The sequence below is a fragment of the Eulemur rufifrons genome, chromosome 9 (genome assembly GCF_041146395.1).
Source record: "Eulemur rufifrons isolate Redbay chromosome 9, OSU_ERuf_1, whole genome shotgun sequence".
Lineage (NCBI taxonomy): Eukaryota > Metazoa > Chordata > Mammalia > Primates > Lemuridae > Eulemur > Eulemur rufifrons.
In genome coordinates this window covers 43,350,397-43,472,238 of record NC_090991.1, presented here as the reverse complement: position 1 = coordinate 43,472,238, position 121,842 = coordinate 43,350,397, and the positions used below count along the sequence as shown (strand labels likewise).

The window sequence follows — 121,842 nt, the reverse complement described above, 5'->3', positions numbered from 1 at the left end:
CACTCCCTCCAATGAGTTGTGACACATGTCATCTCAAGCTTCAGGAGTTCACGTGTACAGATGTCACATAAACACATATGACACGAGCGGCAGCAATTTTTGGTGAGCGGCTTGGCTGCGGTTCATTCCAAAGGGAACTGACGGTTGTTGGACATGATTTGGGGGGAATTCCTGAGGGCGAAGAAAGGGAAGAAGGGGCCTTGGAACCAGATGAGTCACAGCTGGAGGACCCTAGGGCCGTGAACTCTGCAGAGGGCCGTGTGTGCTGGAATACCCCGCCAGCTGCTGAAGCCATCGGCGGGAAGGCGAAAGGGGGTTTCTGGGCACCCAGGACCGTCCGTGTCCTGGCCTTCCCCATGATCAAATCTGACGCAGCAGATCCCTCGGAGGGGTTAGTGGGGCCGCCTGGAAGAGTTGCCTATCTCCCTCCTTGACGCCAGACGCCGAGGTCCGGTTCTTCTCTTCAGCCACCGCCGCCGCCGCGGCAGCACCGCAGCCTGCGGAGACCAGCTCCGCCCCGGCCCCGCCCCCGACACAGCCCCGCCCCGGGACCGCCTTCGGCCCGCCCTCAGCTCCGCCCTCGAGCCCGCCCCCAGGTCGGCTCCGCCCCTGCCCCGCCCCCTACCCCGCCCTGACCGGAAGAAGCGGCGGCACCGGCGCTTATAGGGCAGGGAATGGGGGTGCCGCCGCCGCTTAGTCAGCTCTGCGTCTGTTGAATCTCGGCCGCCGCCGCGCTGTCGTCGCGGCGCCCCCGCTCCGTCCTTTGCCCGTACCGCCCCCGGAGCCAGCGGGCCGGGCCTGGAGCCAGGGTAGAGTCCCCGCCATGCCGGCCCGGCTGCTGCTCCTGCTGCTGCTGGCGCTGTTGCTGCCCGGCTCTGGGGTGAGTGACCGGGGAGTGTGGGGTGGAGGACAGCTCGCGGCGGGCCGGGCAGTGGCCAGGGTGGGTCACGCCGGCCGCCGGGCTGGAGTCTGAGCCAGACACGCGGCGGCGGTCCGAGGCCCGTGCGCCCCACAGAGGCTCAGACCGGACGGAGGAGGCGGCGCCGGGTCAGGAGCGCTTTCCCGGCGGGAGTCGCGGCCACGGCCGGCCCCGCCGTGGCGTCCGCCACCCGAGGGGCCTCCCAGCCCAGCGCGGCTGTCACGGGCAGCGGTTCCCAGGACCCCGTGGGCTGGAGCACAACTTTGTGGCGCCCCGAGTGGCACTTCGCGGTCTCCAGGAGGTCGGGGCCCTCGGGAGGCCGCCCACCTGCTGGACCCTCCCCGCAGGTGGGCACCGCCTCTGCCTGGCGCTGGCTGCCGAGGAACGGAAAGGGCCCTTTAATCAAGGGAAAGGGGGCTATCTTGCGTTTCGGATCCTTGTTGAACTTTTTAAAATGCGAGAACTTTGGGAAACAAATGCAACAAGGAGCGAGTGGGTAAGCATTCTGCTTACCTGCCCTGCAGGTTTCTTGGTATTCAGAGCAGGAGGCTTCCTTCTGTGCTCCAAGACTTCCTTAAGCAAGTTAAGCTGTGGGAATTGGACTCTTTTAAAAGCCCATATGGATTAGAGATGAAGCCACTTCAAAACTTTAAATGAAAGACTGTCTTCCTCGAGTGAGAGCACTGAGGAGCGGCCAGAAACGTCTTTTCCACTTTTCCTGGAGGAGGAGAATGATAGGGTCTGGTTTTTACATTTGTTTAACTATTTACGACCTTCACTCAGGCTGTGGATTTGGGCACCAAGGCTGGAGGCTGAGGAGGACATTTTGTTGGGAGACTTGGCTTTTTTTCTTCTGGCTGGAAGAACATAAATTAGTGCTTTTTTAGAAAACGTTTTGTTCAGGATGTGGGTATGGCAAATTTGTACAGGTCCTGTTTAATGACCTCTTTAAAGGTACTGTGTACTCTTTAATAGGGATGTCATGTACCAGGTGTCCAGGTGGAGAATTGACATGTGTGAACCTGTGTGCCAGCCACAGCGTAAACTCTTTGGAGGTTTTGCATTTTAGGTAAATAACTGTCTGTGCCCTTGGAGTGACAAGAATTTGGAAACAGCTGAAGTAATAAATAAGGGGTTTTTTTTAAAGGAAAGTTTGTACACACTTTCTTTATGTTAGAATTTGTATAAGTTAAGTTTTTCTTATTTAAAAAAAAATCCACTTTCACAACTAGGGTCAGGTTTTGAACCTGAAACACTTCACCTTGTATTGGTTAACTATTGCCTGGCATCTGTTCACAAATGAGAGTAAACAGAGTGACCACACATTTGTCGGAAATTGATCATTTCATACCATCAGGCCTAGGTGTATATGGTTTCCTTTGCCATATCTTTCCTTTTGCTACTTTTTCACTGGATTCTAGAGTTTTAGTTACTGAATAACTTAAGCTAAAGAGCCAAAAATAACTATTTAGATTTAGCTGGGGCTGTAGTTTCAGTTCATGTAAATATTTCCAAATTGTATTTAGAAATCCAAACTTCTCAGAGTTCATGGTAGAATATTACAAACCCTTATGAAAATGTTATGTTTTAGTGTAACTGCTTTTTAAGTGAAAAGTCAGAATTTCGCTCCCAGAATTTTCTTCCAGGAAAAGTTTTTACCCCTAAACATAGAAATAATTATTATTTTAAAATTCTCAATGAAACTCATAGCGCAGTTTGCAGTGATGTCTTGCAGAACGCAGTGGCTGTAAAATCAGACAAACTCAAGTTCTAACTGGTCACTTGCGAGCTGTACCCTAGACATGTTATCTTACTTCTTAGAGACTCTTTTCTGATGTGTGAAATGGGGACATCTAACACATATGAAAGAAGGCACCGTGAGCGTAGTAGATAATAAATGTAAATTCTCTTTGTCCTCCAGAGGTGTTTTTTACTCTGTCATCATTTCTTGAATGTTATACTGTGCCTGCAAGAAATATTTTTTGATGACATTTCTTTTTGATTGACAGAGTAACTAGTGCATTGGAGGCAATACTGTGATTTTCTTTCAATGTGTGTCTGATTGAGCCAGACATCGACTCATTATGGGTTGGGACTTTAGGCTACCGGATCCAAAATGCAATAACGTTGATATTATTAAGCACTTGAGGCTGTCCTTTGTTAATCCAGAATGTGTTTATTTAGTCAGTGAGTTTCTCCTTTCTTCCTCAACCGGTATCTTGGACCTAGTGTTGGTTAGTGTTACATCATAACTGTCAGCAGTCCTCATTTTATGGGGTTTAGGTGCCACTTCTCTCAATTATCAAAGAGATCAGTAGCATATGAGGCAAAGTGCTTTTTTTCCCGCTATTATATATCAAATTTCTTGTATTTAGCCAGTATTTTGGTTTTAGTGGGAGGTAAAAAACAGTCACTGAGAACTGAAGACCTTGTGTGTGCTGAAACACACCATACATCTGAGAGATGAGTCTTAAGTAGAAATGCCCTTATTTATTCTGATAGTTATCACCTGCATGAATTATCCTAATAGGCCGTATCAAGCTATTTATACAAAGGCCAGGAGTAGAATGTTTCATTAAATTTATGTTATCAGAGCTGCTGATCTTGGAATTAAACTGTAGTTGTGACATATATATTGTTTCATTCACTAGCCTGCCCACTTAGCTTTCAGAAATAATGTAGCTTCTCAGCACAACAGAAAATGTCTGAGAGTTACTCTTGAGAGCGTTCAATAACAGACCATATTTCTGAATATAAATCCAGTGAGCTACATAAAGATTTCTTCATGTCTGGATGGAATAGTGCCACTTGCATGGGCCTGGGGGTTTAGTTATTTGCCTGCCTCAGGTTTTGACTCCATTTTTCAGGTTGAATAATCACTGAATAACTATTTCCTTTTCATCAGAAACCTCTTTGGTTTCAGGATCCAAAGTAATCTATAGTTCAGTATCTTGTGTGTTTTATAAGCAAATATTCTCCCTAAAGAGATGATATAGGGGAGAAAAGCCTAGTGTACCATTTTAATGGATTCAGTTTTTATTATGCACAAATAACTCAGGGCCTGTAACCTAGCAATATGATTAGAGCGTGATGCTGGCTTAAAAAATAGGGACAGTGAATCATAGTCTGCGAATAATAAACATACTGGTTGGAAATATTTCCTAGAAGCTGGGGATTTTTATCCTGCCTTTATGTTTACCTATATCCGATGTTTGGTTTCAAAATTCCCTGCCTTGGAGCAACACATTGTCAGAGATGTTCACACAAATGCAACAGGCCAGATAAGGATTGGGAGACGTAGAACTTAAAAAAATAATAACCATAAAGTCCTTGCTTGCATTCCTTTTATAAAATTTCAGTTAGTTTTAGACAGTCTCTGTATCTCTTCTGGTTATCTTAGGATCTTTGTTCACGTACAAACGCACAGCAAATACAACAGTGTGATAATAAGTGTCCTCTACTTTTCTTCAGTTTTTTTTCGCAGAATGTCTGCTGTAACCTATTAGGAAATGTTCTGAGTTCACCATCTCATTTGTCACTTCAATAGCACCTTAGTAAACCATCATCCTACAAAAAGCATTTGGGCTTCTGTGCGCAGCCATGGGTTGGGGCCTGGGGTCCTGGCTGGTCAGGGTTGACGTGGTACTAAGCCATGCCTTTCCTAGCAGTCACCCTGCTAGGGCTATAGGGGTCACTTCTAGTTTCCCCACTATTATGAGGAGAGGTATAGTTCTGTGTTTTCACATCTTTTGTGTGTTTGGTGCTTTCTGTATAACATGGGAAGATTTTTTTTTTAAATCCCTCAAAATAATCATATTCATTGTAGAATAGATAAGTCTAAATTAAAACAAGATAAACCTCCTATAATTTTGCTATCCAAACATTACCTCTATTAACATTAACAGCTTTATTGAGATATAATTCACCTGTCATCACAAATGTACAATTCAGTAGTTTTTAGTATATTCACAGAATTGTGCAGTCATCACCACAATCAGTTTTAGAACGTTTTCATCATCCCCCAAGGAAACATCACACGCATTAGCTGTTACTTCCCATTTTCTCTCAAATCTCCTAGCCCTTGGCCACCACTAATCTACTTTCTGTCTCTATAGATTTACCTTTTCTAGACATTTCATATAAATGGAATCATACACTATTTGGTCTTTTGTAGCTGGCTGCTTCGCATCCTGTTCTCAAGGTTTATCCATGTTTTAACATGTTGGTACTTTGTTCCTTTTTATTACTGAATAATATTTCATTATATAGATATGCTACATTTTGTTTATCCATAGGTTGATGGACATTTGGGTTATTTCTACATTGGGGCTATTATTAATAATTCTGCTATAAACATTTGTGTACAAGTGTTTGAATGGACATACATTTTCATTTTTCTTGGGCATATACCTAGAAATGGAATTGTTGGGTCATATGCTAACTCTGTGTTTAACCTTTTGAGGAACTGCCTGACCATTTTCCAAAGCAGCTGCACTGTTTTACATTCCCACCTGCCATGTAGGAGGGTTCCACTTTCTCCACATTCTCACCAACACTTGTTACTGTCTTTTTAAAAAATTTTAGCCCTCCTGGTAGATGTGAAGTGGTAACACATTATGGCTAATCTACAAACATCTTGATATATATCCTTCCTGACATTTTTTCTTTGCACATATTTACATAGGTAATATTTTTCTTCCCCAAACTGGAACATATCATAGATCTGTGTCAATAAACTTAATTCTGCTACATTATTCTTACTGGCTGCATAGTACTTCTCTGAATGCACCGGATATGCCATAATTTGACCACTCAACCATTTAGATATTGAGGCTGTTTTGAATTTCATTACTATAAACAATGTGATAAACCCTCTTATTGGTAAACTCTTGACTATGTCTTAATTGCTTAGTTATTTCCTTGGGGTAAATTCCTAGAACTGAAATTTGCTGATTGTATATACTCTATACAGCCCCCTCCCACACCTCCAGGCAATGTTAGATGTTTTAAAAGCACAAAAACGAACTTTAATAACCTTGGTTTTATGATAGCCATTTTAAAGTAAGCTCATTTTCAGTGTGGATTTTAAGTTGGGTGAAGATGGAGTGTTTAGGTTTTGTTTATATTTTGATGATGTAAATAACCACAGCGGTCTCTCAATGACACCTTATGTATCTGAAAGCCACTGAGAAAATGTTTTATTCTGACATGTTAAATAACTTGTTTGCAGGGCCTTTTGGTCTACAGCGGTTTCAGATCAGCTTTCTAGCAGATGTAGCTCCTGTGAGCACCTCTAAATACCTTGGATAATTCTGTGACTTTGGTTTTGTGGGTAGCCCAGATAAGATTCTTCATGTGGTTGACTGTGAGGCTATTTAAAATTTTGCTTCAAGACTGTTCATAAATCAAGAGTTATGCATTGATAATTCTTTTTGGAGGCCACAGTTCTTAAAACATGTGGCTGTTTTTCCCAGAATATTGAAGTACCATTTGATGATAAAGTAATAACCTTTGATGTGTTTTGTTTTGTTTTGCTTTTCTCCCAAATATACCTGAACATTTTCATTAAAAAGAATATGTTCTTCCCAAAATAATCACCCCTTCAGGGACAATTTACATGTTATGGAAATCAGTCTTTTTGTTTTGTTTTTAACTTTTCAGTTATTTCATTTATTCTTTTTTTTTTTCATTTCTTTTTCAGGTCAACAGGCTGTACAGTTATTTCATTTAATAATTTATCTAACCCATTTAATAATTCAACTTTAGAACAAAAAGGAACCTTTTTAGAAAGCAAATATTTGCTCTTAAGCTGATTATCCTTATATAACTTAAAACCTTTCCTAGTTCCTTCCAATCTTCATGGTACAGTTTTGATCAAAATTATTATTACTCAGTTTGATCACACAATTTACTGAGGACACTTGGATTTGATTTTCAGTTGTTTGTTAAGGTGAAATCCTCAAATGGGCAGGACTTTCTACCACTTAGGGCATTCAAAAGTAGGGAATTTCCCCTCAAATTCCAGAAATAGTTTGAGCCATGGGAGCATATAGGGATAAATGTATAGACTCCCGAGGTAGCTGGAATCAGAGTGTTTAGACTGCTTGATGGGGTCTTGGCTGTATTGTACAAAGCATCTCTGTTTTCCCTACCCAGCTGCACCTAAGGAATGATGCATGTCCCTCAGTAACAGTGGGAGCACATTACAACCTTGGAGAGTGGTAATACAACCTTGGGGCATATACCACCCTCTCTCAGGCATTACCTTCCTCTCCCAAGTTGAAAAAATGACTGCCCTGCTCTGTCCTCCAGAGCAGACCTATGAGGAAGCCAAGGTCAGAAATGGCTGGTGGCCTGTCTAAGGTCGTGTGTGAGTGGCAGAACCGAATCTTGAACCTAATCCTCCTGCTTCTGTTTCAGGAGCAACCCCTGCCTCAGTGCTTAAGTTCTGATGCATTTGTTAGGACAAACCAGTCCAGCTCTCCCAGTCACACCCTGAGGAGCTGACCAAGGCATGTTGCCACGAGGGGTGGATCTAGAGAAGGAGCAGGCCTGTAGGCTTCCTTGTTAGCTTCAGGAAAATGCTCAGTTAATGCTCTTTTTCCTCCCACAAGAGTCATGGCCTCCTGTCCTTTGTTGCAGTAGTGCAAAGATGCAGCTTTAAGGTAGAAATGCTGCCTTCACCCGAGAATCTCCATCAGCACTATCGACCATTTCCAACTCGGGAGCCAAATCCAGCCATCATGGAGAGAGTAGGGATTAAGAGGCCACTAAACCTAATTGATAGTTTAGGTTCATTTCTTTGCTTGAGGTCTAATAATATCCAAGCAGGTGCATGTTTTTCAGTATTATCTCACCCAGTAGTATGTTTGAAAGAGCAAAACTGAAAGTTCATGGCTTAGAAGCCTTAACCAAAGCTGCTGTACCCTAGTGCAGGCACGACCTTCACCAAGAAATCCTGAAAAGGTAGAACGCTCTAATTATCAGGCTGGTTCTGGGTGTTTGCCTTTATAGAGGCCTCCACTTCCCAAGCAGTTCTAGCACCAGGGAATGGGTCTGTGATGACAGAAGAGAGACAGTGGCCATGGCAGTGGCCCTTGAATGGCATAATGGAGGGACTTGTTAGCTTAGGCGGGTCTCAGAAGGAGCGTGTGAGGAGGGAGGCAGGAAAGTGTCTTGTGGGGTGTCTCACTTCCCTTGGTGGTTTGTCCTAGAGGTCAAGGCCCTGCCTTGTTTTTCTCTACATCCTCTTGGCATTTAGCATGGGGTGCCAGTCATACCCATTGTGGTGGGCACTCATCAAATGTGGATTGAATTCCTCTTTGAGGCTCATTAAGACCAATAAAACAAGGGGCTGTTTTATCATCAAGCAGGTGAGTTGTGCATGGGTGGGGGCAGATGTTGCTTGATCTGTATTTATTTTATATTCCTTTTTTTTTTTTTTTTTCCGAGACAAGGTCTCTATCTGTCACCTGGGCCTAGAGTGCAGTAGCACAATCATAGCTCACTACAACCTCAAACTCGTGGGCTCAAGAGATCCTCCTGCCTAAGCCTCCCAAGTAGCTAGGGACTATAGGCATGTGCCACCATGACCGGCTAATTTTTTTTTTTTTTTTAGTTTTTATAGGGCTGGAGTCTTGCTGTGTTGCCCAGGTTGGTCTCAAACTTCTAGCCTCAACTGATGCTCCCACCTCGGCCTCCCAAAGTGCTAGAATTACAGGCGTGAGCCACTGCCTGTATTTTCTATATTTTAATGGACTCTTACCAGTGGTGTTTCTACAGAATTAAAGGAGCTTCCAGGATACTTGCTTAAGTGGGCATGACCCATAGTGTGTGGTGTCCTTTGATGGGCTCCTCATATCAGTAATGAGATTAGTTTTTCCATTGCCAAATCCCATGAGATAAATGGTTTGTGATTATTCCACGTCAGTTTCATTTTTCACTCAGCATGATGTTTCACTATTAAAAAAATGAACTTTGATCCAGGGTTGTCCTCTTATGTATTAAGCATGACTTCCTTAGTTAGTAGACTAATTTATAATTCAAAACCATCCCATTCTCCACTGGATTATTTTCTCCCTTCTATAAATGATAAGGGGATATTTGTTTGTCTAGGAGGCAGGAGTATCTGTCATGGAAACCAAAGTTTTACCTACGTTTTCTGAACAAACAGTGCTGTCAAATTCCTAGAACCTGACATTATCATTGATCTCCAGTTGAGTCAGAGGAGTTTATTGCCCAAGTCAAATCACATCGCACTTCTCTTAAATAGCCCATGACTCCTGAGGGGCTTTAGGAGTGAGAGAAACACCTGTACAGAGGGCCACGGCTGTAGCTAGGACTGTGTTACCAGAGGCAGTGCCTCCCAGCCATAACTCGGGGAGTCACCCTGGGGGCTTTTTAAAAACCTCATGCCCAGGCCCCATCCCAGGTGAATGAAAGCAGAATCTGTAGGCGTGGAGGCCAGCATCCTTTGTTTAAAAAAAAAAAAAATATATATATATATATATATATATATATATTTTTTTTTTTTTAAGCCCCAGATAACTCTAATGTGTGGTTAGGATGAGATCTTTAAGTAATTCCTGTGCCTTAATCCTGGACAGAACAAACGCATCTACACATACCCAGTAACTCTCACAGAGCACGGATGGGACCGTACTGGAGACAGCTTTGGATGATTTTACAGAGAGGTTGGGATTGATGGATTCTGCTAGTTAGTGTAGGAACTAGAAAGAGAGAACCTAATACTATGTTTTTTCTAGTGTACTATTTTGTTCAGCTTTGAAGAACAGGTAATTCAAGACTGGATATCAGTCTTGTTCTTTGAGTATAAACTGTTGAAATTACTTTTACCAGCTTTAACAGATAACTAGCCTTATATTTAAATGTGCTTAGTTATTGAATTATTATTTTTTTAAGAAACAAGGTTTCACTCTGTTGCCCAGGCTGGAGTGCAGTAGTGCGATTGTAGCTCACTGCAGCCTCACCTGGGCTCAAGAGATCCTCCCACCTCAGCCTCCCAAGTAGCTGGGACTACAGACGAGTGCCACCATCTCCGGCTAATTTTTAAACATTTTGTTGTTGTTGAGATGAGGTCTTGCTATGTTGCCCAGGCTGATCTTGAACTCCTGGCCTCAAGTGATCCTCCTGCCTCAGCCTTCCAAAATGCCAGGATTACAGGCATGAGCCACCACGTCCAGCCAAGTTATTGAATCATAAGATGTTTAAACATAGGGTTTAAAGTTACCCAACTTATGCTTACTCGTTATTTTTGCCTTCTCCATATGTTAAGAGGGCTAAGAAATCAAAACAATACTGCTTTCTAGGTTCTTTCACAGTACCCCAGCCAGTAAAATCGTCCTTGTGGTTTTCGAAGAGGCTTCTATAGCAAGAGTGAAGTAGCTAAGGGGAGTGGGTAAAAGATTTGTAGAGGGAGTAAATTAGGCAGTTAAAGCACAAGAATGAAGCAGATGAGCAAAAAGGAACTTTCCTATCAGGATGGGAATGTGTGTTTTGGAAGCAAATGGTAGGAGGGTGCAGTTTGTGACACTCCCTTCCCCTTTTCCTGTGAGAGCTGGGCATTTCTCAGCTTCATCACCGAGTCGGCAGCTTTCCCCCGTGAGCGTTTGACAGCACGTGCAGTTGAAAGGCCCAACTGTAGGACGCAGGAGATGACCAGTCAGTTGTCTCGGCAACTGTATCCATCACGATTGTTACTCAGAGAATCCTATTAGCTGGTTTAGAAACAAGAGGAAACTCACTTGTAAGTATCACATCGCCTGGGCTGGACGAAATCTAAAGCTCTGCTGGAACCAGTTGACAAATGTCAGTAGAATTGGGAGGTCACTCTTTGAAAATGACCTGGGAACAGGCTCAGCATCTGACCTGAGAGAGCAGTGTAGACTCCAGCATCAGGGCTGTTTCCCAGCTGAACTTAATGCTGAAAGGAAATCCCAAGTGAGAGCTCCAGTTCTGCACTCCCTGAGTGGATAGATGTAGTTTACCATTTTAGCTGGTTTAAAATGTAATTATAGGCACAGTCTCTTGTTTCCATACGGGTTTTGACCCGTGATGAAAATGTGCATGTTCTTTCAGTGAGTGGGAGTCAGGAGATAGGGCTTCTGTGCTAGCTAGCTGTGAAACTTTGGGCAAATGAGTTATTTCCTCCCTCTGCTTCCTCATCTTAAAATAAGGCAGTGGACCTGGGAAACGTCTTGGGTGGAGCTATTTCCAAATGGCTTCCAAAATTAGGAACACCATTTTGGTTAAAGTGACCAGTCCCCCAGCCGTCTCCTTTTCTGGTACAGCCTCACACGCTCACTGGAGAAGAGGGAGAGGGCAGGGCTGCTTTGTTTAGAGTTCCCAGCTTCCTAGATCCTGAACGTAGTGAATTCCATCTGTTCGTCCATTCATTCATTCACCAGTTTTTTTGAGTACTTATTATAGGCTGAGCAATGTTTGAGATTCTTGGGACACATTATGAATAAAACAAAGACGCCTGCCCTCATGGAACTTCTATCTAGTTGGTGGAGACAGACAAACAATAGCGTGATAAATACATTATATAGGATGTGATAAAATCCCATGGGAGGTGCGAGGGAGAAAAGGTAGAGCAGAGCAAGGGACATGGGGCCTGGTAAGTTGCCACAGCAATGGATGTGGTTTAGTCAGGAACCACTGACCTGTCCTGTAGGGCCCAGCTGAAGCTTAGGGCCTTCCCTGACCACTGATTAGAGCCCCTCCTGCACTCTGAGTGGCAGCAGGTCACTTAGTATTGGGGTTAGTGTTGGGGTTTGTACTGCAGTTTGTTCCCTGTCTAATCTTCTGAAGGACGGGTGTGGGTAGCTCTCAGGGATGTCTGAAAATCCTGAGCAAGTATGAGGGATTGAGTGTGGACATTGTTGATTAATTATTTATTTATTTATTTATTTTAAGGATTATATGACAAGAGAAAGTTTAAAATTCTGTCAGGGGAACCTCAGAAAGCCCCCATGACTAAGGGAGTCAGAGCCAGCAATTTTTTAATTTTTGTGATGGTTCTGCTCCCAAATATACTTGTGGGGTGGGAGCATATGTGTATTTTTTTTACGCTAAACAAAATTAAATTATTTTTTCCATTGTGGAAAGTATTTGTAAAATCTGCAGATTTTCCCAAATTACTGTAAGAGGCCGGACGTGGTGGTTCATACCTTTGGGAGGCCGACATGGGAGGATCGCTTGAGGCCAGGAGTTTGAAACCAGCCTGGACAATAGCAAGTCCCCTCTATAAAACAGGAAAATTAGCTGGTCATGGTGGCATGGGCCTGTAGTTCCAGCTACTCGGGAGGCTGAGGCAGGAGGATTCCTTGAGTTGAGGAGTTTGAGGCTGAAGTGACATCACTGCACTCCGGCCTGGGCAACAGAGTGAGACCCTGTCTCAAAACAAACACACAAACAAATACTGTAAGAAAGTTGTATAACCAGATTTGGGGAATCTCTGACCTTAAAGGCTCTACCTTATTCTGAACAATCCAGTGACCTTATCTTATACTTCTGTTAGGGTTCATTTTCTACTTGCTGTGGTCTGGTTTTGCAAAGAAGAAAACGGTTTCCTTTACACATAGAGATTAAGAACAAGTTTATCTGTAATTTTGGTCCTCAACTGGGAATCAAGCCACAGTTTCTTGTAAAACTGACCCTAAGTCATCTTGATCTGATGGTTCAGTACTTGGAAATCTCTGGGGCTTTCAGTGCTGGTAAAGTTCAATCACTGATCTGATCTGTGGTTTGGAGAGGAACAGGCATCTCTCTTTCAGTTTTGGAGAGGGTTGGTTTAAGAGTATATATGGTATATATTTGTGTTTGGGAGTCAGCCCCGTGGTCCCAAATAACATTAGTTGATTTCTGTGGTATTTTTCTCCACCCCAAACCTTAAAGTGAATCAGATTGTTATTAATTTCTAATGATGCAATGTTTTGAGATAAGTGGGGACATTTGGATGTTGCAACACCAAGATTGAAAATGAATGACTGTGCTCAAAGGCATTAAGACTTCTAAACTCTCTCAAATTCCTATGTGGATTTTGGGCATGTTTTGATTGGTTGGGGCTAGAAGAATCTACAGTGAAGCCTGAGGAGAGGCTGGGATAGGTGGCTCACACCTGCAATCCTAGGACTCTGGGAGGCTGAGGCAGGAGGATCGCTTAAGGTCAGGGGTTTGAAGCTGCAGTGAGCTATGATGACACCATTGCACTCTACCCGGGGCTACGGAGCAACATTATGTCTAAAAAAAAAAAAGCCTGGGGAGAGATGAGGGCTTAGTAGGTCATGGGTCATCATGCTTCAGAGCTAAAAGGCATCATCCAACTCACTGTTCTTTCTTTTGTAGATTTGGAAACTGATACCCAGAAAAATTTAATGACTTACCCAGAGCCCAAACTAGAGCAAATATCTGTGGGCCCCATTTCATTATCTTTCAGCTTCTTCCACCACCCCCCAATCTATTAATATGTGTCAGACTCATGATGATACCCAATACTCAAGGAACTTTGGTTTAAAAAACAAACAAACAAACAAACAAAAACCTCTTGGGGTTTCCAGAGGATAATTAACAGTTTTTGGAGTAATATGGACACAGGCTAGGCCGAGGAGTGAGAAGACAGCTGGAGCAGGGTAGTGTGGGCCCAGAATCTTAGGGAATTGCCCTGGGCAGGACCTGGGGTGGCTGCCAATTCAGCTTTCAGGAAGCGCAGCCATGGGACTTGCCATCTTTCTCCTGTATCACACCGTTCCTCTGCCAGCTGGTAACTCCTTAAAGGCAGGAGTTTTATAGGCCTTCGGGTTCCAGTGCCTTCTATGTGACAGGACCCTTCTTTCTGTATAGATGTAGGATAAAAGAGTCCAGCTTGGGGACGGGGTTGAAATAAGTGAAGGAGCAAATAGGAGTTGGAAGAGTCAGCCAACAGGAAGAAGTGTGAAGCAGGGAGTGCCTGGGAGAGATTGGTAAATCCTTCAAGTCCTTGCCAGCCTGCTTGAGTAATGTGAGTGACTTACCTCTTCCTGTAAGTTTAGTACCTCCAAGATTTCTGCCCACTGTAGTGAAAATAGCCCCAGCACTGCCCGCGGGTATTGTGGAGACAGAACACCTGGGAGATTAAAAGGAGAGGAAGGTGCAGATTTAACTCCTCGGGCCTTCAGAGAGAGCTTTCTGATCCTGCACGTGATGGCTGGCCAGGGAAGGCCCTCAGACAAGGGGTCTCAGAAAGCAACAGACCCTGCTTTGGGGTTTGTCCCAAAAGCCACATTTCATCACAGAACACTCTTAATTATTAAACTCTGCCGTGAAGTTTTGGTGTGTCATGCTCATTTTCAGCTGTAAACCAGCTAAGCAACGTCAGTCTAAGATTAGTATAAATTAAAACACTAGAGAAGACTCACCTAGGGTGTGAACACAGATTGTCTGTGGTTGGTATGTCAAACACTTCACCTTAGAGGAGTGTTTTTATTCCTCCAGATTTGCTTTACAACGGTATGAACAGCACACCTTCCTGTTTTCTCCTTCAGCTGCATAGGTAACAAGTAAGACGTAAAAGATTCTGATCTTTGTGGCCCACTCCATGTGAGTGCATGCTTGGACTTCTGCCTGCTTCCCCAGCCCCACCTTGTCCCATTCCCCTCTCTGCTTTCTCTGTCTGGCTGCACTAGTCTTCTAGGTCCTCAAACACAGTAAATTATCTTCAGTCTCAGGGCCTTTGCACAGACTGTTCCCTCTGCCCAGAAAACTTTTCCTTTCCTTCCTCCCTTCCTATAGATCTTAACTCAAATGTCACTTCTTCACGAAAAGCTCCTTTGACACTGTGCTCCCCTCCCCTACACCTCAATCACAAGGCCAGATCCTCTTCTCCTGTTATGCTATAATGGTTTCTTGTATGTGTCTTTCATAACACTTACCACAATTTGACATTCTATGTTTGGGTGATTATTTGACTGCTGTGGTCCTATATTAGACTATAAGCTGCATGAGGGCAGGCATCAGATCTCCTTTGTGTGTTAGATCCTAGTGTGTTGTATAATTCTTGATTAATAATAACTGATGCTTATATGGTGCTCACTGTATACTAGGCACTGTTTAAGAACTTTACATATATTAACTCATTTAACTTGACTTTTTAAAGCATGTACCGTCTCACTAGTTTTAAAAAGCTCATGGAATTGTTCTAGGGACATCGAAGATTTTGTGGCACAGATTTAGGTAAAGGGCAAATGTTCAATAGAAAAATAAAGTATTAGCTAGATACTGGGGAGATTTGACCGTAGATGGCAAATTTTGAACTCTGAAGTACTTGGAGCCATTACTTATGTATGCTTGTTTTATTCCTAATGTGTAATGTTCTGGGATACCAAAAGTAATTCTAATGTGGTTGAATTTAAGAAAAAAATTTTAACTTCATCTTAAAACAGCCACTGTTCCAGGTTATTTTATGCCAATATTCAATGTTTAAAGGAACACAAAACCAAACATGCACACAACTGCACCATTTTTGTAAAGGTCTGTTTCATCGTTGGTGGGTAGCACACTTAACAGCTAAATGTATAGGTGACTGCACAGCTGCAGCTTTGGTGGCTGGATAGACAGCCAGTTCAGCTAGAAGCCAACTAACAAGTAGCTCTCCAAATACGTAAAATGCAGCTCTTGTTTAGGTCATTTTTTGTTTTGATCACCTTCCTGGGGGGGGAGGGGGAAGCCTCCTGGTCACAATGGAAATATAGTAAGGCCTTATCTTCTCATTTACGTTCCCAGAGGTTTCTTTCAGCTGGATTAAACCTCCATCTCCAGGGCAAGCCCACGTGTGTGGCCTCCAGCATTGATGGTCTCCCCATGTACCAGACCTCAGTCTGTGTGTGGCCTGCTACAGTTAAACTAGAGTTGTTGACTTTTGCATTTACTGGTTTATTATAAAGGATATTACGAAGGATACAAATGAAGAGATGTGTAGGGCAAGGTAGGGGGCAGGAGCATGGAGCTTCAGTGCCTTCTTGCAGTGCACCACCCTCCAGGAACCTCCATGCGATCAGCTATCTGGAAGCTCCTCCCAACAACTTTGTAAAGTAGGTATTATTATCCCCGTTTTATGGGGGAGAAACCCAAGGCACAGAGAGGTAATGACTGCCAAGGTGTTCTGGCTCCAGAATCTGCCCTTTTAACCACGTTATACTGCGAGGGAACTACATTGAACTTAATAAATATCTGTTGAATAGTTCAGCAGCATCAGAAAACAAAGTGTACCATACAGATGAGTTTCCAGATGATTGAAATACAATCCCAGAACCTAAAATGTGGTAACATTTAGTGAAAATCTCTCTAGCAGTTATAGTCTTCTTCTTAAACACCACAAACCAAACCTATTTTAACTTTTTCTTATTTATTTCAGATTGTCTCTGTCAGCACCAGCTATTATATTATTGCTCTCTGCCCACGAGAGTAAGAGATGGGGACAATTGAGGTTTGAGACAGAATGGATAATCAGGTTTTTGAATTTTGTTTACTTCCTGCTGATTTCTTTGGCTACCACCAATTTCTTTTATTAAATGATCTTCTTTAATATTTCTATAACTCTTATGCTTGAAATGCTTAGTATTTATTTTGCTTTGTGAGTGTTTAAAGACATGTTTCTGTTCCTCAGTTTTCAAAAGAAAAAACAAATTCACAAGTTTAGCCACCTTGCCTCACAATCCACATGCCCACGTAATCCACTTTTGGGACCTGGAGAAGCTGGCAGTAGGATTAGATGATCTCCAGACTAGGCAGGCGCCTGACCAGGACAGTGACTTTAGGAAGAGAGATTCCTGGGGAAATTGCGCCTGTTGGCAACAGAGTATATCCTATAAAAGCATGTCCCCTCTGCTGTTCCTGCCTTGCACAGCCATTTTTCCCTTTTCTGGAGGGGGTTCTGTTCTTTAATGTCTGGAAGGGCCTCTTCCTTGAGCCCACAGGTTTGATATCTCCTCATTGGTAATTCTTTCCTGCTTCTGTTTCCTGCCGACCACTTGATAAGCTGGAAAAAGCAGCGTTGTTAGATCTTGACCGGTTCCTCTTGCTTTGCTCCTGTTTCTCAGCCCTCGGTTTTCGAGCCACAGCTCTGTAGGTTGAGTTGTGCCCACAGTCTTCCAAGCAGTTTCTTAGGCTTTCCCATCTTTGTCCACATGTGTGAGAGTTGTGTAAAGACTGCCTCTCAGATGAGCCTAGAAAACAGGACCTGTGCTGAAGTTATGGAAATCTGATAGCATGAGATTTGTTTCCACATGAAAAAGTCAATATCTATATAGTGTGTGTGTGTGTGTGTGTGTGTGTGCGCGCGCACGCATGTTATTCCCACTAAGTGAAACAGTCCTAGCTTACTGCGTGAGGCCCATCAGTTTATGTTTGGTCATTAAAATGGTCCTTGCCATTCAAAGGAGTTGTCCTGTGCCAATCAGTAACGTGCATTTCCTTGACTCTGACATTAAAAGAATGACTGGCTTCATGAAAGGGACTGGCAGCAGTTATATCATCATCATCTTCATCAAAGGGCATGTTTATAAGCCATTAAACTGGGCTGCTCAGGAGATCTATTGTATGGCATGGTGACTATAATTAATAACAATGTATTACATATTTGAAAATTGCTAAGTGTAGATTTCAAATATTCTCACCACAAAAAAGGGTAAGAATCTGAGGTAATGGGTATGTTAATTAGCTTGACTTGGCCATTCCACAGTGTGTACATATATCAAAACATGTTGTATACCGTAAGTATATACAATGTTTATGTGTCAAAAAAGAAAATAAAAATTAACAAAATTTTAAAAACTGGACTGGATAAATTTATATTGTAGGAATTTTTTAATGATGGTTAAGGCTGTGACCTTTGACTTTTTCTGACGTTATTCCTCCCCACTTAGATCTGCAGTGGGATCTCAGGAATTTTCATGCAGAACATTTTTTAACGACCCAATCCCGTATAATTTGCAGTGCCATTTGGTATACTGGGCATCTATAGAGAATCTACAAACTACATTTTGGTCACATCTAAAGGATCCAACCCTCGTATCAGAGCAGAGTGCTGATTTGTATCTACCCCAGCAGGATTCAAAGGAGAGCTTCAGGCCTGAAGTAATTTAAGCTTATGGCTCTCAGAAAACCATGATTTAAAGTAGTGAAATTATAATGTGGTGTAGTGGGCAATGGACCAGAGGGAGAGGCGGAGACCTTGGTTTCAGTCCTGTGTCTGTGTTAACTGTCTGGGGTGCCTTGGGCAAGTCACTTCACCTCTCTGGGCCTTGACTGCCTTTTTCATCTCAAAAATTACATGTCCCAGAAGCAGTAAACAGTCCCTCCTGTTTGATCTGTGTTGTTTGGAGCCATATGGCCTTAAATGACTATCCAGCTAACAGTCAGATGGTGGACTGGGCCAGTAGGGAAGTGGGTAATCCTCAAACATACTTCAAACAAACGGGGTCTTGTCTGGCGGAAGTCAGTCTGACTGGGCATCTCAACCAGAGGCGTGTTCCGTAGTGTTTAACTTACATCCTAAAGCTTGGCAACATCTGGCAAGTGTAGTGGCAATTATGTCATAAATACAGTTGTTTGTAGGTAATTTTTTTTTTTTTTTTTTTGGAGACAGAGTCTCACTCTGTTGCCCAGGCTAGAGTGCCATGGCATCAGCCTAGCTCACAGCAACCTCAAACTCCTGGGCTTAAGCGATCCTCCTGCCTCAGCCTCCTGAGTAGCTGGGACTACAGGCATGTGCCACCATGCCCGGCTAATTTTTTTTTTTTTTTGTATATATATATATTTTTAGTTGGCCAGATAATTTCTTTCTATTTTTAGTAGAGACGGGGGGGTCTCACTTTTGCTCAGGCTGGTCTCGAACTCCTGACCTCGAGCGATCCACCCACCTCGGCCTCCCAGAGTGCTAGGATTACAGGCGTGAGCCACCGCGCCTGGCCTGTAGGTAATTTTTATTTAACTAGAGCATTTATCTACTTTCTGCTTGACTCCTTCCCTCCCTGCCCCCTTCAAGAAGTCTCTAACCAAGTGTGAAGAGCAAAATTGACAGTCTCAGATCAGTTGCTATTATTGGGACTGAAAAACTTGGTATCTAATTGAGTGGATTTTTTTTCCCTTGGGGTTTTCACATGAGAACGTCTTATTAATAGGTATTGCATGTGAGTGTACATACTGAAATGGATAAAATTTGGCTTTTGGGAAGGCTGAATTTATAGTTTAAGTCAGACATTTATTAGTTGAGTTTGTTTAGGATGTTTCTCCATTAAGGAATTGAGCCTAAAAGGTTTCTCAGTTGTTATGAGATCTAAATTGGTGCTATTTCTCTTTATTGAAGACAATAGAATATGGTGGTGATACCTGTATTCTGAAGCACAGCCACTAAATGATTGTGTAACCTTGGGTTTTAGTTTTCGTATCTAAAATGTGGGATTTGGCCTAGCTCCCCAAGGATCTTCAGCGACCTTAGGGATTTGATACCACGCTAAGAACAAGGGCTTGTTTTCCTGACCGTGGAGTGGAAAAGGATTTCATATCGCACCTTTAGTGCCCAGATGTATTTCCTCCTCTCATGGTGGCAATAAAAGTTGATGGCAGAAGGACCATGAAGACAAACAGAACTGCAACTGATTGAACTTAGACACCCATCCCAGGGCCCTGAAACCAGTTTGGGGGGAAATATATTCACCAGTTGTGAAATTTGCATACCTTGGCATTCAGGAGTACAGTGAACTTTTTTTTTTTTTTTAAATCAGATCTATTAAAGAAGAACAGTAGCCTAAACTGAAGAATTGTAACTGTCATGGATGGTGGTTAATTACACCACACACCAGACTTGCCACAAATACTAGTTTAACTCTCTCAGCTGCCGAGTTTGGAAATCACACAATGCCGTTTCAGTTAGACCTTGCCCTTTACTGCATCCCAGCTAGACACTTGACTCTCATCCAAAGCAAATGTCATGGTTACCTTTATTGACTTAATATGAGGAAACATAACAGCCGATAGACTGGTTAGAGGGAACTGTATGGTTGATGGATTATTGCTGACCTGCACACAGGTAAACGAAGTATAACAGAATTTGGAATGACTTAGAAGTAAACTGAAATCCTTAAAACACAGACACAATTAAACAACAAAAGTCTGTTATTATCACCAGCGTTTAATTCTGTTCTTAATCTGTATTCCAGTTAAATAGACAGGAGACTAAGAATAGTGAGATTTCTATGTCACTGCATACAGGTGATTGTATAGAAGTCTCTGTATTTGGAGATAAGTGCTTTGCTGTTGGACATGTAAATGAGATGGGAGTTGGGGAACGGGGTTTGGTTAAAATAAAAATCTTTTTGTATCTGTCTAATCAGACTTTTTGATACTTTCAAAGGTAGACCTTTGGGAGCTGAGAGTTCAGCCCACTCCCCTCATTAGTATGAGGCTTTTACCCTGGGGGCTTGCTTGTTAATCACTGAGAGCTTGATGGAATGGGTCTTTGCACTTACTGGGCACTGATTTCAGTGTTATGCTGCTTTGGCGAATTTTTGATGTCTTTTCGCCATTATCAGGCAGTCTTCTTCCATGTGATCAAATGGCATTAGAAAACAGTACTCAGCTGGGTACTTTTGTAAAGCAACCAGAATCACAAACAGCCAGGCTTTGAGTTTATAGTCTGAAGTACATAATATTGCCGCAAATAAAGGAATTGTAAACAGAGATGTCTTTTTTTTTAATATCATTTAGTGCCTGCCAAGGGTCTATGTTAACAGATTACTGTTTTGAGATATTTCTTCCTGCTTTACTGCACAGATTGATTTGATGTTTTTTCCTTTTTTTTTCATTTGTCAGAAGCCACGTAGGACTGGAATCCTGTTATGGCACGTCAGAAAGTGTCTTACTGATGTCTCTTAAAATCAGCGAATCCTCCCTGTTGCTTTCAGCCAGTTATAGACAGCAGGGTACTCCAGCCTATTTGCCATTACTTGTTACTAATCTTACCTTCTTATCTGTCAGACACCACTGCACTCAGCACACCCACACGTGAGACAGTCTTATCTTCCCTCCCCTTTTAGGTCTTTTGGAGCGTGCCCTTCCCACCTGCAAGCATCATTGCTAAGATTAATAATTATAAGCTCTGATTCCTTAGCATGCTCTAATCCACTTGAAATCTATTATTCTTCATTTAGCAACATACAGCTTTAATTGTTCTCAAGATTTCATATTTCCTAATGAGGCAGTAAAACAAAATACTTTGGAAATCTTTCTTATACAATCCTCTCACTTGCATAACTGTTTCAAATCTTACCTGTAATACTGTAATGTGTATTCATTAACCAACCAAAATGAACCCTTAAGTCAGTTTACCTTGCTTTACCTGTGTGGCCACCTGTCCAGTGGATTTGAACCCTGGCAAGGAGCCCCTGCACTGCAAAAGGCAGCCTGGTCGATGGCAGGATGTAGGTTCCAGGAACCAAGGTATACACGATGTTGTATAACGATATTCCATTGGAAACACATGCCAGTATCCTTGCTAGCATTATACAAGCATGGTATTTTTAGTTTGGAGGAGTGGTTTTCTTAATCTTAAATAAATAAAACTAAAGTTAGTATTATGTAGTATAACAGTATTCCAATGAAAATAGAGGACTATTAGTAAAACAAAAGCACACATAGGAAAAAAACCAGCCTCTTCTAGAAATTGATCTGATATTCCTAAAAGAAAAATAATTTGTTATTGGCCAGGTTATTGTATAAATATTGTCTGTTGGGGTAGAAGTGGGAAGGGGAGAAGATTCATAGAAAAGATTTTTGTTTTAACTCTTTTGACTGCCTTTACTTATCCTATTAAACTAACACTATGGAGTTGCCATACACATTTAACTTTTAGAGATGTACAGCTTGGTTGGACTTGATCAGTTGGCATGCCACCTGAGAATTGTGTGGCTTTCTTGTTCACAATGGTGGGTTTTCTATGTGTGTGTGTGTGTATATGCCCTTTATTTTTTGCAGAGATAGGATGCTCTAGTATTGTAAATGGAACAGATTATAATCCTTGTCAAGTGTAGATCGCTTTGGAAAACTGGATATGAGACACGTGTGTGCATGGCACTGCTTCTTCCCACTAACTTAGAGATAAAAGGCCTGTACTATTTTATTAACCTTATTTCTGACCCTTGTTATTAGGTAATCAGTTAGTTAACCTGGGAACCAGTTCTTGAAATGTGTGTCTGAAATTTACAAATTGTATTTGGAGAATGCAGCATTTCTGAAACCCCTGATGAGAAGAAGCACTCAGCTTTCGTATGTTCTGAATCTCAGGGGAGCTTGCTGGGTGCCTCCCTGCTGTAGCTATGGGGAGCGGGGGTTGAGGGTAAGTGGAGTGGAAACAAGCCACAACTTCAGACGTGCCGCAGAAACCAAGCCATGGGTCTTCGCTGGTTGTTCTCCAGGCACTGGTGAGCCACCTCCTTGCCTGACCAGTTCCAAATACTGGTTTAGAAATTGGTGGGGTTTTGTTAGAGGCCGTTTCATTTGTTTTTGTGCTGTGTAAGCGCTTACGTACCCCTTGTGTCCTTAATTCCCTTCATTGAAGATGTTTTCTAAAGTTGTTCCAGGAGGCAATTCAGAAGAGGATTTTTTTCCTTGCCTGAAATAGAAGGAGTTAATTAATGCAAGAGCACTAACAATTGACTGAGTTCAGGTATCAGAGAATTAAGTTGTTGGTTGCATGAGCAGTTGGTAGTTGCTTCCATGTCTTGGTGGTCAATGCAGAGTGAGTGGTGCATCTTATGAATGGGGAGTCTGCTGGACTCTGCGAAAGATGGCTGTGTAGTCAGGACGCTGAGCATCAGCATCCAGCCCTGGCCTTGTTCTGTGTTCGTGGGAGGGAGACTCTTGATCCATTCCTGGCTGAGCAGGGCTGCAGTGAGGACCCTCCTACCCCTGAAGTCCACTAGGCGACATTCGTTGGCTTTTGCAGCAGCCCTTTCCCCAGCATTATAGTCCGTAGGCTGGGCATTTCCAAAGTGACCTGGGGTCACCAAGATTACTCAGAGGGCTATGTAGACAGAGCCTAATGTCTGTGGGGACCAGTTAGTTAATGGATGTTTAGTTTTAGGCTAGACTAGATTACCTACCACTACCCTTCTCAGGCTCTACAGTGTTACTGTCGATTACTTCCTAGAAGTCACCATGAAAGCCAGGAATATATATTCCACTAGTTCTAAAAATGAGTCAGATTCCAAATAGTCAACTTGAAGCAGGATTACAGAATTGGCATTTTCTTTCCACTTTTCAGGCTCTCTGGAAAACAGTGTGTATAGCCGTAGGGCGTGTTGCTTGTAGAGAAAAGTGAGCACTGGAGACTGAAATGGCTGGGTGAAGGCAAGGCAAAAGTTCGTTATGAAGCAGCATTTTTTTTGATGTTCAGGTACAAATAGTTCTCAGCTGTGCTCAGTATCACAAAAGGCATCTAGAAGCATATTTAATTCATGTTAGTTATAGCAACTATATTTGAAGGTGGGCATTTTCATGCTTTAAAAAATGCCAGAGGGGGAAAAGCAGAAGATTTGTAATATTTATTTGCCATATGAGAGAATAACACTGTTCAGAGTGGCGACCCGGGCATTCTGATTTGATACAGTCCCGCGCCTTAAAAGAAGAGAAGAACCTGCCAGTTGTGATAGTGTGTAACATGACTGTAGACATTGTGATTAACTGCTAGAGTTCTCAGTTGCCAAATTCGAATTCTCTCTAAGTGTTGTATTTGGGGGGTTTTAAGAAGACTGCTACTTATGTGATTAGTGTATTACTTCGAGCCACCAACCAACCATAGATAATTGCTCTTCCTGTGGTTTCCAAGATACTCGGAAAAGGCAGGTGGCTTTTGTTGCCACTCTAGTAGTGAAGGAGCATTGATATGTTTTAGTAAATATTGAACCTTTTAAATATTAATACTGTGATAAGATATATTTGGGAGCATTTAGTTCCTTATAGTTATACCATAGGCTTTAATGACAACAAATTTTTCTATTCTTAGGGGTACACAACCTTTTTGGGAGACCTCTTGTGTTTTTAAAATTTTTGCCCCTTATTTGGTGGATGTTAATTATCAAAGGTGGTTGAGTTGCCTGGTATCCTGAGATGGAAAGTGCTTCACCTGGAACTTAGGTGCTCACTGAAGCGCCTTTCAATTCCAGCTTCTCTGCCACTTGCTAAACGTGTCCATCTCCTTTCTATTTTATGAAAAATTCATTGCAGATTACATGATCATATTATTGAAAATTTAGAAAATAGAGAAGAAAAAACTGTTGCTGTAATTTTGCAGTATTTTCTTCATCTTATTTTCTATCTATATTTCTTCAAATAGGGGTGTGTGTGTGTGTGTGTGTGGACTGTTTCCGTTGCAAGGGACAGATCCTAACTCTAACAGGCGTATACAAGGGGGAATTTATTGTAAGACCTGGGTGTCCCTGAGCCCAAAGGCCAGAACTTCGTAGGTCCAAGGAGCAGAGAAGCCAGGATGTCTCCCAGTCTTTCAGCCATGTTTCTCCTCAGGCTTCCTTGTGTCTTTGTCTCTCATCCAGCTTTTTCCACGTGACGGAAAATGTACAAAACTCTCCCAAGTTTTCTTTCTTTCCACTTTAGCCACCCAGAGAGTTCAACTCAATTCTTGCGTGGATCCCAAGACCTCTTGTACAAAATGGTTATTCCTGTGGCAACTGTTTGATGGGTGGAGGGGGCTCAGCAGGGATTTCCACTTCCTGGCCCCCAGATATGCGTGCATCAACCCTTTCCATTTATTCATTGGAGAATAATGTCCCCACCTGACATAATCCTGTCCCCACCTGACATAATCCCGGGATTCCAGCAAACCCATTCTTCCTCCGCAGTGAGAGACAGCCTGTCTGATGAGCTGCAGCCTCCAGTGGCCTTGTCATAGGACCACTGTTCTCCAGGCCCAGGTGCTCTGGGCCAAGCATGGTCTTCTGGTTCAGGTGGGAGTAGGCCCAGGTGTGGCTTGTCACCATCTGGACCCTGTTGGCTAAAATAATTTTAACCACTCCCGAACAGTGACCTTTAGGTCCTGGGCTGGTCAGGCACCACCCTGGAGGCTTCCATTTTCCTAGCCGGTTCATACTTTGGGACTAATTTCCTAGTTTCCAAGGTGGAATTAAAAGAAGACTCTTCTGAAATTGGAATGTTCCCAACACAAAGAAATGATAAATGCCCGAGGTGATGTATACCCCAATTACGCTGATTTGATTAATCCACATCATATGCCTGTATCAAAACATCACATGTACTCTATAAAGATATACAACTATTATGTACCTATAATAATTTTTTAAACCCTCCCCCCCAAAAAAATCTGCCATGATAAAAAAATAAAATGTTTCCTAGGGAAAAAAAAAAAAGACTTTTCTTCCTCAGACTTAGGCTGTGCACAGAGGATGGACGGAGCAGCAGTGGCAAAGCTTGCTGTAACTTCTCCTGCTGCAGTGAGCAGTCCCCCGCCCTGGGCAGAGCGAAGCCCTGAACCTCTCCCTGGCCAGGCCAGGCACACCCAAGGGATGGGATGAGCAAGGTTCTGGCAGCTGCTTTACCCTCTGCCCGTGGGTCTCCACTGAGAAGAAGGAATGCAGGGGCGGGAGTGTTTGTCCTGCCACCTCAGGCTGCCGGGAGAGAGCCAGTGGGGCCTTCCCTTTGAAGGGATTAACTAGGCATCCCAGCTCTTACTGAAAGTGACCCGGCATTGGGAGTCGGGAATACACAAGTAACACCGTCATCCTTTTGCATTTATTGCTAAAAGCGAGCCATACTCCTGTGTTTTAAAAATAGCATTTGTGCCAAAATTCAAACTGTTGTGGTATAAGCAAGTTGCATTTACCTGTTTTTAATTAAAGACCCATGGGAACCAGCTAATTTGCACAATAGTATAGTGACAAAAGAAGAGAAAATCTCATTACAAGTGTGACATTGCTGAATGGGTCCCTGCCTCAAAAGGGAAACCTTACCAGCTAGCACTGTCACTTGCACATGTATGTACACACATACACAACACACACATACACACAACTGCTGCCATGGAAACCGTGTGGATGGCGGTATAGTAGCAGAGCCAGAGGAGAGGCAGGCAAAAAGGTCTGTCCAGTATAATTATAACCACAGTGTACCCCAAATCTTGGGTTCTGTATTTTTCACTTGATAATGTATATAAGCATTTTTCTATATTGTAGATTTTTCCAAGTGTTATTTTAATGGTTGTGTAATATTTCATTGAGCATGTATGTCTTAACTGATTTATTGTATTCACTTATTTATTGTATTCACTGTATTATTGGAATTTGGTTCCTTCCAGTTCTTTTGTGTTTACAAATGGGATGTAATGAGTATCGTTGTGCACAGAGCTTTTTCCATGTCTGGCATTATTTCTTTAGGGTATAGACGTGGAATTATAGGATCAAAAAGTATAAGCATTCTTATGCTTTCCAGAAAGATTATACTAACTTATAATTTCCAATGCTACTAGCAATGGATGAGAATGTTAATTCTACAGCCTTTGGCTATTTTCTTTAAAATGTTTTTTTTTTTTAAATTCATTGAACATTTTAATTTAAATTGTATTTTTATTCTAGGTGAGGAACAGTTTGATTATAACTTTTATTCATTTCTTTTTATAACAGTCTTTATTGGAATCTAAGTCTTTTTCCTATTTTGCTTTAAACATTTCCCCCTAAGTGTTTTCTATTTTTTTGTTTGTTTGAGACAGGCTGGAGTACAGTGGCACAGTCATAGCTCACGGCAGCCTGGAACTTCTGGGCTCAAGTGATCCTCCTGCCTCAGCTTCCCCCAGTAGCTAGGACAACAGGTGTGCGCCACTGCACCTGGCTAATTTTTAAAAATTTTTCTATGTTGCCCAGGCTCGTCTTGAACTCCTGGCCTTAAGTGATCCTCCCACCTCGGCTTCCCAAAGTGCTGGAATTACAGACGTGAGCCATGGCACCCGGCCTTTTTGCTTTTTAAAATTTCATGAGAGAGAGAGTGTATGTGTTTGTGTTGGGGGGGTTGGCATTCTTCTTTACCATAAAGTCTTATGAGATGACCAGGTTTTAGAGAGCAAAATAGACCCAACAAAAGGAAGTCAGAAAGCTGAGCATACTTTCCCCCTCTGTTTCTGTGGAGGTTACCCGTGGATTATTTCAGAATTCCTGTCCTTGTCATAATAGGGCATGAGCCTGTCTGTCTGCAGGTGGGATCACTGGTTAGAATAAGGTGACCTGGGTTCTAGTCCTGACTCAGCTGTTGCCTACACACATGTTCTTGATGGGAAGTTAGGCTCTCCAACTCAGTTTCTTCATCTAGGAGATGGAGGGGGTGGGGTCCATGATTGTACATGCCCAGGGTAAAGAATCATATTGACGGGAAGATTCTTGTTGCAGATTTTTGGAAGTACCAGCACAGTGACGCTTCCTGAAACCTTATTGTTTGTGTCAACCCTGGATGGAAGTTTGCATGCTGTCAGCAAGAGGACAGGCTCAATCAAATGGACTTTAAAAGAAGGTAATTTGGATTTGGTCCTTGGGTGACGTGAACATTTGCTTAGCTACTTCCAAGTAAACGTATTCCAGAGAAAGGGAAAACAGTATATATTGCAGAAGGAGAATGGGATCAAAGAGAGGAAAAGGTATTGTGCTGAAAGGATACGTTTACAGCTTGAGTTGTTGTGATTATCCACTAAGTCACTAAGTGCATCAGCTGAAGAAGCATGTTTTCATGTTTTATTTATTTATTTTGCTTCCGTCCAGACTTTATGTTTAAATGGCCCTAGGCTTATCTATTAATAGCTGTGGTTGGTTGGTCTTCGTGAAGACATGCTGCATTGACCTTGTTCTCATGATTAGAATCTTGTGATTATAATTGCAAGAAGGTATCTTCTTAGTACTCGAATTACTCATTTATTTTTTATAGAGTCTGAAATAATTGGGGGCTGTAATATTTGACATTCATCCAAGTTAACCACTTTATTGGCCCATTATGGTGAGGGGAGTAAATGACTGAGCTTGTTTCTCATTTACCCCACCACGTGTCCCTCTTATGATCTGATCTTCCTGGTGGTAGTTAGCAGAGTCGAGCTACAGTCCCATCCTACAGATGGGAAATTGTATTTGATTTCCAAAGTAATCTTCCCAGATAAAGTCATGCAAATCCCAGGATTTGGGACTTTCAGAATCATCTCTATTCTGTCCAGCAATAATTCTCATTTGGCCCTAGGTTCGGGTCTGACTGGCATGTTCTCTTTCGTCACTACTCTGTGACTCATTATTTTCATAAGCACAGCAAATGTTTTTCCTTCCTTAATTAAAAGTTCCAAAACAGTATTCTGGATGGAAAAATATTGGCGTGTGTCGGGTCACATGCCATCTGTGAATTCAGCAGCAAACCTGGTTACCATCCATGGAGGAGGGCAGCCAGGCTACCACAGGCCATCCTGCCTCACCTGTGTGGACCCTACTTGAGTCATCAAGGACTTTAAGCAATCAGAAGGACCAGCTGTGTCAGGAGTGAGTGGCCACAAGAAAACTGCAGAGCTGGCTGTTGGCATTGTATTACAAGCTCCAAGAACATCATCTCTACTGTCTTTCCATCATGTTTATACCTTCTAATGTTTTGAAATTGAAAACAGAGTTCTTCCAGTTTCAGAATTTCCTATTTTCTCCAAAGATGAAAGTCGACAAGTCACAAGAGGAGTGAGAGAAACATTTTGGCAGTTGAATGTCGTTAGGGCACGTCCCTCAGTTTCAGTGTTCCCAGGCAGGGCATCTTTGCCCTTCAACACAGCTGAATCCTGTAAGCACCCACGGGAGGGACCAGCATGTGCTGGGAGCCCACACCTGTCTGGAGGGCAGGGGAGGCTCAGGAAGTGCTGGTGTTGGAGGTGAGCCTTGGTGGGTGAGTTGAGTTCACTCAGGAGTTAGGCAACAGCAAAGGAGCAAAGAGCAAAGGAGGCAGCAGGTCTGGGCTGCAGGGCCTGCTCCAGTTTGGCTGGCGCTTAGGGGTGCTTTGAGGTGGAGGGAGGGTGGGTCACAAGCGTATGTCGAGTCTTATTGTAGCACTGAGGCATTTGCACCTGATCAAATGGGAAATTGGGAGCCATTAATGAGATTGAACAGGTGAATGGCTCAACAGGTACTTGCTTTCAGATGACTCCAGCAGCAGTTGTGGGCGACCACAGACAGGAGGGCAGCCCTGAAAAGGGGGCCAGGAGCACAGAAGGGTGGGAAGGAGGAGAGGCAGGCCAGAAACAGAGCCAGCAGAATCCAGCGACTGATTAGGAGGAAGTTGAAAGACCCTTAAAAGAGGAATTAGAGAAATCCAATTAAGGTCTAATAATTTCCCATAGTACCCATTATGTTCTAAGGCTCGTTGGTTTTCTAAGAATAAATGGGCTTATTTTAGGTCAGCACTGGATACCAGTAGCCTCAATTTATATTTCTCTACAAAGATTAAAGAAGATAATGCATAGATACCCTGAGTTTTCAATTTAATTTTAATCTTGTGGTTTTAACTAAAGATTTCAAAATTTTTCCAAACTGTTAATATGTGGATAAATGATAAAGATATCCAGACACTGTTCTAGGCCCTGAGGATAAGTGAGTGAACAAAACAGGCAAAGCCTTGGCCCTAGTACAGTTTTCATTCTAGTAGAGAATAAGGAACTGCATTGCTTAGTGGCGGTAAGAGCTGTGGGGAGCAATGAAGCAGGGACGTGGAAGGGGCAGGGCCAGGTAGGGGAAGGGGCTGCAATTTTGAACAGGGAAGGCCTCACTGAGAAGGCGTCATTTGAGCAAGACCTCAAGGAAGCGAGGAAGGCTTTTAGGCGGATGGCATAGTGGGTCGAGAGTGGCAGTGTCTTTGGCACGGCTGAGGACAGCAGAGCAGTCGGTGTGGCTGGAGTGGAGTTACGTAGGGAGGACACGAGCTCAGAGAGGTGATGGGGCCAGTCCCATGGGGCAGGAGGCACCTGGTGCTCCTTTACCTAATATTTACTAGGAAGACGTCCCCCTTACTGTCCTGAAACAAAATTTATAGACAGTAACCTACATAGAGACACAGTTTCAAAAAGGATATATTAGCCAACTGGTAATCTAAAACTGAAATCATAGGAAAGTAATTTCTAATCACACAGACATAACTGAGTATGTAAATGCCTGGACACACACTGACGCCCCACCTATGAGCAGAGGCAGCGCCTGCTCGTGGGACGGATACAAATGCAGACTGGTGCACCTCCACAGCTGTGGTGACGGGAGTTCCAAGGTGGTGAACAATTCTGGGTAGTATTTCTAACAGAAGTACAGTCCTACCTGACTTACACGGTGGTTACATTCTGAGAAAATTCAATGTATTATGCAAAAAGTACTTTTATACTTATGTGAAAAACAGATTATAGGCACAAGATAATTAGTAAAGGTTTTTGGCTTGTGAGGGTGTCTGGCAGAATATGAGAGCAGCATGCAGATGCAGGGCAGTCTTGAGTTATGCAGGACTACCTAGCGTCCCTGGCCCTCCACTCTTAGTGTCTGTATTGTCCCCCAGTCCCTGTGACCACCATAAAATGCCCTCAGATTTCCTGAGCATTTCCTAGGGAACTGTGACCTGTCCGTGGAGACCACTGGTATAGGGCTTAGTGGCCAGCGTAAGGAAGGACATTGGCTTTTTCTCAGCCATTGGAGAAATCTAAGCAGAGGGGTGACATGCGCTGGTGTTGTAGACTGAATATTTGTGTCTCCACCACCACCCCAAAATTTATATGTTGAAGCTTTAACCCTCAGTGTGATATTTGGAGGTGGGGTCCTTTGGGTGGCTTAGTGTCCTTGTGAGAAGAGGAAGAGAGACCAGAGCTCACTCTGTCTCTCTGCCATGTGAGAACACAGTGAGAAGGCGGCCATCTGCAGGCCAGGAAGAGAGCCCTCATCAGAACCCAGCCATGGTGGTGCCCTAATCTCAGATTTCCAGTGTCCAGAAGTGTGAGAAATAAATTTCGGTGGTTTAAACTCCCTGGTCTATGGTATTTTGCTGTGGTAGGCTGAGCAGACTAAGACACCTGGCCTCCACTTTACAGGATCAACAGATGCTGTGTTGAGACTGAACTGAGAGGGCCAGGAAGCAGCTGGGAGACCAGGTGGGAGTCTACTGCACTAGTCCAGGCAAGAGAGGATGCTGGCTCGGGCCTGAGTCGCAGAGGTGGGGTCAGAGTCAATGGAAGATACTGATGCAAACAGATAGCTTTAACTCATCAAACTGGGGTCTTTAGAATTTACACCCATTTCTCCATTCCATGGTTTCCTCACTGTTTACTTCCAGGAGCCAATAAACTAGGAGTGCTTTTTTTTTTTTTTCTTTCCACAATGGTGTGGCAGGTGCTTTTGTTCCTCAGCCAAACATGTGTTGCTATTCCCAGAAATGGAGGTAAATTTCACCTAGTGGTAAATAACACCTAGTAGAGAAAGTGAGTTTTATTTGTTTTCTGGAACGAATTTGAGTTGTCTGATTTTACTCTAGGTGCGATCTTTCTGAGCCCTGATTTTTTAACTGTAGCAGCATCACAGTCTGTCTGTCTCTGAAATCTCACCAGTGAACGGGATTGACTATGTTTCATTTCTGTAATTTTAGACCAAATACAAACTGAAAATGTTGCCATTGTCTCATGTTTTTAGATTAGCTTGCTTTGGCCTGGTGGAGTTGAAAGGACTTTCTTTAGTATTTGCAGGGCTGGTTTTGGACCTCTTGGGCTCACCTTGATATACTAGTTAATGCTGATTTTTGATACGGAAAATTCCATTAAATTACAGGTTATTCTTTAGCAACCCTACTCCATCCTTTTCTGTCTCCTTTCCAATAGTAGCAAGCCTGAAGGACTGGTTTGAATTTAGAACCATTCTTTACCAGTCATAAAACTCTGCTAGACATGTAAGAAGACTACTCTCCCAGCCAGATGGGCCCAGACTCCTGAGATGTGCCTCAAATGGTTAATATTGAAAATTGCTTAGGACGGAAGGGTCAGAACAAAATTAGTTATTTGAAATTTGACAACAGTCTATTCCCACATGAGTGTCCATTTCCAAACGTGTGCCTCTTGCCACAGTTCCTCCCTGTGCCAGCAGGGTCACAGCCACCAGTCTAGAAAGCAGTGATGCTCTGCCACCTCCCTTGATGCATAGGGTCACTGAGTCCTGTCGTGTAGATATGGGAGGGACCTCCCGGATCTGACTGCTTCTCTCTGGCCCCCTTGCCCATGTCTTAGCCAGGCCCTTGGCATCCATTTCCTAGATTAATACAATAGCCTGCTGTCCACCACACCTACTGCCCTCCTTAGCCCTCCCATGCACCTGTCACGCTGCCCTCAGGCACACCCTCCGAAAGAACTGATTGGACCAAGCTGCACCCTGCCTGCTGAAATGCTCTTGGTATTGTCTCTAGTGATGCTGCTGCACGTGTGGCCTGCCCACCTGTGCTGGTGTATGCATACCTGTGCACGAGGAGAGAAGTACAGCAAGGGAGAATGGGCATCATCTGTGCTGGCTTGGAAGTTTCGACAATGGGCCCTTCCCCACAGCTAGTTTGAGAAGCACTGGTCCACAGGGGCGAGTCTGAGCTCCTCAGCATGTGTGGGAGGCCATTCACAGCCCACTGTCACTTCCTCTCCAGCTCCCTGGGCTCCCACCGTCCCCGGCAGGTGCCCTGGTTGCAGCCATGTGGCTCCTTGCTGGGCCTCAGAGACCTGGGGCCTTTGCTCATGCTCCCTCTCCACCAGCAGCCTGCAGTGTTGGCCAAGCTCCTGGTTATGTATTAAAACCCCTTCCCAGGTCACCTCCCTGACTCCTTAAGCAGGTGAGCCCCTTCCTCCTCTGGGGTCTGGAGGTGCTTTTTTGGGGCCTTGGTTTTGGCACTTCCAGCTTGCATTGTTCCTGTCCATTTGTCTTCCTTCTGGATTTCTGCCTCCTTGGTGTGGGTGTCTGGGCAGCCAGGATCCTCAGTAAATGTCTGAGGCACCTAATGCTGACCCAGGGCTCGGAAGCCCTCTGACTGGACGTCTTCTGGGAGTCCTGAGAAACAGACGAGACTTGCCTTTGCCTTCTCAGGACATGTCGTCAGCCACTCGTACCATGGTCGTGGCCCTTTCCAGTTCTGGTTTCTGATCTTGAGTTTTACGTGGCTTTATGCAGTTATTTTTTCTCTCCTGCCCTTTAAGCAACGTCGTGCACGTTGTCTGGAAGAGTCAGATCTGTCTTTAGAGGAGTGACAGAAACATGAGAAGGGGAAATTATGATAAGGGATGACGTTTCGCTAATAGTTCTAACCTGTTTTCTCTTAAGGGATTTTCTGCTATGCATCATCTATCTTTCCACCTCATTGCTTAAGCACAATAAAGGTGTTTATTTCTTCTCCATTGTTGTGGAGAACAGAAAGCAAGGCTTTATGATAGGAGATGCGAAAGAAGCCCATTTTTGCTTCTGAGCATCTTGAAAACGTGCTGGTTCTCTTTTTCTTTTGTATTTTACTTTTTAACATAGAAGATTACGAACCCCCATGTACCCGTCACTCAGCCGCAGCAAGCACCAGCTCATGGCCAGTCTCATTCACCTGCCGCTCCACTCACTTCCTCCCTCGTGTCTGAGATGAGCTTCAAAGTGATACATCCCTCCTTGGGGACAGGGTTCTCTGAGCAGCAGTCACCACCCGAGCAGTGTAGATTTCAGCTCTAATAGGTATTCTTTGCGGCATTGGTCGATATGTATTGAAATACAGTTGTGATTGTTGAAGTACACGGGTAAAGTGCCTGTTTTGGCTGTGACTTAGTTACCTGTCCCTGTGTTCACCTTTGGGTGTCTGTGTGGTTCGATGGCTCCACTCGAGGGTGAATGCTGTGGAGTTAGGACATCCTGGAGGCACCTGGGTGCAGGCCACAGTGTTGAATTGTCTTCGGTTCCTCCGTGATTGGTGATAACATTCAGGGTGTTCTCAGCGTGCGTTTTCAGCCAGGGTTACTTCTGCCAAGGTGAAGGCGAGTAGGACATGGGAGAGTTCAGCTGTCTTCAGTACGGGCAGTTTTCCCAATTACTGTGGTATTTCCACATGATTGTCTTTGTCAAACGTGACATTTTGTGACTTGTAGAGGTTACCTCTGAAGGAGACGTGTTGCATCATTTCCCGGTTCTGGTGAGATTTAGAATTGGAGGGGTTTTGACTAGATGCCTATTTTTAAATGCTCTCCTCGTGAAGGCTGAACTTTGAGGAATGTTTGAGACATTCCAGCTTAAAATTTGGACCTACCAACTTTAATGGGAGTTTAAGGCTTTAATGAAGTGCCTTCTCTCTGGAGGGAAGGAATGAACTGCCACCGGGGAGGAGTGTTCCCTAACTGGGTCACTTGAATGTGGGAAACATATTTGGGAGACTGAAATTTTCAGTTAAAGGAGGGTGAATGACTTTGTTCTGCCAGTCATTTTTAATAAGAAAACATTAGAACCTTCAGCACATGCTTGAGAAAATGGCAGTTGTTTACTTCATTCAGAATATGCCTTTCTGGTTTCACTGTTATCTGCCAGGATTAAAATCTCCATGTTATCTGTAACGCATTCGTTTCTGTCACTTCCTTTTCTGGTCAGGAGTCAGTTTTGGTGATGCCCTTTCCCCACCCCCCCCCACCCCCCCCCCCACCCCCCCCACCCCCCCCACCCCCCCCCCCACCCCCCCCCCCCCGTCTGTCTCCGACTTCCCTTCTCCATCCACGCCGGCTCCGCCTGCCTTACCTGGGGTGTCGCCTCACCTTTGTGATTCCTCCTCCTCCCTTTTTCCTTCACTTTGTGCCCTGATGCCCACATGTCTGATCTGCCTTCAGACGATGTGTGCAGGTTGAGCATCTTATCCGAAGTGCCTGGGACCAGAAGTGTTTCAGAGTTCAGATTTTTTCGGGTTTTGGAACATTTGCATTATACTTACCAGTTAAGCATCTCAGATCCGAAATCCAAAATGCTCCAGTGAGCATTTCCTTTGAGCATCATGTCAGTGTTCAAGTCTCAGATTTTGAGCATTTCGGATTTTCAGACTTGGGATGCTCGACCTATATCACGTTTCTCTTTTTCTCAAAAGCCTCCAGTTGGTGCATAGTGCCCATTATACAACATCACAAAGTTTTGTTTTATTTTCTTTCTTTCTTCTTTTTTTTAAGAGATAGGGACTTGCTGTCACCTAGGCTAAAATGTCGTGGTACAGTCATAGCTCACTGCAACCTCAAACTCCTGAGCTCAAGGGATCCTCCCACCTCAGCCTCCCAAGTAGCTGGGACTAGAGGTATCTGCCATCATGCCCAGCTGATTTTTTAAAAAATTATTATTATTTTTGTAGAGACAGATTCTTGCTATGTTTCCCAGGCTGGTCTCAAACTCCTGGCCTCAAGCCATGCTCCTGCCTCAGCTTCCCAAAGCTCTGGGATTACAGACATGAACCACTGTGCCTGGGCCCATGTCATAAAGGTGTCAAGACTTTTTTCCTCCCTGGTGTCACAGCCGATAGTCTAGCCTTGTTTGTATTGTTCACCAGGAGGAACACATCGCGCTTGCCAAGCATGTGTCCTCATTCCCACAGATAGGGCGACGGTTCTTCACTCATGTTGTCTTGTCATCTCCATGCTTGGGGCCAGCTACCTTCATGAAGGTTTTCTGCCCTGAGTACTCTAGGCTTCACCTGGAGACCACGTGTTTTATCAGTTCATCATATACTGTTCATGTATGTTAGTTTTGTAAGCCATGCTGGAAGCTTCTTTCTTTATCCGACACAGCACTTAACAGAGAACCAAGCTGGTAGTAGGTGCCTGACATTGTTTTTGAGACGTGTATGGCGCATCTCAACAGGTAATTACCAGTAGTTGGGTTGTCAACCTCCTCCCGACGGAGGGAGCCAGGGAAGAGGCCCTTGAATATTTGGTACATGGGGAGGTTTACAAAGGGTATAAGGCAGTCAGGATTTCATCTGTGGTCTTTTAGTCTTTAAATACCTTTCAAAAGGGGCAACCCAGAACATTTCAAATCACTGCTAGAGGTGGATTTAGAAGGGGCTGGTTTGGAGAATTTCCAACTGTGCCATGACGTCTTAGTTGTACAGGCGAGAAGAAGCTGCATTTAAGCGCTGGGTGTGCGGGGGTCAGAAAGGTGGTCAGATGGGGTCAGGAAGAATGAGGTGGAGCTGGGCAGTGAAGCCAGTGGTCATCTAGATTCTGCCAGAGAAGCAGCATGTTCCAGAAATATCAGTGCTCATCTGAGCAAGAGAAGAGAATGATCTTGCAAGGTTCCTTGAGCTCCGGTCAAGTGAGCAACCTGTTCTTGTGGCTTCCGTAATCAAAGGGATCTTATTTCTTCCTACGTGGAAGACAGTCTGCCCAGACCTACCTCCAGAGAGAGGCCATCAGTCCTGAAGTCTGGTTTGAAATAATTATTTAAATTTTGGTTGACTTCATCAAAGGCATTTTTATGTTTAGCTGACTTATCACCCCGTGTCTTCCCTGTGCCCTCATGTGTTCTGCCGAGCCTGTGTTTAGAGACCCTGGGATGGTCCTGAGGGGCCCTTCATGCTCTTATTGTGAAATTTAATAGAAATATTTACAAGACTCAGGATCTAATTGAATAGGAGAGAGTTAGAATTAAGAGAAGGGGAGAGCCGAGGACGAGTTTCCAGGTCGTGTGACTGGGGGAAGTGGGACCACCAGTCAATGCGGGGACCGTAAGAGGAGGAGCAGGTCCTGGGCTGTGGCCTCGGCTCAAGATGCCATAAGTGGTGAAGCGGGGCTGGGTCCCAGGGAGGGTTTCCAGGTGTTCATTACATTCGGTCGCTGGAACTTGACAGCGGTGGTGTTGATCTGGGAGCCAGAGGGCAGTGAGTGGAGAACGGCACAGAGGCGAGAGGGTGGCCCGGAGAGTTCAGAGCAGGACTTGCCCTGTGTGGCTCAGCAGAAGAGTCACCTGGCTCTACCTACAGAATCAGCTTGCTGGGGGAAGGACCTAGGAGTCAACATTTTAAAAATTCTGTAGATAACTCTTGTATGTTGCTGTTGGGAATGTAAAATGGTACAACCACTTTTGAGAACTGTTTGGCAGTTTCTTGTCAAGTCAGATGTAAACAGTGTGACTCAGCCACTCCGCTCCTTAAGTATTTTCCCAAGAAGGAGGAAAGTAGGTCCAAATAAAGACTCATACACAACAGTTCATGGCAGCTTTCGTCACACTGAACAATGGAAGCAGACTAAATGTGCATCAACAGGTAAGTAGATAAACAAATTGTGCTCAGTCCTTGCAGTGGGATACTACTTAGCAACAAAAGAGAATAAACTGTGGGTCACAGTGAGCTATGATGATGCCACTGCACTCTAGCTCAGGCAACAGAGTGAGACCCTGTCTCAAAAACAAACAACTAAGATATGGATAGGCAAACAACAACAAAAGAACAAACACAATATAGATGAATTTCAAAAACATTATATAGAAACAATGAAGCCAGACACAAAAGAGTACCTGCTGTATGATTTCCATTTGTGAATTTTTTTTTTTTTTTAAAGGAATGTAGTCTTGCTCTGTCACACAGGCTGGAGTACAATGGCTCGATCATAGCTCCCTGCAGCCTCGAACTCCTGGGCTCAAGTGATCCTCCCACCTCAGCCTCCAAGTAGCTGGGACTACAGGTGTGCAACACCACACAAAGTGAATTTTCTTCTTTTTTTTTTTTTTTTTTTTGAGACAGGGTCTCGCTATGTTGCCCAGGCTGACCTCCAGTTCCTGGGCTCAAGCAATCCTCCCACCTCAACCTACTGAGCAGCTGGATTACAGTCTCAAGCCACTGAGCCCTGCCCCTTTGTGAAATTTTATAACAAACCAAATGAATGTATCAGTGCTTGTCTGCGGTGAGAGTTGGGAGTATTGAATCCAAAGGGGTATAAGAAGATGTTTTGGGGTGATGAGGAAATGTTCTGTATCTTGATGGTGAGGGTAGTTACATGGGTATATGTGTTTTTCAAGATTCATTAAACTATACACTTAAAATAGATGCATTTAGGAGAGAAAGAGCTTATGCAGAAGTAGGGTAGGGAGCCCAGAGGTTTTGTATGTTTATAGGCAAAGGAGGAGCTGAAGATCCTTGGAGACAGGGTACTGTCTGAGGGCTCCACGTGTGAGTGTGAAAAAATCTATGAATGTGAAGATGAAAGCATTGTCCCTTTATAAAAATGCATAGGGAAGAGTGGAGTTGGGCAAACTTGGAAGATGAAGAGTAGGAGGTTTTAGAGAGCTCAGTACCTCTTTATATTCATTTTCCCTGTGACACAGAAGGCAGAGTCACCTGTGGAGAGAAAATGGCCTTGAGGCAAGGAGTAAAGGTTGGAAATACCAGCTGCAGGGATGAGGAGCAGAGGCCAACCAGGAAGTAGATAAATGAATCTCCTAGTGATAGGGGGCCCAGCTGGCTGTACAAATGACTAGTGTTTTCTTCAGTGGTGCTCAGAAGCCTGGAGGGAGGAAGAGGGGTTGCAGGTAGATCCTGGGGTGGGGGTTGATAGAGCTTATCTGCTGGATTATTACAAGTGATCAGTGTTGGCTGTCCAGGCTAGGCAGGAATGGAAGTAGGGACTAAACTGCAGTAGTTTGGATTTTTGACCCTTCAAACCTCATGTGGAAATTTGATCCCCAGTGTTGGAGGTGGGACCTGGTGGGAGATGTTTAGGTCACGGGGGCGGATCCCTCATGAATGGCTTGGTGCTGTCCTCAAGGTAATGAGTGGGTTCTAGCTCTATGACTCCCCCCGAGAGCCAGTTGTTAAAAAGAGCCTGGCACCTTTCCCCTCTCTCTTTTGCTTCTTCTCTCTCCATGTGATCTCTGCACACACCAGCTCCCCATCCCTTTTCTCCAAGAGCTAAAGCAGCGTGAAGCCCTCACCAGAAGCAGGTGCTGGTACCATGCTGCTTCCGTATAGCCCGCAGAACTGTGAGCCAGATAAACCTCTTTTCTTTGTAAATTACCCAGCCTCGGGTATTCCGTTATAGCAACACAAATGGACTAAGACAGAAACTAACACATTAATTGCCCCACTCAGTGAATATGTTGAGTACCTCCTGTGTGCCAGGTACTGTTTTAGATCCTAGAAATATAGCAGGCAACAAAAGATAAATCCCAGCCCTCATGGAGCTTGCAGTAGCTAGAATCCGACATTAAACAAATAATGAAACCTATAGTACTTCAGAGGTGGTAAGTCACCTGAAGGAAAATTCAGCAGGGAAGAGGGGTAAGTCCTGGGGAGCAGGAGGTGGTCATGGAAGACCTCTCCGAGATGGTGACATTTGATCAGAGACCTGGACAGAAGGAACAGCAAATGCAAAGGCCCAAGGCAGGAGCAGGCTTGGCAGAGTTTGGATACTAGGAGGCCAGTGTGGCTGGAATAGAGTGCAGAGGACATAGTGGGAGATTGTTAGAGGGTGACAGGACGAGAGAGAGGGATTGTGTGAGATTTGTGGGCCACTGTGTGAGATAGGGAGCCACCAAGGGATCTTGAGTGGCAGTAAGTATAATCTGATGTATGTCTTAAAAGGATCACTCTTTGTCAAGGCACTGACTTAAAGTCTCAACAAACATTTAATCCTTATTTAATCCACATAGAGATGCTCCATGACGTAGGTGTTATCGCTGTTTTTTTTCTTTACTGATGAGGAAATTGAGGCTCAGGGAGATTAAGTAACTTCTCCCAACCTGGGGTAAAAGACAGAGGACATGGCTTGGGCACGTGGAGGTCGAGGTGCTGGGGGGGAGTAGTGGAAAAGGACAGCTGAGGCAGCGAGGGGCCTTGAGGTGGGGCCTGGACTCGCCCCAATGTGGTTACGGTTGAAGTCGTGGCTGGATGTGCTTTCTGGGGGAGAGGCTGGAAATGTTCCTCCCTGTGTTGGAGTAGGGAGTGGGGACAAAAATTCACTGCTTTTGGAGATAGAAATGTTCAAACCCTTAGAAACTTGGACATTTGTTTTGTCACGTCTGTCTCAGCTTAGCAAGGGGATGAGGTTAGCAGAGTACAGCAGCAGTGAGCGTCTCCTGACCTCCTCCAGGAACTTGGTTTCTCCAGGCACGAAGCTTGTGCCATTCCAGGCTCTGCTGGGCACACGAGGGGGAGAGGAGGTGACCAGTAGCTGCTCCCAGGGGGCAGTGAGCTGGTTTGCTTCTTCCCATGTTAATCCTGGGAGACCAAACCTCGATTTCAGCTATTCTTTTCCCAGTCTTTACCTAATAACTTCACCTTTACCTTGAATAACACGCACTTTTACACTTGTGAGGTTACTCCCCCTCCTTTTTTCCTGAAAGTAAAGCAACTTGGGGAGATTGGCTTTTATCCTTATGAGGCCCCGTGTAGATGGAGTGGCCTATTTCACAGCAGGATTGGTTTACAGCCCTGCAGGCAGGCCGGGGTTCCTTTTCACATGGCTGAAGTCTTTCTTTTTACTCAAGAAATTTGCCTCGTGTCCTATTAGTTCTCATTATTAAATCAAAAACAACCACTTTTCATGTTGATCTTTCATTGCACATTTTCAGATGATGCTTTCTGTTTTTATTTTGCTTTTGCTGCTGGCTTTCCAAAGATATTTCTCTGTAGCCTTTGTTAACGTGGCAACTTTCAAGCATACACACTGAGAACATGGAAACTTCCAAGCATATGTCCCATTCCCATTTTCCATCTTTAACAGTTATCAACAGTTTGCCACTTTTTATTTTATTTGCTCCCCCAACCCCACCAATTCTGTGGTATTTCAAAGCAAATCTTGGATGCAAATTATTCTTTTCAGGAAAAACCCATCTACAGACTAGGTGATTGTTACACCTCAGGAGCCAAGCAGCAGTTCACTTGCCCCTGTCAGAGCTGGCATAAGAGCTGTGCTTTTCCCAGGCCTGCAGCTTTGCAGAACCTTTCTCCAGTTCCTCAGTTAGTAGGTGGAGAGTGCTAAGATAACCATAAGGTCCTCCTCCTGGAGTTATCACCTCCTAAGCTTAGAAAAAAATAACAGTTCTTAAACACTGATGTAGCTGTCCCAGGAATCCTTCCCTGTCTCCTGCTGATGTCCTGTATCTTAACTGGAACCTTTCTGGTTGAGGACACATCTTGGGACCTGAGGCCTCAGTGTCACGTGGCCAGTGGATAAGCTATAGAAAACCAGGACAATCCCCATCTGCAGATGAGTCCCTGAGACTGAGCAAATGCTGCACAGCAAAGATCAGGTTATGAACAGGCGTTTAAATCATGTTGGTCTCACGTCTTGTTTCTGGTGATGTCCTCTTAATCTGTGTTTATCTGCGATACCTTTAAGTGGCTGAGATGAACAAAAAGGGTGCCATTTTTACTGCTTTGTTTCTTTGGAGGATGACATTCTCACTCTTCCTGGTTTGCCTGGCTTCGGGGCTGCGTTGAAATAACTGGGTTGTAATTGCACCTTGAGGAGACTGTGTTTCAGTAGGATGCGTGTCGTGCACCTTTATTTCCTGTCTCTTGCATCAGTCTGTTTGTGAGAGTGTACCGAGAGGTGATTAATGGGAAAGATAAACATACGCTCACCACTGAAAGTTCTTCCTGTTTCCTAAAGTGTTTTTGGTTTAGTGAATTGTTTGTTTGCTGCCCACAGACCACATATGGTGTGTGTACTTCTGTTGTTGTGAACTCCGTATGCCTTTGTGTAGGAGCTGGGCTTTTAAAGTGAAGCTAACATATGATCAGACTTGAAAGATTCTCCTTCATCTGAGAATCCCAAGTGACTAGGAGGATTGGATGGCCGTCTGTCACTATGAGCAGAGCCTGCAGAGTCTGGAACTCTGTGTACAAAATCACATGAGAATATTTGCCGTCCTTGCCCCCCCAGCTCTGAAGCTGTGTACAGCGTGACTGTCTGGCCCATGGGGTTTTGATTGCTGGAAATACCTCATCGCTCTGAGAGTCATGCTTGTGGACTTTACATCTGTCACCTCACAGTGCTGCCGTGTTAGTGTTCGTGCCCTCTCACGGCCACCACCATCCGTCCCCGGAATCAGGTGATTCCTCTCACTTTGTGCCCAGGAGAGTCTAGAGAGGAGAAATCCTGCTGCTAACTGCTGCTTTGAGAAAAAACTTACAATTTACAAAATAATGCCTGCTTTTGTAGGAATTTTGAGAAATATAGAAAAGATGGGAGAGTCATTTATATTTCTAGCAAAGATAACTTAACAATTAGCATTTTTGGTCTTTCCATCTTGTTTTTTCCATGTACATTGAAGATTTTTCCCATAGTTGCATTAATACTCTGTGTATAATGTTGTCTTTTCTCCTGAACATAATAGCCTGAAGCCTTGCACATGTTTTAAAACTTTGTTAGCCCTTTTAGAAGCCTTAATTTTCTGTCAAGTGGCAGAAATAATTTAACTGTATTATTCAACAGTTAGATCATTTGTGATGCTATTGTACGCATCTTTATACAAAAAGCATTTTCTATACTTTATCTTTAAACTAGATTTTATAGAAATACAATGAATGGATCAAAGGTAATGAACACTTGAAGGCTGTAGGACTGCCATGTACTGCTCCAAAGGTGTGTCCATTTACCGTCCAATCAAAATCAGTTCTTAGCCTCAGTTTTGCTTTTCCTAATAGGAACATTAGTATAACTCCAGGTATCTGACAAGGTAAAGATTTAGGTTTCAGAAGTGTCAGACAGTAATGCCGTCACCCCTTGTCCACTGTGGGTAGCGACGGGTTCTTCCTTCTATGTCCGTTCCCCAAGTTACATGCACATTTCTTGACAGCAGTTCTCCTCTGCTCTCAGTTCCCTATCCAGTCCCAGTGACAATCACAAGAGCTTATGTTTGTGTCTCTGTGTGCGTGTTTTCTGAAGTACCTTCACATACATTATCCCATGGAGGTAAATGTACGTTATCAGTATAACTTGCGACTTGGTCCTGGGAAGCCTCTGGAAATCCTGACGTTTTAAGGTCTGTCTAACGATGCCTTTGTTGTTCTTTTGCACAGATCCAGTCTTGCAGGTCCCAACTCATGTGGAAGAGTAAGTTTTCTAATTTGCTCAGTACTTCCTTTAATTCATAGTCTTATTCAACCAATATTTATGAGGCTAGTTGCTGGGAGTACATATATGTGCATAAGTTTAAGGTATAACAAGAAAGAGTGAGACATAGGAAGCCTTACAGGTGCATGACAGGCAATGGTATTAAAAAGACTTGAGGTGAAACTTGAGTTTTGAACTTAAACTTCCAAAGTCCTCAGGAGGACTAGACGAGGACCTGTCCCTCTTTGATGTGTCATACCACAGAGAGAAAAGGTGAACGTGACCTGCTACTAGAAAGCGTGTATTGGAGTAGATGTTGGATAGCACCTGTAGGAGCCTCAAATGATGGTGCGTCCTAGGTAGAGGAAAGATTCGGCAAGGGGTTTCCAAGTGACCGTAGAGGTAGTTCAGTCTTTAGCAGATTCGTGTTACAGAAGACCCCCTCCCGTCTGCCTTGCAGGAACTGCTGCTGACAGAGGGACCTTGATTTGTCTCCTTGGTGGGGTCTCTCTGATGTCAAGCTGTCAGAGTCCATGTTTATTGCCTGCAGTTTAAAAAATAAATGTCTCTTGAAGACTAAAAGGAGATTTGTTCTCCCTGTTTATATACCTTGCCGTTGCTGCTAAATTTTATTTTTTTAGACAGGGTCTTGCGCTGTAGCCCAGGCTGGAGTGCAGTGGCATAATCATAGCTCTCTGTAGCCTCGAATTCCTGGGCTCAGCAATCCTCCTACCTCAGCCTCCCAAATAGCTGAGACTACGGGCGCGTGCCACCGTGCCCAGCTAATTTTTTTATTTTTTGTAGAGATAGGGTCTCAATATCTTGCTCAGGCCTATGCTATTAAATATTAATCATTGAAGTTCTAGTCATAATTAATGTAGAAATCAAAAAGTAGACTTGCTGGGTCCTTTTCACTTATTTTACCTTTATCCAGAGTGCTTTGATCAAATTATGATTTACTGTTCTGTGGTTTTATACAATTTCTCCACTAAAGTATAGTATACACCACCATAGGGGTATTTTATTTATCTGGGGCTGAAGTGAGAGAGTAGTGGGTGGAATTGTCTTATACATACATACACACAGACACAACAACCACCCCCCAATCCCTGCTCTCCATTTTCCCATTATGGCTTTGCATGGCTTTGATATTTTGTTCTGGGTCCTGGACTATAATTTGTCATTGACACTTATTGTTTAATCGCTAGGCCCGCCTTCCTCCCCGATCCCAATGATGGCAGCCTATACACACTTGGGGGCAAGAATAATGAAGGTCTGACAGTAAGTATATTTAGCTTCTTTGTATATTCTGGGGGTTCTTGACCAATGGTCCTTAACAGTATCTGCATGTTCAGATCAGCTGGGAGCTTTAAAAAACTTCTGGGGATTCTGATTCAGATAGTCTAGAGAAGGGCCTGGGCATCAATATCTTTTCAGAGCTTCCTAACTGAGCTTTTACATGTGCATCTAGAGTTCAGAAACAATGATATAAACCTGTTGGCAGGTTCTTGTGGCCCTGCCAACACAATGGAAGGATATGATATTCCCCTTAGTAACAGGATTTGTTCTAACTGGTCACCCTCAATTTGGGAGGGAGGGGTGTGTTGGGAACACTGTCTCTACCGCCACCCCCCATCCTTAGGGGAGGCATGTGATATTCTACTCTCATCCCCATTTGAGAACCCAGACCAGTGGTTTTTAACCCTGGCCCACATAGGGTCACCTGACTTATGACAAATGTGACATTGCAGTGCAGTAGGGAAGGATGGTCTTTTCCATAAGTGGTGTAGGTCAGTTGGGATATCCATATAAAAAAAAATCTTGACTCCTATTCCCCACCATACACACACAAATCATTTCCAGATAGATTTCATATCTCAATGTGAAATGCAAAATAGCAAAGCTTTAAGGAAAACAGAACATCTTCATGACCTTAGAGTATGTAAAGATTTCATATCTAGAGTAGGATATGAAAAAAATACACTAATCATAAATTTGGTAAAAAATTTGATATATTGATTATATTAAGGTTAAGAACTTTTCCTTCATTAAGAGAGGAGACCACAAAGTATTTGCAGTACACATATCCAACAGAGGATTCAGAATGTATAAAGAACTCCTATGGACATTAAAAAAAAAAAGACAAACCAATAGAAAAATAGCAGAAGAGGATAACCAAATAGTCAATAAACATGAAAAGGTGCTCAGCTTTCTTAGTTATTAGGGAAATGCAAATTAGAATTACAATGCTATACTAGTATCTAGTATGCCATAATGCTACTCAGCGGAATGGCCAAAATGAGCAAAATAGAAAAAGGGGAGTCCAAGTTGGTACAACTGGTTTGGAAAACTGTGACAGTCTGTGCCAAAGTCCTCCTGGCCCAGGAAGGCACTCCCAGCTTACAGACCCAACAGAAATGCATGTGTGTGTTCACCAAAAGGCATACACCCAAATGTACTGCAGCACCATTTGTAATAACCAAAAAAAAGTAGAAACTAGCCAAATAGCATCAACAGTAGAATGGATAAATAAATTACAGACGAGTCATGCAGTGGAATACTCTACAGCAATGAGAACTAACAGCCTGTGACTATGCACAGCAACGTGAATGACTCTGACAAACTTAATGTTGAGCAAAACATGACAGCAAAAAAGGCTGCACTCCAAATGATTCATTTATATAAAGCTCAAAAACAGGAAAAACTAGTCTATGCTGTTTTGAAGTTAGGATAATACTTACCCTGGAGAGTTATGGCTAGAAAAGTGGGTAAGAAGGGGCCTACCAGAGCACTAGAAATGTTCTGTTTCTTCATCCGGGTGGTAGTCACATGGGTACGTTCCCTTCATCAAAATTAACTGGGCACTGTGATTCTGAGTGTTTTTCTGTTTGTACATTGTGCTTTGGTAGAGTGTTTAAAAAGCCTCCAAGCATTCAAATGTGCAGCCAATGGTGAGAACCACTGGTCTAGACTGTAAGTAGATTGTGGGCTCTAATTTGGCTATTTTTAAATTATTTTATGAATATCTGTGACTGAACCAGCTGGGAGAAGGACAAGCCTGTGTAGAGCTGCGTGTACCCCACTTTCAGCATTTCTCGCCACTGCTTTCTCTCCATGTTACTGCAGCCCCCATTTCTGAAGCAGTTGTTTGCCAGAAACCGTGTTGAGTGATTTGTGCAAGTTATCTCATTTGATCCTTGTGACAGCTTCGTAGGGGGTATCCCCATTTTAGAGGTGTGGAAACTGAGCCTGGAGAAGTGAAGAACATGCCAACGGCCAAAGCTTCCAGTGTTGGAATTGGCACTTAAAGATCTCTGACTTCCAGAGGATGCTGCTCACACCACCTTGTGTTTCTTCCTCTGTTGTGGTTTAGCAGCTCCAGGAACAATGTGTTTCCAGCTCGGGCCTTCAATCTGGAGCCCTGGGGCAATGCCCAGCAGAGACCACAGGACTCCAGACTGGAAGACTTGCACTGACTTTCTGATTCTCAGAAATATCTGGCACAAACCCCATCATGACAGCCTCTCTGTGGCATTTTTCCTCCTCTAAGGCTTAGTTCGAATGTTGGGATGACAGGAAAATCCAAATTATTGATTAGTATTTAAAGTTCTATTTATTAAAGCTAGAGAGAAATATTTTCTTCCTTAAAGAAAAAGGTGACAGTGTAGCAGAACCTGGAGTTTCTGTAAAAGCAGGTATCTATAGAACAGTTTCAAGAACACAGGACGTTCCAAAAATAAAGTATACTGAAACGAACATTAACCAAAAGAGCTAGTCAGATGTCAGCTGTAGACTCAGAAGAATCAGTTTTATGATGAAATGCAGTTGAAACATTTGGATTTCTTTGAGTTTCTTTTCCTGGCACCTACCATAACTTCCTTTTTAAAACCAAGAGGCTCCATTATTCAGGTTTTCAATAGAGAATTATTTACTGAAGAAAACATCAGACTTATTTTTCCACCTCAAACTCTTGTGTTGCCTGTGTCATCGTGGTGAAGCATGACACCAAGGTTTCATGTCTTCAGCACTAATCTCATGGCTCCCTCCCACTCTGAAAAAACATGTCATTCTATCCAGTCTAGACAGCTCTGGGTCAGTTTTCCAAGACAGAATTTTTTTTCTCCCACCCTTAGAATTTCACAGAATGTGTAGCTCTCCATAGTTGTGTAAGTCTTTTGAGAAAAGGTTAATGTCACCCCTGGGAGGTGGTCTGGACAGAAGTCCTTGGGCAGCCTCCTGGTGTGGTGTCAAATAAAGGAGTTGGTGTTTACAGAACTCGGGGACCTGGGAGCCCCGGGCTTGTGGGAAGAGGGGCAGGGAGCATAGGCGCCCCTCTCCTTGCTTTCCAACCTGGAAATCTTCCGTCTGCCGAGTGCTTCTCTTTTTAGCAGAATTGGGTAACAGAAACAGACTGCCCAGTAAAATTGTAGTAATTGTACAAGACTTAGCTAACTTATTTTTTCTTTCTTTTTTTTTTTTTTGTTTTAAAGAAACTTCCATTTACCATCCCAGAGTTGGTGCAGGCATCGCCATGCCGAAGTACAGACGGAATCCTCTACATGGGTAAGTGGGTCCTGTTTTCCACACTGAAACTTGTATCTCTGTGACGGTGAGTCCTGCAATCTCAGAAAGTGGCATGTGGAGAGAGAGAGGGGCTCAGCCACCCCCTTGCCAGCCCTTCTGGGAGAGGCTTGCCTTGCCTCGATTGTGCTCCAGGTGCTGGTCTTGCCAGGCTCAGCTGAACAGTTAAGAAAGGGTTCCCCCCACTTGGGAGAAGGATTGACATCATTAATATGGTTACTCATTTAACGAGTTTCTAGCTACTGTGTTGACCTACTCCTGCGATTTCAAGATTGCAACATACCCAGTGGCAATTGGATGAAATTTAAAGTGAATACAATAGTCTGAGCCAAGAAAGGGAAGCCAGGCTCTGCCTATTAATTATAGGGCTTTCTTAGTATTTCCTGCTATCAGAATATAGAAACAGCACTTAACAGCTTACCTAGATAAACTGCCTTCATACCTATGAGGTCACAGCTTTCAAAGCATCAGATCACCTGCTTTTCTTTTACCATGTTGCTGCCAAAATGTCAATAAAAATTCATTTGTAACACAAAGGAGAGCTGTATTTAATCTTGAAATCATAGCAGTAATAACAGCCTATATTTATACAGCAGCTTTCTTTTTGAGGAACTGAAAGTGCTTGCTTATTGCTTATTCACGTTGTGGGAGCTTTGTGTATGTTTCTGAGTCTCAGGTGCAGGCCAGACTTTAAGTTGGGACAAACGTGCCCCCACACCTTCACAATGAGGAATCCCCGGCCTAAGGATGCAGAGGGAGTGATCAGCACAGGCTTTCTCTCTCCTCTGGGCCATGCCCCGGCCCGTCTGACCATCCTCGTGCTGTTTCCTCTCTGATCTTCCAGCTTTCGCCAGCAATTCATCATTTACGGTCTACTTGGGATATTGTGTTTCCCTCACCTTTGTGTGGTGCCCTCTTAAGTGAGGTCATTAAGCGTATTTAAGAGCGTGGTAGTTGGCCAGTCTCTCCATTAAAGTAGTAGCTGATTATACAGACTGGAATGGTCTAGAGGTAGCCAGATGTATGAGCTGTATGGAAAGGGTTCATGGTCAGAGTTGTTCATTGACCTTTTTGCTCTATCTCTGATCTTTTTCATAATAAGATGTTTTCGTTGAGATCAGAGACTTGTGATCCATGGATAAGTTGCACACACGTGGAGCAGGCGTGTATGCTGCATCTCATAGACTAAGTGTAGCTTTAGCACATTCTAGTACCCTATGACATTCCCCCGCATTTCAATATTCTGTTTCCAAGAGTTCCCAGAAATAGGAAACTTTTCCAATAAGTTAGGAAGATACACATGACCAGAGATCATGCCTTACAAAACAGAAATAAACACATCACAGTGACTGTATTGACCCTCAGCTTGGAGACCCATGCTACTGGCTCACCATGACCAGGACGCTCTGGTGTGTGTATGCAGATACATATGCTGTGGGTTTTCCCAGTAGTGGTGTTTGCTGTGCTGTCTGCCTGTTCGTATTGTTTAATCAGCAGACCGAGGTGAGGGTATGACCTGTAGCCAGTACTAGCTGTGGACAGAGGCTGCGATAACTTTGGCCTTGCTAGCGTCAGTTTACAACAAACTCCACTGACCAGTTATAGGTACTAGCTAATGACAGTTCTAAACAGTAGCTGCAGATCCTTCTCACGTATGGGCTCATTAGTATGTTGAGAACTATGAATGATGGTTACTAAGGAGATGAACCCTGAGTACATTGCTATAGTTATGTAGATCTTAGTCTGTGGCAACAGGATTGTCCTTTATGGGCAAGACTTTTCATATTTAATGCCACTAATCAAAGCAATAAAATCTAACTTGAAATTCTGGAGAACTTTTTCTTTTACCATAATTATGTTATTAAGTTTGGAGAAATTTTCATACCATGATTAGGTTATTAAATTATTATAAGACCCAGTGGCCTAAGAAGTTTTATTAAAATTATCTCTACATCACCATTTACATTGTCACCTTCAGATCATCATAGAAATGTCTTTGACATCCTAAGAATTTTGAGTCTCTCAGCCCAGAGAACATCTTAGGCTGCTAGTTTGTCAGTAATATTTTTTTCCACATAGGACTGGTGTAAACAACAGTGTGTCCTTGTGACCTTTCAGGTAAAAAGCAGGACATTTGGTATGTTATTGACCTTCTGACTGGGGAGAAGCAGCAGACTTTGTCATCGGCCTTTGCAGACAGTCTGTGCCCATCAACCTCTCTTCTGTATCTTGGGCGAACAGGTAAGAAGCGAACCTTTGTCTTGCACAACCTGTCTCCTGAAAGGATCTGAAGAAGCTCCTCCCCCGATCTCTGCCTCCCAGCCCTGTCATCTAGCAGGTAGCCAGAGCTGCCTTCTCTAAACACAGGTCTGATGGCATCATTGCCCTTTATAAGACTGTTCAGTGGCCCCCCAATAGCTCAAGGGGTACAGTCCAAACTGCACCACAACCCACCACACCCCTGTGATGCAGCTGCCACCCCTCTCACCTCACCTCTCCTGCATTTCCTCATCTAAATGTTTCCCAATCAGGATGAACTACCTGCAGTTCCCAGAATAGCAGTGCTATTTTTAAAGTCGTGTAGGGGTATGTCCCTCTCTACCAGGTATGTCTGTTTTTGCCTATCTGGCAAATGTCCTCTCTCCTTGCACAACTCTGCTCAAAAGTCACCTTCTTTGTGAAACCTCTTCTCTCGCCCTGCGGCTCCTGCCCTGCCCAGGGACACCCGGCTCTCCCGATCTGAGTGCGTTTATGGCACTTTACAGGCCTGTCGATGCCTCCATCTCTCCGCATGTCATTGTCCCTTTATAAGCATGACTAGCACCCTCTTCACCATGCCATTTTCTATTTCCTCTCTCATCAGCCTTTTTCTTCTTAACACTCGTCACTGCACATTTATAAATTTTTATTTCCTGCCTCCCGCACTAGAATATCAGTTCCCTGAGGGCAAGACTTTGTCTTGTTCACCTGCTGTATCTCCACACCGGCCATGTTGCCAGACACATAGCAGTGCCCAGACTCCTGCACGAGCTCGTGGGTGAGCCCCGTTACTGCAGGGGTCTGTCTGCCTCACTCATTTTTATACGTACAACACCTCGCATGTATCAGGGATGCCATAAAAATCGTTGAACGATAGTTACAGTTAAAGCTAAAAAAAGAAACAAGAAAACATTTAGAAGGAAAAAAATTGTATCAGAATCCCAGGATGAATTCATTACATTTGAGCACTAAATTTAGATCTAAACATTCACATAGCCAAGGCTTTGAAAAAAGAGACAGACGCTTCCTTTAAGAGCTGGGAAAACAGTGCCTTTCTAACAATTGGTAAGACTAATCTTGGGCCCTGTCGAAGCTGGCTGGGCTCCCCTGGAACTGAGAGGAAGGTCCTAGACCACAGGATTCTCTGTCCTCCCCGTTAAAACTCAAATATTCCAGCTTCCAACTCTAGAGCCGGCTTAGGATTTGTTTGTTTGCCTTTTCCATCAAGTAAAATGTTACAATGATTCCAGCTTCACCCAGGCATAAAAATTGTGTGGTTCTCAGGTAGGATTGTGGTATTTGAGGGTGTTGGGATATGCCCTGGCATTAGGTGGAATATGTGTACATAGGTGTGTAAATCCATTGTTTCCGTTACCTATTGCTGCCTAACAAACTGCCCTAACTTAGTGCCTTAACCCAGCCGCCATTTGTTCATGATTCTGTGGGTGAGGAGTTCAGGAAGGGCTCGGCGAGGACAGATCGTCTCAACTCCACGTGCTGTTGGCCGGGCTCACTAGTGTCTGGGACCTCAGTTCACCTCCAAGCAACCTTTCTCCACACAGATAGCCTGGGCTCCTTGACATGGCCGCTGGGCTCTCTCTTGGGTAAAAGTGGATGTTACAATGTCTTAAAAGGTCTGGGCTCAGAAGTTCCAGAACCTTACTTCCACTGCAGTCTGTTGGTCAAAGCAAGTCACAAGGTCAGTGCAGAATCAGGGTGGAGAAGTCTTGATGGGAAGGGGGACGTGCATACTACAGGGATGGGAAGAGTTGTTGGCCGTAATCTTTTCAGACATCCTCCCTCTGGCTGCAGCAGTTTACAGGCTTCCCACTTTCAGAATGTACTCAGTCCCTCCCAGGACTCCCAAAGTCCAATCACAGCATCAATCTCAAAGTCCAGCATCTTGGGACCTGTATCCAGTTTGGAGGCAGATGAGGCTCCTTGAGTGCAGCTCCTTTGATCCGGAAACTTGTGAATTAAACAGACAAATTCTCTCTGTCCCCACCTGCCCCTTCCCCCAACCCAGCATACAGTGGTGAGGCAGAGGCCGGGCAGCTGCAGTAACATCCCCACTGAAAAAGGGAAGGAAGGAGGGGCCTGCAGCAGGCACTGGTCTTCAGCAGTTCAGCCAGGCACATGCTTTCAGGTTCCCCCGCGCCGGGGGGCACAGAATGTTCCTTCATTAGGGCCCAGTTTTTGTTCTCTGCAGTTGGTTCCCTAATACATCATTCTCAGTGGCTCTGGGTTCTGCCCTCTGAGAGGTCCTTTCTTTTCCATAAGAAATGGCTAGTTTTGTAGCTTTCTCAGTCTGTTCCTTGTCCATTGAAAATTGGGGAACTAGAACCCATGTTTTTCATTTTGACTGTCTCTGATCCTTCTAGTCCATTCTGATACTACTACTTTAAAAACTTTGTGGACTTCCCATGTGTCAAATTGTAGTCTGCTGCATTAGATAAAAGCCATACCCACAAGTTTCTCTACTTTGGAATGCGAGAGCACTACAGGACATGCTTACGGTTCTTAGAACCACTCTGACCGTGCAGAGGGTCTATGAAGTGCCACCTTAAATCTTCCTGAGGTCTCAGGGAAGGGTCCTACAGCCTCACCCTTGATTTGATCTCGACCCCAGGCCATTTTTTTGCTGGCAGTGCCCTGGATTTGATCTTTGACTTAAGGCCATATGTTACATCGACAATCTTTTCCAGCTAGAGAATCAATCCTGGACCCTCTCTGTTTCCCTCCATATTCTGCTTGAAACTGAATGGTTTCTTCTTCAGCTCATTTGTCTTGCAGTGTATCATACATAGCTAAGAGAAACTGCTCAGCATTTTCTGCCTTCCGGCTGGAAATCTCCTTAGCAAGATCCCCAAGTTCGTTATATACTTTTTCTCTCTACCTACACGTGCTCACAAGCTGGCTTACCCCTTTCCACTTCCAAGTTTCCACTAACAGCTGTCTTGTTGACCTTCCAGCCTCTGCCAGCTGGTGCCAAAGTCAATGCCATATGTTTTAGGTTTTTGTTATGGCACCATCCCACTTATAGGTACCAATTTCTAATATTGGTGATCTGCTATGTAATAAACCACCCCAAAGCTTAGTGGCCAACAAGAACAACCACTGTACTGCTCACAGTTCTGTGAGCCATGAGTCAAGGGCACAGTGGGAGTGGCTGGTCTCTGCTCCACGTGCTGTCAGCCTCATTCATTCATGTGTCTGGGACTGCAGTTTTCCTCCACTTTGCCTTTTTTGTTCCAAATGGGTAGTCTGGACTTTTTGACACGCAATTTAGGGAGGATGTGTTTGTTATAATTAGATAAGGTCCACACCCAAGTTGGTGCTGTGGTCCCTCCATCATAACGGGCTGGTCTCTGTTCTCCAGAATATACCATCACCATGTATGACACCAAAACCCGGGAACTCCGGTGGAACGCCACCTACTTTGACTATGCAGCCTCACTGCCCGAGGACGACATGGACTATAGTAAGTGTTCCTGCCTGGACTTCACAAGGCTGGGCTGGTACCTTTGACCTGTGAGGAAACATTGGCTCCAGGAAGTAGGGTTTTCTTTTTAACACTCTCCATTACCGAGCTCTGGACTTCCCGTGGCTCGTGGTAGATACTTCCCACAGTCAACGGGGCAGGGCCCTGGGTGAGAACTCTGGACGGAAACCCGAGTGAAATGTGGGGACTTTAGGCAGAGAGGAGGGAGGGCATACCTTGTTGAGGCCCTCTGTGCCACAGAAGGAATTTACTACAGGCCCACGGAAAGTGGAACTAGGAATCAGCACGTCATATTAACAACCCCATCAGGAAGGCCACTTTCCAAATGTGGCTCATCCCCTGGTTATTTCTCCAGTTAAAATTCCCTGGGCTCAAATGAAAACTAAAAACCAATTTTGCCATCCTAGCATCGATATCTGCAAGTCTGACTCTGCCTTTCCTGTCGTGGGACCCAGAACGTTTCTGTTTGTCCCTGAGGACTCCTTTGTGAGTCCGACGCGCACAGTGTCAGTGACTCAGGTCTGACTTTCAGCTTGATGGATGGATTTTTAAATGATTGCTGTGAATGCCAGGTTAATAGGCATCATCTCCATTGGCTCTTTTCTCCTCGATATTTGTTCTTAGTGATTAACTAGAATTGGTAAAGAACATCACCAAATCAACTGCCTTTGGGAGAGTGATCCTGTCTTGTGTTTAGAAGCCCAGCAGCTTGCGGTGGGTGTCTTGATCCTGTAGAGCCTGAGCGAGTTCACTGGAAACAAGTGAGACTATTCAGAGGAGACCTGAGAGTACTCCAGAAGTCGCGTTTCCTCTAGCTGAGTGACCGCAGCTTGCCAGGAGAGTAGAGGATGTGGTTGCGAGATGGGGTGAGACTCAACACGCTCTGTTTACTTGATCTGTGCAGAGATGTCCCACTTTGTGTCCAATGGCGACGGGCTGGTGGTAACCGTGGACAGTGAATCTGGGGACGTCCTGTGGATCCAAAACTATGCCTCCCCTGTGGTGGCCTTCTATGTCTGGCAACGGGAGGGTCTGCGGAAGGTGATGCACATCAACGTCGCCGTGGAGACCCTGCGCTACCTGACCTTCATGTCGGGGGAGGTGGGGCGCATCACCAAGTGGAAGTACCCGTTCCCCAAGGAGACGGAGGCCAAGAGCAAACTGACGTGAGTCGGGGATCTCAGGGCAGGAGAGGGAAGCTGTGACCCTGGTGTTTTGGTGCTGCTGCAGCATGGCACGTCCTCCACTGGAGGCCGGGTTGGCACACACATCTCTGATGCCACGAGAAGTGTCAAAAGTTGAGACTGGCTCTTTTCGAGTCTCTGAACGTGATAACTGGGAACAATCCCTGGTGCTTCAGGGTTCTAGAATATTGAATAAAAACTATGGGTGGGGATAGGAAAGAGACTGCTGGTATAATTACAGCACAACTTGGTTATATCTCAGGTGGTAGTCATTTTTTTTTTGAAGACAGAGTCTTGCTCTGTCACCCCAGATAGAGTACAGTGGCACCATCATAGCTCACTACAACCTCAAACTCCTGGGCTCAAGCAATCCTCCTGCCTCAGCCTCCCAAGTAGCTGGAACTACAGGTGCACATCACCATGCCCGGCTAATTTTGTCTGGTTTTGGTAGAAACCAGTCTTGCTTTTGCTCAGGCTAGTTTTGAACTCCTGACCTCAAGTAATCCTCTCACCTCGGCCTCTCAGGGTGCTATGATTACAGGCGTGAGCCACCATGCCTGGCCAGTGGTAGCTTTTTTAGCCTTCTGTATTTTCCAAATTTTTATTATAAGTTATATTCATTTTAAAAATCAGAAAAGTGTTACAGTACACGTGTCCGAGACTCAGCAGGCTTGTGTTCTCCGTCCCTACTTGTTAATGGCCTGTCACTAAGACACTTAACCCTGCCGAGCCCTGGTTTCCTGCTTTATAGAGTTGTAGGGAAGATCAGATAAGATCAAATAAAATGATGTGCATGAAAGTATCGTCTAAAACACCATTCCAGTGGAAGACATTTGTTGAGGGAGGTTAAGATAATTTTGTGGATGACCCATCCCACGCAAGCAGTTGACAGTGACCAGAAGGGGCTGGAGGTGTGGCTCCCACTGTTTTCCGTCCCCTCCTCGATGCCTCACACAGGGACAGACCACTCAGCTGGGGGACAGGCACTCTCACCCAGTTTGGAATTTCTTATGCATCCCTTTGTTGTAGGCAGTGGACTGTTTCTCAGGCCGCTGTAGACTCTGTAGAATCCTTAGAAAGCACAAGGCAGATGGTGGTGGTTCTGCTGGTAGCTGGGTGTCAGAGCGTGCTGGTCAGGGCCTGAGAGGCCTTGGCGGTGGTTGCTAAGCATTCGGCCCCCTGGGTGGTCATCAAGCACGGTCCCTTCTGCAGGCCGTCACACATGGGCTAGCTCGGCCCTGCCATTTTGCAGATGAGGAAACCAAGGCTTGCTGTTAGGTGGCTTGTCCGTATTTTTGGAGGTGGTGAGTGGCAAGTGGGGCTTAAAGTCCTGTGGCCCTGTTCCGAGGGCAGTGCCCCTGCCTTCATACCCCTGCTGCTTTCCTCTGTGCCCAGAGGCTAATGTAGCTGTTGCTGTGGGTGGTATTTGGGGGTGTGATTCTTCTCTCTAAACCCCCTTCTGTGGGATCTGGGAACTAAATGACTTTGGAACACACGTGTGTGTTTTTCTCCTAGGCCCACCCTGTACGTCGGGAAATACTCTACCAGCCTCTATGCCTCCCCCTCCATGGTACACGAGGGAGTTGCTGTCGTGGTAAGTCCACTATGGGGGGCTCGAAGCTGCCTCACCACTTCTGTTCCATTTAAGCAAAGAATGATTTTGAGTTTTATGTGAGCGTCCTGTTGGCTAAGAATGCAAAACACAGATCTTAAATCCTCCAAACCAGCTTCTGCACGTGCCACATTCTACTTTGAAAAAGAGATACATGCCAAAGCAGCTTCCTAAACCCTAGGAAGACCTGGTGCCCGCTTTGATTTTGTGGTCACACCTAAACTCCCCAGGCTGGTGTTCCCAGCCCCACAGTGCCCTCCCGCCACACGGTCAGCATCTCAGTGTCTCTGCGGGAGTCGTACGGTCCAGCCAAGCGCAGCTTTTCCCTTACTCCCCAAAGCTCCCTGTTTGTCTCTCCTCTGAGCCTTTGTTCAGGCTGCTCCTCACCCTTCAAATGCCCCCTTCTTCCTTTTCCCAGCTCAAATCCTTTCTGTCCTCTTGCCGCCTAGCCAAGCCTCCTTGGACCTCACCAGCCCGCCTCAGCTGTTTGTCTCTGAGTGTCCAAGGCAGTGTGGCCCTGGCCGCTCGTCCTGATCGTTACAGTGTCTGGGCTGTTAGGTTAGGTTGGGTCTCCGTCTTCCCAGTGAGCCGGTCGGCTGCTCCTCTGAGCAGGCAGCGCCCGCCCGTGACAGCTCCGCAGCGCCTGAGCCAGCACCAGGCGCGTGGCTGGAGTTCGCTCCGCCTTGCTCATTGCATCCGGTGTGACTAGTGGATATCCATCGTTCTCCCTCACGACGTCTGCCTCTCCTAGTAGCTTCTTGGAGTTCTCTACATGTACTCTTCCTGTTCCCCAGTACCCAGATGTAAGGATCTAAAAAGATGTCCATGTTAAAGATGTCAGCACAGCATGTCACATTCTGAGCCAGGAGCTTCTCTTGCCTGCTCTTAGGGCCTTTGTGTCTGGCTCTGTGCGGGACCAGCCCCACACTGGACGTCACTCACCTTCCGGCACGGCAGTTCCCCCGGGGCTCAGGCCGATTGCTGGAAAGAGGGTTGTGGGACCCTCTCTCCCTCGAGGGCCCCGGGCCTCACTGCAGCCCTCTCCACAGCCCCGTGGCAGCACTCTCCCTTTGCTGGAAGGCCCCCAGACTGATGGCGTCACCATTGGGGACAAAGGGGAGTGTGTGATCACGCCCAGCACCGACCTCAAGTTCGACCCTGGACTCAAAAGCAAGAACAAGCTCAACTACTTGAGGAATTACTGGCTCCTGATAGGTAAGAGCTGGTCTGTGACCGCAGCCTGAGGTGACAGCATACTGCCTCCTGCTGGGCAGAGGCCGCCCTGCTGCTTTGCAGCGTGCTCAGCTCTGAGCACTTGTGTTCAGCTCATTTCCAGGTTCGTCCTGTAAACCTTGGAACACTTTTACCCCCAAGGAAAATAGGGTAGCCGTGTTACAAGTCAGTTTTCAAGAATTGTCTAACTCATATTCCAAAACTCAAGTTCAAAATGGTGTAAACTTCGTGTCATTATCTAACACGTTGAATGTGTGGTCATGCGCCAGGCGCCATGGGCTAAGCACTATAGAATATACTTTCTTATTTCTTACAGCACCTCTGCATGAGATGGGTACCCTTGCTATTTCCATTTTATAGCTGAGAGCATTGAGGCCGTGTCCGTGGAGGAATTCACCTGGGGTCTGTCGCTTGGGGGAAGAGAGGGGCTGAGAAGGAGTGAAGAGCTGGAGGCTGGGCTGGGTCTGCGGTGCTGCTGTTCCGGGCATGTGGTGCGGGGAGGTCCCTTTTCCCCCTCTCTCATTGTTGCCACCATCACTGACAGCCTGGGGTTGAACCGAAGGCCCTGTCAGCCGGAGAGATAAGAGGTTGAAATGACACCCAAGGGCAGTGAGTGTGGCAAAGGCAGAGGTGAGAGGAGCTGTGTCCCTGGCTAGTGTGCCAACTAATTAGAGCAGGACGGAGTTTTCTTGAATCCACTCTGCCCTTCCTGTCCCCGCCCCCATGCTGCTGCCTCCCAGCCCCGAGAGGAGAAGTGGGAATGAGCCCCGGGGGTGGGTGGGAGGTCAGTAGGGTGCCTGAGCTCCCCAGGGGTGGGTGGGAGGTCAGTAGGGTACCTGAGCTACCCGGGGCTGGTGTATTTTCTTCTCCCCGTTCTCTTCCCCTCGTGCTCGTGCTTGTGCTTGCTGCCGACTGGTGCTGGGACAGAAAGAGGTCGGGGCTGCAGCTCCAGGAAAGGGATGTGGGGTGGCTGGGAGAGTGTGGGGTCCAGGAAGCCGCAGGCTCTGCCAGGCAGTGGGGTCTGGATGCGGATGTGTGTAACCAGGTGTTAGAGAGGAAACTGGGTGTCCTCGAGCCAGGATCCTTCCCTTTGTAAATTGTTGAGGTCTTTTTTTCCATCTTGAGCCCTTGTAGCCATTTTTACATTGTTTATTGTCTTTACCAGATAATGGGCAAAGGGGATGACAAAATCATTTTTTTTAACAGAAGTGGCTTGGGAAGCACGCACGAATGGCTCCACGGTGAGGGAAGAGTAGCCGAAGAGCAGAGACTGTTGGCATTGCAAGGCTGCTCGGTGTTGTGTACCAGTCAAGACAATAAACCACCCACCAGTGATTAAGAAGTGAAATTAGGGAAATGTGTATGTCAGAAAACAAAAAATATGAGGGGAAAAAGTCTTCATGGCTAAGTTGTAAAATAAGAATCCTTTAAGGTGGAAAGATTGAGATCCAAGTGAGAAAACCAGGAAACCAATGAAGCATTAAGACATAATTAAGTAAGGACCCCACAATTCTGAAGTCCTTTTTGAAGAACCCCAAAGCTAGTCATTTTTAATAAGGCATGGAACTACTTGGCGATCTTCTATAGACTAAGGCCACAAGTAAAAGGATATGCCCTTTTATGTTCAAATATGTCTTCTGATTTCATTTTTGCGCAAGACATTAAAGATATCCCATGTCCACGTTAGTCTTGAAAATAAAAGGGTGCAATTAGCTTGAGAGGGGTGGTCCGTGGGTTGCCCCAGAGCAGTGGCCCTGACCCGGGGTGCTTTCAGCATGACCGGGCAGCTTTGTCACAGGCAGGCATAACCCCAGGAGAGCCTGATCCAGTAGGTCCAGGGCAGGGCATAGCCATCTGCTGTTTGCTTTGGAGTCTGGACCTAACTGATGATGGTAGATGAGTGAATCAAAAGGACTTTCAGGGTATTGAAGAAGGTATTGTTTGTACAAAAGTGTTTAGTGATCTCGTGATTAAGTTTGTTGGTTCAGAGTATGCAGCAAGATATTAGCAAGGGCCCAGCTTGAGCAGAAGCTGTCTGTAAGAAGGACTAATGAAGGGGGCTTCAGGCTAGTGACTTCCGTAGCAGTCTCTGGGTAGGTGCCCTGCCAGGTAGGTAGGACTCTGAGCGCCAAGAGCGGGTGTTGGGGGAAGGGGGCGGGACACTGCAGGACAGGATGGCATGTGGAAGGACGCCTCATTTCTCTTAGACCGTATGATATGTCTCTTGTTAGTGAGCCTCAGAGTTACCCAGGGACACCCACATTCTGATTCCTGGGCTCCACCAGCAAATCTGGTTCCGGGTCTGATGTGTGCAGACCACACTTGGGGAAACCCTGCTCCCAAGCAAAGCATGCCCGGAGCTCCTTGGTACGCAGCAGGAAGCTGGTGGTGGTTCAAAGCAAACGTGGGTTTGCCTTACAGAGTGTTACGTTGTAGATAAAGAACTGACCTTAAGATGAGGAATTAAAGTGGATTTTTCCAGAGCAAGAAATGTACATGGCTTAGACTAGTTCCTGTTTGTTGTCATCCCTGCACACATGTTGTGAAATCTCTGCTAGATCTGGAGAACAATGGAAAGATGACAGGGTGAGAGAGACCTGAGTCAGGGTGAGATCCGATCACAGTGAGAACAGACGGGAAAGCCAGCCAGGCCGCTGACAGCCTGACGTGAGAAAGTGACCTGGCTCTTTGGGCAGTGTGTGCGCTCATTTGATGTTAGAGCTGAATGGATTATCAAGCCGTATCAAATCCCAGTTCCTCGTTTAGTCAACTGTGTCTCTTATGCTAATTTGCACACAATAGGCGCCCAGTCAATGTGTAATGAATACTAGGTAGTCATGAAACAGTTGTGCGGGGGAACAATGAACGGTGAGAGGCCGTGGCACCCCATCCGTCTAGCAGGTGTGTCTTACTGCTTTCTTAGGAGTCACACGGCGCTTCCTGGATGAAGCTCACGTTTAGATAAGAGCAGGGTAGAACTCCACCTTGGCAGTTTACATACTGACATGGGAATTTGGTGGCCTTACTAGAGTGACGTTACAGGGCAAAGTGTTGAAAGGGCTCCTTGAACTTCTAATGAAGCTTCAGGATGCTTCACTTGTGGACTGGACACATGCAGCTCCATGAGTCTTGCTTCCGAGTATACCCCGCTGTCCCGATCCCTCTCATGACAAGGACACGTTTTTGTTCCCCATTGTCAGACTCAGAATACTGTATTTTGCTCTCAAGTTACTATTTTGATGAAATGTTTCCGGTAACTACCTCTTGTTTTCTCTAACTTGTAGTCCTGCCAAGCGTTTGCACTGTGGACCCCTCACTAGGTAGCGACTGTTGGATGAGTTCGGTGTTGAGTGCAACTGCTTGGGAAACTGTTCTCATTAAAGGTTTTGTTTCCTCTCCTAGGACACCATGAAACCCCACTGTCTGCGTCTACCAAGATGCTGGAGAGATTTCCCAACAATCTGCCCAAACATCGGGAAAATGTGATTCCTGCTGATTCAGAGAAAAAGAGCTTTGAGGAAGTGAGTGGGGAAGTGACCAGTCGGGTGGCTGTTCATGCCAGGTGTTGAGGGGACGAGGAATTGGGCTTTGCTCTTGTCTTCAGAGCTCACGGTCTAGTCGAGGAAGGAGTAGGAACACACCAGAACCCATAGCAAGCAACATAAATTGTTAAGGGCTGGTGGGGGAAGCAGCAGCAGTTAGTGAAGGCAAGTGCAGGGAAGGCAGCAGGACCAGGCTATGCCTGGGCCTGGACAAATGGGCAGCATTTGGCCTGGCGGGAGGGAGCCGGCAGTGAGGGGCACTGGAGGGAAGAGAAAGGGGTGGAGGCCCAGAGTGGGAAGAACACCAGCGTTGCCCAGCTCTCGGCCTGTAAGGAAACAGGCCTGGCTGGATCCGAGGCTACCAGGTAGGGAGCAGTAGAAAATCAGCTCACGTGAGTAAGAAGGAACCATGTTACCAGGCCTGGAACAAGCCTGATGGAGGAGTTAAGAATTGTTGAAAAAAAGAAGAGAGACCTGAAGTTTTCTGAAGCTGAAAGTGGCCTGGGACTGTTTACACAGATGTGGACAGTACCAGGGTTCCCGTAGCACACCTTGGGCTGGAGCCAGAGGGAACGGAGGGAAAGGGTTCCAGACCAGGAGCCCCCGGAACTCTGTTCTCCTCCCTGCGTCTCACCTGCTGGTGTTCCTTGTTGGCTTCACCCAGTCAGAAACCAGAGGGTCGGGGAGACCAATGCTCTGGCCACACAGTCAGCCTTCTGGGGCACAAAGCTGGTGGGGGCTGGAGGGTGGCGCTGCAGGAGGGGACCCAGCATGGCCAACAAGGGGAGGATGGAGGCCATCTGAAGGCCTTAGTGAGCCATTTGGGCTCAACAGCTCCTGCAGCCCTGCTGTGGGCCACTGTAGACAGCTATCAGGGGTGGGGCAGACTGGAAGCCTGTGGGGACCCAGCCAGCACAGCTGGGAGGCTGCAGTTAATTTCACTGGGCAAACAATAACGGCACACCTGGAGCACTAGATGTGTGAGAACCAATCAATGCATTTTTCTAAACTCTTCCGAGAAGTCCTAGAGATCCCAAGGAGCTTGCAGAGAAGCTCCATTTTTGTCTGATTTAATTTTGGGTGTCTAAGTAAAATTTTCTTTAACGAAGGGCTTCTGACACTTTTTAAAAGCTTTGGGAAAATAGTGGAATGCTTGAATAAACAATTTTGTTTTTGGAGCTGCACTGAAAGTTTACAGGCAACGTAAGAAAGCCGCTTTATTACTTCGTAGCCGCACGCCTCTGCTTTCCTTTTTAATGTGAAACGGCATCACCAAATCAAATACCAACTTTGCACCAGAATTTGTTACAGATGATTTCAGGATTTTCCCAAATATCAAACGTACATCAAAGGAGGATGTTTTTACCTTCATTGGGGATTTTCAAAAGAATATAGAATCTGAAGGCACTTCCAGAAAGATTGCTCTAAAATCTGTTTTTGAATAATGGTGATATCACAGCAGCGATGCCCTCACAAAGCAATGGCTTCGAAAGAGGCAACGGTTTATATTTATCTGCCTCTGTGATGTTTGGTGAGCTTAACAAAAACACAGCACGTTATGGTGCAGCCATACCTGTAAGTGGTGATTGCTTCTCTCGGTTTCACCTCGTCCGTATCTGGCTAGAAATTGAGCAGTGATGTTGCGGCTCTCTCCCACACAAGGTTATCAACCTGGTGGACCAGGCTTCGGAAAATGCACCCACCACCGTGTCTCAGGACGTGGAAGAGAAGCCTGCCCACGCCCCCGCCAAGCCCGAGGCCCCCGTGGACTCCATGCTCAAGGACATGGCCACCATCATCCTCAGCACCTTCCTGCTGGTCGGCTGGGTGGCCTTCATCATCACCTACCCCTTGGTAAGGCTCACCCTGGTCTTCTGTGCCTGTCACCTCATGTCAGTGAAGCCCAGACAAAAACAGCCAACACGTTTGTTTTCACATTTCAAAGTCAATATTTATCTATAAAAATGTAATTAAAGAGACACTAGCTTCCTAGAAAAGGGTAATTTGGTACCTAAATCTTAGTGTTTTTCAAGTAACAGGCTGTGAAAGATGATTATAAACCTTGCTTGAAGATCATTTTGAATAGTTAACTGTATTTTCTTTTTAAAAAACATAGATATGAGATGAACATCTTTCTTCCCTTAAAAACTGCCTATGAGATGAGCTCGAGTGAAAAAAGCAGCATGGTGATTCCTTTGACTTCCTAGTTGGAAACCAGTGAGCTCAGATGACATAGTTGAGCAAGTCGTGGGTGGGATAAAATATTCTAGGGGAACAGTTCTTCAACAGGTTGCTCAAAGCATTGACATGCTAACGCTTTAGAGCACTGGTGCTCAGGATGCCCTTGTCCCGTACAGGAATGAGAATGGCAGACCCTTATGGCACTTTCCATTGGCAGAATGTGTCCACCTGGTTGTTTACCTCACACAGGCCTGTGGGGTCACTGTTATTGATCCCCTGTCCACAAAGGAAGAACGCAGGCTCTGAGAAGCTAAGTAACTTCCCCCAAGGGTATTCAGTCAGTAGATGGCATTTCCAGGACTTCACCCCAAGGTTAAGAGAAAGAAAGCTGGAAGACTCCCATGTGTGGGTGGTAGTAATCACAGGTAATGGTGGAACGAACCTTTCAGAGCATCTGAGAGGCGTGTGGGTGCGGGCAAGGCAGCGTGCTAAAATGGGGGAGCAGGACCTCGGCCAGGCTTCCCGTGGTTCAGCCCTGCTCTGCCACTCCCGTGGCTATGGGCTGCAAGGTTCTGAGCCCCAGCTTCTTCCTCTGCCACCCTGGACTGCTAACCATCTGTGCACCAGCTTCTATCAAATGTGTAGCCAGAGTGGACAGCGAGCCTGGGGCTTGCCCACTACCCACCATGTTCTCAACCACCAGCTAACCATCCTTCCTGTTCGGTTTCACCTTTGCAACAACTCCCAGACTTGCATAAAAATCACGGAATTTTAGAATTGAATGGAACCCCCATCCGTGTGGCCCAGACCTCCACCTAGGGCAGAGGCCCTCCCCTGGTGGCCATTCAGCCCCTGCCAGGCCCCTCCAGGGTTGGGGAGTGGGCCATACTGGCAAGGGTCTGACGATGGCGGAAAGACCTCCAGCCAGCAAACTGATTCTGCCTCCATGTGCCTTCTCGTTGGTCTTGTGCCCTGTGGGGTCATATAAAGTACCCCTGCGCCCTCTGCCACAGGGACTGCTCCTTTCCTGACTGCTGTTTCCCTGCGGGAACAGGGACACTTGTCTGGATGTGGGTTTCTCTTCCCAGAGCATGCATCAGCAGCGGCAGCTCCAGCGCCAGCAGTTCCAGAAGGAACTGGAGAAAATCCAGCTCCTGCACCAGCAGCAGCTGCCCTTCCCCCCACCTGGGGACGCCACTCAGGATGGCGAGTTCCTGGACACGTCTGGCGCGTACTCGGAGAGCTCGGGCACCAGCAGCCCCAGCACGTCTCCCAGAGCCTCCAACCATTCGCTCTGCTCCGGCAGCTCTGCCTCCAGGGCTGGCACCAGCCCCTTCCTGGAGCAGGACGACGAGGGTAAAGGCACTTGCCATTTTGGTGCTATTTTGTCTTTTATCTGAGCATCACCTGACAACCAGAAAGCATGTGTCCTTCTTTGGAGTCTGTATGAGATTGGGAAGTGCCATTCCCAAGGGTTTACCATGCTCTCCCTGACTCCTTTTCTCTCCATGGATCGGGGGGATGGGCTTTTGCCCCATGGCATGGCCCCCAAGGGGGCCTTCTGGGGGCCACCGTGGTCCTCCCTCCATCTTTCTCTGTAAGGGCTGGGAATTGCTGCTGGCCAGAGATGAGCTGCTTATCGGACTTGAGTGAATTCCCGAGCCAGCCAGTGGCCAAGTATTATACAAAAGTGCAGCAGTTGATCCACTTTCCTTTCTGGGCATTGGTTTAGGTCAGTTGTCAGGGCCAATGCTCAGAGGGGATTGACCAGCTAGTGCCGGGACCTCAGAGCCCTCAGTCCCAAGTGGTCTCTTCGAACCTTACACGTCCACCACCTCTACCTGAACATTTCAGGTCCAGATCTAGCAGGTGGATGTTTTTTCTTTTTGTTAACCATTAAGTAGTTATAACTATATATATATATATATATATACACACACACACACACACACACACACATATAAAAACATGAAACTCTACAGAGAATCCCTTTCTTGGGGAAGGGTTTAAGACTTGTGTGCTCACAACAATGTAAAGGCAGAAACAGAACATGGGGTGGGGGTCGGAGGGAGGTGGCCCTGGGCATAAATGGGGAGTGGGCCCAGCGGCTCTTGCCTACCAGTCTGGGAGTGTAGAGCCTCTTAAATCCCATCTCTTAATTAATCTGCAGTCAGGACACTAGTAGCTGTTGTAGCCTCAAGGTTCTTTAGGTGATGCCTGTTTAAAATGAGCTCTTCTCTCTCCTGTCTTGGCCCAGATGAGGAAACCAGCGTGGTGATGGTTGGGAAGATTTCATTCTGTCCCAAGGATGTCCTGGGCCATGGAGCTGAGGGCACAATCGTGTACCGGTGAGTGTTGGGTTGTGGGTGGCTGCCAGGCCCCGGGGCACAGCAGGGGCAGAGCAGCGACCAAGGTAGATGAGTCCTGCCTCCCGGGAGCTCACGCACTGAGGGAAAGCCGTGACCCCAGGGCCACCTGATGGTCGGTCAGGGTCCTCTGGGCTGGGAGGCTGGTGAGGTGGCCGCCATGGCACAGGAGAAGGAGCACGCAGGGCCACGGGTGCCATCTCGTTCCCACAGCCCGGCCTGCGTTTCCAAACCACCCGCTCCTTGTCCTGCAGGGGCATGTTTGACAACCGAGACGTGGCCGTGAAGAGGATCCTCCCCGAGTGCTTCAGCTTCGCAGACCGCGAGGTGCAGCTGCTGCGAGAGTCGGACGAGCACCCGAACGTGATCCGCTACTTCTGCACGGAGCGCGACCGCCAGTTCCAGTACATCGCCATAGAGCTGTGCGCGGCCACCCTGCAAGAGGTGGGGTTTCGTTCTTCTTTTATTTTATTAACTTGAAAGTTACAATAGGATGAAATGTACCATTAAGAGTGTGCAGTTTGATGCATTTTGACAAGTGTCTGTACCCATTTAGCCACAAACAGTCAAAAGGCAGAGCATTCCTAGCACCCGAGTGAGTGTGGTGGTGGCACCTTGGCTGGTCTCTCCCCTCTCGGCCTCCGGGAAACCGGGTCTCGCTTGCTCTTCCCGCCTCTGGCCGTGGCTGGAGTGGGCTTGGAGGAGGCTGGTTGGTGACTCCAGGCTTTAAGATCATCCAGCAGCCTCCTTTTGCTCAGCTGCCAGGCTCACTATGAAACTATTTCAGTATCATTTGGATTCCCCTGTAGGTTTACCTCTTTGAGGCAATGAACTTGGGTGTTTTGCCTTCTTGTCTTTCTCATTGTAAATTAGTGAATTGGAGCTTTGCTTGTTTATTTAAGTCAGCCTGTGCCTTTAGAAGGTCTGTCGGAAAATATGGATTTGGATAGAGAATGTTGTCAATAAAACTTGCAATTTCTTTCTTAAAATGCTATCAAAGAAAACAAGCTGAGGGGCGATGTCCTGAGAGCTGTGTGCCGTGACCTTGCTGTCGTGTCTCTTGCAGTACGTGGAGCAGAAGGACTTTGCCCACCTTGGCCTGGAGCCCATCACCCTGCTGCAGCAGACCACCTCGGGCCTGGCCCACCTCCACTCCCTCAACATCGGTGAGAGGCCGCGCTTCACCGCCAGGGGCCCGGGTGGGGGTGAACAGGGACTCACGGGGGCCCACTTCTGTTTAAACCTTTTGCTACATCACTGATGTGGGGACAGGGGAGGGGTGTCAGGTGGGCTTTTCACAAGTCATATAAGAATCTGAGGAGGAATCTTATGTAGTTGAAAACCTGAACCTTTAGAGGTGGCAGCAGTATATTGGGAGCGTGTCCTCGTCACACTCCCCGTTGCAGGAGGCGGCCTGGGGTTGCTCTTGGCGAGCACTGGACTAATCTGGAGTTCTCTGTTAGTTCACAGAGACCTGAAGCCCCACAACATCCTCCTCTCTATGCCCAATGCACACGGCAGGATCAAGGCCATGATCTCCGACTTTGGCCTCTGCAAGAAGCTGGCGGTGGGCAGGCACAGCTTCAGCCGCCGTTCTGGGGTGCCTGGCACGGAAGGCTGGATTGCTCCCGAGATGCTGAGTGAAGACTGCAAGGACAACCCTGTGAGTAATGGGCACAGACCTTTGAAAACAGTGGAACCAGCCTGTTGTAGCTGGTGTAAGAACCTTCACATTCCAGGCATGGGGGCGGGTGCACGTGTGGCTGGAGAATGACATCCCTTGAACCAAGAGCTGCCTTGTGAACTTTCCATATTGTCTCATGTTCCGATGAACGAAAGGTGCAAATGTGGGCAATTATCTATTCTTTTTCCTACTCTTCCAGTTACTTTTTTTTTTTTTTATAAAAACACTCAGTTGGTGCCAATCCAATCACTTCTATATTTTATTTTTTAATTTTTTTTAGAGACAGGGTCTCTGTCGCCTATGCTGGAGTGCAGTGGTAGGATCATTGCTCACTGCAGCCTTGACCTCCTGGGCTCAAGCAATCCTCCTGCCTCAGACTCCCAAGTAGCTGGGGCTATAGGCCACGCCTGCATGTCCAACTAATTTTCTTTTATTTTGTAAAGATGGGATCTTGCTATGTTGCCCAGGCTGGTCTCAAACTCCTGGCTTCAGGTGATCCTCCCGCTTTGGCCTCCAAAAGTGTGGGATTACAGGCATGAGCCACCGCACCCAGCCCCAATCTCTTTTTAACCCCTTTTTTATTTTGGGAAACTAGAAAATCAGGACTTGGATAAGGTAAACAAACTTCCAGTTTTCATTATTTTTGAAATTTGTTTTTGTTTTCCCAACTTTTTAACTTGAGGATCTTTAGACCTACAGAAAATGGAAAGAATGTTGTCACGAATACCTGTATACCTCCACCTGGAGGCAACATTTGTGAATACTTTTGCCACATTTGCTTTATCTTTACTTCTCTCTTACTGAACCATTTTAATATAAATAGCAGGCATCCCGGCCCTTCACCCGTAAATACTTTCACTGTAAATACTTCAGCACATGTCTCCGAAGAATAAGTACATTCTGCTTCCTAACCACCATATCATTGTCACACCTAATCACAACTGGTGCTGTTTCCATCAGATTGTCTAATAGTCAATCCATGTTCGAATGTCTCCAGTTATTCCCTAGATGCCTTTTATAGAGCTGGCTTTTGTGTGCCAGGACCCGGGCAGGTGTCTTGCACCACATTCGATTATATTAATATCTCTTTGAATTGACGGCAGTCTTCCCACCTACGTTGTTTCATGGTATTGACATTTTGAAGAGTCCAGGCAGTTGTTTATAGAATGCCCCATTCTGATTTGTTTGTTTCCTTATGACAGTGTTTAACATTCCTCTCTAGTCCTTGTGTTTCCTGGAAAGTAGAAGTTAGGCGCAGAGTTAAATGTTTTGGGCAAGAATAGAGCCCAGGTCACTACATCAGAAGGCAGGTGATGGCTGACTGTACCTTTGTTACTGTAGCCCTGTTAGCGACGCTGCCTGGGTCACCTGCCTTAGCTGATCCCCCCGCTGTCAAGGTGCATGTCCCGCTGGGTTGCTGGTCAGTGATGTTCAGGGCGCTGCCTGGGCACCGCGCGAGCGTCCTGTTTACCAGCCAAGTCATCACCAGGGGTCGGCACCTGCTGACCGTCCTTAGCTGACATTTTTCTATAAAGGGCTTTCTTTTTACTCTGTTTCTTTTTTTTTTTTTCTTAATCAGTGTGGACTCAAGGATTTTAAAAATAGTATTGTAATCACTTGTACTCCTTTTTATTTTTGTCCTTACTTTTGATCCTCAAAGTTGGCCAGCAGGAACCCCCCCACGCTGGCTTCTGCCTCCGTTTGCTGGGAGCCCACGCATGTTGGAGCCCCTGGCTCTCTCGCACAAGGTGTCGGGGGCTCCCCTTGTACTTGCCCCGATCCAAGCCTGGGTGGGCTCAGCCATCCTGAGCAATCAGACCTGGGAGATGCCCTCTTACCCACCTCACTGGGGACCAGTGGCCCGTCAGTTAATCACGAAAGTCAGTTACAGTGAAGAATCATACGGAAACACACATACACCTTACACATTTTATTTTAACTTAAAGCAAGTAATGCAATCCTTTAAGTCACAGTAATCTTTTGCTGTAGGTCAAGGTCTTTTCCTGAGAGTTGGGTCTGACTTATTGGAGTTCATTTTCTCTCTTGTATTAGCATACTCACATGCCACTGCTGTGGCTTCTAGGTTGAGACTTAGACATATCAAACACTTCCTAAGTGGGCTGAGAGCAGAATCCTCATTTAAACTCTTCACCTCCCAGGCCTCACAGTCTGATCTCCCCCCCGGAATGCCACGGCAGCCCTCGCAGCCACTCTCTCTTCGTGAGTCTTTCCAGAGATTCAGTTTGCCTCAACCTTTGTGGCACTTGTGTTCGACAGTTCATGGAATATTTAAATTACAAGAGCAAGTGTGGGAAGGAACATCACTGGGACCAGGCAGGCGAGAAAGGCGCCTGCTCATCGTAGTGTCATCCATGGGGACAGCACCGGCTGCAGAAAGTGCGGGGCGTGGGGGGGTCCCGTGAGAGGGGGAAGTGGCAGTGGGGGGAGAGCTCCAGCTGTGGCGGCCGCATTCCTCCCGTCCTGAGTCCTGAATCCGTCACCTGCCTGAGGGGAATTCTGATGAGGTGGAATACAGAGGACTAGGTTTGGGAGTTGAAAGACCTGAGTCTAGTCTTGGTTTGTCACTATCCAGCAGTGACCCTGGGCTTGTCATGGAACCTTTCTGTCCGTGTCCTCATCTGGAGATGGTGACGTTTGCTCCACTCGCCTCCCAGGGCTGCTGTGAGGCTGAATGAGCGTGCGGGTTGCTCAGGGCGTGTTTTCTCCGCGTGGAAGGCAGTGCCCCCCTCCCCGCCTCCCGCCCCGGTCGCCCATCACTGGACGCTCAGGTTGTCTGTGGGGAGTCTGAGAGGTGGAGCCTCACAGTGGGGACCCACGCCGTGCTCGGGAGCCCCCCCAGGAGGCGTGAGCTGGAAATCACGTGTGCACATTTCCCTGAGAGGAAGCTCATCCGTAGACACTGGGTGGTTTCATGGCATGAGCTAGAGGCGTTACCAGATAACGTCAAAAATGACCTCCTCAGAGACTTGTCACATGGTTTCTTTCTGGGGCTGTTTTGAACCAGAAACTGTTTCGTTCACTTATTAGCAAAGTTTTGATACTACTGTGTGCAGGCGCCATTCTCGGCTCTGGGGCAACAGAAGCCAACACACCGAGGCCTCTCACGTTGGGAGGGGAAGGAGCATCTGACGGCGGGGAGGCAGCTTTCCGGGGGCCAAGGGCTGTTTTCAGTAACCACTTTCACGTAATGATGCTTCCAGTCTTGACAACGGCCCCGTGAGGACCAGACCGTCACTGTCCTCATCTCACATGTGAGGAAGCCGAGGGCTTCCGGCTGGCAAGTGCAGGGCTGGCATCCAGGCAGGTGGCACCCAAGTCCACGTCCTCCACTGTGACCACTAACACCACTGGCGCTGCCGGGTGTCCATGCCGCTCTGGGCAGCTCACACCCGTCAGCTGACCCTTCCGAGACACCTGCTGGGAGCAGGAGCAGCAGCGACGCTCCCCACACCCTGGCTGCGAGGGAGGTGAGCGCCCTGCCCCAGGCCTCTCACACCCTGTGTCGCTTTGCAGACCTACACGGTGGACATCTTCTCTGCAGGCTGCGTCTTTTACTATGTGATCTCTGAGGGCAGCCACCCTTTCGGCAAGTCCCTGCAGCGGCAGGCCAACATCCTCCTGGGCGCCTACAGCCTCGACTGCTTCCACCCCGAGAAGCATGGTGAGTGGCTCCTCGCCACCTGCGTGGCCCTGCGGGATGGGGCTGGTGCTGCCTCTGCACCCCCAGAGGGCTGGCTAGGCTCATCCCTGGGGTCCCCTTCTAAAGCCAAGAAGCTCCAGAGTTCCTCCAGGTCACCAACTACCCGTGTGACTTGGGCAAGACCCCCTTTGAAGACTCCTGTTTTTCAGCTTGCGATGTGAGGGTTAAATAATCTCAGGTGCCTTCCTGCACTGGCATTTGGGAAGACAAATCGTCTGTGCTCCATCACTGGACTCCGTCGCGTGGGGCCCGTGGTCGGCAGGCGCGGCCTGTGCTGGACTGGGGACAGACGGTCTTTGTCCTCGCACTCCCAGTGTGGGTGCAGCAGGTCTTTCTTCCTGACTTCGGGTTTTCCTAGGTTGTAATTGGCCCACGACACCCCAGTGCTGCCTTTTAAAAACTAAAAACTAAATTATTGTTCTGCTTATGGGTTAATTTTCCTTATTCGTTGTAAAAAAAAAAAAAAAAAAACAGATTGGTATAAAGGCTCATGATCCCATCGTATGGTGATGAATGACGGCTAGTAATACGTTGGGGTGTGTGTCATTCCGATCATTATCTGGACAGTTTGCATCTTTTTACTAAAATGGGGTTCCACCGCGCATACTGTTTTGCAGCATGCTTGCTTTTCGGTGTCACCTTGACGCTCCGTGTGCCGATTCATGTGTAGCCACAGACTGCCCATAGCTCGTAGCCCGGCACACGCAGGCACAGTGGCGTATCTGCCCGAGCCTGATGCTGAGTATTTCCAGTCGCCCCTTCACACAGACTGTGCAGTGAGGACTCCCCTTGTTAGCTGAAGTTGTGTGTGTTTACTTGTCTTATTGGACTAAATTCCTGGTAGTAGAATCCTGAGTCAAAGGGTATGCAGATTTCCAAGGCCTTTGGTATTTTAGTGTGGCTTTGGGTTGGTGATAATAAGTTGCTTGTTTATTTTCCTCTGCAGAAGATGTCGTTGCGCGTGAACTAATAGAGAAAATGATCGCGATGGATCCACAGAAACGCCCCTCGGCGAAGCACGTGCTGAAACATCCGTTTTTCTGGAGCCTGGAGAGGCAGCTTCAGTTCTTTCAGGTAAAGGTGTCTGTTTTCTTTATTAAAAATCTTCGTTTAATGTTTTCCAAATCTTGAAAATGTAGAGAAGAACAAAGAATAAAACCAATGACCCATAATCCTATAACCAGGAGATGACCTGGTCGATGCTTTAATATATTTTCTTATATATGTAAAAGTAGAACTGGGATCAAACTATATATACAGTTTTGTGTACTGGATTTTTTTTACTGTACATAATATTTTAAGTATTTTTCATGCTAAAGTTCTAAAATTTTAATGACCGCCATTTCCTATGACACGGCCATCATTTTTAACTTTGCATTATGAAATTTCCAACCATACACAGAAGTGGGGTGAACAGTGTACTGTGCTCCCCTCACCCATCTCCAGGTGCAGCGAGCGAAGCCTCCGCCCGCCCCCCGACCCGGGTTATTTGGAAGCAAATCCCAGGTGTCATATAATTTCATTCAAATGTCATAAATTCAAATATTTCCTAAGATTGGATTTTTTTCTGTCATCTTTTACTCAGTCTTTGCCCAGATCTCATTTTGCTTAAAATAGATTTTACAATGTTAAATTGTAAGGTCAATGACTATGAATGCCTTTGGTGGTTTGACAGTTGCACGCCCTTGTGACATTGCCAGGCGGCTTTGTGGAGAGGCGATGTGTTTCTCAGAGTCTGCCGTGGTGTGAGTTGAGCATAACTCAGCCAAACGCCCCCTGCCCAGCACGCAGATCTGATAAATGGGTACGTGGGGCAGCATGTCTCCCCCTGGGTCTGGGCAGAGTGTGGCTCCGTGAACACTGTGATTCAGAGGTGACTGTCACACTGTCCTGGAGTCTGACTGGGGCCTCGGCTGTAGTGAAGCCCTTAGAATGTAAGCGCCTTGAGGGCAGGGGCATTTGACTGCTACATTCACTGCTGTGTCCCCGCTGCCTGGCCCACGGCGGGTGCTTGTAACCACGCAGGTGGATCAGGAGTGGGAGGGTCCGATGCTGTCTTCCGTGGCAGCGGTGGGCGTGTAGCACCAGGACTGACCACTGTGTTCCACGGGCCGTAGCATGAAAATTCTCATGTCTAGGTGTCTTTAAGGGACCAAACTACCCAGGTCATTTTGATGATGACAAAATATAGAACAAGAATAAAACTCACACAATGTGAATTTTACCGCTTCACCCCACCATGTGTTGGGATTTAAATGATTAGTATCTCCAAGTTGTGTGTCTTGGGAACACACCCGGCTGCCATCTGTGTTGGCTCTAACGGCTTTGCAGGTCAGAAACGTGTGTTCCCAATGTACCCAAGTTGACAGTCTCATCTCTCTGAGGCTTTTCTCTGGCAATCGCAAGTTAGGAGCTCGGCGAGTCTGGCTTCATCTTCATCGAAGAAAGAAAAGCCAATGGGTCCCCTAAAACCACTTCATGTTGATGTCTGTGGGAGTCACGACTCCCTGCGTCCCGTCTAGCGGCTTGTCTTACTGGTGAGGGCTCAGGATGCGTCCTGGCTCTCTCCTCATTACCAAAGTCGGACGCAGAGCAGGGCTGGAATCCCGGGCAGGGGCCTCCAGAGCCTGTACTTTGCCACCAGGTTTCATCTTCGAAAAGGCTGGTCTCATCTGCCGTTTCTAGCGTTCGAGGGAGGAGCGACACCCTCCGCCACACGGATTGAGCATCTCCTGCTCAGTGCGTAGGCAGAGCACAGGATGTGAATCAAAATTGAGCTTTGCTTTGCTTTTTTTTGTGGTTCATTGGTGAATACAGATGGCACAAGTGGCCCTGGAGACGCAGTACCCGTGTGCCTGTGAGATTCGGGTGATGTGTTCGTGGTCTACGCACAGGTGTGCACCTGGGACTCCTCTCTCTGTCCTGGAGAAGGTCTCTGTGGCCTGTCCCCAGGGAGCTGCAGGCACAGCTGCCCACAGGGGGAAGTCCACGGGCAGGGGGCAGGGTGCCTGCTGCCCGGCTCTGCCGCAGGCGCCAGCCTGGGCCTCCGGGGCCGTCAGTCTGTGATTCCCGTGCCGGTGACTGTTCTGTTCCTTACTGTGCGATCCCCCAGCTCACAGCGCCTCCCGACACTGACCGTCATCCCTCGCCCTTGTCCCCCTCAGGACGTGAGCGACCGGATAGAGAAGGAGCCGCTGGACGGCCCGATAGTGAAGCAGCTGGAACGCGGCGGCAGAGCCGTGGTGAAGCTGGACTGGCGGGAGAACATCACCGTCCCCCTCCAGACAGGTGACCGCGCTAGAGTCCGTGGGAGGAAACGTTTCAAAAGCATCAGCCGTTTCTAAAAAGCAAACACAGAAATGGCAGCTCCAGGCTGTCTGGGCTCCAAATACCACTAACTGGGTTTGAGGCTTTCTTGGGTGTGTCCTCTGGTTTGTTACACTGATGTTTCGTTTTTGTTCCTCAGAGCGACAGGCTAATGTCATGCTCCAGGTGGCCCTTTCCGATCTGGGTGTGATCACAGCAGAGTCCAGACTGACACACTCTCGGGTTCCATGGGGGCGGCTGCCCCGTGACCCTGAGCATGGCGTCGTGTCACCTTTTAGTCTACTTGCTTAATCTCCGGGACCCCAGGAATCTTTTTTTAAAATTTGTTTTTATATGAGCCAGGCACAGTGGCGCACTCCTGTAGTCCCAGCTGCTCAGCAGGCCAAGGCCGGGGGTCGCTGGAGCCTGGGAGTTCAAGGCTGCAGTGAGCTGTGATCACACCTGGGAACAGCCACCAGACCCCAATCTGGGCAGCACAGCGAGAACCCCATCTCGTAAAAAAAAAAAAAAAAAAAAAAAATTTGTTGGTTACTTGCTTAATCATTGCGTCCCTAATGTTTTTCTAGATCTGCGTAAATTCAGAACCTACAAGGGCGGCTCTGTCAGGGACCTGCTCCGCGCCATGAGAAATAAGGTAAAGGGCTCGCGAATACTGGGAGGGAGACCCCGTGGCCACAGCTTGGACCCGCGCCCCTTTCACCATTGTTTGTGGAGCCTTTTGTCCGCCCTGGAGTTCTGACCGTGCAGAGAGCCTGTGGCCTGAGGTGGCCTTGACAGATTGGAAGCTGTTCCTTCCCTGCCGTGGGTTTGCTCTTCAGGGACGTTGAGGTGCATGGTTGAGCTCTAAGGCAGCCTCTCTGGAGCCCGTGTCCTTCGTGGTCTCTTTGCTGACTTGCGGTGTCCTTTCCCTGCCTGGCGCGGTCCTTGTGCAAACACGCCTCCAACGGGGACCGTCAGGCCACCTTCCCACACAGGGCCTGGTCCCCAGGGGCTCGGGGCAGGGGGCACCACTTCTTCCCTGGGGGCCTGGGGTGCTCTTGCCCTGTGCTGTCCCCGAGCAGCCTTCACACAGGGCCTGCCCCCAGGCACAGAGGAGGCCGCAGGCCCGCTGGGACGACGCTGCAATTCCAGGCGAGTCTATTCCACTTGCAGTTGCCGGGCTCTCCCAGGTCCTGACCATGCCCTGCTGGCCCGGCCCCTCCAGGCGTGAAGCACCCCCTGCTCTCCCAGGCTTTGAGGCTCTTCTTAGATGAGGGGGCGCAGGCAAGAGGATGGCGTAGATTGTCACAGAAGCCTTTTTTTCCTTTTCTTTCCTGAAAACCATCCAACACTGACATCCTGTCTGCCTTGAATGACAAAAGGATGTTTTGCCAGCGTTTCCCGAGCTTTCTAACCCCTGACCCTCTGTCTGCAGAAGCACCACTACCGGGAGCTCCCCGACGAGGTGCGGGAGACGCTGGGCTCCCTCCCAGATGACTTCGTGTGCTACTTCACGTCGCGCTTCCCCCACCTCCTCTTGCACACCTACCGGGCCATGGAGCTGTGCGGCCACGAGAGACTCTTCCAGCCCTACTACTCCCAGGAGCCCCCGGAGCCCCAGCCCCCCGTGACCCCAGACACCCACTGAGCCAGGGCGGCCCCAGCTGTGACCGAGGGCCTGGTCGCCACAGTCCAGAGCTTGGCTCCTCCCGGCTTCACAGGGAGACCAGGCTTCCCAAACCAAGTGCCTTGAGCTGCCCGCTCTGCAGCCAGCGGAGGATAACGCTGACCCCAGGAGGAGGGAGAGGCAGCCCCTCGTGCCCTGCAGGGAGCTGGGAGGATGTCGCCCTGGAAGCCTCACAGTCGGGCGCCTGCCAAGGAGGGTCCCAGAGACAGCGAGAGGAGCACCCGCCGACCTTCTTCTGGATAAACTTGCTTCAGACTTAGCATTTCTTTTTAAAATTCCTGCTTGATGTCAGTCAGTGGGCCTTTCAGGAAGGGAGAGGAGGGAATCCTGAGTTCTGCCTGCATGCTTGGACCAGCAGTGCAGCCTCTGCTAGAAGCAGGACTCGGGGGGCGAGGGGTGCAGGAAAGAGAAAGGTGTCCCAAAGGTGTGGTCCTGGGGTAGGAGGTACCTCACTGATCACAGACGTGCCCCAGGTCGCCCAGGGCACTGATAACCAGTGTTTCCGCAGAGGCAGCGAGAGCCATGAGCTTGGGATGTGACGTCAGGGACAGGTCAGCGGTGCATGCTGCAGGGGAGGTCATGTCTGCAGGGCTCTCGGGAACAAAGAGGATGCTCTGCTCTGGAGGCAGTGGTGGCCCAGCGTGCTGGTGGCCTAAACAGTGGCCTGTGCATTGTCCTGGGCCAGTTGGGGGCATTCAGGAACATTTGGGGCAAGAAGTGAAGCATTCCCTGGCCATCGAGGAGGGCAGCTAAGACCCATACAGGGACAGGCCTTCAGGACCCGGGGGAGCAGCTGAATGGGGCCCTCCAGTTGCCTGGAGAGAGCCCTGAGCCAGATGTGGGTGCCGAGGCTCCTGCGTCCCTTAGGCCAGCAGAACAGGAGACACGTGGTCAGTCAGGCCAGGGGGTGGAAAGCCAAGGCCAAGGTCACTGTGTGCTTCATGGGCCAGCTTTTTGTTTTTCTTGGCAGATTTTAATAACTATATTTTGATCATACTGTAGAATACTACATTAGCATAAGTAAGCTATACCTAAAGCTTACTCGCAAAGAAGAAAAGTAAGATGTGTAGTACATCTTCTATCTTGTGTGGTACCAAAAATCGCCATCCCCTCAAAAAAGTGTTCATGTTTAGAACATTCTTTAATGATGAAGAGTAAAACATTATAGCAACACTATATGTCAGTACCATGTTATTTTTTTCCCTAAAATTAATATAATTTTTAACTTTAGTTTGAGTCAAAAATCCCTCTGTCTTTTCTCTCCCGAGAGCCTTAGAGGTTAAAACGCAATCGGGGTACCACGTAAGGAAACGCTGTCTGTGTCCTTCCTCCTGCCGGGGAGGGGTCATTGCGGTTCGGTCCTGCCGCAAACTCAGAGACTCCGTTCAGTATTAAGAATGGAATTGTCGGATTTTACTCACTGACAGAGAAATCACTGTTTCTTCTTCTTGTAAGATGTTTTCTAGTTGTGTGTGCGTCAGAGCCACTCAGCAAAAGCTCTTTCTCTGCCTTTGCAGAATTCCTACATCCTTAAACCTCATCCGTTACCTCATTCAGCCTTGGAACCTCGGCCCCCCAGGGCGGCATCCTCGGCGTCCTCCTGCAGGCCGTCCGTGTCTCCGAACACGCCAGACCGTGTTTTCTCCTCTGGTGCCCACGCCAGGGCCTGCCTGGGACAGCACTGTCCCCACGGCTGCAGGGAGCTTTGCCGCGGGCTGGGTGGCAGTGGCCCCAGAGAGAATCCGAAGGCAGGGAAGGTGCCCGGAGTGATTTAACAGGACTGCCTAGGGGACTGCCCTCACCTTGGGGTACCCAGATGATTTCTAAGTGGCCCAATTTTGTGTCATCTTCATTTTAGCCTGACTTGCCTTGAGACAACTTTTTCAAATGCCCTTTATTCGAGCACTTACTCTGTGGAGCTAGGCAGGAGCCCAGTTACCCGTCAGTCCTCCAGGTGATTGTCGGAAGAGGTCTCGTGGGGGCAGCCTCTGGCGTAGCCAGCCCCAGCTCTAGGGCTCTGGTTTCTGTGGCGCTCGGCGGGTTGTCGTGCGGCTTCAGGCGGGGACAGCTCTGCAGCACTGCGGGTTGTGTTGCGGCCGAGCTGTTGGATTCTGCAATTCCTGGAGGGCTGTTTCGCTTTTTGGAAGTACTGTACACTGTATTCATCTTTAAGTGCGACTTAGTTGCATCTGTTAGGGATCCAAAGGACGCTCTAATTTATTTAAATCGTGTCTTAAAGCTGCCATTGAACCTCTCTCTGGCACACATGCCAGAATTTCTCTTACTGCTTCTTGAGTCTTTTGCATTTCAGTTTTTGAAGGGCTCAACGTGTCATTAGGCACCAAAGCATTTGCACTTTGGGGAGCATCGGTATTACTTGGTAAGTCCTTCAGCCATCCAGTGACTGAAATATTCAATCCTGGGTGCAAACATGTCCCCTCCCTCCCTGCTTGCCGTCATTGCAGGAGTTGCCGGAGGTTCTTTCCAATGGGTCGTCGCTCTGATCAGTTACAGGTAGATGTTGTTTTGGAAGATCTACAGGTTAGTGGATCTGGCAAAGTATTCCCGCCAATTCCAGGAGAAAGGTCCTTATCAGAGGTGACCCTGACCCTTCGGTGAGGTTTTGTGTGATTCCGTCATCGTTGGCGATTCTTTCTTGCTGCAGTAGAAGATCCGCTGGCTGCGAATCTAGCCTCTCGACAGACGCGGGGGCTTCGGGTTGTAGGACTTTGTCCTCTTGGCTCCTTTCTGTCTGGAAGTTGGACTTTGGCCAGGTTTGGTTCTCCCAAGACTGTCCCATTCTCCATCTGTTCACTGGACCCTCAGCCTTGGAAGGTGGCTGGCGCTGCTTTTGCAGCCTCTGTGCTGGGGGAGAAAACTCAATCTCTCAGTCTCCTCTTAGCTTCCTCTCTCTGCTGCTTTGGCTTCTGAAATTGCTTCTCTTTGTGTCTCCCGCCATGTCTTTTCCTTGCCCTTTCCCTTGCCATCCTGGTGTAGTCATTCCAGTTGACTGTGACCTGGCGTTGGCTTCTGGAAGAACGTCCTCAGGTGTCCTGTCCGGGGGCAGGGGCAGAAATTCTGCCATCCGGGTTGGGCCATTGTCTTACACCAAAGTATCTACTGTCATCCTCTGCTTTTTCTTTATGAAACGGTGATTTCTCCTGAGTGACTCTGCTTCTGACTTGTGAATTGGCACTTAAGTCCTTTCTGTATCCAGTGGAAAACCACAAAGATCGCATCGCAATGAGCCTCGCCCTGGCGCAGCCTTAACCGACACTTTCAGCCAAAGCCCCCACCTACTCGCCCCTCCGAGTGCTCTGCGATTGGCGGATACAGTATTCCTTTTCAGTGTCCCTAAAGCTGTGACGGGGGAGTCCCCACTTACCTAGAAAGCATTACCAGTCAACCACGTGGCATTCTCAGAGGCAAACCTTGTGTAGTGTTCTTTCTGCAATGACCTATTTATTTAACCTATTTATATTTATTTAATTTTTACTCTGAACTGTATCCCGTTACAATTGCACTTGCTTAAAGCACATCAGATTTGTTTTGGACAACACCCCTGACCATTTCAAAACTGGAAAAGAAAAAGTTATACTGTATCCTTCCGTGGGATGGACGCTTTACAGTACTCTTGTCTTTAAAGGGTAAATAATTTGGTCGGGGTAAAATGTTAATTTTTAGGTGATTTTTAAAAAAAATATTCTGTGCCATTGTGTCTTCTCTGTGGATGGTTAATTGTTTCACTGGTATGTGTTAATTGTATGATACAATCCTCTTTGTGCAACCCAAAATCCTCTTTTTAGCTTTATATTTTATAAACTGCCAGATTGTACAACTTTTATGTGTATTTTTAAAGCTTGATGTGAGGGTCATTATCTAAGTTAAACAGCCTATTTTTGTACCTCCTGTACAGTTTTATAATTCTGCTGATTGATGGCATCTTATGTTGAGCCAACCACAATAAAGGTAGTTTTAGATTTGGGAGTCAGTTTCTTTTCCTGAAGACTCGAACACACGCTCAGGTGAGGGGGTGTCTTGCCTCTTCTTGGGGGGCAGGGCCTGGATGGCGAGGCCTGAGTGCTGGCCCTGCCGGCGGGAGCTCAGGGGTCCTAGTGTCCACGGCAGGGTCTGGGGGCTGGGACATCCTCCTTGGCAGCTGTTTGTGGGAAAAGCTCCTTTGAAACATTGCAGGAAGTTCCCGAAAGTATTGATTTGGGCTGAATTCCAGGAAGGTGGTCAGCTGGGACAGGCATGCCACAAGGTGAGAATTAGGTTCCAAAGCAGAGTTTGGGACACGTGAACGATGAGCAGGATACTGGACCAAGAAACCCAGAAAGTGAGAACAAGTACAAGGTCGCTTGGCCAGCGAAGTGCAGGGAGGGCCCCACCAGAGCAGTCAGCAGCTCATGGATGGGCCCAGTGACATCTGCCTGGAAGTAGGACCCTCCCACACGCCACTCCCTGCCTTCCCCGACCTTCCCTGGAGCAGTGAGGTGAGGATCCTCCTGCCCCTGCGCCCAGGACAGGGCTGCTCACAAAGGGAGGCCTCAGGGGCCCACCCATCCCGGGATAGCTCAGCAGGGACTGTGTCAAGGCCAGGCTCCTTCCCTCTGAAGCTCTGCCTGCCACCATTCTGCCCCCTGGTGCCTCGGGGCACCAGGAGCGACACGGACCTTTGGACACACCTCCGAGGTCTCTGGAGTGTGGGGTCTTGGACACAGCCAAATCTGGGGGCAAATGAGGGGCTGCAGGATGTTGTTGGCCATTTCACTGCACATGGCAGCTCCTTCTGAATCTGCCAGTGACAGTGCAATTGCAATGAATGTGATCGACCTACTGCAGCCCGGCTGCCCTGGGAATAGGGCTGTCAGCCTTTTATGATAGCCTGGGGTGGCAGGACGCTTGCTCACCTTGGCCGCTAGAGGGCGCCCTAGACAGCCCCCTGTTCCTCCTGAGCCCCGAGTTTTTAGAGTGTCCAGCCCCGGGTGACCAGCCTGGATAGTGCTCCTCCTCCCCACTCCCCGGGGGGCTTTGATGAGATGAAATCCAGACGAAAGAAGGCGAGGGGCCTGGTTTCACAAACAGCTCAATTCCTTCATTAGCTGGGAGCCGTCTAAGTAACGAGTATTCACAAACTTGTCTCGTGCAAGGATTAGCACAAAACATAATATGAACAGCCTCCTCCCTGGCCAGCGGGAATGACCTTGGGGCCTCATGTTCAGTGGATCCATGCCATAGTCAGTACACGTACTGGGGTGTCCCTGAGCACAACCTACAAGGACACGGGCGTGTATAGACACCAACTGTAACAATAACCACAAACTTTGTTGAGTGTTTACAAATCATCACATTTGTAAACACAGTGTTTTACAGATCATCACATTTATTCGTCCCAGAAGCCCTTCGAGGGGGGCTCTGAGGTGGGCGAGAGGGACTCTCTAGTGTAAAGGCTCAGGTATGGGACCCCAACGGCCTGGATTTTAATCTCCACCCAGCTTCTTGCTGGCTGTGTGCCTACTCAACCACTGCTCACCAGCTAGTCACTCAGGCCTCAGTTTCTTCATCTGCAAAAGGGGGATAACAATAGTATCTCCTCATAGGGCTGTAGTGAGGACAAGACACGGTGACACCTGTAAAGTGCTTAGAACAGCGGTTGCCTACATAGTAAGCATGACAGAAATGTTGGCTATTATTACCCCCATATTGCGGAGAAGCAAACTGAAGCTCAGAGAGGTTAAGCAACTCGCCCAAGGTCACACAGGCAGCAAGGGGCCGAGCAGAGATTTAGATACAGGTCCTTGTAACTTCACCCTCTCAGGCTGCGCTCACAGTCTCTGTTCATCAGTCTGCAGGTCAGCACGCCTTCTCTGGCCCTGGCAGCATTTCTGCTTATACCTCGGGTTTCTACTTGTAGTTGCGATTAGCAGGACACCATTCAAATTGAGAGCACACTCTCATTCTGCTAAGCAGTGTGGTCCCCAGATCAGCAGCATGAGTACCGCCTGGGAACTTGTTCGAAATGCTAATTCTCAGGCCTCCCCCCAGACTCACGGAATTAGAACTCCGGCGCTGGGGTCCAGCCTCCAGAGAGGCTGCTGCACCCTCACATTTGAGAACCCTCGCTATAAAACACGTCTCATGAAACCAAGCGGCAAGACCTTGGCAGTTCAAACAGAATGATTCAGAAACTTAGCAGAGAAGAAAAGGAAACAAACTATAAAAAAGGCACCGGCATTCGAATGTTTATAGCAGCACAATTCACAATTGCAATGACGTGGAAACAACCCAAGTGCCCATCAATACATGAGTGGATTAATAAAATGTGGTGTATGTACACCATGGAGTATTAGCCTCAAAAAACAATAGTGATCTAGCACCTCTTATATTATCCTGGATGGAACTGGAGACCATTCTTCTAGGTGAAGTATCCCAAGAATGGAAAAATAAGCACCACATGTACTCACCATTAAACTGATATTAACTGATCAACACTTAAGTGCACATATAGTAACAACATTCATCAGGTGTTGGGCAGATGGGAGGGGGAGGAGGGGACAGGTGAAATCACACCTAATGGGTACAATGCACACTATCTAGGTGATGGGCACATTTATAACTTTGACTCAAACAGTACAAAAGCAATTTATGTAATCAAAACGTTTGTACCCCTGTAATATTCTGAAATTTAAAAAAAAAAAAAGGAAGAAAGAAAGAAAAGGAAACAGACGCGGAAAGTGATCTGCCCAGAAGCCACAAAGTTGGGGGAGGAGTTTTGTGGACGGGGGTGTTTGGCTCAAATGATGCTCAGGGAAGTACGGAAGGGAGGCTCGACCTGGCTGCGTGGCAGAACAGCAGGACTGTGTGTGCGGCTTTCAAAGTGGGCGCACAGGGTTATAATCTGACAGTTCTGGGTGGGCTTAGCACCTGCATTGCTAAAAGCTGCACAGACGGGTCTGCCCTGCTGTCAAGAATGGGCGCCCTGGGCCCTATCGGAGAGGGCCGTGGGGGCTGCACGGTCTGGCTGCAGTTAAGCATTGGCATCCACGTGGAGATGATACTGTTCGCAATCCCAGAGAAGACCCCCTCCCTTCGGAAGAGGGATGCCCTTAGCCTTTCCTCTCCCACTCTGACTGTTGGTCGTTTGTGAATGACCTCATTATGGGCCCTCTCCTCTCTGCCCACAGCAGACCCCTGAGGATCCCAAATCCCTCAAACCAGACCGTGCCTCTGGGCCTTTCTGCTTCCCCGCCCTTTGTGCTGGTTCTCAACATTGTGCACATTAGAATCACCTGGAGGGCTTAAAAAAAATATACACACACCCATCCATCTACGTACTACACATATGCACACACAATATGCAACTATTGCAATATGCAATATTTGAGACATACTAAGAATACGGTTGTCCCTCTTGGTATATGCGGGGTATTGGTTCCAGGACCCCGGTGATACCCAAATCTGCTCACACTCAAGTCTAGCAGTCTGCCCGCAGGAACGCTGTGAGGGAAGTCAGCCCTCTGTACATGTGCTCGCGTTTTGCATCCCTCAAATACTGTATTTTTTATCCACATTTGGTTGAAAACAATCTGTGTATAAGTGGAGCATCGAAGCTCAAACCTGTGTTGTTCAAGGGTCAATTGTAATTGATCTGAAATTCAAATTTCACTGGGTGTCATGTCTTTTAGAATTTAGAGATAATGCTGGTGACAGGACTAGACCCCAGAGACAGGGGACTGCCCAGTGAGGGCCACTGTAATTCCAGGACCGAGCACACAGCCTGAGCCCCCTGCCTCATTGTGCCCCTGTCCCCAAGGAGTCTCAGGTCCCCAATGCTGTGCTCAGCCAGCAGGGGGCAGCCTCCCCCCACCCCAGACCAGGATTAGTGGACTCGATTAGTGATTAGAAGACTCGATGTCGGGGAGCCATGGGGGCAGCAGGGGCTCTTCCTCAGAGTCCACAGTCTCCTTCCACAAATGACCCCAACCCCGCTGCGGTCCATCTTTACTCCCCGGGCCGTGGAGTGTCCCACTGCCGTGAGAGGCTGTCTCTGACAAAATGCAGCAAGTCTGGGTTATGAAGGAACAGTTCGTCGGGCACAACCGTCAACAGTGAGCTGCGTACACACTCGTGTTTACGTTTTCCTCAGTACAGCAACTTGGCTCTCGACAGCTAACAATTAGAAAAGCAATTGTCAAAACGCCAAATGACTTCTTCCTTGAGCTTGGACCCAAATATGAACGTGTTTTGAGATGTTCTCAAAACACGGATACTATTTCACCCACCCTCTTGTCATGAAGACGCAGCACTGAATTAAGCCATCAGTGCCAGAGCCAGTCCAGGCAATGCGTGATTTTATTCTGGAACATTCCTTTATTGCCTGGTTACGTCACTCTGAGTTAACTTGCACCAACAGGTGCCGGAGACTCTTACTCTGGATTCTGGGTGCACGTGGCAAACTGGCTGAAACCAGCTGAAACTGGCTTAGGCAAAAGGGGCAAAAGGATTGGCTCTTGGGAATCACCTGTGGGAACAGCCCTCGGCTCCACCTCCCTTCTTCCCTGTGCACTTTGACCTCCTTCTCTCCTCCCTAGTCAACGGGGCGGGCAGGCCTCGGGCTGTGCTGTGAGTTCTGCAAGGAGACAGGAAAAGATACTCTTTCCCCAAATTGTTCAAAACAAACCAAAACCGAAATCCGAAGGTAGGGTACCATGACACCAACCTTGGACCAATCATTTGGCCAGGAGGGTGGGGTCCAGTAGGATGATGCAAGCTCCCCAGAAAACCCGTCTGAACTAGGGAAAGGGGGGTTGTCTCCAAACAATGGCAAATCCGGATGTAACTAACTCCTGGAGAAATTTCATGAATGGGACATCCACTCTAATTTGTGTCTATGACAGATGCCACCAAAACAATAAAGTCACGTGGGCCCCTGAAAGACTCCTTCCCACACACAGCACTGCGTTGGCTCGGCTTTGCCGAGTACGACAGAGAGATGCCAAAAGGAACTGCTGTGAACACGCAGAAATTGCACGAGAGTCGGCCGGCCCTCAGCATTCGCGGCCTTGACTGTCCTGTTGGTCCCTGACATGACCTAATTCGTGACTTCGATAGGCCAGAAGTTTCAAGGGTCTGTGCTGTGAGGCTGGCCTGTGGCGCAAGATCCTTTCTCGAGGCGGAGACTTGCTGGCCGCCCGGCTCCCACCTCTGCGCCCAGCTTCCATGCTTTCCGCTCAGTTGTACGATGTCACTCTGCCAGAGTGATTTCTCAAAAACTGCTGGGTGAGGCAGCAGATCCGATGAGCTCCGAGAAAGTGATGGCTCTTAGTCGCTAATAGAAGGTTTTCGTGGAGCCGCAGGTCGGAGCAGGGAAGACTCAGTTCCGAGATGCTCATGGAGCAGCGGGCCAGGAGGGGGCTCATCCTGGTGCTAAAGAACCTGCAAGGGGGGTTCCCTCTGTTGCTCTCGGCACAGAAAGGCAATTACGGAGACAACGAGGATTGTCAGGGGAGAAAGGAGATTTATCGCAGAGGATGCGTCGTCCAGGAGGTGGGAGGAACGGCCTGCCTCAACCCGCCTCCCTGACCAACGTGGTCAGGGGTGTTTCTAGAGGTGAAACGAATAATGCACATAGTGAGTGATGTGCACACGTTTGCAGTGGAGCGCAGGCCATGCAAGCACCGTGAGAAATCATGCTAGCACATCCGTCACATGATAAAACGATGGTGGATGAGTCCCTCCCAGGGTGGAGGCTTTAGCAGTATAATAAGCTAGAGGTTAATTTTGGTCATTCTTTCACTTTTGTGCACAGGAAGGATGTGGCGAGTAGCTTGTTCAGTGGGTCCTTGGGCACAATCTGCGGTAGGGTGTCACTTATCCTGTCGTCCGTGGACAGCCTTACACCTACAAGTGTAACAAGGCCTTGTAGTTGTCTCGTGGCTGCAAGGAGGCTCTGCCATTTCTGGGGAAAAAGAACAACTCAAAAGAGAATGGATCAGTGAAATAGAAAGTGACAAAGTTCTCGTCAGCAAATCTTACTGGCTGGGAACCCGAAACGTACGAGAACTATAAAAAAGCGTTTTTGTTCGTGGAGCCGGTTGCACTGAGACTGCCTCGTTCATCAGGGGCCCCAGCGAGTGCAGAAACTCCACATCAAAAGAGGTAGTCGAGGAGAACGAAACGGCAGGGCCTCAAAAAAGTAAGCCCAGAATTACCATATGATCCAGCAATCCCACTTCTGGGCACGTTCCCCAGAGAACGGAAAGCAGGGTCTCAAGCAGGTGTTTGTACCCTCGTGTCCGTGGCAGCCAGGAGGGAGAAGCAACCAAGCGTCCACTGACACTGAGCGGACAGACACGCTGTGGTACGATGGAATGTTCTTCTGACACCTGCTATGTCATGGATGAGCCCTGAGGACACTGTGCTGTGTGAAAGGGGACACAAAAGGACAGTACTGTATGATTTCCCCTGGCTGAGGTTCCTAAAGGGGTCAAACTCAGGGGCAGAAAGCGGAGTGGGGGCCGTGGGGGCCGCGGGGGGCAGGGGTGGGGAGGGAAGGGGCGTTAGTGTCCCCTGGGTCGGGAGTTGGAGTCTGGGGATGTCACGCGTTCTGGAGATGGGTGGTGACGGGGTGGCAGGACCCTGTGGACGTACTTAACGCCACTGAACTGCTCACTTCAAAATGATTAAAATGGAGAATTTCATTATGTGTATCTTACCACAATCTTTTTCAAACAAAGGGCGTGGAGCTAAAATGAAGTTAGTTCGGGGTGGGAGCCGGGGCACAGGAAGCACGTGACTGCCGAGTGAGGGAGTTCGTTATCGAGGGAGAAGCCTGAATAGCAGATGCTAAACCGGTGGCAGCTGCGACACACGGCCTCATCACCGCTTTCCTGCCCGCAGGTGCCGACCTGGCGCCGGCCCGTCCCAGCCCACAGCGGTAAGTCGGAGCTTCTCCCTTTCCCTCCACAGAGCCTGGCAGCGTGGAATGCCTTTTGGACAGTGTCAAGGCCTGAGTTCTAGTCCCTTCCCCTCTCTGGGGCTCGGTTTCCCCTTAGTAAGCACCAGAGTTCCTCTGGCTCCATGTTCCACGCTATGGGAAGCTCCTGTCCTGCCGGGTCTCTCTCTCAGTCCTGGGGCCCACCTTTGCGGTTGTACCCTGTCTTTTGTCGTCCTTCTCCCCTTCCTCTCCTGCTCTGCCACCCGGGTGACTGATTTAGGAATGTGGGGCTCTCTGTATCTGTGGGCCCCCATGGGCCGTGGGAGCTGCTGCTTAGGGACATCCCCTTCCTCCGGGGCAGGCATCGTGGGTTCTCGGTGAATCTCATTCAGTGGAACCCTTCCTGCCTCAGCTAGAGGGGTCTCTCCCCACCTGTGGCTCACATTCCCAGGAAGCCTCTTCTTCTTTCTAGACATGTAGGAATTTCCCTTTGCACTTTGTTTTCTTTTTGGAAAATGCACCATGTAACACCTAAAAAAGCATATGTAACATACATGTACCCAGTACTACACAGTAATGTAACAAACACCCCTGAAGCTGCCACTCAAGGATGGACTGTCAATTGCAAATCCTTCTATTTACCTGCTTCGTGCCTGCAAGTCCCACCCAGACATAACCGCCCTCTGGAGTTTTGCGTTTATTGTTCTCTTGATTATTTTTTAAAGTGCTTTATCACATAGCATGCCTACTTATTTATTTAGACAGAGTCTCACTATGTTGCCCAGGCTGGAGTGCAGAGGCTGTTCACAGGTGTGATCACAGCTCACTGTGAATTTGAACTCTTAGGCTCAAGCGATCCTCCTGCCTCAGCCTCCCACCTGGGATTACAGGTGTGTGCCACCACGCCTGGATATGCCAATTTATTTTTATTTTATGAAACAGTTATACAGCATTTATTGTGCTAGGCACTGTTCTAAATACTTTAAAATGTTAACTCATTTAATTTGTTTAATCTGTACAACAACCCTAGGAGAAAGATATTATTATTAATCTCATTTTACAGATGAGGAAATTGAGGCACAGGGAGATTAAGTTACTTGCCGGGGATCACACACATAGTAAACACAGGACATGTCTGCTGGTTCTGAGTGTGACAGTTTTTCTAGGGTATACATCTAAGGATGGAAGTGTGGGTTATGGGGTATAAGAATAATCAGCTTTACAAAATAATGCCAAATTGTTTCCCAGAGGACCAATATATACTCTGCCAGCAATTATAAGAGTTCCTATAGACCTACCATCTCTCCAACAATTGGCCTTGTCACATTTTTTTAACTTTTGCCACTCTGGTAGATACAAAATGATATCGCATTGTGGTTTTAATTTTAATTTCCCTGGATTTGTTTAAACATGTTTCCTTTTCTTTGAAATGTTTCTTTGTGTCCTTCATGTAATCAAAGTCATCAATTTGTTTGTTTTATGATTGGCCATTTTGAGATCTTGCTTAAAGTCTTGCCCTGAAGACATAAAAACACTCTCCTATATTTTCTTAAAAGAGTTTTTAGAGTTTTCTTTCACATATAAATCCTTAGTCTAAATGGAATTGATTTCTGCGTTTGGTGTGAGGTAGGGATACTTTTTCTCTATGTGGTTAGTCGATTGATTCAGCATCACTTAATAGACTCTTGTTCTGTCCAGTGATCTCCAATGCCACCTATGTCATGGATCAAAGTTTCAAACAAGCATAGGTCTATTTCTAGGCTTTTATTCTGTTCATTCTATCAGTTGATTTGCCTATACCTGCACTAATACCATATTTTATAGAAAGCTTTAATATCTAGTAAAGCAAATCTGTTACCTTATTCTTCTTCTATAGAGGTGTTTTGGTCCTTTTGCTCTTCCATATAAACTTTAAAATCAGCTTTCAATTTCCATGAACAACCCTATTGGGATTCATTGGAATTACATTGAATCTGTAGATCTTAGGGAAGAATTTACATCTTTAAAATGTTGACTCTCCTGTCTAAGAACATTGGGTTCTCATTTAGACTGTCTTTAATGTCTTTCTATAAAGTTTTATAATTTTCTTACCATAGGTTTTTATAGTTCTAGGTTTTTCTAGATTTATGCCTCTACTTTTTGTTGATTATTGTAAATGGTGTATTTTTAAAATTATATTTTTGTGTGTTACTAATATACACAAAGGCAAATTATTGTTGGATATTGATTGTATAGCTAGTTGCCTTGCTAAAATCTCTTATTATTTTGAAACATTTACTTGATGAATTTTTTGGATTTTCTACCTAAGCAGCCATATGGAATGGTTTTGCTCTTTTCTTTTCTTTTCTTTCTTTTCTTTTCTTTCTTCTTCTTTTTTTAATCTTACTGCAATGTCTAGGAAGACATTTGCAGTGTTAAATAGGATCAGAGATCATGGGCATCCTTGTCTGATTTTTATTTTAAAGGAAATTCCCTAAGATTTACTAATTAAAAATAATATATAAGTTTTATGTCAGTTTTCTTTATCAGGTTAAGGAAGTTTCCTTCTAATTTGCTAGGAGCTTTTATCATGAAAGGGTGTTGAATGTCATCAACTTCTTTTTTCTTCTGGATCTGTCGAGATAATCAAATATTTTTTCTTCCTAAATCCATTAATGTAAGTTTTTAGTTTGGACTCCTTCAAAGCAGAGCCTGGAACAAGGACTTGGATTCAGACAGGTTATCTGAGAGACGATTCCAGCAAGCAGGAAGTGGAGGAACAGGGAGGAGACAGGAAAGGAGGAAAAGCCCATTTCAAGAAGCGCAGCTGACATTGCAGCTCCAGGCAAAGGCAGCCCATCCTGTTGGTCCTCGGATGAGCCTGCAGGGAGCCTCCCAGAGTTGCCCACAGGGAATAAGGAGGCTGGGACATGTATCTACGGGCTTCTGTCCTCCACTGGGGGAGGGTTGCATCTTAGGGACCTTAACTCTCCCAGACTTCTGGGACTCACTAGCAGGCAAATAAATTGCTCCTAAAGCATCAAGGAAGACCCAGAGGCAAAATGCAAAATGAAATGTGGTATGTATGCTTGAAGGGGGACACTGGCAGCCTAAGGGGAGTCTGGGCTTGCACAAAATGACCCACTGTACATACAGCAAAATCAGAGGAGGGCAGAAGTGAGGAAACACAGAGCACCAAAGTGTACTATTGCCAACATAATAAATAACTTTCATAGGCTTTTCTTCTATTGTTGAACCACCCTTGCATACCTGAGATAAACCCCACTCAAATGGGATGTCTTATATTTTTTATACACTGTCAGATTTGATTTACTAGTATTTTTCTTACAATTGTTGCATTTATATTCATCAGTGAAACTGGCCTCTAATTTTCCTTTCTTGTCCTGTATTTGTCTGTTTTAGATATTAAGGTCACCCTGGCCTCCTAGAAAGAGTTAGAGAGTGTTCCCACTTTTTCCATTCTCAGAAAGAGTTTTTATAAAATTGAGATTACCACCCGGATGCAGTGGCGTGCACCTGTAGTCCCAGCAACTCGGGAGGCTGAGGTGGGAGGATCTCTTGACCTCCGGAGTTCAAGGCCAGCCTGGGGAACACAGACTCCCATCTCAGAAAAAAAAAAAAAAAAATTTTTAAAAGAATTACCTCTATTTGAACTTCTATAAAACTGTCTGGATATGTATTTTCCTTGTGGAAAGATTTTAAATTTCTGATTCAATTTCTTTAATATAATAGTTATAGAACCACTCAGGTTTGTGATCTCTTCTTAAATTAAGTTTGGTAAGTTATATTTTTCTAAGATTTGGTCTATTTTGTTTCCTTTTTTGTGGCTAAATTCTTTATAGTCTTTTTATTTTTATTTTTATTTTTAATCGTGGTAAAATACACATAACATAAAATATACCATCTTAACTATTTTTAAATGTACAGTTCAGTAATGTTAAGCATGTTACGTTATTTTGCAACCCATCTCTGGAACCTTCTCATCTTGCAAAACGGGAACTCTATACTCATTAAACAACTCTCATTTCCCCTCCCCCCAGCCCCTGGCAACTACCATTCTACTTTCTGTTTCTCTGAATTTGTATAACCTTCTTTGTAATCTCGTGGTTATGTCTCCATTTTCATTCCTACTGATGTTTACTTGTGCCTTCTTTTTGTTTCTGAATAGATTTTGCCAGAGATTTGCCCATTCTATTAGGTTTTTTTTTTTTCAAAGAACTTTTTGTTTTATTGATCTTCCGTACCATGTTTGTTTTTCTATTTTATTGATTTCTGCTCTTTTAAAGATAAATAAAATAAATGTATTTATTCTTTTTGGAGACAGGGTCTCCCTCTGTCGCCCAGGCTGGAGGGCAGAGGCGCCATCAAAGCCCACTGTAGCCTCGAACTCCCAGGTTCAAGCTGAGCCTTCCAAGCAGCTGTGACTACAGGCACCACTCCCAGCTATATTTTTATTGTTTTGTAGAGACAGGGTCTTGCTATGTTGCCCAGGCTGGTTTCAAACTCCAGGTCTTAAGTGATCCTCCTATCTCCCCCTTCCCAAAGCACTAGGATTACAGGTGTGAGCCTGGCTGGGTCTTATCTTTATTAACCTCTCTATTTTTTTTAGTTTTGGGTTTACCTTGTTGTTTGTTTACTTTCTTTGTTTGAACGATTCCTACTCTTACTCTGTTCCCTTTTGTGTCACTTTTGGATTTACTTTGTCATTCTTTTTCTAACTTCTAGACTACTTAAACAAGTTGGACACTTATTTCAGATTTCTTTTCTTATACAAGCGTTCAAAGCTATAAATGTCCCTGCCAGAAACACTTTTGCTACATCCCACCAATGTTAATATGATATTTTCATTATCACTCAATTTTAGGAATTTATAAATGTGTCATTACAATTTCTTCTTTGATCAATGCATTATTTAGGGTGTGTTTTTAAATTCTATATAGGGGTTTTAAAATGTATCATCTTGGAGAATCTGTATTCTCTAATTTATAGATGCAGCTCAAGCTTTTAAATTGAGTCAGCTCTTTCGTTCATTTATTGATTTTTTTTCCTGTCTATATCAGAAATTAAGAGATGTATGTTAAAATTTCCTGTTATGATAGTAATTTTACCTCTTTGTAGTTCTTTTAAGCTGGCTGCTTACAAGTTTAAAACTATCATAACTTCCTAGTGAATTGACTCTTTGATCTAGACACTCACTCTATCCCTAATATATGTTTTTGTCTTAAAAGTCCTCTTTGTCTGATATGCATACAACTTTCCAAGCTTTCTTTTAGTTGGTATTTGCCTGGTATCTCCTTTTCATCCTTTGACTTTCAACCAATTCCGTATCCTTATGCATTGGGCGTTTTTCCTGTAAAGAACATAGAGCTGAGTTTTGTGTTCCAATACTTTGTAATTTTTAATATCATCTTTTAAAATATTGCATTTGTTCGACTTTTTCTATGCTTTTCTCCTTATTTAATTTCTTTTAAAAACTGACTTGAGGGTTGTTTTGGTTGTGTTTATACCATTTAAACCTTCTCTTGTGGTTTAGAATTCATATACAATTATCTCTACCAGTCTTCCTTGAAATTTTACCAAGCTCATATAACATTTTTTTAAACTGACAAGAATCGTACAGTTACCCCTCAGTCTCCATGGGAGATTGGGTTCAGAGACCCCCATGGATACCAAAATCCAGGGATACTCAAGTCCCTTATATAAAATGGTGTAGTGTTTGCATATAACCTACGCACATCCTCCCGTGTACTTTAAATCATCTCTAGATCACTGGTAACACCTCACACAACGCTACCCACTGCTTCATTCATATGGATTCAATGTAGCTGGTGTGCAGCAAATTCAGCTTTTGCTTTTTGAAACTTTATGGAATTTTTTTCCCCAAATATTGTCAATTCATAGTTGGTCGAATTCACAGATGCAAAACCCATGCACGGATCTGGAGGGCTGACAGTGTATATTTATATATGCATGATGTTTTGGAATATGTATACACTGTGGAACGGCTAAATCGAGCTGATTAACATACACATTATCTTGCCTGGTTATCATTTTGCGTGGTGAGAACACTTAAAGTCTACTCTTTTATTTTTCAAGTACACAATGAATGCAATGTTATTAACTATAGTCGCCATGTTGTGGAATAGATCCCTTGAACGCCTTTCTTTTAACTGAAAGTTTTTATCCTTGGACCAAACTCTCCCCATTCCCTCCCCTCCCCTCTGTCCCTGGGAACCACCATTCTACTCTCTGCTTTCCACAAGTTTGACTTTTTTAGATTCCACATACAAGTGAGATCATATGCTACTTTTTTTTCTATGCCTGGCTGTTTTCACTTAACATACTGTCCTCTACGTTCATCCATATTGTTGAAAATGACAGGATCTGTTTTAAGGCTGAATAGTATGCCCCTGTGTATATATGCCACATTTTCTTTACCTGTTCAGCCACTGATGGGCACATAGGTTGATTCCGTATCTTGGCTTTTGCAATAAACCCGGGAGTGCAGATACATCTTTACCATAGTGATTTCATATATACCCAGCAGTGAAATCGCTGGATCATAAGGTGCTTCTATTTTTAATTTTTGAGGAACCTCCATTCTATTTTCCATAATGATTATACTAAGTTCCAGTCCCACCAACCGTGTGCAAAGGTTCCCTTTTCTCCACATCCTCATCAACACTTATCTCCTGACTTATGTGCACCCAGTGTTAGGACAAGAAAGGGGAGAGCTTGTTCCTAGCAGCTCTGGTTCAGAAACTCCCAGACAAACCTCTGCCCTGGCTTAACTCCAAGTGCCCATCCTCAAGGAGTAAGCTGCCATGATTAGCCTTGGCCATGTTGTGCGGCCAGCCCTGTGGCCTGGAGATGGGCAGAGACGTTAGCAGTAGGAGGAGAAAGACATGCTGAGTGAACAAGAATAATAGATGCCCAGGACCTAAAAGGAAGGCTTCATCCAAGTTTGTTTGGGTTGTTCACCAAGACAGACTATTTCTTTCATTCATTCCCTAATCCATCCATCCCTCCATCCACCTACCGATTCAACAGCTACGAAGCACCTGCTGTGTTCGGGCAGTGTCCTGCTCTAGCTGTACACAGCAGTGCGTGAGATTCAGCGTCTGCCCTCGTGGCTGACAGGCCAGTGAGGAGGGAGGGAGATTGACGTGCAAACTGTTAGAATGCAGGAAACATTTCTAACGCCATGCCCAACGGGTGGGAGGAGGCGGTGGGGTGGGAGCGGGCCGCCCCTAGGACACCTGTGGGGAGGGAGTCAGGCTGGCCCTGCTGACCTTCCAGCAGGTAGGATTCCCAGACACTGCCCCTTCCAGAAGCTGATTGGAGCTCTCCAGGCACGGATCACTCCACTTTCCCCCAGCCCCTCATGGCAAGGGAGGCCCTAGAAATTTCCTCTGGCCTTCTGCTGCCTTGCATTTCCCTCCAGAGGGTCTCCTGGGAATCTGGCCCCTAACAATCCTCCTCTCGTGCCACTCGGATGGGCTGTCACTTGCCTCTTCTCTCCATCAGTCACCAGGGATGGCTCTCATAGTGGCTTCATTCTCTCCTAGGTATGTGACCTTAGACAAGTCATTTAATCTTCCTGTACCTCAGTTTCCCCACCTGTAAGATGAGGGCAGTAACAGTACCTACTTCATAGAGTTAGGGGATTAATTATTAATAGTTAATATTTGTAGGGCGCTTATAACAGTGCCCGACCTGTAGTAATTGTTCACTATTATTATTATTCTGACCCCGTGGTGGCCACAGAGTCTTCACCACAATAACACCCCACACACCCCACCCCTTGTCCAAGCCCCGGGCCACCCCCTCAGCCCCTAGCTTGAGCTGGAGGAGTGTTTCCTGCTCTTGGCACCTTGCCAGCCCCACGTGGGCACAGATCCTTCCAGGCTGGGGTCACAGCTCTGCCCTCTTCTTTCCTCTTCTCTCTGCCAAGCCTGGCACCATTCCCAAGTCCAGTAGCCCTGTCCAGGGACTTCCCTGGATCCAGGCTGACAATGGCAGCCCTTGACCACCAGGACAGCAGTGACAGCCTTTGGGGCTTCCCCGAGAAAGCAAGGAGACCTGCCTTTCCCCTGCTGGTCGAGGGGGAGCTTAGGCGGCCCTGGGATTACAAGTCTGGATGTGTGGGGATCAAAGCCACCTGGAAGACCCTCCCGGCCTCAAAATCCCTCTCTCACCCACTCTCTGCTTAACAGGTGACAAAGCTGCCTCCCTAGAAATAAACCAAAACTCTCAGGTCTTGGCCCTCCCAGACCAAGGGGGCCCCCTTGGGGGTGGGGGAGAAGGCTGGGGAACACCACCACACAGGCCCAGGAAATGGAGCTGCAGCCACATGGACCCCCATTCTCTGTCTGTGCCTGGGCTTCGGGGGACTGGTATACGGTGCATTCCCTGAGGCTCTGGGCCCAGAATTTTTGGCCCAGAATCAACTGAGTCAGGGTCAAGTTTAGGTTGAAAACTGAGTGGAGGTTTTAATCTAATCAGGCTTGTGCTGGGCATTTAGCAGGAAAACCTCAAATTCCTGTCCAGGTTTCCTTAGAAAAACCGAGGTCTCTGGCATTTTGCTATGGTGACTACGTGTCCTGACTGGGTTCTGACTTTGGATATTCTGTTCCCCAAGGTGACTCCAACAATGTATCCTGTGGGATTGGGGTTCCCCAGATCTGGGGCTCATAGTACTCCTTGTCCCCTGTGCACATTCAGCACACCAAATCCCGTGTGCACACACAACTCACACACACACACACACACACACGCACATGCCTGTCCACACATGTGCACCCACCACCTGCCCCACCCCTGCACAGGGAGCAGGCCGGGAGGGTGGGGTATGCCCTGCTTATCAGCTGCTGCTGGCTTCCTCCGCCTGGATTCTTGGAGGCCTGGGTGGGAGCTGGCCAGCACACGTGGCTTCCCAAAGACCACTCAGATAATGAGAGGAAATGCAGTCATCAGCTCACAGAACGCTGGGGATTTGGGCTGTGGCTCCAGGTCACCACTCCCTAACCCGAGCCCTCCGTCTCCCTCCAGGCAGCCCTCGGCCACTTCCCAGGGCCCGCGGACACCACCAGAGATGGCCCCTTTTGGTTGCTGGGGCCTGCCCGCCACCCTCCTCGCCCTGCTCTGCTGCCCAGGTAAGCCAGGTGCCTGGGGGTCCTGATTTGGCCCGTGCCAGCCCAGAGAGTGTGGGTGCCCCGCTCCCCTAAAGTTGCTGAGGCTTTGAACACTGGAGCCACCCTGCCATGGGTATAGGATCCTGTGCCAGCCTGGCTTCTGGTCCCTGTGGCCCCTGGGTAGTAGTTGGGGGCCTGGCGTTTTGAACACCAGGTTGAATAGGCACCAGGGCTTTGTGGCATGCGGATGTGGGCTGGCTGGGGTCCTTGGGAGGTGAAGGGATGCTGGGGTTCAAGGGAAGACAAGGGCATGTGCCCAGCTGGTCTTCAAGAAGGGCCCTGGGGATGGCAGGGGCCATCACCTGGCTGCAGTCAAAGTGAAAATGAAACCACTTTCAGTGAGTCAAGGGAATGAGGAAGGAAAATGCCACCACGTGCTGAGTACCCTGTGTCTCCAACAACCTGCCAGGTGCTGTTCTAGCACCGTCTCAGTGAACCCTCATGACAACCCTTAGCCCATTTGACAGATGAAGAAACCCGGGCTCTTTAAAGAGCAAGAAAGCACCTTGCCCCAGGCCACACGCCGGTACACGGCAAACTCTGATTCAAATCCAGTGCTGCCCACCACAAAGGCCCTCTCTTGCCACTTCATTATATGCCACCAGCTGAGAGCTGGGGGTGGCAGGGACCTGTGGGTGAGGTAGGAGCCCAGGACACAGGCTGGGCCCAGCTGACTTCCTGGTCATCCCTGAGTGCAGGTGGGCACTGAGGGCTCGGTCTTCATGCATCAGACACTCCCTGGGTGTCTGCCATGCACACGGCATTGTGCTAAGCTGAAAGGGAAACACGCAAAACCAGGGCCCTGCCTTCTAGAAGCTGCTCGATGTCTGAGGGCGCATCAGCATGAATATAATCATCTCGAGGTGGTCCTGTTACCTTTCTCCCCTGCCTTCCTCCTCAAGAGTGAGCCATCCTGACCTCCTCATGGCTCCTGCACACCAAGCATATTCCCAACTGGGGGTCATTGCCCTGGTGGTTCCCTTTCCGTGGATCACTGTCCCCCAATATCTGCAGGGCTCGCCACCCCCTTCATGTCTTTGCCCACATGTCAGGGTGAGGCCTTTGCTGAGCACGGCCATTAAAATGGCACCGGACTCCACTCCCTGCCCCTTTCTGGCACTCACCGCCACCGGACTGGCTGGCTGTCCTGTTCATTGTTTACTGTCAGCCGCCCTCACAAGGACAGGAGGGGCAGGGTTTGGTCCGCTTTGACCACTGCTGCACGCCCAGGGCCTGTACAGCAGGCGTCCCAAAGTTGCGTGTGGAAGGAAGGAAAGGAGGGAGGGCCACAGGGGACACAGACCTGTGTGGGGGAGAGGACATTCAGGCTGACCTCGAAGGTCGAGCAGGATCCCTCTCTATGGAGATGGGACAGGAGCAGAAGGAAGGCTGATCTGGGCTGCCGGGCAGAAGGGCCGGGGACAGCGGGAGGCAGCCTCCTCGTTCTGAGGTCCGGCCGTGGGGCGTGGGGCGGTGAGGCCTGACAAGGGGGAAGCAGAAGAAGGGGCCGACCATGGCCTTTCTTCCTGGGCCCCTGACCCTTGACTGCCAGTAGCAGACAACTCCACGGGCAGGGCAGCAGGGATGTCCACTGCTCCGTGTTTCTGGTCTTCCAGGGGCTGGTGAGGCATTTGAGGTACACATCTGGCCGGAGACGCTGGTGGTTGAGCCCGAAGAGTGCCGGGAAGTCAACTGCAGCACCAACTGTGACCAGCCTGAAAAGGGTGGTCTGGAGACCTCCCTAAATAAGACTTTACTGGCCCAAGGACCTCGGTGGAAGTCCTACTTGGTCTCAAACATCTCCCAGAACATGGTCCTGTACTGCTACTTCAGCTGCTCCGGGAAGCCGCAGCATAAAGTTCTCAACATCACCGTGTACAGTGAGTGGCTGTGCCACAGGGCCCTGCTGTCCCCCAGGGCAGAGCCTGCATCTACTGCAGTACCCAAAGCTACTCTGTGACTGCTCCCGGGCACTCCTCACGGCCTCCCTGAGCTCCGGGGGTGACAAAACCAGGCCAGCGGGCTCAGAACCCACTCACACCCTTGGCAGGTCGCCTTGAGCTCGCTGGTCTCTCAGAAGCAGGCAGCCCAGAGTTCGAGTCTCGCTCAGGGGAGGACACTGTAACCAAGGCTCACCCACGTCCAAAGCCATTTCCCAACACAGCCTTCATAGCCTCCTCCCAGCTCCGTCGCTGGAGCACCCCACGTCCCTTGCCAAAAGTGAGGGTACCCCAAGAGAGCTGGGCCCCTTCACCTCAGGAAGAGACGGCTAAGGTACCTCCTGGTATCTATACCTTCCCCTGAGGGGCCCAGGGCACATGTGTGACCACCACACACACACCTGCCCATGAACCATGAAAACCTTCCACTGGGGACAGGATTCTCTCAACATCTTGGCTCCAAGGGTGTCACTTGGGTCTCCTCATCGCCAGCATCAGGGGACCAGATGATGGAAGGATGTCCTAAATCTAACATATTCTCCTGGGTGAGGGTGGGGGGTGAGCAGAGGCAACCAGGTATTCTAGTTCAAAAGGGATCCCGGGGTACCCCCGCGGGCCCTGTTTAATAGGTGAGGAATTGTGGTGGCCGTGAACCTGACCCTGGAGAACCAAGGCAGGCCTGGCTCCAGCCCCCGCCTCTTAGGTGTGGAGACTCACAGGTCAGTCCCTCGAGTGCCCCGTTCCAATGAGCACTCTCTTCCAAGCCTCTCTCAGTATAATTATGCAATTGCTTAATTTTTGAAATTTGTATTTAATTTCTGGAGGGGAGGGAGACAGACCCAGACTTTTATATCTTTCCAGGTGGCTGTACAATTTCTGGACCTGCTCTTTGTAAACCCCTGACAACCCCTGTCCTGTCCATTCTTGAAAGCATGACGTCTGTGAAACTACCACACAGCCCACCCTTCACCCTGAACTGCTCCCTTCCTCCTCCCCTTACACGCAAGCAGCCCTGGGACCAGGCCACTGCCTCCCCGACAAGTCCAGCCAGGGACCTGGAACACCGCAGTGATAGGAGATGGCCCTCGCCAGGTGGGGCCTGCGGGGACTGCACCCCTATCCTGACCAGACCTCCCTCTTTTGTCCCCTGCAGAGCCTCCAAAGCAGGTCACGCTGAAGCTGCAGCCCAGCTGGGTGGCCGTGGGCAAGCCCTTCACCATGGAGTGCAGGGTGCCTGCCGTGGAGCCCCTTGAGAGCCTCACCCTCTCCCTGCTCCGTGGCAATAAGACCTTGTACACCCAGACCTTTGGGAAGGAAAATCCTGCTCCCCAAGAGGCCACGGCCACATTCAACAGCACAGCTCACAGGGAGGACAAACACTACAACTTCTCCTGCCTGGCTAAGCTGGACCTGGAGTCTCGCGGTGGCAGCGTCTTTAGCAGTGTCTCAGATCCCCAGATGCTCAAGGTCTACGGTGAGGAGGGCCCCAGTGACACGGGGGAGAGAGAGGGCACTCACTTTCAGCCCCTTGGGGGAGGAACACTCCTGAGCCCACTCTTGCTGGCTTGGGATGCGAACGCCCAGGACCCACACTTCTTCCAGGCCTCCCTCTTACCCTCCCTGCCCTGAAGCTCTGGCCAAGTCCCCAGCTTGGACCTCGGCTGTTCCCAAGGTCAGGAGAGCTCAACTAGTCGCTTGGCCCTTAGCAAGCTTCATGACCTTGACAGAGTCCACCTGCTCTCTCTGGCCTTAGCTCTTCCCTACAACGAGAAGGCTGTCCTGACTGACCCCTAAGGTCCCCAGAGCTCTGCCATTCGGTGACTCTGGGTGGCCAAGGTGTTCCCTGCCTTCAGGGAGCTTGGCGTGAAGCTCACTCAGCTCTGCCCGAGGAGGGGCTCAGCCTGGATTGTGCCACCCTCCAGGCCATGGTGTCCAGCAACCACGTGCTGGTTCCAGGGGCTACTGGCAGGGGGACATCTGCCCTCCAATCTCACAGAAGTCTGGCTAGAGGCCTGGACCCCAGGCCGCCTTTCTCCCAGATAACACTTTTGGGGCAGACTCCATTTGCTGCTCATCTCTGCAACCCAGGGTGCCTGCCGGATGGATGAGTGGGTGGGGATGGGTGGGCCTCCCCTCTCCTTGGGCCCTGGCACCACAGGACGTCTAGGACCACTGCCTCTTCCCTCCCCAGAGCCCATGCAGGACAGCCAGATGCCCGTCATCATTGCAGCTGTGTCGGTACTGCTGTTCCTGTTTGTGACGTCCATCCTGCTCTGCTTTGCCTTCAGCCAGCGCTGGCGGCAGAGGCAGACTGGCACCTATGGGGTGCACGCTTCCTGGGCGAGGCTGCAACGGGCCTTCCGGGCACAGCCTGCATGAGTGGCGTGGCCACCGCCATGGTGGTCACTGGAACTCAGCGTGGCACCTCAGGCTTGTGGTCCAGCCCTGCCTGAAGGACTATGACAAGCAGCAGAGGACTCTGGGGACGCTTCCTTTTCTAGCCTGAACACAACAAACACCTAGACTTAACACTGTGCCCTCAATGTCTCCTCCTGGGGCAACACGCAGCAGGAAGGGGAACCCACCGGGGTGCACTTCTCTCCCCCAGTGTCTCCTTCAGCCTCCTTCCAGCCCAGGCACCAGACACCCACCCTCATCCGGCCCTGAGTGACTAATTCCTACTGAGGGAGGGTGGGGGAAACGCACCCTGGGCGGCGGGACAGAGGACACTCTGTTCCCTCCTGGCCCTCTAGGACCTAGGCCACTCCTGGTCAGGGCAGGACACAACTCTGACCTCTCTGCCAACAAAGCCAGCTTCCTGGGGTGAGGGTGGGGCCCCCAGGGAACCGGCTGGGCTCCAGGGCCCTGCCCACTCAGGCATCCCCCACCACTCTGGGCCCCTCTTTCCACCTCACAGGGACTTCAAAGCTGTGGAAAACAGACGCCGTCCCCTCCTCCTCTCCGCTCTGCTCCATTACTAGGCCAAAAGGAGACCCTGTCGTCCCAGGAGAGGGGTGAAGGAAGTGGGGCGGGGGAGTCTGGTCTAGGCAGGAAACAGTAGGGCAGAGTCGGGCCTGCATGGCTGCCAGAGCCTCGGCGGTGCTCTAGGAGCTCTAACTCCAGAGCGGAGATCAGGCCGGTTCGGGATCTCAGTGAGGTGGAGAGAGGATTCACCCAGAAGAGGGCCTGGATGGGGTTGAGGGAGCGAGAGGGGCTGCCAGCCAAAGGCACAGAGGGGCCGACACTAGAGGAGCAGGTTGGGGCTCCAGGGCTGTTTCCAGCCCTACGACGAAGATGGTGTGGGTCGCCAGGCTGGCGTCTGTCCTCACAGCAGGCTCTCGGCATCATAGTAATCTGGGGAGACAGCACACCCTCATCTTGACTCCCTCTTGCCTCAGTGGACCCCAAGGAGGAAAAGGGAAGGGGACAGGACAGCAGTGCCAGTAGGAACCCCCCTGCCACAGGGCATATGGCCCTCCTGGCCTCCTGATCCCCCCAAGGCCGGAGCCCCACTGCCCACCCACCCTGCCCTACCTGAAGCTGGGGGTACATCGGCACCCACAGTCCCTGTGGCACTGGGGGGTGGAGGTGGGGGCACAGCTCTCCTGAGAAGGGGGAGAGAAAAGAAAGACCCATCAGAAGCCCAGGGGTGGCTCTGGTATCACCCACAACAATCTCCACCCCACCACCAGCTCCTGGGCAGCTCTTCCAGCCCAGCCCCCGAGCAGAAACCTGGCAGTACCCAGAGCCCCCAGCCTCACTTACACCTCCCTTTTCCTGGAGGCAGGAGGCTGGCGCTGGATCCTGGGCACATCCTGCAAGTGGGGCTGACATGGGGGAGGCAGGAGGAAAGGGGCTGACCAGGGCAGTAGGGGGCCCGGGGAGGGCACCAGGCAGGGCAGGTAGTGGTGGTGAAACACCAAAGGCCCTTCCGTCTCCTCCTCCTCCTCCTCCTCGTCCTCCTCCTTCTCCTCCTCAGACTCCTCCTGGAGACCCTCCAGGTAGACCTGGGGATTGTCCAAAACGCGGAGGGGAAATGAGGGTACAAGATCAGGCTGGCCCTACACCTACTCCTCCACCCCCTAAGTGACTTCCTCCAGACATGCAACATAACAGTGGCTTGTGTTTACTGAGCATTTACTACATGCAAGCAAGGCATTTTGGAGACATTTGTTCCTTACTTCATAGGTGGGAAAACTGAGGCTCAAAGAGGTTGAGCAACTTATCTGAGGTCACCCAGCTAATAAGTGGCAGAGCAGGGACTGGAAGACTCCAGATGTGCTTCAGAGCTGGGGCCAGGAGTCCAGTGAGCTGCCCCTGGCCTCACCCCCAGCCCCTGGGCCCACCTGTGCCCCATCAGTGAGGTGGGTGCTAATCCTGAGGGCCCCCCTGGGGGCCTGGGCTGAGGTGCAGTGGCAGCTCCTCAGGGTCTCCCTGTGCCTGGATGCTTTGAGGCCCTCTCTGCTGCTGCCCAGCTGGCCAGCATCCTCCCTCCACCCAGCCCTCGCTTCTCCTGCCCTCTCAGGACACCCAGCGCTGGCTGAGTGAGGCTCAGCACACGCACCAGCACACGATTTCCCCAACCCTGGCTCCTGACTCTGCCCTGCCAGCCTGGAGGGTGGACACACCTCTTGCCTCCTCCAAGGATCGAGGGTCAAAACCCTGCCTGGCTTTCTAAGGCCCCTGCTCCTCCAAGGAGCCTTACTCCAACCCCCAGCCAGGTGTGCGCTGCCCTTTGTACCTCTCCACAGCTTGCTGTGTATTTACAACCACTCATTTATTCATTCTCTTGTTCAGCAAATATCAACTGAGCCTAAAAAGTGTCAGGCACAGAGCCCAGGCACTTATGATCCACCAGGTCCAGTGGTGCCTGCGCTCCTGGGGCCTGAAGTCCAGTGGGGGATGCGCTGCAAGGAAACCTCCTTGAAAGCAAGACCCGGGTGGTCTAGGCCTGGGGACCACCCCGTCCCCCATGGAGGCTGACATGGGCCTCATACTGCCTGATACGTAATAGACACCAAACAGCCCCGGCCAGAGAGGTGTGGCAGCCTTCCTGCTCCTCGGTCACCCAGTCGTTTTCATCAAGGGGGGACCCCAGGTGTTTCCCCACCCATGGAGCTGCAGGGGAGGGACAACTGTGGCCCCGCCCCCACGCACCTGCGGGCTGGGCGGGACAGGCCAGGGGTTCAGCGTCCCCGCCACCAAGCGGCTCAGCAGCAGCTGGTGCATCTGCGCGTTCTGCAGCATCATCAGCTCCAGCAGATCTAGGGGACGCGGGTTCCGCAAGCCCACGCCGGGGCTCCTCTCCCCGCTGCCACCCCTGCCCCGTCCCCAGGCCTCTTCCCCGACGCCCAGCCCCAGGGGCGCGGAATGGCGGGGAGAGGACGCCGAGAGAATGTGTGGGGCAGAGGGGGTGTCGGGGGTGACCCCGGAGTCTCACCTTCCTTCACGCGACCCGGCTGCTGCGAGGGCAGAGGTGGGACGGCCCACGCGAGGGGCTGCAGGACGGTCCAGGGCTGGGGCGTGGCGGGGGGGGGACACTCAGCCAGGCCAGGCGGGAAGAAGTGGGGGCACGTCGCGAGCCCCAACCTCCTCCCCGCGAGTCACCTCCCTAACCCTGCAGGGCCGGGCTCTCCCCCGCCCCCACGGCCTCCCCGCTCCCGGTCGAGCAGCCTCCTCTGGGTCTAAAGTCTCTCTCCTCCCCGCGGCCCCATCCCCCTGCAGGGTCCAGCCCGTCCAGGGACCGCTCCCCACTCCGCCGTCCCCACAGAACGGCTCTGCTCCCCGGCTCAGCCCTCACCGTCGGGGCTGCACTGTGAGGTGGGGAGCGACCCCCGCTCCCGCCCGCCCCAGAGGCCATGCCAGGCGAGTCCAGGTTACCGTGGCGACGCCAGGGACGCCGAAATATTTTCACACGCATGCGCGAGGCCCGCCCCACATCACAGCCCCTCCCTCACCCCAGCCCCCACCCCCACCCCCGCCTCCTGAGGCGCCCTCCCCACCCCCAGGAGGCTAGTCCCTCTCTGGATGTCCACGTCCACCCCCCCCTGCGCCGGTGCTCCAGCAGGTCACCGAGCCTTATCCTCCTGTCCCTCCCACCCTTGCTCATCCCCAGTACTGGGCCTGGCGGGGAGAGGGCATGTTTGTCGAGTGAATAAGTGAGTGGCTGAGGAAGCTCGTTTCCGAGTCCCAGAGCCGGATTGACTCAGCCGATAAGTTCAGAAGAAATAGAGAATCTTGTAGGAGCGGGCTTGGGGGCAGGGACAGGCGACTGAGGAGGGCAGAGGGTCTGCTCCCTGTCACTCTGTCAGCCAGAGAGAGGGGCGTCCTGCGGGAGAGGGCAGAGTGGTTTCTGGAGCCGACCAAGGAAGGAAGCGCCCGCCAGATTCGCGGAAGAGGCCGGGGCTCTGGCCGGAAACACCTGGCGGGCTCCTGGTCTCTCCCCGCGGCGCTTTGCTCCCTGATTCTGGCCGAGGTGAGCCACTGCTCCTCAGAGGTGGAAGACCGTGGTGAGTTCTGCACCCTCGTCCTCAGGACTGTCCCCCGTTACTGGAAAAGTTACCAAAGCATGCATTCTTCTGACAGGAAGTTAGCGAGGTCTGTGTCGCTTGAGAACAGGTGAAGGGGGAGATCTATTTCGGCAGCTGTGACCATCCTAAGATAGGCCCGGAGCAGCAGTCAAGGAAAATCCAGACAGGAAGCTGGGATTAGCACCCCCTGAGCTGCCCTTCCCCCAGCCTCCACTTGGGCTCGGCCCCCTTCCTGGCAGTCCTGGAGTCTAGAACCAGGAAGACCACTCACTCCCACCGCCTCCTCCTAACTCAGCGCCTGTCTGCGGGGGAGGGGGCTGTGAGCAGTGCTCTTGTCCCCTGGGTCTCATTGCTTCAGTAGCCATCAACAAGGGCCCTGGTGAGTAGAGCACAGAGGTACATCTCTCCATCTCCACCCTCATTCCAGGTAGACAGAAAACCAACCATCGTGCTCGCCACCAACAAACCTTGACCAAGGAAGTGCCTGTGTGTGCAAGGTGCCATCTGAACATTGGAGACACAGAGCGGTCTGGGCTCTGGCTCCAGCATTGTTGGGAAGTGAAAACGTACCCGTGAAAAGAGAGCAGAAATACAAGACTGCCCCAGGGACAATGAAAAAGAGAGGACTCGGCCACTTGATGGGGGCCAAGCATCGTGCGAGGGAGGACGCCATCCAGGCTGGGGACACAGCCCCAGCGAAGGCCCAGATGCAGAAATGGACAGGAGCTGAGACTATCCCGTGGGTCAAACCGTCTGGCTGTGGAGGAGGAGCAGGGCAGAGAGCAGAGGTCCCAGTAGCCCAGGCAGGTACAGGCCAGACTCCAATGCTAAGCTATGGAATTTAGGCTTCACCTTGTAGGTAATGGAGAAGTATTGGCGGGTTTCGAGCAGGAGAGAATTAAGGGGTTATGTGCACAGCTGTGCCTTAAGAAGATCCGTCTCGTTCCTCATGTCTTTGTTTATGTCAACCAGAATTAGAAATAACAAATGTCTGATGGAGATGTACCCTCCCAGTGGAATACTATTTAGCCATGGACCATTTGGGGACAGAATATCTCTATTCACGTGGAGAGATGTCCAAGAGAGTTGAGCAGAAAATATCAGTAGACACAGTAAGATCTTATTTTTGTTTTAAAAATCATATGTATATACAGTATCTAGCTGCAGAGAAGCTGTCGGAGTTGGCGCATACCCCCCCAGTCTCCGCCGGGGGCTTCTGCAGAGGGTTCCTGCACTCACCCTCTGTCCCTCCACCTGAGGACATTTTCTGGACACATTGAGACAGGCCAGAAGAAGGCCCAGGAGCAGCCCTCAAGCCATAAGGGATGGGAGCTGATAGTTAAGCTCCGAGCTTCCTGGCCTCAGTGGGACAGCTCTGACGTGTCTTCTGGGGAGACTCTCAGTGCTGCTGTGGGCCTGCGCCCCGACTGTCCCGAGGGAGGCCCACCCACGAATGCACGCTTTACCAGCTTTTCTGCTTTCCCTGCCCCTTCTCCACTCCCTCGCCATGCTTCTTGCGATCTCCTTCCAAAGAAACTACAGCTGCCCCATCCTTGTCTCAGGGTCTGCTTTTGGGGGAATCCCAACCAAGACACCAGCTTCCTGCTGGCTCCATGCCTGCCACCATGCTGCTGAAAACTCCTGGGAAAAGTGACTTTAGTAGCTCCATGATACATTTGTGTTCAGGGAAGTGAAATACGGAAATAGACATTGAAGAAAATGAGTGTGGGTGTATCATGGTCAAGGGATTTAGCTGAGGCAAAGCTGGAGGCAGGGAGGCCACCACCCTCGTCCCTCTAAAGGAAGCCTGGGGACAGGCTGGAGGTGGCCGTGTGAAACAGGCAGGAAGAGGTGATAATTCCAATACCTCACATATAAAGTTGTATGTTAACCACACATGAAGCTTATATTTTGGAAAACAAGACTGGGGTATGAACTGTCTGGCTTCTGGTGTTCGATTCAGGTTCTTTGTCAAAGGAAACTGAAGCATGTTGCTGTTTGAAGAAAGGAAGGCTGACACTTATCTGGCAGATTAACGAAAAGGCCGGGACTCTTATGGAAGATCTCACATCAGTCCAACAGAGCAGGAGGTAACTTTCCGGCTACGTGCCCTGCCTACAATTATTTTCTTTGACATGTTGAACACTCCACCTGTTTCCTTTGCATCTTTGGATTTTTTTGCTTTTGGAGTTTTCTTTTTGTGTCCCAAGACAATATGTACTGAAAGTCCTCCCCACTACCTTGGTAAGTCTATTTCTGGGAATAAACTAAGCATGGGAAAGATTACTACTCAAATGTGTTCATCACAGTGTTACTTTTTTAAGAGTTAAAAACTGAACATTCTTGAGGTCAGGAGTTCAAGAGCAGCCTGAGCAAGAGTGAGACCCTATCTCTACTAAAAACAGAAAAAATTAGCCAGGCGTGGTGGCGCATGCCTGTAGTCCTAGCTACTCGGGAGGGTGAGGCAGGAGGATCACTTGAGCCCAGGAGTTAGACGTTGCTGTGAGCTAGGCTGACACCACAGCACTCTAGCCTGGGCAACAGAGCAGACTCCATCTCAAAAAACAAAACAAAACAAAGCTGAACATTACCCAGCATCCAATAACAGAGAATGGTTGAGTAAATTAAGGCAATTCATTCAAAGGAATATTGGGCAGTCAATAAAAACCATGGATCTTTCAAATTCCACGTGCCTAAAAAATAAAAATAAAAAACAGGGAACTGGAAAATGAACTACCTCCTCTCTTCCCAAGATGAAAATGGAGAGAAAAGGACCCTTCCTAGGAGTTCCAGTGGAAATTTCAACACTTATTTTTGGTGCAGGTGAGGAAGTGCCACTCAGAGAGTGACAACCCAACAATGGGCCCACTTCCTAAAAAGGCACAAAGTGGAAGGAGCTAGAGAATGAAGGCTGAAGGAAAGGAACTAAATATTGCTCTGCACGATTATGTGGCTGACTGGATATGTGAGAGAGAAGAAACCTTGAAAATACAATAGTGAAGAAATTCCATTTTTCTGCTTAGAGGCTCTGTACTGTTTCCATAAATTACAGTTATGCTTGTGAGATGTGCGGGTGTGGTTTTGTCCAACAGGCACCTGGTGGGACTTTGGGGATGTATAGATAGGTAGATCACGCTGGTAGGATGCCCCGTGATCCCCGGTTTCGAGGTCCCACTCCACTGGAATTGCACTGTGGGATGGAGTTCCAGAGCCCTTCCCTCCCAGCCCCCTGGAATCAGGGTGCCACCAACCATGAGGGAACCTCCTGCTGAAGCTCCCAGGAAGTCACCCTGACCAAACCACTCAGGGAAGACATTGACTGCTCAAACTGGGAGGTGGGGGTGGACTGGGCCATGACAAGGCCAATTCCTTTAGGTTAGGGTGGGATTTTCTTTTCTCTTTCTTTTTTTTTTTTTTTTTTCCTTCCTTCCTTAGTTCGTTCGTTCGTTCCTTCCTTCCTTCCAAACAGGGTCTTGCTCTATTGACTGGAGTGCAGTAGCATGATCTTGGCTCACTGTAACCTCGAACTCCTAGTCTCAAGCAATCCTCCCATCAACCTCCCAAAGAGCTGGGATTACAGGTGTGAGCCACTGTGCCCAGCCACGGGGTGGGATTTTCTGAGAGGTGGTTCTATTTTTCAGAATTCTTTTGTTTGTGGGTGGCCAAAAATCAATCTAAACTAGCTTAAAGGGAAAGGGTGGGTTTTGGGCTCACATGATGGGACAGTGATGGAAGTAGCTGACAGCTTCACTGGCTCAGGGACCCAAAGGTGTCTTCAGGTCCCCCTCTGCTTCCTTCCTTCCCTCTCCTGCACCTCCCCTTCTCCATTTGATGTTCTTGTTCCCTCCTTCCACAGACAAGGAAGACAGGCTTCCTCCACAGGTGGGAGACACAACACAGGCACCTTCAGACTTACTTCAGTTGCTTCAGACAAATTTAGAGACTCCCAAGAAGAAAGAGATTGTCTTTCTTTTTGTCTCGGTACATATAAATCCCAGGGAAGGACTCTGATTGGCCCAGCTTGAGTCATGTGCCCAGCTTTTGGACCAACCACTATGGCCAAGAGGAGTGGCCAGGTATGGGTGATGTCTATCCCTGTGGCAGGGGTGGTGTGACCATCCTGTAATCAGCAGCTCTGCAGAATCACATATTTGGGGTAGGGGAGAAGCAGTTCCCCAAAGAAAGGAGAAATACTGTAACCAAGAGGGGGAAGCATTCATTCCCCTTGGGCTGTGGAAAAAAATCATAATTAACATAAAACTTTTGTTTTCCAATCAGCCCCATCCCTAATCCAAATGACACATTATACAAATTAGAAAAATTAGCCCCTTCCCCTAGAAATTTTGCTACCATCTGCCATAAAATTATCATCTTAAATATACTAATCTATAATGACTTCAAATGTGACTGGTGCCCAGAATTGTGTAGTGCACAACCTATACAACTGAATGTAGCAGCCCTGCCCTCAGCTGTGCTAATACTCTCCAATTACTCCAGTCCCTCTGAAGACAAGTTGTGCCCCATGGAGCTGTGGGCAGTGGCCAGGCAGAGACCAAGAGGCAGAGCCATAAATGAAAATGACAGTGGCTCCTTCACCTCTCCTCTTGTGCCCACGCAAAGGGAGCAGTGACCCAGTGATCAAGGGGACTGTGACCAGGAGTTCCAGACAGTGACCAGCAGCAAAGCAAACTGGAGCCACAGCAGGGCTGGGAGTGATGAAGGGGGACCCCAAGAAGCAGCTTCAGAGAGACAACTTGGAAAGAATATGAGAAAAAATGTTAGGTTTCCCTCTGCATGCTAGAAGCAGCAGACCCTTGCAAAGAAGAGATGGGGAAGGCTGGTGCTTGGATTACATCAGTGACAAAACGACGTGGGAATGTTTGTCAGAAAGATCAGCAAGCAAAGCAGGATGAAGAACCACACACAGGTGCTCCTCGACTTACAAGGAGGCTACATCTGGGTAAGCCCATCGCAAAGTCAAAATCCCTAGTCAAACCATCTGAAGTTGGGGATCCTTGTACAGAGAACAGCAACGCTCACACCCGGGTTTGGAAAACACTGCCCTGAGGGTGTGAGTGACTGTCCTCGAGGGCCACCCAGAGCAGGAGAAGTCGCGGCCTGGCAGGAACTTCTCAAAGCACAGCCAGGCCTGGCTCCCCAGGTGGAGACTGAGGCTGTGTCCACAGAGTCTGGCCAGAGTTGCCAGGGGACACAGGGGCCACTAGACCCATGCCAGGGCCGAAGGCTACCACTCCCCAGGCCTCCCTGTGCCCCTCTCAAAGGCCACTCTGTCCTGGACTCAGCTCAGCTCTGTCCTATGCAGCAGTGGAGCTCTGGGCTGCCAGGGAAGACGGTGGCAGAGAGGGGCAGGGGACTGCCAAGGCTGACTGTTTAGGGAGATTTGGGGCACTTGGGGGACAGGATTCCCCCCAGGGTTCTCTTGCCACCAGCCATGGGGCATTTTGCAACAGCTCCACTAGGGGTCACCACAACCCCAGAGTGGGGGGGCGGGGGAGGAGGCTGAGCCAACCCCATCCCTGCCCCACCTCTCCCCTCCCCAAGCTCCAGGGACAGATGTCTCGTCCGTGGGGTGGGGACGGGGACGGAGGAGTAACAAATGCCCCTCAAGACTTCTGTGTGGTCCAGCTAAACAGCTGGGTGTGTGTGTGTGTCTGGGTTTGTGATGTGTGGCGTGGCTGTAGGTGTATGTGTGTAGGCCTGACACAAGTCTAGGGACCATGATAGGTGGCACTGTGTCCATGTGAGCGTGAGCGTGTGTATGGGCGCAGACCACTGCACCGATATAAGTCACACACCTGAAAATACATAAACGCACGACTGTGGCTGTGGCTGTGTGTACACACGGATGCACACTCAGTAAAAGTCTCATGTCCGTGGTATGTGGCATTTGTGTTCATCTGGGCATGCGTGTGCACGTGAGTGCGTATATGAGCCCTATGTATATATATGCGCACGCCTGTGTGAGCGTGGGCGCGTGGAGGTGTGAGCTGGCGGCGTGTGTGAACAGGGCCACACAGTGGGAATGTCTGTGGCTCTGTGAAGGGCGATTCACATACCGCGCGGGGCGTGTGGGAGCGCGGCATTTGTGTGGGGTGTGCGTGAGTGTGTACCGGAGTGACCTTGGTGAGTGTGAGTCGGCGTGTGCCACAGGAGCGCTCTGGGAGTAAGTGTGAGAGGAGATTCGCGTGTGGGAATGAGCCTGTGTGAGCTTGTTGAGGTGGAGGGAGGATCCGCTGATGTGGGCTCATACGTGTGCCCAGTGAGAGAGTGTGCGTGTGTGTGTGTGTGTGTGTGTGACAATGGGCGAGAGTGGCACAGTCTGTCCCTGTGGGGCAGTGAGGCCCAGAGCCCAGGCTGAGCCCAGAGCACACCCGGCGAGGAAGTGTGGCCGAGGCTCCCACCTGAAGATTGGCCCGGTCCTCAGGTTTCACTCATGACCCTGTGACATCAGCAGCAGCAGCTGTCCCCGCCGGCCCGGCCCCCCGGCCAAGTCCCCCAGAGTTCCAGCCCCAGCCCGAGGTGGGCACGACGCTCCGGGCTTGTCAGCGACCGCTCTGCTCCCGTCCAATAGTGAGTACTGCGCCCCTCCACACCCGCCCCGGGCGGGTACCCCGAGGAACAGGCCACCCTGGCCCCAACCCCAGCCTGGCTCCGAGGAAGTCCCCACTTTGCTCTGGGTACTGCTGACCTCCTGCCCACACGGGGCTTTGCCGTCCCGGGCACCACTCTGCCCGCCTGCCCCTGCCGAATCTTCTTGTGCCCTGATCCTCTCTCTGTCCCCAAACTTGCCTCTCTCTGTCGGCCATCTGCTCTCTCTGCCCCTGCCTGGTGGGCTGTTCCTGCCCTCAGCAAGATTCCTCACCCCGGTCACAAATGGCCCCGTGGCTAAGGCTCTGCTCCAGACGGGCAAGGGGTGGCACAAGGAACAGGGACTGGGCTGCAGTTTCTTCAGGAGAGGAGAGCGGGCAGCCACAACAGTGACTCGGCTTGGCTGTCTGCATGGCTGAAGCAGGGGTGTGGGGGGAGAGCGGCAGGAGGCCGGGCTGGAGGGTGGCGGGTGGCTGGTGGCCGCAGCGGCGGCGGCGGCCGGCGGCGGCTCCTTTGCTCTGCTGTGAACAGGAATCTTCCAGATGACAGCAGAGGACACATCCCAGGCTCTGCCCACCGTCCCCGCCCCTCCCTGGCCCACCCAGCATGGTCTGGGCTTTTTTCCTGGAGAAGCTAAGAGCGCAGAGCCCCGGGAAGGGGAGGGGGACGTGGGCACAGGGCAGAAAGCCCAGCTGGAAGGGAAGAAGATGGGGGTAGCGCACCAAGGGGACTCTGGGCGACTCATGAGGAGACACAGGGCCGGAGGGTGGGGGTGGGGGGCAGGACAGGGCAGGCCGAAGACCCCTCCTCCCTCCCTGCCGGCACCCTGGGAGGGAGGGTGGGCTGTGGCTGGTGAAGAAAGTGGAAGGGTCTGAGTGGAGTTGAGGGAACGCGTTTTGGAGGCAGGGGGTGTTGCTTCTCCCAGGGCTCTCCAGATTCTTCTGGGGTCATCCCCAAGTCCCCTGCCCATGGCTGGTGGCCTCACTCGGTGTGGCAGTGGTATGGAAAGCTGTGGTCACTGCACTAGCATTTGGGGCCACATTACCTATGCAGGACAGTGTAGAGGCCCAGACATACCCAACGGCCTTGGCAACCTACGGCGTCAGGCAGGGCACTGGAGCACAGGAGAGCCGGCTCGAGGGCCTGTGCTGCCCCCAGGCCACGTGTGCACAGCCGGGGCCCTGCCACCCGGCCCCCAGCAGCCCTCCACCTCCGCCCCAGGCATCGCTCAAGGGATTGCGCTTGGATTTTAGTGGGGTTGGAGAAGGTAACTAAGGGTCCTTCCTAGTTGGCTCCTGTCCCAGCCTGGCCCTGCTCTTCATTTCTGGTTAGAAACGTGCACAGGGTTGGGGCTCAGGACTCAGGGGTCACCTCCCCAGCTCCAGGGTGGCCTGAGTGTCAAGGCCGCTCAGCGGGGTCCCTTCACCAGGGCCTCCACCACGACCCTGGGCCGGGCCCAGGGAAGGCCTGAGTTAGACGCTGAGGGCATGGGACCCCTACTCAGATGTTGGGGGATTCTGACAACGTCCCTGCTTTTGGGGGCAACTCTGGCCCCCAGAACAGAGCAAAAGCATGGATGGTGGAGGTGGGGCTGCAGCTGTGGGGAGGGAGAGTTCAGAGGAGGCTCCCCAGAGGAGGCAGAACCAGAAAGGAGGAGGAGTGGGAAGTCTGGCCCTAAGGCCTAGAGAGCAAGTGGGGAGGAGCCAGGGGACGGGGGGAGGATGGATGTCGAGGACCACTGTACAGGAGATACACATTGTCAGTTCCTTGACCCTCAGGCTCAGAGGCGTCCCGTCACTTCCCCAGGGTGCACAGTGAGGGATTGACCGGGGCTCTGTCCCAGGGGCCAAGGCCCTGGCTCCCCAGGGAGGAAGCTAACGCTAGAGCAGGGCTGGGTGGGGGCAGGGCGAGCTCCTGGCACCCAGGAACAGCAGGTCTCACGGCAGCCTTAGGGTTAGGGCAGGTTCTGGGACTCCAGGCCATTCTGGGGACTCCTGCAGGGTCCCCAGCCCTGCAATGGCAAGGACAGGCCAGGGGTCCCCCTGGCTCTGTCAGAAGGTGCTTGCTGTGGGGGGGATCCCAGGTGCCCTCCGCCACTCCTGCCCCTGCCTCTCGAGTGGCTGCCCCCCCTTCTGCCGCATCAGCAACAGCTATTTTTATTCCCTGAGTTTTCAGTCAACAGCCCTTGCTGGGGGATGGGGCAGCCAGAGGAGTGAGAGGGGCTCGGGGAGGAAGGGTGGCAGGGGTGGCAGGGGCCCCTGTGCCCCTCTTAGGAAAGGGCAAAACTCTGATAATCACTGGACCACACTCTGTTTTTGAACTGGTTTATCAAACCAGGTGCCCCACCCACCCCATGGGTGCTAGAAGGTCATGGTCCAGTTTAGACTGGGATAGTGACATGGACCAGCCGTCAAGAGCCAGGGTCTCTCTCAAGCCCTGAGGGCCTGGCTTCTAGTCCTGGTTTATATATGAGTAACATCTGGCAAGTTACTGATCTCTCTGCCTCAGTTTCCCCATCTGTCAAGTGGGGTGATAATAGGATCGTGGTGGGAATTAAATATGCTCGTGGATGCGTGAGGTGCCTAGAACAAAGCTTGGCATGCGGTCAGCTCTATGTAAGTGTTCGCTAATATTATTGTGGCTGTGACCAGGCTGTGACCCTGAAATATTTAAAATGTTTCGTCATGAGGATAAGAGGAGGGAAGGCGGTACGGAAAGGATGGCCTGGCGTCCAGCCCTGGGCACCCTTCAGAGCTGGGGGGGGGGATGGTTTCCTGTGTGATCTCCCTCGGGTGAGGGTCCTTCCATACAACGGACTGCAAAGCCCCTTCTGGGAGGCCTGTGGTCTGCAGATGTTGCCAGAAGGGCTGTGAAGCAGCAAGGCAGGGTCCCTGCGGCTCACCTGCTCGTAAGATCTGCCATTGACTCTGACCTTCTTTGAGGTTGGCAAGTTCTTGGTCAGCCTAAATTTGGAGAAGGATCTCCAAAGAGTAGTTGGTGAGGAAACATCCCTGGAGCAGTTTCTGGGGTAGAGTGAAGTTCGCAGAGCGAGCGGCAGGGCCCGGCTGTGGAAGGGCAGCCCTGGATGAGAGGAGCAGAGGGCCCCACATCGGCCCTTCCTGGAGGTTCCAGGCTGTAGCTAGGGGGCTGCTCCTCTAGTGTGGGTGACTGTGACCCCAACTCTCCGTGTCCCAAGCGGAAGGGCTCAAAGCCCACCCTCCCTCGATGGTTGGGGGGTTCATGGAGGGGCCGGGGAGCCATGTCGGCCCTGGAATTCTCCAGGCGCAGGGGTGGGTCAGGTCTGACCGAGTTCCCTTGTTGGCCTCTTGGAGGAGCTGGCTGGGTGAGGGAGGCAGCTCTTTGTGCAGGGGGGACGTGTCCAGGGGCCAAGTGAGGTGGGCTTAGATGTGTGTGTAGACAGGGATGTGCACACACCAGTCTGGGGGGCATCCATGGTGTCTGGGTCACCGTGCTTGGGGGCTCCTTAAAAAAATCCAATGCCCGGCATGGTGGCGTGCCCCTGTAGTCCCAGCGACTCAGGAGGCTGAGGCGGAAGATCTCTTGAGCCCAGAAGTTCAAGGCCAGACTGGGCAACATAGTGAACCCCCATCTCTAAAAAAAAAAAAGAAAGAGGAAAAAAGATCCAAGCCAATAGAGGGCAGGAAGCCCCAGGCCTGGGTGGAACAAATCAGCCTCCCCACCCTTTGGAGCAGCTGGGAAATGACTCATACAGGCGATGAGTGAGTGAGCATGAGAGTGTGTGTGTGTGTGTGTGTGCGCGTGTGTGCGCATGTGCACTAGTGGGCCATTTGGGGCATATATGAGGGTTGATTGGTGCAAACTGACCTGTAGTTCCCCCTGCCCACCCCCCTGCACACAGCTGCACACAGCTCCCAACAGGAAGCCTCAGACGACTGAGTGCAGTTCTGCCAGGGCCTGCCAGACGCTCACCCCGGCCCACACCTTTCAGCTCAAGGACTCTGGCCTGCCCTTTGAAGCGGACAGATGGCTGAGGGCTGCGCCAGCCCAGAGGGCAACCTGGATGGAACCTCAACCTGGGCAGGCCCTGTGCTGGGGGACAGCAGCTATGCCCAGCCCAGTTCCCCAAAGGGCTGGAGGGAGGCCGAGCCTGTAGTGGCAAGCGCATGGGTTTGGCATGAGACAGAGCTGCGTTCGAGTCCTGGCTCTGCCGCCTGGTAGCCGGGATGATGAAAGTGAAGCACCTGGAACGGTGCCTGGCATGTGACGAACACCCAGTGAACGTGGCCATGATTGCTTTTGGTCAAGGAGTATTTCTGAAGCTTCCACCTCGTGGGCCTGCGTACGTCAGCGGGGCGAGTGCATGCGCTAAAATTTGGGGGACAGGGAACCAACCCCTCCCACTGCAAGGAGAATCTTTCCCAAGCTGACGGAAGCCTGGGATGCCACATCTTGAGATGAATCCCTTTAACTTAAGGCTCAGACTTGGGAGAAGAAACCCATGCTGGGGCCTTGCTTCTGGGGAGAAAAGGCTTCCAGGGCCGACAGATGAGATGGGAGGTTCGAGGGAAGGGGACACGGTGCATCGAACCCAACCAGCCCATTTGTGGGCTTTTATTTCATCAGGCCCGAGCCAAGCAGAGCACTCTGGGTAGAGGAGAAGTCAGGCCTGGGAGAGGAGGCAGAAGCTCAGGGAGAACTAACCAACGTTCTTAGAGCACCTTTGGAGACTGGCAGGGAACAGGACTGAGTGTGAGACGAGGGACTGCCAATGTATCCTGAGCAGGAAACCAACCTTGATATACAGTAGGTGCAAAATAAATGTGGCCACCACTCTCATTCTTACTTGTTGGGTAGAACAAATTATCAGACAGGTTGAATCAAGAGTCTTTTAGGGACCCAGCCTATTCTGACCCAGGGAGCCCTCATGGAAAATCCAATCAGCCTTGGCCCACCCCTCACCCAGGACGCCCCACCCCATGACTCCAGTTGGTTTCCAGAACTCTCGGGGCCCCTGAGTGTCCGGAGGTGTCCTCCCTAGGCTCTTGGCTCCAGGCCGCCCTCCAAGGCCTCTTGGAGCAGATGTCCCCTGCAGAGTGTTAGGCCAGGAGGGGAGGGCCATCTGGGGTGACTTCCTCCAGGCCTTGGTGTGCCAGGGTGAAGGTTGCCCTCCATCCTCTCTGGGCCCTCAGTGCTGGCAGAGAAACAACACAGCTCTCTCCTTCCCATCCCCACCCTAGTCTGCCCCCGCTGAGAAAAAGCTGTGACTTGAGACTTACGACTAGGGGATGTGGGGATCAATGTTTTCCTCTTGGAGCGGGGCCACAGCGGGAACACAGGAATTTGGGAAGGAGGCCACCCGGATGCCCAGTGCTGTCTTTGACCAGGACAGAAAAGTCTGGTCTGCTTCAGTCTCCCAGAAAGTTCTGAGTCTGAGCCCCTATCGCCAGTGAAGTTTAAAGCAGCCGGTGGGGGGAGGTCTCCATTGGCCACAAACAGCTCTGGGTAATTTTGCTCCCAATCCACAGAGAAACAAAACCCCAGATCCTGGGGAGTGGGCAACAGCTTTGCTGGAGATGAAAGGCCTGCTTGGTTGGCAGGAGGGGTGGTGGCTGGGGCTGGAGCAAGACCAGCAAGCGACCCGCCACCTCTGTGTCCGCAGGGATGTGCCCTGGAGTGAGCGGGGAAGGCTGTGAAGCAACTTGGGGGCTTTCAGGCTGATGTGGTACAGCTGGGTAGATTTCTGGATGTTTGAAGAACCCTCTCCAAAACCTTAAGTGTCCCAGGAAGAAAAGTTCTAGAAGCATATGGCAGGGGCAGGGAGGGTGTCTATCTGTCCTGAGCTTTGCCTGGTGGATGATTTGGGGCAGTCAGGACCACAGACACCCAGCTGTGAGGGATGGCCTTGAACTGAGGGAAAATCAAGATCCAACAGGCCTTCGCAGAAGACTGGAGGTGAACAGGTGCAATGAGCACAGGGAACTTAAGTAGAAGTAGGTGTAAAATCCTACACCTGGGTTTATATACCCTGTATCCTGCAACCTTGCTAGTATTATTTGTTCCAGGATTTTTGTTTGTTTGTTTGTTTGTTTGTTTTTGTTGGTTCTGAGTTTGTAATAGACAACCATGTCATCTGTGAACAAAGACAGTTTTATTTCTTCCTTCCCAGACAGTATACCTTTTTATCCCCTTTTCTTGTCCTATTGCATTTGCTGGGGCTTCCATTCTGATGTTGAAAAGAGCTGTGAGAGGGACGCCTTTGTCTGTTCTTGATCTTGGTGGGGAAGCTTTGAGTTCCTCGCCATTAAGAGCAATCCTAGCTGCGGACGTTTTTGTAAATGTTCTTTATCGACTTGAGGAAGTTTCCCTCTGTCCCTAGTTTGCTGTGAGTTTTCATGATGAATGAGTATTGTATTTTGTCAAATACTTTTTCTGTATCTATTGATATGATCAGGTGATCTTTCTTTAGCCTGTTGATGGGATGGATTATATTAATTGATTTTCAAATGTTGAACCTGCCTTGCATATGTGAGACAAATTCCACTTGGTTGAGGTATAAAATTCTTTTCATACAATATTGGATTATGTTTTGTTGAGGTACACATGGATTTTTTTTTTTTTTTTTTTTTTTTTGAGACAGAGTCTCACTCTGTTGCCCGGGCTAGAGTGCGGTGGCGTCAGCCTAGCTCACAGCAACCTCATACTCCTGGGCTCAAGCGATCCTCCTGCCTCAGCCTCCCGAGTAGCTGGGACTATAGGCTCATGCCACCACGCCCAGCTTTTTTCTATTTTTAGTAGAGACAGGGTCTCGCTCTTGCTCAGGTTGGTCTCAAACTCCTCAAGCTCCTGAGCGCAAGTGATCCTCCCTCCTCAGCCTCCCAGAGTGCTAGGATTACAGGCGTGAGCCACTGCACCTGGCCTTACACATGGATTTAAAAGAGAAAAATCAATTGCACGGTTTATGGGAAGGGGAAGATCTAATTAGACCACAGCTCATGAGGAAAAGACCCAGGGGTGACTACAAACCGCACCTTGTGATTGGGCTGCCAAAGAAGCAAGTCCATCTTGGGATGAATGAACACAAAGGGTGTCCAGGCTGGGGAGAAAAGGCCTCTGTGGTCAGACTATATCTGGACTTGGGTGTTCTAATCTGGCTGCCCCACAAAGAGACAATGCCGGGCTGGACCCACTCCAGGGAAGAGCTGCCTCGCCCTCCTGCGTCCCTGGCCTCGGCTCCCTGCCTGCCGACAGCTGGGCCCAGCCTGCTCTCTGGCTCCGACCCTTCCTCCCCTCCCCATCCCTCTCTGCTCACCACCTCCAGGCCCCCAGGATGGCCTGATTTACCCACCACTTCCGCCCAAACTTCTGTTTTGACGGCGGTTCCGACAGGACTTTTCACTTGCTAAATGGGCTCCAGCCCTGACTCCCGAGGAGCTGGGGTTTAGCCTTGGCTCAGCCTCTCATTTATCATTATCTAAAATTATCTTATTTGCTTCCCCATTTACTGCCTGCCTCCTCCCTCTGGAATGCAAGCTCAGTGAGGACAGGGACTTTGCCACTGCCGCAGGCCACCCGGGCACCGGGACCAGAGTCCAGCACGTAGCTCAGAAAATGTTTGTTGAATGAATAATTTGCGATCTGGGGGGAGTTGCTGTGCCTCTTTGGGCCTCAGTTTCCCCATCTATAAAACGAGGGAGATAGGCTGGGTACAGTGGCTCATGCCTGTAATCCCAGCACTTTGGGAGGTTGAGGCGGTAGGATCACTTAAGGCCAGGAGTTCAAGACCAGCCTGGGCAACATAGCAAGACCCGTCTCTACAAAACCTTTTTTAAATTAGCCGGGCATGGTGGCACACACCTGTAGTCCTAGCTACTGGGGAGGCTGAGGTAGGATGATTGAGCCCAGGACTTCAAGGTTGCAGTGAACTAAGATCGAGCCTGGGCAACTGAGCAAGACCCTGTCTCTAAAAACCAAAAACAAAAACAATAAAAAAGAAGGAGTTGGACTCATTGCTCTCTCAGGCCCTACATTCTTAAGTTCACTGGGAATCGGTTGCCTGGAGACTCCCAGACCCTCAGCTGCCACATGTCAGGGAACAGGTGGGGGCGGCGGCCAGTGGAAGGAGAGTTGGCGCTGACCTCATGGCCAGCTTGACTCCCAGCTGTGGCCCAAGGAGCCACGTGGAGGTCTGTCTGCCAGCATGTCGCCTACTTCATGTTATGGAACATTGTCAGTGCTTTGCCCCTGCCAGGAAGTCACCGTCCATACGTCCCAGATGTCCTTTCATTTCTCCACTGGTGCCCATTGAAAACAACACAGTTTGTCTTATCTCTTCCAGACACATGGAAAGGGTGGCTTTAGGAACATATGTGCTGGCCCATATTATGGCCCCACCCCAACCCTCCCCCATGAGGGGCCCTCCAGAGCTGCCATAAAGTCTAGACCCCCAGGCCTGGCACCAAGCACTGGCCCCGCTGCCATCCCACCTTCCCCCAGGTCCCTAAACAACTTCTGTGCTACACGTGAGTGAGTCCCCTGGGTCCTGCCTCTGTCTTTGCTTTGGCTGTTCCCTCTCCTGGGATGTCCTTCCCCTCTGTTTTGCCACATTCCTACCTTACTCATCCTCTGAGACCCAACTGAAAAGCCACATCTTCCCGCCGCCTACGTGGAAGTAACCATCATCCACCTGAACTTCCATGTCACAATCAACCCACCTTCCCCTGCCACAGTTGTGTACGGCCGCGTCCACCTCCCCGGGCTGTCAGTTCTGCAGGCAGGACGTCCAGCCGGGGCATCTTTGTGTCCTACTCATGGCTAGCTCAGCTTCCGGCCTATGAACAGACTGAATGCATGCATGAAACGTATCAGAATCCCCCGTATCCCTGGAAAGGTATCCAAGGCCTCATCCATTCATTCATTCAACAAACACGTATTGAGTGCCTACTATGTCCCTGGTGCGGGTCTGGCCATGGTGACCTAGACAGACACAGTTGCTGCTCTCTTGGCATTCCAGTCTAGTGGGGGAGGCAGACAAGTAAATTAGGGAAATAAACAAGTAATTACAAATTATGATAAATAATATCAAGGAAAATACAGGAGACTGTGATGGAGAGTGAAGGAGGGAGAAAGCCCCTTGGAAGAGGGGACATTTGTGCTTATCACAGGGGGACATGAAGGGACAGCCACGTGAAGGGAGAGGGGACGAGAGCCCCATGGAGTGCGGGAGCTGGGCAGAGGCCAGAGACAAGCACAAGCCCCGTGGTCAAGGAGCTGGAGGGAGGCCAGTGGGACTGCAGCCAAGTGACAAGGGACGTGATCAAGAGACAAAAGTGAGAGAGGGCAGGGGCTCCGTCACCAGGCCCGGGAGGCCCCCATAGGAGGTTCAAGTTTTATTCTAAGTGCAACTGGAAGTTATACTGGAGGGTTTTAAGAGGAGAAACAATATGATTAGTTTTTTGTTTTTAAAAGATTACTGGGACTGATTTGGAGGGTGCAGGAAAAAAAGTAAATAGCAGGAAACAGGCTATTGCAAGAGATTATTTTGGTATGGACCAGGGGAGATGGAAGAAGCTGGAGTATGGGTGTATTTTGGAGGTGGTATAAATGGAACTTTGGACAGGCTGGATGTAGAGGGTGAGGGGAAAGGAGAATTCAGAGAGACACCTGAAGTCCAGTGTGGTGGCTCACGCCTGCAATCCCAGCACCCCGGGAGGCCGACTTGAAGGGAGGATTACTTGAAGCCAGGAGTTCAAGACCAGCCTGGGCAACATGGCTAGACCTCATCTCTATGAAAAATAAAAAAAATTAGCCAGGTGTAGCGTCACATGCCTGTAGTCCCAGCTACTCAGGGGGCTGAGATGGGAGAACTTGAGGCTGCAGTGAGCTATGATTGAGCCGCTGCACTCCAGCCTGGGCGACAGAGCAAGACCCTGTCACTTAAAAAAAAAAAAAAAGTACATCCTGATTTCTGACTTGAGCAGCTGATGGGGTGGTGCCGTCTCGTGGGTTGAGGGGGAATGTGGGTGCAGCAATGAAGGATCCAGAGTCTCATCCCGGCTGGGAGGCCGGTGAGCTCTCTGCATGGCGCCGTCCAGGAGGCAGTTGAATAAACCAGTCTGGAGTTCAAAGGAGAGGTTTGTCCTGTTCCTATGACGTTCTTACAGCCATAGGGACAATGCCACTCAGACCAGATTGAACCCTGAGAAACTTAGAGACCGAGGAGAGAAAGAGGGACAAGCAGAAGAAAGTGATAAGAAGCAGGTGGGGAGGTAGGAGGGAGACCCCAAGCGCGTGTCCCTGGAGGCTGAGCGCACAGCGGGTTCCAGAGGGGGGCTGCGGCCGGCCAGGCCAAGTGAGGTGAAGACAGAAGCGTGTTCCTGGACTTGGCATCAGGGAGGGTGTTAGTGACTTGACAAAAGCCATTTGAGTTGAGGGGGAAACGGAAGCCAGGTTGGAATGGGTTGAAGAGCGAACAAAAAGTAAGGAAGTAGAGACAGCTGGTGTAGACGCCTTCCAAGGAGTTTTTCTATGAAGAGGAACAGAAAAATGGGGCCATGGATGACGGGCGGTATGGGGCCGAGAGGGTGGTCTTGTCATCACTGCTGTTGTGCTACGATGGAAGGCACTAGAGTCTGCTCACAGACAGAGGAGGTTGATGGCCGTAGAGAGAAGACGTCTGGAGAGTGGGGTCCCTGGGAAGCAAGAGGGGTCGGGGTGCTGAGCCCTGTGGAGGGCCTGGCCTTTG

At 48.7% G+C, this 121,842-nt stretch overlaps 3 protein-coding genes across 4 annotated transcripts; 2 read left to right on the top strand and 1 right to left on the bottom strand.

The window, feature by feature from the left end:
* The first annotated feature begins 710 nt into the window (after positions 1–710).
* Positions 711–79,881, top strand: ERN1 (endoplasmic reticulum to nucleus signaling 1). Its single transcript, XM_069482778.1, has 22 exons — positions 711–880; positions 27,382–27,502; positions 43,016–43,049; positions 44,258–44,330; positions 47,540–47,612; positions 49,749–49,871; positions 53,269–53,370; positions 54,296–54,557; positions 56,091–56,169; positions 57,237–57,402; positions 60,823–60,941; positions 62,625–62,816; positions 64,232–64,499; positions 65,401–65,491; positions 65,764–65,953; positions 66,576–66,675; positions 66,973–67,172; positions 70,728–70,875; positions 71,861–71,988; positions 74,079–74,202; positions 74,808–74,875; positions 75,656–79,881. The coding sequence occupies exons 1-22, from the start codon at positions 824–826 to the stop codon at positions 75,866–75,868; spliced, it is 2,931 nt and encodes a 976-aa protein (XP_069338879.1). The 5' UTR covers positions 711–823; the 3' UTR covers positions 75,869–79,881.
* Positions 79,882–86,784: 6,903 nt separating this feature from the next.
* ICAM2 (intercellular adhesion molecule 2) lies at positions 86,785–101,142 on the top strand. The gene is made up of 5 exons (XM_069481612.1): positions 86,785–86,846; positions 95,898–96,001; positions 97,657–97,920; positions 99,134–99,454; positions 100,172–101,142. Exons 2-5 carry the CDS (start codon positions 95,941–95,943, stop codon positions 100,357–100,359), a joined length of 834 nt encoding a protein of 277 aa, XP_069337713.1. The 5' UTR covers positions 86,785–86,846; positions 95,898–95,940; the 3' UTR covers positions 100,360–101,142.
* A 62-nt stretch (positions 101,143–101,204) lies between these two features.
* On the bottom strand, positions 101,205–103,840 carry PRR29 (proline rich 29). 2 transcript variants are annotated; one of them, XM_069481613.1, is made up of 6 exons: positions 103,781–103,840; positions 103,421–103,496; positions 103,138–103,244; positions 101,746–101,987; positions 101,515–101,585; positions 101,205–101,334 (listed from the first exon to the last, which is right to left on the bottom strand). In XM_069481613.1, the coding sequence occupies exons 1-6, from the start codon at positions 103,838–103,840 to the stop codon at positions 101,306–101,308; spliced, it is 585 nt and encodes a 194-aa protein (XP_069337714.1). In that variant the 3' UTR covers positions 101,205–101,305. The 2 variants fall into 2 exon arrangements, with proteins under 2 accessions (XP_069337714.1, XP_069337715.1); XM_069481614.1 differs by having other exon boundaries at positions 103,421–103,478.
* Between the last annotated feature and the right edge of the window lie 18,002 nt (positions 103,841–121,842).

Bases quoted from the DNA above. Each gene is read 5' to 3' on its own strand.
- ERN1 (XM_069482778.1), top strand. From the start codon at position 824: ATGCCGGCCCGGCTGCTGCTCCTGCTGCTGCTGGCGCTGTTGCTGCCC. The intron at 881-27,381 runs GTGAGTGACCGG...TTCTTGTTGCAG, and splicing joins TGTTGCTGCCCGGCTCTGGG to ATTTTTGGAAGTACCAGCAC. The intron at 44,331-47,539 runs GTAAGTATATTT...TTTGTTTTAAAG, and splicing joins AGAATAATGAAGGTCTGACA to AAACTTCCATTTACCATCCC.
- ICAM2 (XM_069481612.1), top strand. From the start codon at position 95,941: ATGGCCCCTTTTGGTTGCTGGGGCCTGCCCGCCACCCTCCTCGCCCTG. The intron at 97,921-99,133 runs GTGAGTGGCTGT...TGTCCCCTGCAG, and splicing joins TCTCAACATCACCGTGTACA to AGCCTCCAAAGCAGGTCACG. The intron at 99,455-100,171 runs GTGAGGAGGGCC...TTCCCTCCCCAG, and splicing joins CCAGATGCTCAAGGTCTACG to AGCCCATGCAGGACAGCCAG.
- PRR29 (XM_069481613.1), bottom strand. From the start codon at position 103,840: ATGGCCTCTGGGGCGGGCGGGAGCGGGGGTCGCTCCCCACCTCACAGT. The intron at 101,988-103,137 runs GTGCGTGGGGGC...GACAATCCCCAG, and splicing joins CTGTCCCGCCCAGCCCGCAG to GTCTACCTGGAGGGTCTCCA. The intron at 101,586-101,745 runs GTAAGTGAGGCT...CCCCCTTCTCAG, and splicing joins GCCTCCAGGAAAAGGGAGGT to GAGAGCTGTGCCCCCACCTC.